At 44.0% G+C, this 138,668-nt stretch overlaps 4 protein-coding genes across 5 annotated transcripts; 2 read left to right on the top strand and 2 right to left on the bottom strand.

Moving 5' to 3' along the window:
• The first annotated feature begins 38,718 nt into the window (after positions 1–38,718).
• On the top strand, positions 38,719–49,436 carry LOC125441799 (histone H2A.V). Its single transcript, XM_048512713.1, has 5 exons — positions 38,719–38,866; positions 45,436–45,513; positions 47,060–47,173; positions 48,015–48,144; positions 49,106–49,436. The coding sequence occupies exons 1-5, from the start codon at positions 38,864–38,866 to the stop codon at positions 49,165–49,167; spliced, it is 387 nt and encodes a 128-aa protein (XP_048368670.1). The 5' UTR covers positions 38,719–38,863; the 3' UTR covers positions 49,168–49,436.
• Positions 49,437–51,024: 1,588 nt separating this feature from the next.
• On the bottom strand, positions 51,025–60,745 carry LOC125441798 (heparan sulfate glucosamine 3-O-sulfotransferase 1-like). The gene is made up of 2 exons (XM_048512712.1): positions 60,599–60,745; positions 51,025–54,297 (listed from the first exon to the last, which is right to left on the bottom strand). The coding sequence occupies exon 2, from the start codon at positions 54,040–54,042 to the stop codon at positions 53,134–53,136; it is 909 nt and encodes a 302-aa protein (XP_048368669.1). The 5' UTR covers positions 54,043–54,297; positions 60,599–60,745; the 3' UTR covers positions 51,025–53,133.
• Positions 60,746–69,816: 9,071 nt separating this feature from the next.
• Positions 69,817–82,935, bottom strand: POLM (DNA polymerase mu). Of its 2 annotated transcripts, none has more exons than XM_048513317.1 (12): positions 82,852–82,935; positions 81,013–81,248; positions 79,252–79,438; positions 78,383–78,481; positions 77,332–77,502; positions 76,160–76,231; positions 75,281–75,401; positions 74,862–74,994; positions 73,947–74,049; positions 72,786–73,070; positions 71,335–71,418; positions 69,817–70,211 (listed from the first exon to the last, which is right to left on the bottom strand). In XM_048513317.1, the coding sequence occupies exons 2-12, from the start codon at positions 81,204–81,206 to the stop codon at positions 70,125–70,127; spliced, it is 1,536 nt and encodes a 511-aa protein (XP_048369274.1). In that variant the 5' UTR covers positions 81,207–81,248; positions 82,852–82,935; the 3' UTR covers positions 69,817–70,124. The 2 variants fall into 2 exon arrangements, with proteins under 2 accessions (XP_048369274.1, XP_048369272.1); XM_048513315.1 differs by lacking the exon at positions 82,852–82,935 and adding an exon at positions 82,658–82,791.
• Positions 82,865–100,479, top strand: LOC125442150 (N-acetylglucosamine-6-sulfatase-like). Its single transcript, XM_048513318.1, has 13 exons — positions 82,865–83,276; positions 86,475–86,535; positions 87,737–87,940; positions 88,073–88,138; positions 89,036–89,134; positions 89,254–89,418; positions 91,054–91,136; positions 92,542–92,660; positions 93,593–93,696; positions 94,571–94,672; positions 95,645–95,755; positions 98,002–98,109; positions 99,646–100,479. Coding segments are annotated over exons 1-13 (1,368 nt in total). The 5' UTR covers positions 82,865–83,274; the 3' UTR covers positions 99,790–100,479.
• The last annotated feature ends 38,189 nt before the right edge of the window (positions 100,480–138,668 follow it).

Genomic DNA, 138,668 nt, shown 5'->3' with positions numbered 1-138,668 from the left:
CAAAGTATCACTGGCTTCTTTCCTACTAGCATTGTCTATGGCAGGGGTAGGGAACCTGCGGCTCTCCAGATGTTCAGGAACTACAATTCCCATCAGCCTCTGTCAGCATGGCCAATTGGCCATGCTGGTAGGGGCTGATGGGAGTAACAAGTTCCCTAGTATCTGGAAAACCTGGATCTACTGTCTATGGGCTTTTACTATGGACACATTATTGGGTGTGGAATTCCTATCTGTCTTTCTATGGGTTTTTTTTTTAGTTTCTAGCCCTTGCCACTGAATATATGCTTTAAAATGTGCAGTTTATGCTAGGTTAACCCACATGTATCCAAGGCATGTTGGTGAGTAAGACTTCCAATTATTTTGAGTGTCTCATTACGCACTGGGCCTCCCCATCATTGAAAAATTAGAATATTGCAAACAAACCCATTCAAGACAATATATGCAAAGCTACTCAGCTGAGAATATTTTGTACAAGTTATGGATTTATGTTTTTCTTAATAGACAATTTGGATAGCTGGGACATACTTTATTTTTAATCTGGAGTGCTCAATACCTATTAATCTGATGTGCTGTAGTGCTATTTGCCAATGACACGCCAGGTTTTGCAGGAAATCAGCTTCAGAAGAAAGTATGTTTATTTGAACAAGTGTATTTATAAACTTGCAGACAAATAACTGAATAAGAATTTGCCCTTGGATTGGCATTGCTTTCTGTTTTGACCACTGAGTAGGTACCACCTTGGCATTAGCTGCAGTTTCTTCTCACAGGAGTAACATTAAGGCACTTGCAAGTGATCTGCTTAGATAGGAGACATCCGTTTTCTCAAGGTGCTGCAGGGTGCATTGCAGAGGCAAAGGTTTTTTAGGCAGTTTTGGGTGTATGCTGCAAGAGGATCCTATTGATTAAAAAAGAAGCCAACCAACCCCAAACCAGGAAGCAAATTGCTTCAGTGCTTGTAAAAGAGACTATTAGGGATGGCTTGAACAGGGCGTGCTGCACGTAGCTGCTGAGAGGGCTCCCTGCATGGAGCTTTGCCAATGCTGCTTCCTCAGGAGCCTGCAGCAGCCTCTGCTTTTACAACCCTGTTTCCCCCTCTCCCCTCCCCCCACCCAATGCTCCTCTTCTTATTGTCCTCAAGCCTGGTAGACTTTATTATTCCAACCCTGCTTCGCCTCTTGTGGAGTTTTATCTGCGTTCTGCATGCTTAACGTGCCATTAGAAAATTTTTCACCATGAAATCTGTCTGATAGGGCAGCCTGTTAATCCAACGATATTTTAAAACGTTCTGGTCTACTTCAAATAAATGAGTGCATTTTAGTCTTCCCTCACCCCTACAGCATGGGAAGGGGGGCAAGTCTCCTGGGTCCTTTTCCCTGTCCTGCTGTGCCCCTTAGCCACTTGTCAGCTGACAAATATCTTCTGCCCATCTGCCTCATCTTTGCTTTTTTCCCCGCCCTTTTCTTCCTCTGCTCTGGAGAGGTAGAGTTGGAAAGGCCAACCCAATTGCCCGAGCAGGGCAAGATTATGCAGCAGTTCTTGGGCGTCAACCAATACAACTCAAAACGGACCATGGTACAAGCTAAGAACAGGCAACTAAAGCAAGGGCACCAGCCAAAGTGTAAGTAGACCCACCTGAAGCTTACTAAATCCCATGGGCTCAGTCCAATTGTATGCCACGACCGCTCAAAAGTCCTCCGTTTGATGGGATTTATTTCTAGATAAAGTCAGGGGAGTACCTCCAACAATTGAGCGGGGTAGCATTCCATATGGCGCAGATTCCTTCCTTGTTTTCTGATGAATCACATCAGTGCTGATATCCACACACTTGAGGACCCATAACCCCCAAACCACTTTATCTTGACTCATGCAGAGATGACCTGAACACCCTCCCTTTGTACATGAACCAGTTCTAAAACCTTGTGACAGGAGTGACTAGTAATTCAATCCCACTGTCTCAGGAGGGATGGTTGAATTACCCGCTCCTTACGCAGACACCAATTGTAAAGAAGTAAGGGTAGAACAGATGGGCTCTTGGGCTTCTGGCATTCCATAAACTCTATAAAACAATTCTGGAGAATGTTTTCATGAAGTTCTTAGGACTTTATAAGAGCCAGTGTGGTGTAGTGGTTAACAGCAGGTGCACTCTAATCAGGAGAACCGGGTTTGATTCCCCGTTCTGTCACTTGAGCTGTGGAGGCTTAGCTTGTGCGCTCCAACAAATGCCAGCTGGATGACTTATGGGCTAGTCACAGTTCTTCAGAGCTCTCTCACCCCACCCACCCACAGGGTGTTTTGTTTGTTGGGGGGGGGGGAGGGAAAGAAGATTGTAAACCCCTTTGAGTCTTCTTACAAGAGAGAAAGGGGGGGGATATAAATCCAAACTCTTCTTCTGTTATAATAGAAGAAGGGAGATGTTTTAATAAAGGACACTGGACTCTGGATCACACTGCTGCTTATAATATTTATTACCTTCTTTCACTGCACTGTTTTCTACTAATGTAATACCAACTTTTTTTTTGCATTGTCTCATACACTGTGTTTAATACTTGTGTTTTGTTTCAGGGTGTACTGAAACACCCTGGCAGCTCCAGGTTGGGAAATACCTGGAGATTTGGGTGGGGTGGGGGTGGAACCGGAGGGGAGGGGAGGGATTTCAATGGGGTAGAATGCCAGAGTCTGCCTTCCAAGATAGCCATTTTCTCCAGCCAAACTGACCTGTCACCTAGAGAACAAGTGTCATAGCAGGACATCATTAGCCATCACCTGGAGGTTGGCAACCCTAAACCTAGTCATATTACATTGTCCACTAGAATGATATTCTATGGTATACACACTGTGCAATCTGCCTTGAGTCTGAGTGAAAAAGGCGGACTGTTTTTCCCCGTCCAGATTAGTGGCGAACCCGTAGGAATTCAAGGCCAGAGAAGTTCGGACGGGTTTGCCGTTGCCTGCCTCCGCGCTACTATAATAAATGATAATCCTACCATATAGAGAAGCATATTCTGGGCTCCTAAAAGCCCTTCGTGATTGATTTTTTTTAATATAGTCGTTTGGGAATTGTGGATCAAAAGGCACAGGATCAGTCTCAACTGGGAAAAATGGTCCCCGTGTCAAACCAAGAGGACCTGTGGACGGAATTAAATCATGCGTGACTGAAAGGACGCGACGGAGGGCCCTAGAAACACAGAGTCGCAGTTGCTTCTGTGTAACCTAATTTCCATAGCTTGGGCGGGCGCAAAAGGGCCCGGCGCCGCCGCCTGTTCATGTCGGGGCGAGAGCGAGAGAGCGGCGCGCTTGGGGGGACTGGAACCCGCCCGGCTGCTGTCCTCGTATGAGCCCGTTTCCCACAAGGAGGCGCGCACAGGGCTATATATAGAAGCGAACAGGCTGCCTGCTTATTGCGTCACCTGGTCTCTATTGAGCTGCCTCTTGCATTCATAATGCATTGGCTGGCTGGTTGGCAGCTTCCTTCGTACACCCGGCTGGGAAAAGGAAAAAGATATGCTGCCGTCCGGGGGAAGGGAGAGGTTTACTGAGACCCATGCTTCCATACAAAATTTTTGCCCCTGGCTTTGTGGGATGTCGGTGGAAAAAGCACGCAACCGAGTGTCTCTGGTGCCAGAGACTTGCCACCGGAGGTGTACATTTCTGCAGTCCGTCCTGGGGGCTGGCGTTTGAATGCACACATTTATGACGGGGCTGGGAATCTCAGGGAGGGGGTGCGCAGAGAAGCAAACGCATTCTGAATTTGGTGCGCGTGCACGTGCTCGCACATCAACGGGAGCAAAAATGCCAGGCGCTCCTCTGAAACCAGTACAGACCGATCCTCCCCGGGAGCTCTTGGAAAGGGAGGACAGGCGTTGATGAGTAACGTGGGAACGCGCGTCACTCCAGCAGGAGGGGTGGGGGGGGAAACGACTGCAGAGTAAGTGAACAAAATGTGCAGCAGGCGGGGCAGCGGAGCGAAGCGTGACAAGGAGGCGGGCGCCGTCCCCGCAGCGATCCTCGGCTGCGAACGTGCGGTTTGCAAGGACGCCCGAAGACAGCCTGTTTCCTCGGAGCCCTGCTGCGTGGGGAGCGGCGGCGGCGCCCGTGCCAAGGAGGGCCCTGCGCGCTCCGCCGCGAGCAGACAGGAAGGGGAAGCTCGCGCCATTCAGCCTGGCAGCCCGGCGTGCATCCGCCACCCGAGGGTTACGCACTGCGGCCGTCCCTCCGCCTCCACCCCTTCATGCAAAGTACACTCGAGCGCGAGCGCGCACACACACACTCGCGCGCGCGCGCAGGCCGGGTCACATTCATCAGCCAGCGAGAGAGATTTGCCCGCATCACCGGCTCTTCTTGTGCACAAGGCCCGCCTCTTACCTTAGATGAACCCGGCTCCTTGCTGCTGCTGCTGCTGCTGCTGCAGCCGCCGCTTCCCCTGTGCTCGGCAACGGATCGATAGCGAAACTATCGAAGTTCAGTTTGCAGCCTGAGAGGAAAAGGAAGGACCCGTTCGGAGGGAACTGCTGCTCAAGATCTTTTGGTGCCTGCTGCGGTGCAGAACCCAAAGGACAGTCCGATATAGAATTAACCGGGGAGGGGGAGAGACTTTTCCATTACTTTTCCCGTTTACATTAATAAGAGCTGCGTACAAGCACAAACACACCCTTGCATATGCACACCAGCCCATATGTCTTTTCGTGTGTCTCTTGCCGGTGCAATGTATCCATTGTGAGGCTACTAGACACACAAGATATTGTCAACAGCTCTGAACCTGTTGTAATAGGCAAGAGTCGTCTAAAAAATTAATGATAAATACAAATAAATAAAACTGTGCGCACACGCATAGCCCTCAGTCCTGTTCTTATTGCATCCCCTCCCTTTTGCAGTTAGCAACAGTAGAAAGCTGGGGTTCAAATCTGCCACTTCAGGCCTCCAGTTGCCAATCCTGGCAATCAGATTAATTGACAGTCTATTTAGGGAAGGGGAGGGGATTGCGTAGGAGTGGGAAATGCTGGATTGAAGTGGCCTTCCCACAAAACTTGTAGCTGGGCAGAGGTTTAAAGGCCTGAACGCGATCACGGGCTGCCGGCACACACCTGTGGAATTGCAGTTCATTACAAGCGTTTCCATGTACTGAGGTGACATCACTTCATTCAGAGTGGCAATTCCTACGACTGCATCTTTCTAAGACTTTGCTGCTCCAATATGGAATCAAGGCCGTACAAAGTACCTGGAGCTGCTGGATCAGGTCACAAGGCTTTCTGTCAACGTGTTCTATTTCCAGTAGCAATTAGCCAGCCGATTGACGCTGAAAAATTCACAGGCAGGTCATGGCAGTAGGGCCTTCCATTGTGGTTTGTCCATGGCTCCTCTCATTCCAAGGTATATTGCTCTTGGACATCCAGGTTCCATTTAGCTAGCCAGAGTCCTACACGGGAATTTCTGCTGATACAACTCTGATTCTCTCCAAAGAAACCTTACTTTAGAAAAGCTTATGGTTTCACTGCTATGCTTGCAAAGGTTTCGGCTTCTGTAGTTGACCAATCCCTTTGAAATCCCTCTGAAGTGTATCTACAGCCACACAGTTTAGTGATATTAGAGCATTACCAAGAGGTGGTTAGATGCCCTTAGATGTGTGTCAAAACTACAAGCTAAAGGCAGGCTAAAGAGTATGTGGGACTTTTCAGTTTTGAGAAAATACAGGGGTGGGGCATGACAGAAATGTATAAATGTACTTATTTATAAATAGCACTTGGGGTGGAAAAAGTAGATTCCTTTGTTGTTTCCCATAATGCTAGAACTGGAAGTGGGGGCATCCAATGCAGTTGATGGACAGTCTATTCAGAATGGACAAAAGGATGTCATTTCTCACACAATGTGTAATTCCCTGCCAGTGGATAAGTGCCAGCTGCTAGCACAGTTGGCTTTAAGGGAAATTTAGACAGATTCATGCTGGACACATTCCTCACAGGCACACATTCCATAGAGCTGGTGACTAAAGCAAAACCAAGCTTAGAGGCAAGTGCTGGGAGGCAAGATCAGGAAGAAACATTTGTGACTCTGCTGGGAACTGGTTGGCTACTGTGTGAGACAGAATGCTGGACTGATTGATTGCTAGCTTGCTTATAAGGTGGTGCCGCTGGACTGGGAAAGTCCAGGTTCAGAATCCCCACACAGTTGTCAAGTCAAGGCTGACCTTTAGTCCAATCCTTTTGTCTCAGCCTAACATACCTCACAGGGCTGTTGTAAGGAAAAGTAGGGGAGGTCTGGGTATGCTGCTTTGAGCTCATGGGAGGAAAGGTGGGCCCACTAAGTGAATAATGTGTGTGAACAAGCTGTAAGAGGCCCAAAATCTTGTGATTTCAAACCACATGGCAACATAACCCCAGTGCCATGTGTGAACAGCATCCAGCTCATGGTCCAGTTAGCCATTTCTAACACCCACCGAATGTTTTGCAGGAGTTCAGTCTTGAAAAACTGCTGTTTACCTCCAGCATATAATAAACCAGTAGTGGTTGCAGTATCAGACTAGGGGAATGGATTCATATCCCCATTCAGAGATGAACCTTGACCCAGTCAATCACTCACTGTAACCTGCAGAGTTGCTGTGGGAACAAAACAGAAGTGAGAGAACCGCCTCTAATAACTGCAAGCACCTTAAAAGAAGAGTTTAAAAATCGTATAGGCCCCAGTTTCTGAGAAAGATGTTCTGCCCTTGCCTTAAAAGCCAGTATGGTTATACTGGTCAGAATATGGGCAAGGATCTGGAAACCGTGGAAGTTGACCTATAGTTAATTAGCAATGGTCAATTCCCCTGCAAACTTGCCCTAGTCGTTCGCTGCGCTCTTTACAAGGCAGGTCAGCCTTAACTTTACAAAGGAATCAAGTAGCCCTTTTTACAGGGGAGACAAAATTAAATTATAAAAGATGGTGTAATTACCAGCCAATCAAGAAACTGAACTGTAAGCCTATCATTAGTCACCCTCTCAGCCTAACCTACTTTATAGGGGCGTTGTTGTGAGGTTAAAACCCAGAAGGGACCAACGACACTGTAAGCTGCTTTGGATCCCCACATGGGGGGAAAGTGGGGTGTCAAGAAGGAAAGGGCATTGTCAAAACCAGGCTCCTGCCAAGTTCTCCGTGAAGACCGAGCTGGAGGTCTGTGAAGACCGAGCTGGAGGTCCGTGAAGTCCGAGCTGGTTGGCAGAGAGCACACCCTTTGCGTGCCGACAGTGGAAGGCTTGACCCCCAGCATGGATCATCAGGAAGGCGCTGATGGGAAAGACCGCTTTTCCTCACAACAGCCCTGTGAGGTAGGTTAGGCCAGTTGTGGTGAACCTATGGCACGGGTGCCAGAGGTGGCACTCAGAGCCCTTTCTGTGGGCACACGTGCACAGAGTCTGTCATGGGGGGGGCGGAAAATCACCCCACCCCCCCACACACACACATCTAGGCTGGCCTGGGCACAATCCTTTACCTGGGAGTAAGCTCGGTTGCTGGCATTGGGGCTGGCTTCTGAGTAAACCCTCCTAGGGTTGTGATTCACCCATTCGAAGCATTGCACGGTTGCTTTACCAAGCTTACACCCTAGTAACGCGCGCCTCGGAGCCAACCATTTTTTCTAAACTAAAACCTCAGTATCCAGGTTACATTGCCGTGTTGGCACTTTGCGATAAATAAGTGGGTTTTGGGTTGCAATCTGGGCACTCTGTCTTGAAAAGGTTCGCCATCGCTGCGTTAGGCTGAGACACAAGGACTGGACTAAAGGTCCAGCCGCCTTCCCCGGCTCAACAGCCTTGCGGGCAGCTCTTAAGGGCGCCTGGGGAGCCGCGGGAGGCGGGGGCCGGGCGAGCAGCTGCCGTCCTCGCCTGCACTCCGAGCCCCGTCCCCGGCACGTCCCGCCACGAGCTCGCCTTGCCTGCCCCAGCGCCACCGCTGCTGCTGAGCCAGGCGGGCTCGTCTTGCTTGCTCCGGGCTGCAGCAGCAGCAGCAGCAGCGCCGTCTCCGCTCCAGCGCTCGCGGCCGGGCCGCCTGCGGACGTGGGTTCCTTCCTTCCCGGCGCTCTGCTCGGGCGGCGCCAGCTCCGCTGTCGCTCCGCCGGGATGCGCGCCTCCCCCTCCCTCCCTCCCCCCCCCCGCAAGGAGCAAAATGAACAATGAGCCCGACAGTACAGCTCGCCACGCACGTAACACCCGGGCGGAGGTTCGCGCAAGCGGCGCGCGGGCAAAGATGATGGGGCGGGGCGCAGGGGGAGGTGCCAGGCTCCGGCTGGCTTCTGTGTGCCGCCGGAACCCCCCGCTTTTCCAGCAGCCCTGCTGCTTCCCGGCAAAGGCAGGCCTAGGAACGCCGCCTCCCCCCGCCAAAGCGAACCTCCATTCCCAGAAGCAGTATATCCGCTGCAGCCTTCAGACCCTCTCCAGGGAAGCATCCGGTTTAAGCGTTTCTTGAGCCCTAGGCTGGCTAGATAGATCCTGGGCCTAATCCAACAAATGCATTCTTATATTCATATTTTGCATTGCTCACTCAGAAGGAACTTCCATATTCTGAGGCCAGGTACCTCTGAATACCAGCGGATGGAGACGATCTTCTCAGGCCAAGGAGGAGCCATACTTCAGGCTCAGCTTGTGACCATCTGGCAGGCCACTGTGGGAAACAGGATGCCAAACTACATGGACCTTTGCTCTGATCCATCAGAGCTGGCTTTTAAAACATTTTAATGCGTACACACACACACACACACAGAGAGAGTGAGAGAGAGAGAGAGAGACTTATTCCAATCAAGTAGTCCTAAATAGAGCTTATTGTTCTAAGCTTTCCATGGATTTAGAAGGGTGGGTTTAGGGCAGGGGTAGGGAACCTGCGGCTCGAGAGCCTCATGCGGCTCTTCTGGCCTTGCACTGCGGCTCCACGAGCCGAGCCACCAGCCCCATCCTTGCCCACCCTGCAAGCAGCAGGTCAAGCGCACCAATTGCCTGCTGCCGGCTGGGCCGCACCGCGGGCTTCCCCTTTCGTCCGCCCTGTTCGAGCGGGGCGGGTGCTTTCCCAGTGGCCGGTGAGGCCAAGCCACTGGCTACATCCTTGCCCACCCTGCAGGCAGCAGGGCGAGCACACCAATTGCCCGCGGCCGGCTGGGCCGTGCTGCGGGCTTCCCCTCGCCTGCCCCATTTGAGCAGGGCGGGTGCTTTCCCAGCGGTTGGCGAGGCTGCGCCGTGTGCTTCCCCTCTCGCTCGCCCCGTTCGAGTGGGGTAGGTGCTTTCCTGGCGGTTGGCAAGGGTGCGCTGTGTGCTTCCCCTCTCGCCCGCCCCGTTCGAGTGGGGTGGGTGCTTTCCCTTTCATCCTTGCCGCACCAATTGCCCGGCTTCCCCTCTCGCCCGCCCCATTGGAGCGGCGAGGCCGAGCTGCTGGCCCCATCCTTGCCCGCCCTGCGGGCAGCAGGGCGGACGCATCCATGCGCTTCTCAGAATGAGCGGAGCAAAAGGTAAAAAAACCCCAATATATACAGTGTTATCTTTATTTTAAATGTCAAAAATTATTTGCGGCTCCAAGTGTTTTCTTTTCCCCGTGGAAAACTGGTCCAAATGGCTCTTTGAGTGTTAAAGGTTCCCTACCCCTGGTTTAGGGTTACAGTGACAGAGGCACAGCAAAGAAAGGTCACATCAACATGAGTAAAATGCAAATTTTGTCACATTCAAAGTACTTATTATATACCGGTATTCATTTTTCTCCCCACATGTCATGCAAACTCTGGGTATTTTTCACTTCATAGCTGAATTTCTTATCAACAGTAAGAAGAAACTGCTGGTGATTTCTGTATCCATTGCCTGAAAACAAAAGAAGAGTCTTATGGCACATTCAAGTGGAATGCAGTCATTCTAGCGCAATCTTTCCTGGGATCCCATGGAAGTTTTGCCAGTCCTTAAGGTTTCACAGGATGCTTCTTCTGGTTTTGCTGCGATGGACTGACACCACTACCTGTTACTGGAATATATTATTGGACCATACCATACATACATATTCTGTTACATTTTTATCCCACATTTTTCTCATACAGCTCGAGAAGTGTTCATAGTTCTCCATTTTATCCCTGCAAAAATCCTGAGGGTAGATTAGGTTGATAAGGTGATTGGTTTAAGGTAATTCCCAGGGGATTTCAACCCAGTCATAGTCCAATTCTTTTACTCAGGGGTCTCCAACAGGTAGTTTAGGGGCTACCATACCAGTAGTTCTCCAGATAGTGCAGAGTAGCTTGTGCACCTTCTGAAAGACCCAGGAGAAGGTAGCAAAAATATCTGCTCTGAAAATTTTTTGAAAAGTTTTTATTTTCTATTTATTTCTTTGTCTTGCTTAGCTGACAGATGAATTTCTGATGTTCCATATTCTGGAACAAAACTTGGGGGGGGGGGGATAGTTCAGGATATCTTTAATTGCTCAGAACTCTTTCAAGTAAGGATGGACCCCCGTTCAACCCTGTACACCACAGTGGCTCCCAATCTGCTGCTGTCTGTCCGTGTGCCATCCAATATACTAAGTTATAGTGTGTGCACACAAATACAATGAAGATTAGTAACATGATGAATGGGAGATGAATTGGAGAGTGTAGCCAGCAGCTGATTCAGCAACCCGGTACAAACACATTTAAACTTTGTGCTTTCCCCACATTTTGAGCCATTTGTTTCTTTATGTTGTTTGTACTCCACCTTTCTTCCCAGTGAGCAGCTTACATCATGCTCTTGCTCTCCATTTTATTCTCACAAGAACCCTGTGAAAGAGGTTAGGCTGAGAGTGTGTGACTAGCCCACTATCACTGAGCAAGCTTCCATGGCAAAGTGGGGATTTGAACCTGGATCTTTCATACCCTAGTCCAACACTCTAACCACTTCACCACACTGGCACATCACACCAATGGTCAGAGAAAAGTTATTTACTTGGCACATGTGAATTTATGCCAAATGTGTAGGCAATATCTTGCTGAAGTCTCAGAAACGAGGGCACTGGCTGAATACGATTTTCAGTACTTAGGGCAAGGTTTCTGTCTGTGTCTTGCCTAGCTCCAGGCTCACCCACCCAGCCAGCACAAACAGATTAAACATTGCAAAAGAAGAAACATTTTGATGCAGATTTGCTTAAGGTGCCTGACCTAGGTTCCTGCTTGAAACATTTATCTTAATTTGAATAACCCTGGTAAAGGATTCTGATTCTTGGTACCACTACCACTACAGGGTCTATATGACAGAACGATTGCTATGCTGTGTGTGTGTGTGTGTGTGTGTGAGAGAGAGAGAGAGAGAGAGAAGGTCTGTGTGTAATGTCTAGTTCGGCCCGGAGGCACAATTTGTTCAAGATGTGCTGCTGACCCAAGTGCTTGCAACATGCAGTTCAGTGTTGGGTCGTAACAGCATTTTCACATTATGACAGCTTTACAGCACATTGCAGCATTGTGAAACAACTGAGAGAGACTTGCAAAGCAACCTAATCCCAAAGCTGGAGATACAGATGTTTGTTATTTCTTTGCACATTCTAAGCTTTGCCTTGGGCATTCCGGATCAGTGTGCCGGGGACATCAATGAATGGTTCATAGATAAGAACAGAAGTGTCTGTTTGGGATGCATTTCTCATGTCGCAGTAGTGTTCAGCCTTCTAGCCTAGACAGAAATTTTGTCAGCTGTACCTGTAAAGCCTGTCCTGTCATTACAGTTTTGGCACTCCAGTCTCATATAATGGGAGAGTGTGTTATCGGCAGTCTTTCCAACACACATTTGCCACATTGTGTGAATGCAACTGGAAAAAGTACTTTCCAGCACCAACATTGTAACAACTGGGCATGGTGGCTCATTGTCCACCATACAAGATGCAGCTATCAGTTTTCCTTTGAGCCATTGTATACTATAGAGTGTGTGTGTGTGTGTTAAGTGCCATCAGGTCACTTCAGACCTATGGCAACCCTATGAATTAATACAAGCATCCTATCGTTAACAACCTTGTTCAGGTCTTGCAAACTGAGGTTCCGTGGCTTCCTTTACTGGGCCACTCTATCTCATTTTAGGTCTTCTTCTTTGCATGTTGCTTTCAACGTTTCCTAGTATTATTGTCTTTTCCAGCAACACTTAGCTTCTTCATAATTTGAGTATAATAGCCTTTTAGCTTCTCAGGAGATTTAAGGCTTGATTTGATCGAGGACCCACTGATTTGTCTTTTTGGTGATTGTAGAATACTATCTAATTTCCCTCTTAATATTTGTGCTACAAACCTTTTTTTTTTAAAGACAAATTCAAAATTCCAGGAGAGGACCCTTGGGCTTGCTCCATAGCTATGGTCTGGGTTGTGTTTCAGCCTCTTTTGCAGCAATCCTTCTAGAGTGCACCTCTGAAAGCTTATATTGTCCCAAAACACAAGGCAGCCGCAAAGAATTGCTTGCATTGCTTGCTCATTTGGACGGGCCCTGTTTTGCAAGAGTGCAATAAAAGAGCAAATCCTAAACCAATCTACTAAGAACCATCCTCAGCTCAATCCAGTGGGGCTTAATCTCAGGAAGGAGATTTAAGGATTGCAGTGTCAACCTTGCTTGGACTATATGTTGTAATCAACCAAAGCACTTTGCTATAAACTAAGTTTGACCAAGCGTGTTCTGCTTCCCTTCCACCTATGTTTTCATCATACTGATTGGGTTGTGCAAATGGCCAGCATGGTGTAGTGGTTAAGAGCAGGTGGATTCTCTCCCAGGAGAGATCTTGAACCTCTGATGACCACCTTTTTTGTCAGGGTATGTTCTCTTACTGTAGGAGAAATCAGCATGACGTAGTGGTTAAGAGCAGGTGGATTCTAATCTGGAGAACCGGATTTGATTCCCCGCTCCTCCACCTGAGTAGCAGAGGCTTATATGGTGAACCAGATGTGTTTCTGCTCTCCTACATTCCTGCTGGGTGATTTTGGGCAAGTCACAGTTCTTTGGAACTCTTGTAAGCCACCTTGAGTCTCCTTACAGGAGAGAAAGGTGGAGTATAAATCCAAACTCCTCCTCCTCCTCCTCCTCCTCCTCCTCTCTTCTTCTTCTTCTTCTTCTTCTTCAACATCAGAACAACTGGGGGTGACTAACAGTGCATGAGGGCAAGGTGTGGATGGCACTGGCAGTGACCACGCCATTGAAAAATGATCCAAGGTAGCTTCTTTGGGTTCTTCACCCAAGCAACCAAAACAGCTGCTTGGGATACCAAAGTGGCAGATGGCAGCAATGTGGAAGGTGATGGGTATGGGCTGGCTGTTGCCTTCCGAATCTGTGCAACTGCTGACTGGGTCCAGGCTGCATCAGAGGAGGTATATGTCCCCCACAGGCACACAACCAGGTGCTGGGAGGACTGCAGAAGTGGACCTCACTAAGAACCCCAGAAGGGCATCACAGGAGAAGGACAAAATGTCCTGGGCCAGCCCTGTCTCTGAACCACACAAGTCTCTCTTGAACCCCAACATCATCCTGCTAACCCTGGCAAACCTGCTCAGCTCTATTCCCCCTTGACTGTGGAAATATGTATTACTCGTCTCAGGAGGAGAAATCTTGGGAGTGCCAGGCAGTGCTTCAATTGCTGGAAATGTCAAACCCGCGCTGTTGTCAAACTGTGGAGCTTACATACATTATCGGTGTTGTATTATTAATCAGCCTGACATATATACTTCTGGTGAGTCCTGTGGTGGTTGTAAAAACACCAGGGACGGGAGGGAGGCTGCAGACCTCAGTGCGGTGAGGGAGAGTTCAGTTGAGGGGAAAGATGCAGGGAAGCCTGCCGGAAGAAATGAGTCTGAAGCAAAGGTTGATGAATGAGATGGCAGATGACCGTTCCAAGCACCGTTGAACTACCTGATCATCAGAACTGGCCCTGGACATTTTTGGCATCTGAAGCGGAAAATCCAGATGGCCCTTTTCCATCCCTCTGGTAGAAGAAATATGTAACACTCAATTAGAGAAGTGAAGATTGACTTAAAAGAGGAGAGGGAGCGAAAGCTTGGTGGACTGGGTGAAATAATTTATTTCAAGGGAATGGGAGCAGGTGGGCAAAAAGCCATCCCGAATCCTGAGCACTGGAGTATCACTGGTGTTGGTGTACCTAGTCATTATTTGACAACCTCTCAGCAGATGTGATGATCTCATCCAACAAAGTGGAAAGTGTTGTCAAATCCCAGTTGACTTTTGGTAGTGTTACTATACCACCCTGGCATAGTGTGTGGGGTGTGTGTGTGTGCTTATTCACAGGAATCCCTGCCCGCGTGCCAGCCTAAAGGGTGATGCTAGCATTGCAGAGATGGGGAGCCCACTCTCTGGCAATAGACACGTCCACCTACAAGGAACTTCCAGGAATTGCTTTCCTGTTCTCATGCTCTCAGCTTACTTGCCATATCAGCACATTTTTAGCTGAACAGCCAAGGAAGAATATGTCCTCAATGTGATACAGTAGCTAGCCCTGCTGAATGGATACTCATTTCCAGCCACAAGAAGACTCCTGATGTCATTGCCTCCCCTGATTATCTTAACCCAGATACTCCCTTCTGTAACCAACTTCTTCTGATCACCTTACAATGTACTCTATTGTTTCTCAAACAATCCATCCGGACACCTCCCAGAGGTTGTCCTAACATCACCCAAAGGTTGTCCTGACACCCCCTGGGGTAGTACTTCACTCTAAAAATATACTACTCCCCAAAGGACCAACTGCTCAGTGCCATTGACACATTTCCATCTTTGTAGCCGTGTCCAACGCATTGCCCCCTGGAACCAAATGCTGGCTGTTCAGCTTCTTCACGCCACAATCAGGTCATATTACCCATATTTCCCATACCCCTTTCTATTCCAAATCTATTTTCCAACCTTTCTATATCTTAGGAACTGTGTGTGTGTGTGTGTTTATTGCATTGAATCAAATTCTTGTGAACCTCTTATCCCTACAATAAAGACTGTCAAATTTGCATTATATTCCTCTCTGTGGATTTTCTTCTAAGAGCTGATCCTCGTATACACTGGTATTAAAGATTCCTTACGCAGCCTCTCGCAACATTAATAAGCACTCTGTCTAAGCTAATGCTCCCCACTATATTGAGAGACTGTGTCTCTACTTAGGTAACAGTAGGGTTCTCAATGCAAGACGTATTCAGAGATGGTTTGCTGTTTCCTGCCTCTGTATAGCAATCCTGACATCCTTCGTAGTCTCCCAGTCAAGGACTAACCAGGACCAACCCAGACTAGCAGCCAAGATCTTATGAGAACTGGTTAGTCTCAGCCATATTGTGCATTCATGGACAAGATTCAATTTCTTCCTTGTAAAACATTAACCTGTAATTATTTTCACACTAGAGACTTTTTCATGCTAGCTTCCACCTCACTAAAACAAGTGCATTTTTCATCATTAATTTTGCGTCAGCTGTATATAAATTATATATTACATTCATAAGCAGTAAGCTCCCTGACCTGGATAGTTTCAAGCTAGCCTGATCTCTTCAGTTCTCAGAAGCTAAGCAGGAACAATCCTGGCTATACTCCTTTCCATTGAAAGATCCAAGTAGAATTGCAACTTCATCCACCACATGCTGAACCATCCTTGTTTTAGAATGTTCCGTTTGGGTCCTCATGCCTACCTAGTTCTGTTAGGTAGACACTAGGACCCAAGTGAAGAATTCTAAAACAAAGCATGTGATTGATGAAGTTTCAAGTCTGCTTGGATCTTTCGGTGGAAAGGCATACAGTAACTGGATGGGAGAACTCCATGGAATACCAGGGTCTTGATATGGAAGCAGGCATGTTTTAATATTGTTTGCCTTAAGGGTCACCATAAATCAGCTCAGCTGTGACTTGAGGGCAAAAAGAGCAGTATAAAATAAATGAAAGAAGAGAAGAGTTTGGATTTATATCCCCCCTTTCTCTCCTGTAAGGAGACTCAAAGGAGTTTACAATCTCCTTTCCCTTCCCCCCCACAACAAACATCCTGTGAGGTGGGTGGGGCTGAGAGAGCTCCATAGAGCTGTGACTACCTCAGGGTCACCCCACTGGCATGTGGTGGACTGCACAAACTAAACTGGTTTACCAGATAAGCCTGCACAGCTCAAGCAACAGAGTGGGGAACCAAACCCAGTTCTCCAGATTAGAGTGCACCTGCTTTTAACCACTACACCACGCTGACTCTCTTAACAACAGGACATGGACATGAGATGGACCAGAACCAAGGCAATGACAGCACACACGATTACAAATAAAAGTAGCTACCTTGGGTAATCCTTAACAGGTACCCTTCTTCATTACAGGGAACATGGATTTCTGTTTACACTGCAGGTCAGTCATGCTTCCTTTGAACACAGAGTGCACAAGGTGCCACTTGGAACCGAACTGGTTGATGTAACAAAACTTTAGCACCAATTGCTGTTCAAGGTCACCTGGTCTAGTTGTGGTTCTGCTCTGGTCCTGATGAGAAGGATCTCTACTGCTAAGGGATGGTGCTGGGACTCAGAGCACTTTCGCACACGCAGAATCATGCAGTTTCAATCCATTTTCAATGCACATTCACAATTTTTTTGCAAGTGGATTTTGTTATTTTGCATAGTAAAATCCAGCTGCAAAGTGCATTGGAAGTGTATTATTCTGCATGTGCAAAAGTGCCCTCAGTGGCAGGAAATCTGCTTTGCATGCTGAAGGTCTCAAAGTGCAAGCCTGACCATTTACAGTTAAAAAGATTGAATAATAGATGATGTGGAAGACCTGTCATTGAGAGCCTCTGCCAGGCAAAGTTGACAATACTGACCTCAAGAGACAACAGACTGACTCGGTATTAAGCAGTTTCATGTGTTCATGTGATCAGGATCATTAGGTGAAACTGGGCGTTCATCCAGGAAGATGAATGCTCTTCCTGGCATAAGAGTACCCAAAACAGCAAGTATGACATCCTTCTAATTAAGACAGGCCACAATTTACCAAGAAGTTCTGCCCAGACTTCATTGAAATAAATTAACAGAAGCTTTGCAAAAGGGCTTATGCAGGAGAACTTCCTGATGCCCCCTAAAGATCAGATCAGTCCCTCGCACTGGCACCCCAAACTGCTGCTTCTTTTTTAATCCAAGAATTTCTTCTTCTTCTTTTTTTGGAGACTGACAAATTTTATTGTAGTGTATGCTTCACAGCTATAACCTGTTACATCAGATACATAAAATGAATCCTCAGGCAGCAGATATGAATGTAGAGGGGAGGCATGCAAAAACCGAAGCTAAAGGTCTTGCACTGTAAGAAACGTAGTTATTGATATTTTCATAGAAAAATAAAAAACATGATAAACGCAATGACCATCTGTAATAGCTATAATATAATGCTGCTCTGAGTTTGCAGAGATACAGGAAGTATATAAACATTTTAAAGATGAAAAGGGGTGTTTAAATCCTAGCTAATAAAATTAAATGGATGGTTAAATTCTAATCCAGCAATTATTTATCCAGCACAAATGTATGGTACAGGACAATCCCAAATAGATTGAAGTAATTAGAGGGCAGTAGTTCTGCTTAGAACAGTGCTGTTAGTGGGTTTTTTTTTTTTTTTGCCATTGCTCTATGCTTCATAAGGTGGTTTCTGTTTGCTTGCTGGAGAAATGGAGCCTTCCGTATTTCAGTGCTCTGTGTCCTTCAGTGGGGAGCATGCTCAGTGTACGCTTGCAGCTCGTATTCCGTGCAGTTCTGCTTCATGAAGACAGCAGCGGCAGCCTGCTCCTTCGCAGCCTGTGTCCTCAGTTGCCCTCAGATGCTCTTCCATCTGTTCCAAACCTTTCCCATGAATGAGCGCGCCAACAAAAGGATTAATGGACGTGATCAATACAGGCTTCAACACTGGGTAGCCACAGGGGTTTCAGTTACCTACATGTTATCCATAGTGAGTAGCCAGACTGGAAATAAAAGCAGCTTTCAGCTTCGACACTAGATTGCCTCCCTGCACCCACCCCCGTCAATAAAACCAGTCTTGTTTCTATCAAGCATTTCCCAGTTATAAATAAGAGAATTGCAAACTCTGTTAGCACAGCATGGCCTGCTCCCACCCTCCTCCAGTTCTGCATTCTTAATTGATTTATGTATATCCAGGCAAATTCTGACTGCAAAAATTGCCTGGGGAAGCACACGCACACTAAATCCCAGGAAGAGTGTACACATATGGCATAATCCTGGATATATTTTTCTGCACACGTATGATCTTTGTAATACCTTCCTGCCTTTTCTAGAGTGGATGATTTGGGGAACTGGATGTACGCGCAGATCCTCAACACGCTGTGCATATAAAAAAACATCTAAAGGACTATCTCTTCCCATGCATCCCCAAGTGCCAACTTCAGACCTCAAGCTGCCCCCTGCTGGCTGATCTCTCACTCAAGACCGGCTACCTAACATCAAACAAAATGTGTGCCTTCTTCACTGTAGCTCCAGCCTTGTGTTCCACAGTACCCAGACATATAGCCACCAAGTGTAACTAGACATCTTCCTTTCCTTTCTTCATCCTTAAGTTGTGTCAGGGTCCAAAAATCTATAGTGGTACTGATATTTTCTGACCATAACTCCAGATTTATTATTTGGCCTTAAAAAACACCGTGGGGTGGGGTGGGGTGGTAGCTAAAAGCGATGGATTATAATCTGGAGAACCGGATATGATTCCCCACTCCTCTACACAAGCGGGGGACTCTTATCTGGTGAAGTGGATTTGTTTCCCCACTCCTCTACATGAAGCCTGCTGGGTAACCTTGGGCTAGTCACAGTTCTCTTCGAACTCTCTCAGTCCCACCTACCTCACAAAGGGTTGTGGAGAGAGGAAGGGAAGGAGTTTGTAAACCACTTTGAGACTCCTTATGGTTGAGAAAAACAGGGTATAAATCCAAACTGTTCTTCTTATCAATTAGTGTGGCGAGATGGGGGGGGGGGGAAAACAATTCCTCCTCCCACAGTTTTCCTCATTCACATGTCCCCTGCTTTGTGCCCTGCAGGGAGAAAGGCAGATTACCCAGATTGTGCCTCACTTGCTCCTTCCTGGGGCTGAAAGCAACCAGAGGTGGGGCACTTATTTTTATTGCTGTTAAAAGCAAATCAACATGTCTGCTCTTCCAGTCACCAAAGCCCTCCTTTGTGCGTAGTTTAGCTGTAAGTGAACTGCAGGATTGCTTCCTCCTCTGGCAATGGGGTCTGAGGAATGAACAGGCCAGGTTTCTTTGCAGGAGAGAAGATGGATCAGAGCAGAAGGAGCATTCAAGCCAGTTTTGCTAGTTTTGAGGGACAGCTGATGTTATTGATGATTGAATTAAAAAGCAGAAACTGATGGGGGAGGGGTCAAACTGGATGTGCCACTGTGCCCCAGTCGAGGTCCCTATCTTCCCAGATTCCATTCTGAAATCTTTAGGAGTTGTCCATTCTGGATCTGGCATCCCTATCCCCCCTCCAGTGTCAGGGAGGGGGAGAGAACTTGCCTATCCCAAATGTATTTTTTACAATGTAAACTTTTACAATGTGAATTACCCAAAAACCCAGAAAGGGAGATATCAGGAATGAAATCTGAGATCTGCAGCATGCAAAGAGTGTGCTAATAATGGTCCTACCTTGTTCTGCTGCTGATCAGCTACCTGCAAGCTAGGACTTCTGGGCCCTTGGATCCTGCCCTCCTGCCTTTTGGTTTTCCTTTTCCTCTCCTGCGTGCCCAACTCAGCAGCCCTGGACATTTTCTTCTTTCAGTTACTTTCAGGCTAGCCAAGCTAACACATCTCAGGTGTCACAGCTGAGCTCATACGTGGGGGATTTTTGCTGTTAGCATTACTGTTCATGCCCGACTCATGTACAGAGACCATTTTCGTTGGTTCCTATAAGGAACCTGTATGGAAACCAATTAAAATAGTCTCCTTACATGAAGTTGAGTGGAAAAAGCAATGTTCAGTTTCTCCCGGAGATGGTTCACTTGACTGATACCTGAGGATGGGCTGCCACCTCCTGGCAAATATAATAAGGATAAATGTAAACTGAAGTCCTCTGCACACATACTTCGGATTATACTTCACTAAATTCAGTGGGACTTTCCAAGACAACATGCATAGGATTGGGCTGTTGGTTGAGGCAGTGCAGGTGACTGGAGACCGTCATGGATTGAATGGGGAGGGAATCGATTGAAGCAGAATCCTGACAACATGAAGGTGCTGTTTGGGACATGTTCTAAGGTCCAGTCCATAGAGGGTCACCCTTGCCTTTTGCCCCAAAAAGATCAGGTGAGAGATTTGGGGGTTCTCCTAGATACCCAGCTGTCTATGGAGGCGCAGGTGGCTGCTGTGGCTGGGCCAGGAAACTACTAATGTCTCCAGCTGGTTCACCAGCTCCATCCATTTCTGGACCAAAATGACCTGGCCACAATTGTCCAAGCCCTAGTAACCTCCAAGTTGGACTACAGCAATGTGCTTCACATGGGGCTACCCTTGAAGAGATTTTGGAAGCTGGATCTGGTGCAGCATGCTACAGGTCAGCTGCTCACCCAGGCAATGTGCATATTACACTAGTCCTGAAGGGTCTGCATTGGTTCCCAGTTTGCTATCGGGCTCAAATTAAGGTGTTGGTTATGACCTGTAAATGACCTGAGACCACTTTACTTGTAGGAGCGAGCGGCTTCTGCCGTACAGACCAGCCTGGGTCCTGAGGTACTGGGGGAGGGGGGGGGGAGCTGTTGGTACTTTCTTCTCCCTCTGAGGTGAGGACGGTGGGGACTGCACAGAAGGCTTTCTTTGTAACAGCCTACACTTTATGAAATGCCTCCCAATAGAAATCTGACTATATGCCTATATTGCCTTTCCGCTCCTGGTTAAGACCGTCATTTTCACCCAGGCATTTGAACGACTGATGCCACCTACCCCCAGTCCACTGGTCTTTTTCGGAATTCATCCTCCATCTGCACCTGGACAGGTTAGGGATGGGGTGGGTATGTTTTTAGGTATGTTTTAGTCTTAGCTATGTTTCATTGTAGGTACTTTTAAAAAGGAATTTTTATCTGCATACTATGCTGTTTTTATTGTAATGTGGGAAGCATTTTTAGATTGTTTTCATCTGCCCTGGGATGCATTTGAACGGCAGAATAGAAATCAACTAAATACATTAAACAAGCAAACATTTCAGCAAATCAAACATCTCAGCAAATCACCTACCAATCTAGCCCCTCTTTTCAAGCACTAGATGGACTTCTGGCTCTTTTTTAAATGACAGACATGCTTAGTCATTTAAATCTCTATACTTTATCTTGCCAAAAAAATCACCATTAAAAAGAACAACGGTTGCACAATTGCTCTGGAGAAAGAGCTAGCCAACAGGTGCCCTACAGAGAGAGAGAGAGAGAGAGAGAGAGAGAGAGAGAGAGAGAGAGACGCATGCACGCACGCACGCACACACACACACACACACACACCCCAAACTGATTCTGCTGGAAAAGGGCACAACTGGCTTTTCAGGGCTTGCTTCAGAACAGAAAAGCTTAGGTTTTATTGCACACAGAGAGGGGGTGTTGAAACAGGATCCACTACTCTACAAATATTAAACCTCTAATGAGAGGCTGTATACTTTTTAGACAAAAGGTGTCTATTCTGTATTACCCACTTAATCCAATAAAGCTGTTCTGAAAAGGCAGTGGAATCAAACACTTCCTTAACTCCATTATCTACAGATTCCTTTCTCCCTTTCTGTTTCTTAATCCTAATCAATCCCATTTTCTTTCCACCTGGGATTTGTTTGCATTGCTTACCCAGTCCCATTTTCACCAAGCCGGAGTTAGGGTCAATCTCTTGTCTCTCTGTTAAAAAGCACAGTCAGAGCAATTAGTTGCACCCTCCCCAATTAAGGAGAACAAAGAAGCTAACTGGCTACTTTGGTCTTCCAATGAACTTCAGCGCAGAGACACGGTCAGCTCCACTGTATGGATATCCAAAGTGGCCCTTTAGGGAACGCTAGTTTTAAGACAACAAAATGTACCCTAAGATCCCTTGAGGTACTGCAGATGAGACGGGGAGAAATTTTTCCTTTAGAGGCAATTCACTAAATTAACATTGCTTCCTAATGAGGTAACGTTAAATTTATTTTTAAAAATATTAACATTGTTAGAATAACAATATAAACAAACAACTTTCACATAAAAAGAAAAAAATAACATTATTTCTGCATTTAACAAAATACTGCCAAATCCACCTACTACCTAAGCGGGTTTGATACATAATTTATTTTTATTTTGAATTTTGAAACATTCAGCAGGAAAATATTTTAGAATAAATCTTTTTTGTTTGGTTGTTTCTTTTGTTTTGTCTTGTGGCCAATTTGTTCACCATGCTGACAGACAGCCTTTAACCTGATTCCTCCCGAAGTATCCGCAGGTATTTCCAGGCTCATTTGCACTACCCCCAGAGATTTCCCATCATGAGGACCACTGCTAAATGCCCAGATGAGCAACTTTGTCTTTCTGTGAGGTGACGTAAAGCTGCAATCTGACAGGAAGTTCATCTCGAGTATCACTTCACAGACTAACAGCACTTTGAACAGAGCTTGAAAAATTGGGCCACTGTTATGCGAGAAGCTGGCGAGGTCAACTTGTACTGGGGCAAGCTAGCTGGGGTCATACAGCGGGGCAGCAGAGCTTTTTCCAACGATGGCTATACTTGTCAGTTTGAACCAACCCCTTCTCAGTGGTGTTTGGTCATAATCTCCTGTCCTATGGAACAGCACAGACAAGAAGGCCTTGGGTGAACTTCTCTTGTCTTCATTTTATGCATTATAAAAAAAAAGGAATCAGACACACTCCATCCTGCCTTTTTTTCCTTTTCAGCAAATTGGTAATTTTGAGTAATATGTCTGCTTACTTACCTTACCTTTAGCAAGGTGAGCTGGGTCAACAGTCACTTAACTGAGATGTAACCCACTGCTAATTAACATTCCAATTCCATTCTGTCTCATATCTGCAGGCCTTCCACCACTCTTATAGCCCTTCCATTTCCCTGCAATGGGTTTCCCTCTTCCCAATAACTTTGCTGTTCTTATTTTATGTGTGGTTGTCTGAATAAACGTACGCTAGAAATAGAACCAAAGAGTGGAACAATAATTATTCCCACGGAGGGAAGCAAAGGAGAATAAGGAAAGTGCAGCTAGTCACCACATCATGCTGATCAGTAGGCACTGCAAACTTCTAAATCTTCTAAATCCATCTTTATTTCGCCAGCAGCTGAGGCTGAGATTAATAAACCCACAGATCATCCAACAAATGTTCTGTTTTTTGTGCGTCTTGCACATAGGGTATAACCTCTGGGTGCATTTGACGAAAGAAGGCATGGTGCCAAGTTCATAAGTACTGTGATGGCCTCACTGCAAAACTTTGTCAAGCGGCAGGGGAAAGCATGGCAATATATAGTGGAATTATCATACTGGATATTTAATTTATCTGAAGCAAGCATGAGATTAATCTTAACAGTATTCTTGACACTCCTGACATTGCATGTTCAGTCACTGGAAAGCAATGTTATTAGTATTTATTGAAATTCTTCCAGGCTTCTTCACATCTTTCGTTTTTTAATAAAGGAAATGTGGCATAGAGATACACATCCTCCCAGGGGAGATCTTGAATCCCTGATGACTACCTTTTTTGTCAGGGTGTGTTCTCTTTCTGTAGGAGAAGCCAGCATTTGTAGTGGGTAAGAGCAGGTGGATTCTAATCTGGAAAATCTGTTTTATATGAATGTACACCGCCCTGAGCCTCCGGGGGTAGGGCGGTTTAGAAGTGGAATTAAACAAACAAACAAATAAAACCGGGTTTGATTCTCTGCTCCTCCATATGAGTGGCAGAGGCTTATCTGGTGAACCAGATGTGTTTCCGCACTCCTACATTCCTGCTAGGTGACCTTGGGCTAGTCACAGTTCTTTGGAACTCTCTCAGCCCCACCTACCTCACAAGGTGTCTGTTGTGGGGAGAGGAAGGGAAAGGAGTTTGTAAGCTACCTTGAGTCTTATTACAGGAGAGAAAGGTGGGGTATAAATCCAAACTCCTCCTCCTCTTCTTCTTCTTCTTGAACTGAGGGTGCCTAGAGTTCAGAGAGGGAGCATCAATCAAACTGACATCACAAATGTGGTCCCAGTGAGGCAGTCTTCATCAGTCACACAAAAATCCAGTGCAAGAGAGCACCTCCAGCCAATGCAGGAGAAGACGCATGAAGGACAAATAGGGAAAGTGGCCCAAGAAGCCACCCCTGGTCTCCAGTTGAGGTCTCTGGAGGTCTCTTGTCCCTCAGTGATGTCTTGGCCCCCCAAAAAAGGGCGGCCGACAAGGGTGAGGGTACCATTTCACTACCCCCACCCCCACCTGGAAAGACAAGAGGAGTAACCGCAACAGGATCATGCTAACATGATAGGAAGTGTCACCCATGAACCAGGTAATTATGATGTCAGAATATTCACCTACCACCAGGTGCCCCAGGCAGGGGCCAATGGGCACGAAAGGCAGAAAACACCCTCCCGACATAAAAACACAGGTCTCATGCGCATGCCCCAGCAGCCAACCCAAGCGTGGCATTTCTCAGCCATGCTGATGTGCTGGCCCAAACCTTGACAACCTGCACCAGCACCTGCAGAAAAGCACAATTAGCCAGTTATTCTCGTGCCCCCACCTGGAAAGGAGGGGGACAATACTTGGCTCTCCTTACGCACATGCACCAGCAACCAACACGAGAATGTAGCCTCAGAGCCACACAGATGCTTTCAGTCAACTGCAGCAAAAAATGTTTTAAATTCCTCTATGATTGACGTCACAGGGACTAGGCGGAACAGGCCATGAAAAGCCAAATCCTTTGAAGAAGAGAAATTGCTGCTTTGCAGCAGATGTGTGTGTGGGGGGGGGGGGGGGGGGGGGGAAAAGGGGAGTGGGTCATTGATCTGCTGAGCCCTGGGGAGGGGAAAACGTTTTGGAACAAAATTCTACAAACCCACAGGGAGTTGTTAGTGCATAAACAGCCTGTGGAAGAAGAATGACTCAAGGATGACACTGTGTGGATGCTACAATCCCTCCAACTTGAGGCCAAACTAGACATGACGTTGCAACCATTTTACAGTGATTTGTAAATTATGTGATCGACGTCAGGCTCAAAGCACTTTTGTTTCCCCTGCATGCCCCTTTCTAAGTGCAAAAACAGCTGTCATGGGCAAACCAGCTTGAAAAGGTGGGGCGGGGAACAAAAGCACCATGCTGTGGGCCCAATGAGGCCCTTGTGGCATTTTGAACTCTCTTAAAAATGGCAGCAGTGTCCTTGCGGTGACCATGAGAATGCCACCGCAACCAGTTTGGCTGTAAGAGCCAGGATGCAGCAAATGGTCCATGTAGAGACAGCTGAAGTCCTAATAGCCTCTTTCTTTCTCCCATTAATGAGTATATGAGCAGATTTCTCTGCACAAGTCTCATTGAAATGAATGGGAACTGGGCATATGTGTTCTGTCAGGTCTATCTGGTCTATCTGTCACATTCAGAATGCTTTAATGCCCTGAATGGCATTCCATATCCATTGCTTGAGAGTGTTCATCTCTTGTTGTATCACATTTGGGGCCCCTCTGGCACCTGATCACCTACTTGTCCGTCTTCTTGAAAAGATGCAACTAGTTGTCCTCCTCTGTGCATCTTCAGAGGAACTCGATCGCATTTGTTCAGATATTTTAGGCCTCCTTAATGGCATGGAGAAAAAGCTTCTGCTGTTTCCTGTGAAGTCTTGCCTCTCTGCAAAGATTTGGTCAGTCAAACGAAAAATATATCAGCAAAACTGCCTTTCCAGACCCTAAAAAAGCAGCTGTTCTCGCCCCCCACCCCTGCATTCTTTAACTGAAATCTGGGCAATTAACATCTATTCTCTTCTACCTTCATGTCCCACTAACCATTTTATGGCCTTCAGATACCAAAGTAGAAAACAACACCAGCGCTGAGTTTTTTCAACAGGTGCTGGGGGCGGGGGCTGTTGAGCAAGTGGTTCTCCCCCTCCCCACAACTTCCACAAAGCACACTTTCCTCCCATCCCTACTGGGGGTGTTGGGGCTTCTGCTGCTATCATTTCCCCTCACCCCCTGACCTTTGATGCCATGGGACTGCCACAGATGCTGGCCACTGTCCCAGAAGGGCAGGTGCAATGCAATCCTATGAATGCAGCCTATTGTGTGTAGATCTTTGGCACGAGTGCAAAACCTGACAGGATGCACAAATGGAATGACCCTCAAGTTATGTGGGCGGATTGTGCAAAGCAGGCCAATGTCAGCTGCAGCAAAATCTTGGAGACAGATGGATGGCTCTCGTGACAGTTCTCCATCATTCTCTCCTAGCTCTTGTTCTTATCCAACTCAAGCACAGAACTGGGTATTTAGCCAACGTCTGGAAAATGTTCACATTTTCAGACAGTAACTAAAAATTACATGATGTCATTGTTTGCCCAGGAGAAGCCTGAAGAGAATATTTGGGAATAAACTCTTTCTGTCAGTGTGGAAAACTTCGTTACACTGAGACCACTTTGTTGTACTCTGTGGCCTGCTTATTTGGTCTGCGGTTCCTCTGCATATTGCTCGGTTTCCTTACCATTTGGCCAGTCAGGTAGGAAGATAGTGAAAAGGTACCAGTAAAGAATGGCTGCCACGAATGGTTGTCAATAAGCAATGACATCACGGCCAGTTGTGGCAGAGTACTTGGACGAATCTGGGGAGCGAAGCAGGCACTGAAAGCTACTGTTTTCTTTCTTTTTTAAACAAAATTGGTAAATAGACACTGCTGTCTGAATTAGCATTAAATACAACTCTTGTCCTCCAAAACTGCACAGGAACAGATGGCAATTGGCCAGGGGTTCCCAGCATGGTGCCCTGGGCACCATTCCTCCTGCGGATACCTTTCTTGGTGGATTTTGCCTAACAGGGCTTCTGATTGGATGTGGGAGATCTGATTGGGCAGATTTTTAAAAATGACTCTTGCTGAAGCTGCCACTACTGTGTAGTTTTCCTCCCTGATGTCTTGTAGTCAGCTCCACCTTCTGTGGCAGACATTTTTGGTTATGCCCACCACTATGAATCAAAATTCCAATGGTGCTCACAAGCTGTGAAAAGTTGGGGACTCCTGCAAGGGACAGTAATGAAGACATGATATTTGCAGTCTGCTCTGGGGGCTTTATCTCCACCCAGCTTGCTAGGAGTAAAGTGTAGATGGCTGGAGAAGACAATGACAAACCACCCCATAAATATGGTCTGCCTAGTATATGCCGTGATGTGCCAACCCCTCATGGGTTAGTAGTGACCTGGTGTTTGCACAGGGGACTTTTTACCTTTACCTTTTTACCTTTACCTCTACCTCTACCTTTGCACATGCTGATTTATTTAACTATATGCAAGCTAAAAAGGAAGAGAGGTAGGAAGGCAGGAAAAGACATTACCACTCATCCATGCTTAGTTCAGCTCAGATTGGTCCCTTCCAGGGACGTAGGTATAGATTTTTTATGGGGGGGGGGTTCGGGGGGGGGCACATGGTGGGGCACATGGTCACGCCTCCCCAAGCCCCGCCCCTGGCCTAGCGCTTATAAAAGCAGCTCTCCGAGGTCGGGGATGGCAGACTCCCCTCCCCTGCCCTGCCCTTCCCCTCCCCTCTGGGCAGAGGCATAGAGGGAAAATGGAGCCTGGTGCAAAAGTTTTGCACGCCCCCCCCACCCCGGGCAGCTGCTGTGATGCTGGAATCCACCCCCAAACAGCATCACTTTCAATGGCATTTAAACTAGAGAGCCCAAATTCTCCTTTTAAATCCACCTTAAAGGGAGAATCTGGGGCCCCTAGTTAAACAACATTGAAAGTGATGCTGTTTTGGCGTGGATTATCCCCCACCCTGAAACAGCATCACTTTCAATGTGGCGTAGTGGTTAAGAGCAGGTGCATTCTAATCTGGAGGAACCGGGTTTCCCTGCTCTGCCACTTGAACTGTGAAGACTTATCTGGGGAATTCAGATTAGCCTGTGCACTCCCACACATGCCAGCTGGGTGACCTTGGGCTAGTCACAGCTTTTCGGAGCTCTCTCAGCCCCACCCACCTCACAGGGTGTTTGTTGTGAGGGAGCAAGGGCAAGGAGATTGTAAGCCCCTTTGAGTCTCCTACAGGAGAGAAAGGGAGGATATAAATCCAAACTCTTCTTCTTCTTCTAAACTGAGGACCTCAGATTCTCCCTTTAAATCCATGCCGAAGAGGGTGGATTTAAAACGAGAATCTGGAAAAATTTGGGGAATGCCTGCTGTCAGGGGTGCAATTGTTAAGCTAGAAGCACCAAACTTTCAGGGTATCTTTAGGAGTCTCTCCTAATGATACCACCCAGGTTTGGTGAAGTTTGGTTCAGGGGGTCCAAAGTTATGGACCCTCAAAGGTGTAGCCCCCATCTTCTAATCGCTCCCATTGAAAACAATGGAGAATGGGGGCACCCCCTTTGGGAGTCCATAGCTTTGGGCCCTCTGGACCAAACTTCACAAAACCTGGATGGTATCAGTAAGAGACTCACCTGATAATACATCCCAGGTTTGGTGAAGTTTGGTTCAGGGGGTCCAAAGTTATGGACCCTCAAAGGTGTAGCCCCCATCTTCTATTAGCTCCCATTGGAAACAATGGAGGATGAGGGCACCCCCTTTGGGAGTCCATAACTTTGGACCCCCTAAACCAAACCTCACAAAACCTTGATGGTATCAGTAAGAGACTCACCTGATAATACATCCCAGGTTTGGTGAAGTTTGGTTCAGGGGGTCCAAAGTTATGGACCCTCAAAGGTGTAGCCCCCATCTTCTATTAGCTCCCATTGGAAACAATGGAGGATGAGGGCACCCCCTTTGGGAGTCCATAACTTTGGACCTCCTGAACCAAACCTCACCAAACCCGGGTAGTATCATCAGGAGAGTCCCCCAAACAATCCCTGAAAGTTTGGTGCTGCTAGCCCAGGGGTAGGGAACCTGCGGCTCGAGAGCTGCATGCGGCTCTTCTGCCCTTGCACTGCGGCTCCACGAGCTGAGCCGCTGGTCCCATCCTTTCTCGCCCTGCAGACAGCAGGGTGGGCGCACCAACTGCCCGCGGCCGGCTGGGCCGCGCCGTGGGCTTCCCCTCTCGCCTGCCCCATTGGAGCAGGGCGGGTGCTTTCCCGGCAGCCGGCGAGGCTGAGCCACTGGCCCCATCCTTGCCCGCCCTGCAGGCAGCAGGGCGGACGCATCCATGCACTTCTCAGAATGAGCGGAGTAAAAGGTTAAAAAACCCAATATATACAGTGTTATCTTTATTTTAAATGTCAACAATTATTTGCGGCTCCAAGTGTTTTCTTTTCCCATGGAAAACGGGTCCAAATGGCTCTTTGAGTATTAAAGGTTCCCTACCCCTGTGCTAGCCCAAACAATGCGCCCCCTGCAGGCCAAAAACCAAAAAAGTACCAAAATGTTTTTAAAACCCACAAACGGGTGGGCGGAGCTTCGGACATGAATTGGGGGGGGGTTCAAACCCGAGAAATCCCCCCCCCCCTTCCTAAGTGCATGGTCCCTTCTTTTTGTCTTCAGTTTTCTATGTCTGTTAATAAAGTTGGCTTGGGGTCACCATTTAATTTATATTTCATTTTCTGAGTCTCTTTTGTTTAGAGATCGGTATTTCCAAACTCTGTTTTTCAATGTCCTCTCTCTCCCCACACACATTTCTTCTTGCAGGTCCATCTAACGGATTATTTTAGTTTTTAAACTGAAATATGTCCTTATTCTTTTAGGATGGAATGTTGTGTTTTATGAATACTGGGAGCCGCCTCAAGACAAGTCACAAACCTGAAGACCCAAGCAGACTCTTAGGGGCGCCAATCCAGCAGGGAGCATCAATCCAAGAGAGGCTGCAGAGAAAGGGCTCCCACTACTGATAGCCTTGGATCCTTCCCAAGAGAAGCAATACAAAGGGAAGTGTGCACTTCGTTGAGTATTGCTGCTGCTATTGGACCTCTTGGTAGCAGCTTCAGCGAGGTTGCACATGCATGGCATTGCCTCCCTGGGAGATTCCAGGGTGGGTTTACAGTCAGACCAAAAAACCCCTTCCTGTGCACCAGGCCTTGGATCCAGCAGGGGCACAATGTGGAGCAGAGGGTAGGCCACTTAGTGCTAGTTATTAGGATAAACTGGTGCTAAGCAGTGTTGGGGGCTCTACTACAAAATCAGATGAATGACATATTGATTATTAACACTGTTCTTACTACATTTTTCAAGTTTTTAATCTGCATTGATTCTCAGTGAGAAAGGCAGACTATTAAAAAAAAGTCAGAAAGCACATTGGGAGGCAAAAATAAATACATAAATCCAACCACTTAGTGTAGGGTTGCCAGCTCCAGGCTGGGGAATCCTGGAGATTCTGGAGGTGGAGCCTTGGGAGGGCTGGGTTTTGGGGGAGGGGGACATCAGCAGAGTATAAAGCCATATAGTCCACCCACCAGTTTTTGTAGTTGGCTCCACCTCCACAGGAACTCTTCTCTGCAGCCTGGAGATCAGTCGTAATTCCAGGCACCAGCCACCACCTAGAGGTTGGCAACCCTAACTTAATAGCCTGCTGACCCCTGCTTATCCATTCTTGGCTAATCCCTTAAGAAAATCTACCCAGTCTCCTTTACATATAGGAACTGCTTGGAATGCATTGCTGAAATCAAAGCATCCTATCTCCAAAGCAAAAGCTGTCCTTTTTCTGGTTTTATTTGTGGGGTTGTGTGTGTTTGCTGGCTTAGTTTTATAGGCATGTTGTTGCCCATGGCAACTAAAACCCAGAACAGATATTAAAACTGTTTTATTAGCTTATATAGCTACATAATCTCTTCTTTTAAGATACAAGTCTTCTTCACAAGTTTCAATGAAAGCATGTACTGGGTACACTCGATTGCTCTTTGTATTTGTGCTGAGTAATTCTCAAGTTACAGTCTACACCTATGTAGCTGAACATGTGATGCGAACCCCACATTTATTCAGGTGATGGTTCCCAGTGTCATTTATAAAGTGAATGTGTGTTGTCTCTATCTTACAAACAGATGTACATATGTGTGTCCTGGATATACATATACATATACATAGGTTCACTGTAGTGTGTGAACTGAGCTACTGAGTGAACTGAGCTACAGTGAATCTGGCTGGTGTGATCTTAAAAAATTTTCTGCTTCTATTTTTAGATATTTATACACCATTTTTCCCAGTGAGGACCCCAGTGTATCTTACCTTGTTCTCATCTTTTCCATTTTATCTTCCCAACAACCCTGTGAGGTACATTAGCAGATCAGGTGCTCAGGAGCAGCAGGTGCAGATCAGGTGCTCAGGAGCAGCAGCAGCAGCAGAAGGCCATTGCTTTAACATCCTGCATGTGATCTCCCAAAGGCACCTGGTGGGCTACTGCGAGTAGCAGAGTGCTGGACTAGATGGACTCTGGTCTGATCCAGCAGGCTTGTTCTTATGTTCTTATTAGGCTGAGAGAGAATAACTGGCCAAGGTTACCCAACAAACTTCTGTGGCTGAGTGGGGAATTAAAACACAGGTTTCCCAAATCCTCTAATTATAGAAGGACATTGACATAAAATCTGATGTATATGCAGTTACGGGGGGGGGGGGGGGGTTCCTACCAGTCCATGAGCCTTGATGTTAAATGTAAATTTGGTGCTTTTGATCTTAACTAGTTCCATGTCTCAGTTGACTGAGAATCTGCATGAAGCTGCAAAGAGTGGGAGATGGAGATGGAGTCTAAGAAATACAGGTTCTCCTTCACTTCACACGTTTTAATTTATTGACAAATATAAATATATGCTTTCTTCCTTCTCCTTTGAAAATATATTTTGCTCCTAGCAGAAAATATATTTTGCTCCTAGCAGCGGGGAAGCAATAGAGGCAGGGAATTCAAGGTTCAGTTCTCATGCTTTGAAACCTCTACTTGATCTTGTGTTCAAACTGTTCCTAAATGTTGGGAAGGCAGGAGAGTGTTGTTGTTTAGGTAGGAGTCAAAAGTACCCTGCGCATTCTTCAACACACTTTTCCCCCCATTTCTTTTCTCAGTATTGCTATTTAAAACACCAAATCAATCAACAGGGAGCAGAACAGGCAAGGAGAGTTTGCCTGTAACAAGAGGGGAGGAATATAATGCATAGCACACAGTCATGTCTGTGGAAGAGGCTAGATTTGAAACGTGGACTTCCTGGATCACAATTCAGACAGTTAGACTGAGTACAAATGGACCACAAAAGCACTGTTCAGGAATATTAGTTCAATATTACCCACAACAACCCTGCCAATGTAGATCAGTTGTACCGCTGGGCTGAGAATGAGAGAATACTGGCTTGCCTAAGGTCACTACATTAGTTATAGAGACAGGCATGACTGCACAACTGCTCTGAGGCCATTAATCATTTACCACAGTTCAGTTTCTTATAAAGTTCAACATGTTTACTCAAGGAACCGTCAACTCTTCTCACTTGGGACACCAACCCTATTTTATGTGATCATACACTCTCCAATGAAAAGGATAGTGAGTCAAAGTCAGTGACTTTCAGCTCTTTCAAGTGTGTTTCTTGAATATGTAAGCATATCAGGGGTTATTAAGAAATGCTCACCTAAGGGTTCTGAGTCTTTCCTACTTGCTAGGCCTTCATTCAAGAGCAGTGAGGTGGTGCTGTGGCTCAGTAGTGGTATTTCTGTTGTACAACACGTAGAGGTCCCAAGTTCAATTCCAGCAGTTCCAGTTTAAAGAAGGAAGGGACAACTTAGGTAAAAGACCTTAATCTGAGACCCTGGATAGCCTCTGCCAGTCTGTACAGACAATATTGAAAGACCAAAGCCTTGGCTCAATGTAAGGCAGCTTCATAGCTTCAATCTGAATCAAGTTTGCACCCAGCTAGCTATTGTCTAAAACTGCAGGACACCGCTGATCTAGAAAGCTGCTGTATTGTAGGGGCTTTGTATAATTTGGGAAGCGTAGGAAACGAACAGCAGGAAGGGGATATAGATTCAAATCTTGCATCCCCCGTAAACTCACAAGGTGTTCGTTGGGCAACCTACTCTCTCTAATCTTCACATCTGCAATTTGGGACAACACTGATTTGCTTTGTATTCAAGGAAATTGTTTGCTTTTTTATGTTCAGGAACTGATATGGGGGAATGGTGCAGGGTGGATGGGGAGCTGTTCTTCCTTTAGAGTGGAAAATACTTTGATTTTGGCATGCTTGCCAAATAAAGTATCTGAATTTAAAATATGTGGTTGTGCTCCCTCTCGTGGCTGAGCCAGACAATGACATAGTTATTGTCCACTAGATGCTGAAATTCAAGGCAGGTCATTTTTATCACGAAACATGAGCTAAGAGCAAGTTGTGACACTGACACCCAGATGCTATATAATAAGCATTTTTTAAAAGAATGTTTTCCTCTGGTATCTACATAGAATAGCAGGTCATGGGTGGATTTTGACATGTAACGGACTTCACAGATACTAGCAGAATCTAGAATACGTTAGTTTTTTGGATGTCAATACCATTTACCTGAGAGAAAATAGCTTTACTGGTTAACACCAGTTAACTACTGTTTGGTAACTCTAAGCTGTTTGAGATACTGGTAAATATCACACTGAAAATATTTCCTTTCTGTTTTGCAGGATAACTGAGATGTTAGGTCCTGCTTCTCAAACTTCCATTAAATAACACTGGGTGCCATCTGCTGAGAAGTTTTCTTGTTTGAGAGTATGGATGTCTTTTCAGTGGTCCTTGTGCTAGGCAACCTCACACCAAGCCATGTTCGGTGCATCAGATCTGTACCTCTCTCATTCTGTGAGTCTTAAAGGTGTCCCAAAAATGCCCCCATATATATGAGATATATGTATATTCAACGTTATGATGTGTCCTGTCCCATTGTGTTCAGCTAAACAAAACATTTCTCATCTAAAGAACACAAAATAGTCATCATGGTTTATCTCATTTTACATGCATCTCTTGGAAAAGACTGGATATAGGATGGGAGCAGAGGGACTCAATATTTTTTTTAAAAAGTTCATGCAACATCTGGAAGCATCCTAAAGGTAGAATTCAACACATTTGAATGCACTGGAAGAGTGGGCAAATGTGAACAAGATGCCATTCAACAAGGCACGTGCAGAGTTCTACAGCTAGGTGACAAAAATGAGATGCATGCATACTGAATGTTTGGGTACACCTTTGGGTAACACTGGGTGTGAACAAGATCTAGGAATACAGGTGGCCTATAAGCTGAATATGAGCAGTAAATATGATGTAGTGGCAAAAAAGGCTAATACGATCTTGGGTGTATCAACAGAGGCATAACATCCAAATCACAAGACATCATATACCCGCTCTACACAGCATTGGTCAGGCTGCACCTGAAATATTGTGTGCAGTTCTGAGGCTTCACTTCAAAAAGGACATGGACGGAATGGAGCAGGTACAGAGGAGAGCCAGGAGGAGGATCAGGGGCCTAAAAATAAGGTGACCAGATGGTCACCTTTGTGAACCAGGACGGGGGGGTAAGCGGCCGTGTGCATGCGCGCGCAGCCGCAGGAGCGCACTGCCTTCTGGGGCTTGCCGTTTCCCACCCTTGCCGTTTCCCACGGCTGTGCTCCTGCGGCTGCGCGCACATGCGTGAATGGCAAAGCCCTTCCCCAATGGACAGAGGCGCCTTCAGTTCCCGGGCCGCTCCCCCCGCGGACAATTTGTTATTTCAATTGTCCTTATTTTTGGGAGGCTGCTGCACTGCCTTGCGCCCCAGAAGCCTCCCAAAAATTGGGACAATTGAAATAACCCGTGGGACGCTGTTTGAAGGCGGGACTGTCCCGCCAAAAGCGGGACGTCTGGTCAGCCTGCCTAAAAACCAAGCTGTACAAGCAAAATCTGAGGAACTGGGAATGTTCAGTCCAGAGAAAGGGAGGTTGAGGAGGGACATGATTGTTCTCTTTAAATATTTGAGAGGAGGGCAGGGAGCTATTTCTGTTGGCACCAAAAAAAAGGAGTTCTATTAAGGGGCATAATGGATATGCCTGGGGTGGTGGTATGTTCTCCTCTCTGGCACTCCAAACAGCAGCTGAAGAACATGTCAGGAATGGGCTTATCCTGCATATTGAGCAGGGGGTTGGAATAGATGACCTGTATGGCTCCTTCCAGCTCTATGATTCTATTATTTTTGATGTTGTAAGCAGGGGCATACCACCCAGGGGGACATATGGGGTCAAATGTCCCCAGGTTGTGGCCATTTAGTCACCCTCCTCACACCCCATCTCCTCCCCTCCTCCCAGGTCCATACACTGATTTCAAGACTTGGTTGATTCTTATCAATTAGCTCTTTATCAATAGCCCACCCTCCTTAACTCTGTCTAGTGCTGAAATCCGGTGTTGGTTCCAGCTGGGAAAGAGCGCCAGCTTCAACAGTTCTGCCACAAGTAGCAGGTGCAGCAGTAGTGAAAGAGAGGAACTGCCACTAATGGACTGGGGCCCAGAGACTTCAGGGCTGATACCCAGACCTTAGCAATAGAAGCTGGAACATTAGACCAGAGACCATGAAACGACAGTCTGGGCAAGAGGGGAAGCATAGATGCCTCACTAAGTTGTGGGGCCTGCTGGAGAGTATTTCAGTCTCACAACTCATAAGGAGGAATCCCTGACTGACTCTAGGGCAGCTATAGGAGTATATGATAAAATAAACAATACTCTCCTCTGATGTTGTACCAAGTTGCTTAGAGTGTGTGTGCACATTAAGTGTCATCAAATCACTTCTGACTTATGGCAACTTATGAATTAATGACTTCCAAAACATCCTATCATTAACCTCCTTGCTCAGGAATAAATTCATCTCATGTAGGCTCGTCTTCTTTTTCTGCTGCCTTCAACTTGTGCTAGCATGATTGGGGTTTTTTTTCCCCAGTGAGTCTTGTCTTCTCACAGTGTGGCCAACATATGATAGCATCAGTTTGGGTCATTTTACCTTCTAAGGAGAGTTCAGCCATGATTTTTTTTCTCCATATTGTTTCTTCATATTCTGTCCTAACAGTGGCCTTTTGTCTGGAGCACCCGTTGCGCAATCAAATATGGTTGTGGCATAATCATTTCTTTTAAAATCAACCATGGCTTTTCATGATCCACAGTCAAAAAAATTTCTGTACTTTATGAAATACAAGCTACATTTCTTCTGATGTTCTCTTCTAAGCTGAAGTAACTAATGTAAATTTGCAATATGCTCTCTAGTGCCTCTTCCTTTTTTGAATCCAGTATAAACATCTGGCATTTCTCTTTCCATATGTGGTAACAGTCTTTGTCACAAGATTTTGAACATCACATGAGAAATTAATGTGATGGTTGGATAGTTGCTGCAGTCTTTGTGACATTTCTTTATTTTTGGAATTTCAATGTTTATGGGCAGTTGTGTTCTCAGTTGTGTTCTCCATATTTGTTGGTATATGGTCTCTGGTTCTGTGTTTTGGAATAGCTGTATTGATATCCCATTGTGAGGTCTCACAATCTTAAGCCAATAACTGGACTCTGAAGTATTGATCAGAAGTGTTTACTGAATAGGCATCAAAGCACCACACTTGACAAAGCCAGTTCTGACGAAGCTGGCATTCACAGTCCCTTTATCACTTGTAGAGAACCCCCCTCCCGTTTTCCCAAGAGTTTGTGTATTCTTTGGAGTTAAGGTGCCCCAAGGTCAGCAGCAGATAGCAAGAGAAAGCCCTACGAGCTTGTTGCCCTACGAGATAACGGATGTACCGCAGTTCCCATGCGACAGAAGTACCAGGGAAAGCCTAGTTGTCTACAAAGTGTGTGAAGCCATAAAGTAAAGATCAAGGAAAGAATGCACATATCGCAGTGAATACATATAGCAGGTTGGTTACATATATCTTTCTAGCAGTAGTTTGGTTTCCATTGTTATTATGATGTATGTTTTTAATTCATTAGTTGCCTTGGTGGCCCTGATGAGTACAGGAAGGCAGGGTATACATTTTGTCAATGATTATGATCACCAGGCCACCTTTCCAGTTTGGCACTGACTTTTAATAGCTGCCAAATGTTCTGTGCTTCCTGGAGCTTGCTTTGTCTTCATCAGAAATTTTCATTTAGTTAATTTATGAAGTCATATTTTCATGCATACCTGTGTAGTCCAAATATGTAATAACTCCTAGCCTGTTTGTGGTTCATGCCATGTTGCTGCTTATCTACACAGATATTTAGCTGGCAACAGAATAAAAAGAAGAGTTTGCAGTTATACTCTGCCTTTCTCTCCGATAAAGAGTCTCAAAGCAGATTAAAAACTCCTTTCCCTTCCTCTCCCTACCACAGACATCTTGTGAGGTAGGTGGGACTGAGAGAGTTCTGAAGAACTGTGACTAGCCCAAGGTCACCCAGCAAGCTTCGTGTGTAGGAGTGGGGAAGCAAATCCAGTTCATCAGATAAGAGTCTGCTGCTCAGGTGGAGGATCAAACCTGATTCTTCAGCTTAGAGTCCACTGTTCTTAACTACCACACTATAACTAAGTTCCTGGCCTCAGCTACAGACAATATGCAAACAAGGGGACTGGCAAGGACTTGTGGGGGGGGGGGAATCTCATCCCCCCCATTTCCTTTTCCTGAAAGCCCTCATTCGCTTTCTCTTTTTCCTGCTTCCTTCTCTACATTCTATCCTACAGTCTACCTATTATGCTACCCATCTTCAACTATAATTATTATTTAATGTGTACGCCATCTTTCTGCACAATGTGAGTTCAAAGCAGCTTAGGTTATTTGCATCTCTTTTATTTTATCCTCAAAACTGCACTGGGAGGCAAGCTGTGATGAGTGTGACTGGTCCAAGATCACCCAGTGAATGGCGAAATAAGGATTTGAACCATATCTCCCAGATCCTAGTCTTAAACTCTAACCACTACCCCAAACTTGCTTTCTTGTGGAGGCTGCGCTCTTGAACAGTAGTGCACAAGTACCTGGATAAGACAAGGAAGTTGTGTGGTGGCAAGTCACATGGCTGCTACCAATCCTGACCTAGGATGAATCCTCCTTCAAAGGCTACAAAAGCCCTTGAATCAGTGAACTCTGGGACTCGCTTCCAAGATTAACTGTGAGGCAAAGGATCAAATGAACGGATCTGGTAACAGTCCATAGGATCCCCCTCCTCTATTCCAAGTCAATATTAAATTTTACTTATACCTGTGAGGTCAGTTTTTTTGGCGGGGGACAAAAAGTTAAAGACTGACAATTGGCGGCAGGGAGGAAGGTGTCAAAAAGAAACAATTATTTCCATTTAGGGCATCGACATGATGACTACTGACGAAACACACTGAAACCTCTGAATGAAGATACAAAACCAACCCCCACCCCGGAGTCGCCGACTCCATTTTTTTCTCCTCGCAAACAAACAACTGGGGGGAGGGTGAAGACAACATGGGCGGGAAAACTTCCTTGCTTTCGATTGGTTCATATTGCTGTTACCTCAATGATATAGCCTCCTACATGGCGGCTTCTTTCTTTTATTGGGCAAAAGGCCCGCCACTCAGAACTCTTCCCACCCGCACGGAGCGACAGTTTGTCGCGCCTCCCACCTCTCTCGCTCTGATGTGCCGTGTGCAAAGAAAGAAGGGGGGCAAAAAACAGCCGTTAAACGGGCCGCTGGGCGGGACTTATCCGAGGAAGTAAGAAGCCGTAATTGGATTGGTCAAGGCGGGAGGTTCAAACTAGCATGGTTTGTCTTGATTGGCTCGCCGTGGCCGCGGCAGGCCAGGCTCCCTCCTCGCGTTCAGGCGGGTTATTGTCTTTCGACTTTCTGAGGCAGCTCTAGCTCGGAATCGGGACCGAACCTTACAGGGCAGCGACGAAACCATGGTGAGGGCAGAAAGATAATGGCGCGCAGGGCGAAACAGCGGAGAAAATAAACCCGGACGGTCAATCAAGAAGTGCTTGCGGGGCTCCCACTTATTTCTAGCGCCGGCAGTGAGGGAACGACGTCCGGCACCCCTGGGGGCGGCGAGAAGGCGATGCGTTTCTCTCCGTATCGTGTCGTGTCTCTCGTCCGGCTGGATCGAGGTTGACTCTTTTCCTGTCACGAGTGACCTTAAACCCCAGTTTATTAAGGGAGTTGGGTGGAGGTCCGGGAAGTCGCCAGGGGGCACATCCTGCCTTTTCACGGGGTGTTCTGGAAGCCCTGCTTGTTTCGGGGACTTCTCACGTATTCCGCTTTCCGGTGTTCCCCATTAAAAAGTAAAGTGTGAATGCGCTAACACGTGTAGCATATGGGTATCGCCGCCAGGAAGCTGGAACTGAGCGGCGGCTTTTCTCGCTGAGGAAGGCGCACTGGGTGACAAACCCTGGTTTCGCCCTGCGTTCAGTGGACCCTGATCTTAGGGGTGGGGGGTGTCTTGTTAGGCTGGTGTGCATTGCGCGCGGGCAGGCTTCCCCCCCTTTGAACTGTGCCCCCGTGTCACTGACACGGCCAAGGCCTCCGGGCTCCCCAAAGGGCGGCTTCGAGCGCTGCCAGCAGGCTTGCGTAACGCTTCTTCCGCTGCGAAAAGATTTCCTAGCAACAGAATGTGGCATAAATGTCATCTGTTTGCTCACGCGGGCGTCAGTTGAAGTGTGGAGGGTCCCACCAGAGGCAGCTCCCGCTATGACAGCCTTGGACCCGCTCGCCGCAACTTCGCGCGAGAGCCCAGCCCCCTTCCCGCTGTCACTGTGTTCCAGGCAGGTTCTCGCTCGTGGCCTGTGAAGATCTGCTCTGCATATTTTCCGCGAAGAATCTTTCGTTGGCTTTCACTCAGAAAGGCTTCCAATTATTTGGTGTAGAACTGAGGCTTTATCGCAGGATTGTGTGTACTTTTACTCAGGCGTAAGCCCAGTACTTAGGAATTTAAAGGTAAAAGTGCATAGGCTGGTTTTCAGAAGTGACAGCTAGCATGGTTGGGAAAGAACTGCCTTTCATTGTCTATCGCAAGTTGTCAACATTCCCAGTAAACACGTTCCCAATGAAATAAGTACAGTTATTCCTTCCACATAATGACTTTCCCTATCATGGTTTTGATATATCACAAGTCCGCATAACAAACTAAATGGGGATTTGGGGGGAGTTTTGCAGAAGCAGCAGATGGCAACAGAAAAAGTTTAGAAACTCAAATGCTTGTGTGTGTGTATGTGTGTGTGTATATATATTGTACAATGTAAACATATTTTATCTTTTAATCCCATAAATATGTACAATTCTTTTTGAAAGTTAAAGAAAAAATATAGACTTATTCTCTGGTAAGAAGAAAATTTTTTACAAGGATTTTCAGATTGTGGGGGGCAGCTTGTCCCTAAGTGGTGGTGAACCTATGGCACTCCAGATGTTCATGGACTACAATTCCCATCAACCCCTGCCAGCATGGCCAATTGGCCATGGAGTACCATAGGTTCGCCACCACGGCCCTAACCCCAGCGATGTTGAAGGGTTAACTGTATTCTGTACTTCAGTCAGGAAAACATTCTTGGTATTAAAAGTTATTGCAGAAACTGCTGAGTTTTACCATTTCTAATTGTTCTGTATTCTTTTAAACCAGTGATTCCCAAGGGACCCACTTCATAGTTTATTGTACCTTTGGGTACCCATTGTTGAATGTTCCTTAATTTTTGGAACCCACTTACAAAGTAACAGATGTTATCTTCACTCTCCAGTGTGAACACAAGAATTAAAAAATTGTTAACTTTGAACATGTTTATAATTTATTTTTCATGTTTGGTAGTTATTGCATATTTTTATTACATTATTTTATGGCCATTTTATACATTATGTATATGCAAACATGTGTCATCTCTCCTAGCTTGCCATGTTTCACTGTTCTCTTGCAACTCACCTGTAAAAATGACATGATCAGTTCAATCTACTAAATGAAATGCTTGAGGCTATAGCAAAAGTCATATGTTTTTATAGAATGTCCATTGGAAGGTTTTGTCTGTAATTATTTCCCTTACAAATTCTCTCCAGTCATTTCAGGGGTATGTGCCTTTTCGTGTTGCAAATTATGGTATACATGTATGGCAGTTTAAAAGTCTTGCTAATTAAAACAGAAGTCCAGTGGCACCTTAAAAAACTAACAGCATTTTTTCAACATGACCACTGAGTTATAGCTCATTTCTTCAGATGCTAGAAAGTGCCACTGGACTTCTGTTTCATTTGCTAGACTAGCACTTATACCCTAGCCTTGCTAATGGTCTGTTCAGTACTCCCAAATCATTTGAAAATAGTATGTACTCAAAACTTACCAATACCTTGTTTGTTCGCTTCAGGCCATGTTTGGTAAACAAATGTGAAGAGATTTGCTTTCTGATTTTGTGTAATCCAGAAGTGTGTTTCCCCTAGTCCCATTCTATACAAAGTTAGATAAGCTTAAACCCGTGAAATAATTGGACTTAGATGTGCCTAACTGTGTATAGGATTGTCACCTCAATGAAAACTCGTGTAAGATTCAAAAGTGATGTGTTGCCCAAATTTTTGCCACACAGAAGTATAATAATAAACACAATTTTTCAGGATACAAGTTTCTTTGAACTTCAGAACATTCAGAATAAATGTTCATAAAAATTGTATCCTGCCATTCTATTAAACATTTAAAGCTATTCACATAAACAAGTTAAACTTGTAGAAATATAAAGTGTCTGGCTAAAATTGCTTGAGATAGGAATAAGGCACTTTAAACAATATCCAGTTTAATCTTATTGTAAGTTTTAATGCAGAAACTACTTTCCTTTGCCTAAAATAATTTAAATGAACATCAGATATATTTCTTTGGGTTTCACATACAAAGGTGTCCCAGCAAAGAAAACCAATCCCACAGTAGCATGGCTTCTGTTGGAGATTTCAGTAAATGGACAGGTTTACACAGAAGAATTTGATTATACTGATTATAGTATTTGTTAGTATCATATCTTGTTTTATCCAAATAAATGCTTAGGATAAGGTTTGCGAACAGTTTTTTCCTCCCATGCCACAAAGTGCATTGTGACAGCAGTCGGGCAGATCTGCAGCTAGTTCATATGCAGGATTGGTAATTTCATGCAGCTCAAAACGTTGCATTTGGAGCTATAATCTGTGTAGTTTAAGAGCATACTTAACTATGTATTCTGTGTAATGCATTTAATTCTAGTAATGGCCCGACTGAGATGATTGGCATAGAAAATATATTGAGGCAAGAAGAACTGAACTCAACAGCTTGAGCAAGTTGTTTCTGTGGCCCCTTCCGCACATGCAGAATAATGCACTTTCAGTCCACTTTCACAATTGTTTACAAGTGGATTTTGCTATTCCATACAGCTGCAAAGTACATTGAAAATGGATTGAAAGTGCATTATTCTGCATGTTCGGAAGGGGCCTGAGAACTGTAAGACTGCAGCTAGCCTTTAAAAGCTTATTGAAATAAAGTATAACTCTGAGTTAACTTGAAAGTTGTTCATTGATCATTTGAAATTTAGTGTCTGGTACTTTTTTCCATTAACTTGATTAGGATGGAGCTGCAATCCTGTTCTTGCATGAGAGAACTGGGACATCTTGAGTTGGTTGTTCAAGTGACAATAATTTAAATCTTCTTTTACTGGTATTTTAGCATTCTTTAGCAGACATTGTTATTGCTGTGGTGAAATTTATAATTGAAAACCTCACAGTTCTGTCAAGCTTCAGGCTAGTCAGTGTTGTTGCTTTGGTGGGTGCATTTCTTGCCTTTAAGGTCCAGGGAGAGGCAGCATTTACAGTTGATATCTAACACAAGGCTTCTCTTCCTATATTAAACTGATAGGAGTGAGCAGTGGGCTAATTGCACCCCCCTGCATTAATCTGGGCAATATTGATTATCCTCTGAAACAGTCAAAACCTTAACTTCATCTGTTGAATTTAACTCTGTTACTATAAATACAAAAACATATTTTCAAGCATTTTTGTTGGGGAGAGGGAGACAATCAGCCTCTGAGTTGTTAAAGCACTAACTGGGTTCTTAGAAATATGAAGTCGTGTGGGTATGAGAGAGAGAGAAATTAGAGCAGGCAATACAAAGATGCTTTCTGACTTGACAGATGATTCAAAACTAGACTTAAAGAATATGACAGTGAAATTTACAGTCTGGTTTTGTCTGAGAGGAGGGAGGGACAAGATACAATTGCAGTGTAATTAATGGCATAATAAGTTCAGATGGCAAAACAGTGGGTAGGAAAACACCCTCCTTCCAGTTTATGCAGTTGTTTATACGTCATGCCTGCCAATACAGTATTTATATTGCAAGCAAGTGCTTGTGCAGTGTGCAAATGCTTCTTTAGTTATAGCTTAGGGTGTTAAGTCAAAGCACTATATTAAGTTCTACTGAAGGGAAGTAGTTCCTTTACTGATGTAATTGAGTGGAGGCCTGTTCCTCCTGATTTGTAAGTAGTCTGAAATAGGATGAAATGATTACTGATGGGTGTAGCCCTAAGATGCATGGTGAATGTAATAGGTTTGGAATCCTATAAAGATAAGATCCTGGTCACATAACCACATATAATGTAGACTGTATAGTTCTTCTAATAAAATACATGGTAGCATAAGGTCTTTTTACCACTCCTGTCTGTTTTGAATCTGTGCTGAACTGACAATGTGAACAGGTCTGAAGGTTCCCTATAACTTGTTCTGAGCCTCTGGCTTGGATTGGCATAATAGTGCAAAGTAAAAGTTCAGCATTCCAGACACAGATGCAAGGCCACAGCTATCATTGTTATTTTCAAGCATAGAAATTTGTGAAAACAGGGAAAGATCTGATTTCTACCCAGCCATTGTAGTCTATGATGGCATTTTGAGCATATTAGATAATAATCCTTAGTTTATACTGCTGTATCTAAAGTACAGTACTGCCTGTTACATTTTATAGCAATGAAATAAGTCAAGGCAAAAAAGTCAAGGCAGGAAATAGACACCACATGAATGACTGTATGTAGCTTCATGGTGTCTTGTTATAACTTTAAGACTAATATGCAGAAAATCGTCCCTGGCATGAATATTGCTCTTGTTATGGTGTCTTAGTATTAGGGTTGTGTTCAGACTTATAGACAGTTTTCAAGCTGTCCTACAAAACCAAGAAGAATGAAAATCTCTCAGTCATATATTTGATTGTATTGTCACATAATCAGCTCATAATGAGCAATGCTTTAATGCTGAATTCAATGGTGAATTGAAATTCTGGTTATTGGGATTTCCAATTATGAAATATTATTCTAGTGCCAATATATTTGTCGCCGAAGCAAGCATATTATGAAGTATTTGGTTTTAATTTCATTCTAGAAGTTGTATGCCTTCATTAATTATTATTCTTGTCTTCCAGAAGAGTTAGGGGTGGTTTGTGTGGATTATCCCATTTTATTATTAAATCAAGATGTCTGCTTTACACAGCATATATTAATTGTGGTCTTCCAGCTCAAATTTCAGATAAGACTTTAATGCCTAGATAATTACCAGTTAAAAAGGAGAAATTAAGCTGACTGTATATGTTTTATTTTTTGTATAGGAAAATCAGTTATTTAAAATGGGCTGGAGCTGTTCATGTATAATGTAACATCTTTATTAATCCTAATACAGTTTAAGTGGAAAAAGAATTGTGGGTTGATATGCTTAACATAAAAGTTCCATTTGATCAGTTTTAGAACACTTATTTTAGCTGAAATCCTAGTAAATCAATGGTCCTATCCCCACAAATCCTCAAAAACATTTCTAAAACATTTTCAATCCCCCTCCTTTTTTTACGATTTTATGTCCACACTTGTTTAAATATTTACAGCAATATATAAATTGTGAACAAATCCTTATTATTTAATCTTTTATATTTTACACGCTTATTGCAAATTAAAGCTTCTTATTCCATTTATCTTCGACATTTAAAATAAATCTTTCCCTCTTAAAAAAACTAGGTAACTGAACAAGATGTACAGATTTACACTGTACATTTACTTTGCAAAAGTACTTCAACTGAATACTTGCAGCTAGAGGGTTTCGGTTGTAATGTCAAACAATCATGACAACTTCATGCCATCTAAATTTTGGAGTCACTTTCTTTAATAATGTGTTTGTTTTTTAATTTACATAATTTATTAAACACCCCCCTTTCCTGCCTTTATCAGGACCGCCAAGGTGGATAACGGATTAAAAACATAATAAAATCACATCTTTACATATTAGGCTTTGGTTCAAGAATAACGGTGGGATTCTTTATCAAGAAAAGAAATACCAAAGCATAACATTAAAACTTATGACAATTTCATGCTTTTGAGTTTATAGAAAATGTGGCTGTTAACATTAAGCAGACATTTCATCCCTACATGTTGGATTCTTAGTTTTGAAATGTCCTGTGTCTCTGACTAGTGTCTTAAAAACAAGTAAACTTTATTTGTGTGTGTGTTTTTAAAAAATTTAGGCTGGAGGCAAGGCTGGCAAGGACAGTGGAAAAGCCAAGGCGAAAGCAGTGTCTCGCTCACAAAGAGCTGGACTTCAGGTAAAATTTGTATATTGGTTACCTCTACATCAATGTCAGATTTTATTCAGATTTCTTGAGCAATGTTGCTCTATCGTTGTAACAATTATAACATTGTATGCTGTGCATTAGAGGTGTGCATTGAGATATGCCCTGGGGGAAAAACCAAAAAAAGGACCCTGAGAATTTTTTGGCTTTTTATGGATTTTTCAGGTCCATAGTTTTTGTGAGGCTCTGGGGGTGTGGTTTTTTGAGAAGCAGCTACTAAATTTGCATGGCAGCTGCTGGTGCCTCTCCTTACAAGAACCCCAGAATTTGGTAAAGATTGGGACAGGATGTCTCCAAACAGGGTATACCCATCTGTCCTCCATTAGAAACAATGAAGGAAAAGTTGGGGGCCCATAACATTGTATCCCGCACTAGCAGTTGCCATGCAAATGTGGTGCCTCTGTCTTAAATATAGCTTTCCCAGAGCCCCAGGGAATATTCCCATTAACTAACATAGGAGCTGTTCCCCTTAATTTTTAAAGGGAATGGCTCCATGTTAGCCTATGGCAACTTTTTCTGCTGCTGCTGTGTGTGTGTGTGTGGGGGGGGGGGGGAGGTTTGAAGCAGAAGCACCAGATTTTCAGCATAGCTGTAGGTGCCTCTCTTTACAAGAGCCCTGGGTTTGGTTGACTTCGGGTCAGGGGGTCCAATTTTATAGGCACCCAGTTTTCTTCCATTTGGGAGTCCATAGCATGGGACCTCCTGACCTAGTCTTCACCAAACTTGGAGTTTCTCATAAGGAACTGCACCTGCATCACTGCCAAAAATCTATCTTAAAAACAGCCCTCCCTTGAGAGCCCTTAAAAGATTTGCCATAGGGTAACATGGAGCTGTTCCCTTTAAAAGTTAATGGGAAGAGCTCCTATGTTAGTTAATGGGAAAACTTTGTGGGATTCTGGGCAGCTATTTTTTAAGATAAAGGCACCAAATTTGCAGCACAGCTACTGGTGCCTCTTTTTACAAGAGACCCCAAGTTTAGTGAAGATTGGACCAAGAATTCAATTTCATGGGCCCTTACATATTCCTCCATTGTTTTCCCCTCTTTGGGGCCCCATAAAACTGGACTGTGTGACCCAGTATTTACCAAACTCATGGGTAAGGAGAGTCACCTGCAGTTACTCTGAGAATTTGGCTCTACCTCAAAAAACTGACCTTGCCTAGCCCTGCAAAGATTTCCCATAGGGTTTAATGGACCCAAAAAATTTCAGATATTCAATTAAAGCTAAACACAAAAAACTCATCACAAACTGAGAAGGAAGCCGAGTTTCCCTGGAACAAAGTTGTTGGTTATTCTTGCCTCTTGGCCAGAGAAGAGTTCAGGTAGTAACAAGAGCAGTGCTTAACTTGGCAACTTGGTTGACTAGTCTGGAAAAACTTGAGTTCAGGTCCTGATTATAGATTACTTATAGTGGAGATAACCACATTCAGTGTACGTGTTTTTATTAAAAAAGGTTCACAGTCACTGTCAGGGCCTTGAAGCAGGCTTTGACTGTGAATACTGAACAAGTCTTTCTTTTAGTTCCCAGTGGGCCGTATACATAGACACTTGAAGACTCGCACTACGAGCCATGGACGGGTTGGTGCTACAGCTGCTGTATACAGTGCTGCAATTCTTGAGTACCTCACTGCTGAGGTAAGTTCTATTGCCAAATCCCATGAATGTAGTCCATGGCCCTGTAGGTATCTCTGAAATTCCATTACATACCCTGTTTCCCCAAAATAAGCCCTAGCATGATTTTTTGGGATTTTTGAAGGATGCTTGAAATATAAGCCCTACTTCAAAAATAAGATTTCCTGACGCAGCTGATCTGGTCATGTGAAGGGGCGCAAAATCATGGAAAAAATAAGACATTCCCTGAAAATAAGCCCTAACACATCTTTTAGAGCAAAAATTAATATAAGACCCTATCTTATGTTCGGGGAAACACGGTATCTGATCTTGCTTTCTTTAAACATGGATCAGACAATATTGTATGATCCTTAACAGGTATTAAACTCTAATATGGGTTGTTTTCATACCTTCTCTCCAAGTCTTCAGACAGCGTTGGTACAAAAGGTAAATGACTCACCAAACATTCCAAACATTATGCTCTTGCCTCTGTGAATGGGAAGAAATGACAACTGCTTGACCCTTCACCCTAGAGCAGTGTGGGGAAAAGCTTTTTCTATTGGTCATAACTGCAGACTCCAAAATAGTTAAAGACTTCTGTTGTCTTCTCTGGGAAATCAGAACCTTTATTATGAAACCAGCTCTCTATATGGTTAAGAGGTTTTCATGAGCTGTATTAAACCATCTTGAATTGGTTACCTTGAAGACCATTTATTTTAGGGGCCCAGAATTATTTTTCTAATAACAATATAACAAAGTTGGCTCATGTTTTGGCTAGTAAAATATAGGCCTTGTTTCCCAAAAAACAGATGAATTTGAATCCTTTTAAAAGTGTCCTATTTCAGTCTTTCCTTTCTCCTGACAGGTTTTGGAATTAGCAGGTAATGCTTCCAAGGATCTCAAGGTAAAACGTATCACTCCTCGTCACTTGCAGCTTGCTATTCGTGGTGATGAGGAATTGGATTCCCTTATTAAAGCTACAATTGCTGGTGGAGGTATGTATCAGCATTGTTTCTGAAATGATTAGATTATAGTAAAAACTGATGTTGATTACAATCAATTAAGTGTAGCTTTTCTCAGTGTACTTGTATCTAAATGGTAAGATGTTAAATGGTAACATCTGCCAAGTAGTGAGAAATTTGCTTCTTCGTTGGATTTCTACTCAAGTGAGGACATGCATGAAATTCCCCTCATTGCTTGACAGAACATTGATTGGTTTAGCCATACAAACTGCTCAACTGTGATAAATTACAGTTTGGTAAATGGCTGTCTGTATTTTATTGTATGAAGTAGTTGTAAATGGTCATGCTTATTAATATGTTTCCAAGTCACTGCTTCAAATGCAGCTTTGTGACAGAGGTGGGTTCTGATCTTTTCTTTGCTGCTTGTTGAATTTGGGTTTTAAAAGCATGCTGATATGTTAATCTCAACAGAAAAATAGAACAGATTTCACAGCAATGTTTGGGGGGTTTTTGCTCCACCAGTGTCCTGGATGTCAATCCCTGAACACCTTTCTTGCAAAATAATTTTCTTATTTTAAATTTATGGCTACAAAAGTAGATCAGGGGGTGAAACCAGAAACATATTTTCACAGTATGTCCCACACAGCCCACTGTCTATGTACTTGAGGAAAACCTAATCTAAGTAGAAAATCTGCGGGAAGGGTGTGTGTTAGTTGGTTTTTAAAGTGTGTGTAATAATTTTTCTTGGCATTGTGTTTTTTGAGCTGAGCCAGTTCAGTCCCAAATACTAGTATTAAATGAAAGGCAAATTGCTTGGTTCCTTCCTCTTTTGAGTTTACACGGGGTTTTCATAAAGGCGGTTGGTTGCTTTGACATCTCAAAGTCTGCAAAATATGATCTTTTCAGCTTGTGAAGGAACTGGAAGTGAATGTAACATGATATGAATGGCTACCAAATCTCAACTTCTAATTCTAATCCATTATTCTCTTTGCAGGTGTAATTCCTCACATCCACAAGTCTCTGATCGGAAAGAAGGGACAGCAGAAAACTGCATAGAGAAGAGTTTTAAACAGCCCTCTTCCTCCCTGTCATTGTACTGTAACTGGGACAGAAGAAATATGGGGATATGTGGAATTTAAAAAAAATAGTTAAATGGAAGAGCACAGACAATTGACTGTAAACTTAAAACATTTGTTTGTTCTTTAGATTCAAAGTTTGACAAAAAAAGTACCTTGTTATGTGGCAGCAGTTTGTGTGTTGATTGGCTAAGTTTCTCCCATGTGTTTTATACAAAAATGGAACTGATAAAACCATTTTTTACAAAACTTGTTCTTGTGTGTCATTTTGGTTGTTTGTAAAGTCAATGTGGTTGAGACTCCATATCTTAGGCCGTTTCCGCACGGCCCATAAACGACGGCCTGGGGGCGGTAAAAACGCCGCCCCCAGGGCGGCGTCAGGCCGCCCTAAACAACAACCCTTTAAAGGGTTGTTGTTGGGGAGGAAGCGTCTTCCCGGCGGCGCGGTGTGAACCGCGCCGCCGGGAAGACGCCGTCGCCCTCCTCCGTTCTACTCACGATGTCCTCGTCGAGTTGCCGCCTGCTGGCTGGCCGGCCCGCCCACACTGTCCTCCGACCTCCAGGGGTCGGAGGGCAGCGTGGGCGGGGCTCCGACGGCCAGCAGGCGACGACGAGGACATCGTGAGTAGAACGGAGGAGGGCGAAGAGGCGGCTCCGTGTGGAGCCGCCTCTCCTGCGGCGGCCTCCGCTTGGCGTGCAAGCAGGCTTGCGCCCCCACGCCGCCAGCACTCTTGGCGGCGTGGGGGCGCAAGGAGGCCGTGCGTAAACGGCCTTAGCTATAAAACTGGTGCCTTCAAATCCTATTGAGCTTCATTTAAAAAAAATACCTTCCCAAATTGTAATTTTTAACATGGCCACATTTTTGATTGACTTGCCTTTTTCTTTGACAGGTAATTGAAGTAATCCTATGGAATCAAAGGCCAGAATTTAATGTATAAAAGAATGTGTAGTTTAATAATGCAATACTTTTACAAGGGTATCAGATACAAGGGTAGGTTCTTGAACATAGCATGTTGGCTTCTGCTTTAGTTAATGCTTAGTTGTGCTATAAAGTATTTATTCTCAATTACTCACCAGTTATAAAGGCAAATTAAAATCATCAACAGCAATAAATCAAGTACTTGTGCAACAAAATGCTACACTAGCAATGCTGCCATGATTATAATGGCAATTTTGTCATATGATTACTAGTATATGATTTGACCACTATATAGTATAGTATAATAACCTTGTGGCTGGCTATACATATTAGTATGTTCTGTGAATTAATTTTCCTGATGATGTTATTAATCTGGTTAGCTCATACAGTACAATTTCAGGCACACTGGTAACAAATTATGATGGCAAAATGAGATTTGTTTCATAAATACTTGAGTTCCTGGCATGGCTGTATCTGTCATTAAGTAAATCTGTGTAAACTCTTGAGTTGTGATTTCAGTCTGAAACAAATGTCCAGAAGCTCTGCGACTTGAAACTCATACAAGAGATGGAGCTTTCAAGTGAGACCCTTGTCAGGAGCTTTCAGAAGGAACCTCCTGAGTGAATTAAGCCACATAAAGTGGGGCTTTGGTTGCATCTCTATCTCTGGCATTAGTAGTGTTAGCCACTTTGGATTTCTGTCCAGCATATTCTGCTAGAAGAATGACACTTTGAAGTTAATGCCAGGATCTGATCAAGGAGGAAGCCCTTGAGAACACAGATAAAAGCCCTTGTAAACATAGATAATGATTTCAAAATCAGTAAGACGCCTGTGGTGGCAGGTAAGCTGGGGTTGGACTCTTCCCAAGGCCCATTTTTGTATTGTTTGTGAGACAGCAAAATTGACCACTTTAATAAATGTTTTCAGATGCCCCTTTTACTAAAAAATGCAGTGGTGTTTCACATTGCTGTGGGACAGAAAACTGGCATAATCAATAGGGGAATATACATCGTAATAGGGTATTTATTGACTGAGTTCCAGGAATGGCACTCCTATGGAACACTAAACTAAGATAAGCAAACCTGATCGTCAGTCTCCAGCAATAAGCACGCTACTTTCTATCTCAGTCTCTGGCAGACTTATGAAGAGCAATGAATTCATTGTTTGTAAGGAACTGGTTCTCTAAGAAGTAGACAAGAAAGGAAAGCTTGTGTTGGTATGCATTATTGTGAAGAGAAGACTGGCATGAGGTGTCTTCCTTAGTTCTTGTGAGTTGAAGACCAAGAACCTGTTGCAAGACTTTCCACTGAGCAGAGTACTTCAGTCTGTATGGTATCTGCATGGCTGGATTGGTCATGAGCAGATGATGCTGAATGCCTGTCAGTTTTTCAGGAACAGGTGAGATCTTTCTCTGATGCCTTCCTTACACCTTTACTGTTTGAAAAAGGCACTGGGGAAAACTGGGTGTAAAAGTGTAAGAATCCTTCAGTGATCACTGGGGCAACCTCAGCCTCCCAATTCCCTCTTGTTCTGACTCACTTTTCTGCAGAAATCACACTTAGTTTCCCACAGACAAAGGTATTGTTTGATAGGGTATAGAACTGAGTTGGAAATATATAGTTCCACAGAAGCAGCTACGTCTGCAGTTGAATCCACAGGGGTTCCAGGATATTCTCTTTCAGTAGCACCTGTGTGATTTAGTTCAAGGGAATACTAGATGTATCTGCTAAAAGTTTTTACTTGCTTTTGCCACTTGTGCGTGTGCAATACAAACTAGGCCTATGGCCTATGATTGCCTATCCAATCAAATTCAATAAGGCTTACTCCAAGTATTTGAACATACATTACAAGCTTGTTTCAACCAGAATGCTTCTGCACCCTTTGTGCACTGTTCTTGGCTTCAGCAAGAACCATGTGTCCAAAAACCATTTGCTGTTTGCCCTGGTTGAAGCAATCTTGAGAGCTGCTGCAGCTGGAATAAATGGCATTTTTGCAAAAAAAAAAAAAAAACCTACTGAGGACTAGATAGTTTGATCTAGAAAGGGCACTGCTGCAGCTTCTCCTTTCATGCCCAGAGAGCATGCAAGGCCCTGGAAATGTCATAATCCCATCCTCAGTCAAGACGGGAATAAGCCCCAGTTAATGGGATGTTTGATCAAACATGCTATATTCAGGTCTCCCATGCAGTCATTCTGCCTCTCATTTGCTGATGCCTGTGCTCTTTATGATTGGCTCTGCAGCCACAAATGCAACACAATGTCAGATTTTATGAAAATTATGAGGAGGAATTTGGGCTACCTTGTAAAGGCTGCCTGAAGGGATCTTTCTGCATTTGTCAGGCCTGTGTCCCATCAAGGGGCTGCAGTTCAGCAGTAGTCCTCATTAAGTGCATATATGTCCCAGGTTTTAACCCACAGTATCTCCAGTTAAAAGGGTCTTGGGTAACAGAACTGGGAAAGACCTTTATCTGTCTGAGGTGGCTTAGAAAATTGCTGCCAATGTAGTCAATACTGGGTTGGATGGTCCAAGGGTCTGAATAGATCTGAATGGTTGAGATGCAGTTCCTACAGTTGTTTATAGTATGAGGTACAGAATGAGGAAACTTATTGTGTAAACAAATGGTTTACATTTTCTGCGTTTGGCTCCTCACACAATTGCTGGACATATACTCCAAGGGAGATTGAATCACCAATAGCCTACAATGCATCATCTGAATATATAAGATACAGGGTTCATTAGTCTTACTTGGTGTGAGATCTGGAAAAAAACAGCCAACTGTTATATTGAAAGGCTCAGAATACGTGAGTGAATGGGTGGGATATGATTGCTACTATATAAGCTACTTCCTGTTGTGCTCTTTCCCTCAGGGTTCAGAGGCCACTGAATTGCTTCTCCATGGTAGTGGTCCATTTCCAGTTCACTAGAAAACAAGGGGAACAAAGATCCACCACAGAAGCCCCTGTCCCTATAGGCCTTACCCCAGAGCCAGTCCACTATCTGAATATCTCACCAAGCCTCAAAGAGGACTCAGCACCAGTTGAAGGTCCGTCCCACCATGGCAAAGAAGTTCTCATTGTGCTCACTGAAGTATGTGCAGAGTTGTTCCAGCAGTAGTTCATCTACAGCTGGATGAGGTCGCCCTTTGGATTGGTCCAGGCAGTGCTGATGTCCTCTGGCCTGCAAGCAGAAGAAGCCCTTGGTTTGGTTGAAGTAAAAATTGTCTGGGCCTAGGTAAGGCTCCAGTCCTAAGAAGCGCTCAACCTGGCTCATCTCTGAGAGCGGCTCCCGAATCAGGCCACCTCCGTCCACTACATGAATCTGGGTCCTCGGAAAGAATTCTAACCATCGAGCCAGGTGCACAGCGTAGAGGCTCCGGTGCATGGCCTTGTATTTGGTGTTGAGTCCTTGACCATTCTTCAAGAGGATCTGTTCCAAAGACTGGTAGGGCTTCTGTTGTGCCTTGCGGTTGTGCAGGATCTGAGTGTAGTCAGACACCAGCCTTTCAACCGGATCCCGGACAATAAGAAGCAGCTTCACAGAGCTGTCCATTGCGTGGATCCTTTCTGGGGCCTTGAAGGAAGAAAAATAGCCTGGGGTCTTTTCGACAGTAACTTGCCCAGAGTGTGAGATTGGCATCTGCTGCCTGTACCAACCCAACCCCTTGTCGTAATTCTCATCCAGGTTAAAGAAATGCATTTCTGAGTCAGCAGCTGCCACCTGGGGGTGCAGACTTAGCATCTCCAGTAGAGCTCTTGTGCCCCCTTTCCGTACCCCTATAATGATACTTTGAGGTAGGTGTTGCTTCCAAGCTTCACTTGGGAACTGGGAGTTGTTTCCTTTCCACGTGGTCTCCCAGCCATGATGGCTCCTTGTTGCTTCCTCCATGTGAATTCCACATGTTTTCAGAAGCAACAGAAGCAGGCAGGTTTTCCCCATCTCTGACTCTGTCTTGAGATGGGAGGTGACTGAATATGTGTCGGGGTAGATCAGTGTGTCTCCTCTAGTGCAGATATTCCATCTCTGTACTTGCTCACAAGAGGCCCTGGTCACTCTTCTGGATGTGGAGGACTTTTATAAAGCAGACTCTCCCTCTGTTGCCCAAAGCCTCATGGGATTTCCATTTTAGTGTTGCAGGGAATTTGTGCTAGAAGAGCATCTGCGCACCAACAGTCTAGCCCACAGCAGCTGCTCCTGGGGAAAGAAGAGAAGACTATTGTGAATGGCTGTCAGTTTGTTGGTCCTTCAACGTTCTGCAGAGGCAGGAAAATAATAATGGCTGATTTGGAATTACAAGGGGATCTGGAGTGTTACGGAGCTGAAGCCAGGGCTTGATGGCTATCTGGTGGTCTTGAACATTCCCCTAACCCCATTGCTTTGTTAATGAGACCATTGAATAAAATCCCTATCTATATATATATAAATCTAACAGTGTGTTTGTCCCTGATGGTGTCCCTCAGAAACTGCTGGACGGATCGCCCCCAAATTTTCACATGACGTCCCTCCCTGTTGCAGGCAGGTAATCAGACCTTCAAATCACTGAAAGTCCATATCTGAGCCAGGTAAAACGTCTTTTTCCTGTCGCACCAGGCCATGAAGCTGTTTGCGTTTAACTGTCACCCTTAGAATGTTCGTGCAGCCTGCCTGTCTGTGGCCTGAGGGCTTGGTATGAGGGCTTATGTTCAAGCAGATGGCCAGAGATGAGCAGTTTAAACAGTAAACAGGTAATACTGTTAGGTAATACGAGTGGAAGTGAAACACATACACACTTTGCCGTGTGAGACGTCAGGTGGGATTCCCCCCCTCACACGCTGGTAACTTTCACTCTCTGTGCCTCACTCACTGCTACCACTCAATACACATACTCTCATACACATCCAGCTCATCCTCACACACCTCACTCTGCCCTCCCTCACATCCAACCACCACTTACCCACTTCCTCACCCATATTCGCCACAGCTCTCTTTTACTAAAAGCGAGCTGGAGTTTGCCTTTTTCTTCTAAGAAAATCTGCGGGGTGGGGGCGAACCAACACTACTGGCTCCGCTTCTTTTGCACGTGGCCTTTAAGAACCTAGGGAGCTGGCCTCGATCTGAGCGCCTCTCCACCCTGCCTCTGCTGCCTGACTGGGATAGCCTCCTTGCCCCAGTTCTGCCTTACCCAAGCCAGGACTGTGCATGTCAACCAGCCTCATGGACAGTGGGATTCACACTCTGGACAGTTCCGTTGTGGAATGGAAAGGATTACCTTATACTAAAAAAACAAGACAGCACCATATAACGATGTGCATTGAAAAGGGAAAGAGGGATTCCATTTGACCACCCCAAAAGGCTATGCTGGGGATCATTGGACCTGCATGGACATCTGTGTGGGTTGCGGACTGTGATGAGAAGGACAATTGCCACAGCAATGCGTGGCCGGCCCCACTAGTTAGCAATAATTATCAAGTAGAAGAGGGAAGCAATTAGAACAATGCACTCTGCTATGTTAAAAAAATGGGAGGGAAGGCACCATGGTATAACCTGATCTTGTAAGATCCTGGAGGCTAAGTAGGGTCAGTACTTGGAAGGGAGACCTCCAGACAAGACAGTGGCAAACCACATCTGCTTCTCACTTGCCTTGAAGGCCCCTTGCTGAGGTCCCTTGCTATGAATTTAGCTCCCTCTAGAAAAGGTTATGCACCAATTGCTATGCTGGCTTTCCCCAAATCTCATCAGTCTTCTCTGGATTATTAGTCTACATCCAGACCCAGACTGACTCCCAAGCCCCAGTTCAGGTTTCAACTGCTTTCTTGTAATAGAAAGGGGAAAGATGGGTTAAATGAATGGGATGAAATAAAGAAAAGATGGGAACAATGCACCAAAGAACTACACAAAAGAGATGAAAAGATAATAGATTTGTTCCATACATATTTGCCAAGTCTTTTCTTGCATTTGGGTGGGGCCTGTATTTTGAATCTTTCAGCTGGATGTCAACTCTTCCTATTGTTAGTGGTGCTCGAAGCAGGAATAGCCAGAATCTCATAGAGAAGACTGTTTCAGATAGCAGGCTCAAGGTTGACTCAACTTTCCATCCTTCCGAGCTCAGTAAATGGATTTAAATATGATGCATGATCCAGCCAGAATTAAGTACATTGAAGTCCCCTTGATTCCAAGCCAGGAAATGAAGCATACAATTTATAGGGGTGTTAAGAATTCAACATCTGGCCCTTGACTTTTTTAAATACAAAAGGTAAAACTCTTCATGTGCTGAATTGGATGGATTTTTTCTTCCTTTTCTGATTTTTTTCTGCACCCTACAGACAGTTCTACAGCTGTGAGCGGTGCCACAAGGCAAATTGGTAAATGGAGATCTTCACCAGTGTTACATGTTTCTCTCCTTTTTGTTTTGAGCATAGAAATCGGGTAATAGAAGAGCAGAATCTGGCTTAGGTCTGGTAAAAGAATAAAGTAGGAAATCCTGTGCATCAAGTTTCTTGCACAGACAGTCCTCACTGCACAAAGGGCAATTCAACAAGCCTGGCTATTTCTCAGCCCTCTTAATTTCAGATGATTGGCTGTTGCCCAGTGCCAGCTTGGTGGGTAACTGGCATCTCCTTGGTCACTGAGCCATCCCTTGATGCAGCTGGGTGATGCCCCCTGCTGCTCTTCCAAAGAGGGGGACAGTTGCAGCAGGGGTGACAGTGTTGCTATCCAGACAAATTTGGGCGCAGGCCATGCAGGTTGTCTGGGGCAGCTCCTGCAGGACGGTCCCATTTGAAATGGACATCTGCATGAAATTCACACACAGGCATCATCTGGGAGATGCCCCCTTCTCGGCCACACACAACAGTTGTGGCAATAAGAGGCTGTATCTGACTGGAAATGAAGGGGCAGAAGAAATAAAATTCACCCTCCCCCAATTTACTAGTTCTAAGTCGCGTGACAAATTTGCTGCCAGATTTACCCACCTCATCCTCAGACCTGCATTGCAAATTATATATAAATAAAAAAGCTAGTTTAGGTGGCTGTGAGTTGATCCAGGCATAACATCTTCCTCTTCCCCCCTTCTTAATGTCCTTTTCTTTTTCTTCCTGTTAAATGAGACTCCAGAGGCCGAAGCCCAGAATTCTTGCTCTGTGTGCCTGACTAAATTCCTCTCCCGGGGCCAGCATGGCGTCACTAAGTGCCACACCGATGCTCTAAACAGTTTGACAAACTCCACTGCAATCCTCCAGGGCCCTCACAGTTCCCTGGTCATGCTTTCTCTGAGTTCCGGCAAATTTCACACTGCAGCTGCTAAGATAAAGAGAAGGGGGAGCAGAGAGTTCCTGGGTTTTTCTCAAAGAAATGCAGAATTGCAACCTAGGCTCTAATTACTGAGGAGCACAACCCAGAAAATGTGCTGGGAAAATGTAGATCCTGTTCATTTCAGTGGATAGGAGAGGTTCCCCAATAAACTGTTCCCTATCTCCCCTGTCTGCTGTTCCAACAACACTTGGAATCCACAGGTCAAAGTATCCTTCTTTGTTGCCTCGGGGCTAGGCCACCTGTGGCTGTCAGAATGTACATGGTCTGTGTTGGCTCAGTTGGGCTTGCTATTATGACCTGTCTCAGTTGGCACCTGGCCTGGGGCATGGGTACCAAGGCTAGTCACTGGTGGGGTTGGCTTTTGCTAGAAGTTGTTTTCATTAAGACCTGCTTTGATGCAATGAGGTGGATCCCTCTGGAATTGAGGATGCGTGCCACTTCCGAACACCTGATAATGATGGGGTATGACATGATTGTAGGACCCAGGGGTGGGGCACGGGAACAGAAGCCATCACTGAGGTAACAGCAGCTGCAAGGGACACAGGAGAGATCCCTGGGAGTACAAAACGTAGTTTAGGGAAAGCATAGCAGAAGATAAAAGCATAGCCCTCCAATCACTACGCTTGTGGGCTCTTGAGAAAATAAACAAGATTTCTGGGTCAGGATTTTCAGGAGGAATATGGCCAAAAGTCGGCAAAGGGAATATGGGGCTGGCTGGATGTAAAAGGGGACAAGAGCCCACTTGCTTTGAAGAGCTGTACAGAAGTTCAGCAGGTTTGCCATGTTAAACGGAACCTGCCAAGACACTGTCCCCTGTGACACCCTTAAAAGCCACAAAGCCCCATCCTCTGATACATCTGATTATCCTACAGAGCCAGAAGAAATACACGGAGCTCTTTTGATAAAACTGGGATAAGCTGCTGGCAGCTTGGGAGCCCCGTCTGGCCTTCGAGTGCTTTCCACTTGGCCTTCGGCATTGCTGCCCATCTCAAGAAATGGATATTTTCTCTCTCTCTCTATGCATTTTCACTGCTGGCAGCAGCCACGAGCAACTGGACTCAGCTCCTTCTCAGCTGCTGATTCCTGAACAGGAGGAGTGAAGACCAGCGAACTGATGTGGGTAACTGTGCAGGTGCCACACCTGGGGAACTCTGATCAAAGCCTCTGCTCCTTTTCTTATGGGGACATGGCTTAAAGAGCCCATTACCCAAACCTTGGCTCAAGTGCATGGATGGAACCATTGCAGGCTTTTCGGTCCTTTCCTCATGGAGCAGTAGGAATGGGGAGATGCAGGTTCAAATCCTACCATGCCATGAAATTCACTGGGTGACTCTGAACCAGTCAATCTCTCAGCTGAACCTACTTCACAGGGATGTTGTCGGGAGAAAATGGAGTAGGAGGTGATCCATGTGTGCTTCCCCAAGCTCTCTGGAGGAGGGACGGGATCAAAAGATCATCAAACAATAAATAAATGTGCTCAATTCAAACTATATCCTGGGAGGGACATGAACCTTGGCTAGGATCTCCAAGTACAGAGGCCTTTTGAGGCACAAGATAACACATAAAATCCAAAAAAAAGTATGGAGAGAGTAAAGAGCTACCAGAAAGAGTAAATAGCTATTGTTTACTGTAGCTTTAAGAAAGAAGGAGGAAGAGGAGGAACTTGAATGTATACACCACTTTTCTCAAACAGTCTTAAAACAGCATAAAACCCCTTCCCTTCCTCTCCCCACAACAGGCACCTTGTGAGGTAGGTGAGGTTGAGAAAGTTCTGAAGAACCCAAGGACATCCAGCAGGCTTTGTGCATAGGAGTGGGAAATCAAACCCAGTTCCCCAGATTAGAGTCCACCTGCTCTCAATCACAACATGACATTGGCCCATTACTGACTACTGTGGATATACTGTTGCCATATTGCCAGCCTTCAAGACTTGGTTGATGTCAGTAAACGGCAAGGGGAGTGCAGAGCCCGGCTTAACCTTTAAGGAAGGACTCGTTAGGGCCAGGAGACTCAGGCCTGCCAGTCACCACCATTGTGCAGCATCTGTTCAGTTCAAGTAAATATCCAAGAAAACTTCCCTTTATGCCCTGAAGCTCCTAGCTTTTCTGCCCCAGTCACCTAAGGCTGCCATCTTTTTTCACCAGCCTTTGCTCCAGTGCCCTTTTCACCTACTTTGTCTACAGATCTTGGGAGGTTACTATTTTTTTTCCTTTATACCAGGAAAACCTTTCTGCAGATTGAGCAGATGTTAAAGCAGATCAGCAGGTGTGGGCTCCCCCCCGCCCAGATTTGTTGTTCCTCTAAAGGCAAGCAAATAACACTGGCCCATTCATGAGTCCCCTTTCTGAAGAGGAATGGTCCCTCTTAATGGTCTGTCCTCATTAAGTTTAAAAAATAAACCATAATAGTTTCAGCTGGGATTCTGAACTAGGTGGTAAATGTTACTCTGAAGGGCGGGGGAAGGGAGGAACTGGAGCGGGTTTGCAATAATTGTAAGGATGGTTTTTTTAAAAAAAAAGTAAGTACTGGATAATAATTTGCCACCCTCTGCCCAGTTGTTTGAATTCTCAGGCAGTTCCTCTAAGGACATGATTTCACCCCCAGGAATTATTATTATTTTCCAGAGTTCCTAAGGTAACCAGGTACAATATACGCATGTATTCAACATGTAACTATTGCTTACAGATTTTATTATCTAGCAATGAGACACACAAAGGAAAGGAGGGTAGAGGAAAAAAATAGAAAGGGCATGAGATCAGTTAAAGAAAGGGGGAAAATATATTGTCAGAAAGATGCCAGGCAGATTTCAGGGCATTACAAAATATATCCAACGGTAAGGAGCAACAAAGGAAAACAAATGCAGTCAGGTGAAAGAGAATGGAAGTTGGGAAATATGGGCAGATAAAGGAGTGAGTGATTGAAGATCCATTGAAGTCAATAGAAGTTTAAATACAAAACATTAAAAGGAAACAACACAGATACAAGACAACATTCCTCAGGACTAGCACCTCTGTCCTCTGCTTCACACCCAGGTGTCAAAAATTGTGCCTACCAATAGATTAGGAACTTCCATAGCAGGCACAGTTAGGTTCCCATCAATGCAAACACTGAACTGTACACATGGCCAATAGCACTCAGACACCACGCTATGTGGTTGCCTCCAAGCCTGATACTTATGGCAGTAAATTCAGCTCCCAGTCCTTACCTGTCAAAATGCAGGACTCCAGAGTCAGCGACAGCCTGGACCAGACGCTGTGCTTTCGCTTTCTCCAGCTGTTTTGCCTGGTGCCAGCCTCTTTGTACCGCTTCTCCTGCCCGCCCACAAGCACATGGGGCTCTCTAAGCAGTAAGTAATCCTGTCCTGCCCTCCCTCCAGAGGGAGGCGGGGGAGAGAGAGAGAGATTATTGTGGTCCTTAGGGAAAGGTGCTGGAGAGAACAACAAGGTACAAGATGGTCTGAGTCACCAAAGCACAAGGGGTGGAAAGGGATTATTCCAGACAAGTCAGAGCCTGAGGAGAAGGGCTGGACAGCTCACCCACAGACAGGACCAATAATGGATGGAGCCTTCGGGCACAGCAATGGTGCTTTAGATACTCTACATATCAGGAAGTCTTGACCACAACCATTTAGATAGTTTTACATAAGGATGAAGTTGATCCCCATTTCCCATCTGCAGTTCCTGATTCCTGATTCTCCAGTCCCTCCACAAATATTAGTGATTAGGTAATACAGTCCAACGAGATTCCAGGGGGCATCTGATTTTAAAGCACTATGAAAAAAAGGGGATGGGGGGTTTGTATCAAGTGTCTGCAACATTAAGAAATGCAGTGCTGCAGTCAAACATGCAAAAGTAAACTGTTTAGAATTCCTGGAAGGGATATTCTGCATTAAGCCCCTCACTCTGCTGTGCCTCCACGTCTGATCAACTTGAAGGCTGACAAAGGAGAGTCCAGCTATGCACGAAGGGCACCTCAACAAAACTTGTGCGGGAGAATTTTCCTGTGGATTTTGACCCATATTCACGGGGAGGGGGGTTTTCTGCCTAAGGGAGAAACATAATGAAGTTGTTAGCAGCAGGTTCAACCACAGTTCACAAGCTACTGACCTCAGATTCTCCGTCCCAGAGGTGCAGACATTTCAGCAGATGAGCACTAAATAATTCAAGAAAAAAAATGATGTAAAATTAGTGTCACAAGGACATAATCTGGGTTTTCCCATGGAGCCTTTGCCCCCTCCTGTATATTCAGCTAGTTCCATTGGGTAGACACATCTTCATTTGGATGCCACATATGCTTTCATTGTGCACTTAGGGAGCATGGGCTCTCTCTAAAAGCATCACTCTACAAGATCTAGATTACATCCAGATTCCCATTCCCAACAATTAAAAACCACATGCATCCAGAAAACCAAAAGTGAGTCAGGAAGGCATTGTTTAGCAGGTATTTAGGGCTATACTGCCTCTGAACATGGACGTTCCACTTAGCTATTGTGGCTGAAAAGCTGCTGTTGAAAACAGTCGTCCAAGCATGCTCTTTGAACTATCTAAATTAGAGGACATCACTGCGTCTTGTGGCCATGAGTTCTATAAAATAATTATGCACTGTAGGTTGCCGTGCCTTCTTTTATCCAGACTGAATAAATACCTAATCAGTTTCATTGGGTGATTCTGGGTTCTAGTATTATGGAAGAGGTCAAAATAAATCTCTTTTTGTTACTCTCTCTGTCTTACCTATGATTTTATAGACCTCTGATGTTTCACCCCTGTAAGATCAGGTATGGTTTGCAGGGCTGCCAGCTCCATCTTGGGAAACTTCTACCTATTTGGGGAGGGGGCTCTTAAGATATGTGATCCTATGGCACACCCTCCAAAGCTGCCATTTCTTCCAGGTGAATTGATCTTTGAATTCTGGAGGTGAATTGTAATTCCAGGAAAAATTCCAGGTCCTATCTGGAAGTGAGTAACCCAATTTGTGGGATAGGAAACTTTGACCACAAGCGGTGCAGATACAACTAATCTTACTGTTACAAAGATGCAAAAGCATTCAAAGAATAGCTGAAATTAATCTCCCATCTGGGTACAGATATACCCCCTGGGACCTGGATGGTATGTCATCTCCTTTAGATGGAACCTATATCAGATTCAGATTTATTCATTTACAGTCATAGATCAACAGTAAAATAATACAACAATACAAATTCCAAATGCAAAACCAGATCAAGACCCTTTTTGCCTCATATAGGGCAAAGCACCACAGATATTTTAGAGACTATACTGGGATCAATCAATCAAAGGCAATCTTTGCTAATTGCTGGTGAAACGTTGACTTCTCAATATATATGGCACCACACACTGGATGTTTCTGCTTAGTTCCTTTGATCTATGAAAGACCGCTTCCAAACCATCTGTCCTAGCATTGAATTGAAAAGTCCCACACTCTAATACTTTCCTTATAAGAAAGGTGCTCCAACCCCTTGATTGTGTAGGTTGTCCTGTTCCATACCTCTTCCAGAGATCCTTTTGGTGAAGGGGAATGCATAGCACACAGGAGCTGCACCATCGCGGATTTATTAAAAAAGCATTGCAAGGTTGGTTCTTCTGTTTTCAGTTCTTGCCTTTGCACGGAAGTACCCTCTGCTACTTCCCCATTTATTGTAAAGCTCAACTGTTTTGTTTCAAAAAAGACACATGCCCTCTGCTTGTGGGGCAGTCCCCTTTCTGCATGGCTGCCCCACTTGTTCCTCTTCTTCATAGGGAACTGAAAGGAAGACAGCCAGGCAGAGCTGGTTCAAGGGTGGAGTCAGATCAGGTGGCGGTTGGGTAGCAGGGTTTTGATCCCACAAGGCTCGTTCAAATGTGTACATTCTCTCACTTGACAGTAATTCCAGAGGGGTAGCTATGTGGTGTAAAGATTATGAATGGCATATTCTAATCTGGAGAACCAGGTTTGATTCCCTATTCCTTCACCTGAAGCCTGCTGGGTGATCCTGAGCCAGTCACAGTTCTCTCAGAACTCTCTCAGCCCATACAGAGGCAGGCAATGGTAACCCACCTCCCAATGCCTCTTGCCTTGAAAACCCTATGGGGCTGCCATAAATTGGCTGTGACTTGAAGGCATTCTACCATTGCCAGTTGAGTTAATCTGGATCAGCAATGAAACGGGAGACTAACAAAAATGATAGCAGCATGAGCTTCCTTGAGGCTCATTCCGCACATGCAGAATAATGCACTTTCAAACTGCTTTCAGTGCTCTTTGAAGCTGTGCGGAATAGCAAAACCCACTTGCAAACAGTTGTGAAAGTGGTTTGAAAATGCATTATTTTGCGTGTGCAGAAGGGGCCATAGTTACAGTTCACTTTATCCCGATAGCTGCAATAGGCCATGCTGACTTGCATGTAGGAATGCCATAGCTGAGTCCTGGCATGCAAAGGCACATCTTCTACATTCCTCCAAACATGATGCTCATCAATGGAACCAGCTCAGATGGTCAGTTGCCACAGACAATTACCAGTGCAATCACAAGCACAGAATCAAAATGATGCAGTTGCAGTTAAGAGCATTGGAGCAGAACCTGGGAGAACTGGGTTTGAACCTCTGCTTTGCCACAGAAGCTTGTCAGGTGACTTTGGGCTTGTCCTACTCTTTCAGCCTAATGTATCTCACAGAGCTGCTGTTTTGCAAGGATAAGGCAGAGAAAAGGAAAACAATGTTAAAACCACTCTGAGTGCCCCTTGGGGGCAAACGTGGGATGTAAATTTTAAAAGACTCAATTAAACTTACACTCTTCCGCCCCAATTGAAATTGAAAGGGGCAACAGCTTACATTACACTGTATGTATTGTGCATACATGTGTGAATTGATTGTTGATGACTGGAGCATCAGGCATCGATTTGCATGTGCAAATGAGATCCAGAACCACATATTGATTTTCCACATTGCCTCAGAAGCAGTGCTTTCCAATGGCACCAGCACATAGATTTTGCACTGGGTGTAACCAAGTGACTATATGGGTGTGTGAGGGAGGCAAAGCAACAAGGTGTCGCGTGATCTTGTCAGATCTCGGAAACTAAGGAGGGTTAGTACTTGGAAGGGAAACCTCCAAGGAAGACTCTGCAGAGGAAGGCAATGGCAAACCATCTCTGCTTTTCATTTGCCTTGAAGTCCGTTGCTGCGGCCACCATCAATTGACTGAGCATTGATGACTCTTTCCACACACATATGGGTGAGTATGTCACTCACAAGCCTTTATTGGCATAAAATAAACATACAAAATCAGCATACAAAATTTGCCCATTATTGCTCACAATTATAGACACTGGTACTAAAATACTAAATACTAAAATATATACATGGTCCTTCTGTAACTATAGGACATTCCTTCAGCTAAGTTAACTCACTTAAACGTCATCGGATACTGACAGAAGCTAGCAAAATTACTGCTGGCTATATGTGGTCATAATACATAGACATTGGTTGGTATTCATCTAGACTTACGTCTATTATTGTTAGCAGAAATTTTGCTACATTCTCACACACTGTGGGATCCATGTTGTTCAAAAGCATAGGTATCTTAAGAGCATCAGTTAGATTGTTATACAGAAATGGGATAAGTGCAGATTGTGACATTCTGATTTTTGTAAACCTTACACAATGAAAGAGGGTATGATCGAGTGTCTCCACCTGACCCATATTGCATGGACATAGCCTCCTCTGTTTATCAATTTGTTGATATCTGCCATAGAGCAGCATAGAAGGCATTAGATTGAATCTGGCCAGTGTTAAAGCTCTTCTTAATTTAGGGTTGGTGATCCACTGTAAATAATTGGCCATGTGTCCTTGTTCAATTGGAATAAGCAGGGTCAGGGGGGAACATGTTTTCCTCGCAGCTGTTATCATAATATGGGTGAGTAAACTAGACCACCGTGACTCAGCAAGATGCATAGAGACTGACTGTATGAATGCTCTCAGCCACATGACACAGCTAGATCTGCCATACAAGAAACGATGAACTGATGTAGTTATAGAAATACTTATCAGTACATATGCTCGATGTAGATCTGAGTGGGTTGACAGGAGGAATGTTGGGAAAATAACACACACCCCTCAACAGAAGACAGCAGCTGGACCTCCGCAAACAAATAAAATTGGTGCGAGTACCTTGTCCCCACAAAGTGATGCTGATAAAGATGACCATGACAAGATTGACATGGTCACCATTGGAATGATCTGGGAACTACATCAAAAAGTCTGGCTGAAGAGTCCTGGAACTAGCACAGATTGATTGAAGCAGTGGTGGGTTTCGTACAACCAACAAAATATGCCAATGCCAAGAACTGGGCTCCCATCTATAAGACACCCAGAAGCCTGACACTTCTTCGGAGAAGCATCATCTGACTATCCAATGAGACATTGGTATCCCACTGCCAGGACTTTCCCATCTCAAAGATCTCACGAGATGGGCCAGTGTGGAGTGAATATATAAATATGATTGTATATGCACCACTGTGCTCCAGTAGACATTTTGATATATTTTAAAGAAAGGTGAACACAAAGAGTGTAACAAATTCAATCTTTATTGGATCCTGAAATTTAGAGTGGGGAAAAGTTACACATGTCAGTCCCCGTTCTGACCTCAGAGTCAGCAGTAGGGCACTGTTCCTAAAAGTAGCAGCAAATTCAATGGTGCATTGTTAAACTGATGTTTACATAACCGTGTCTCCTGTCTGGCAGGACAAAGGAGCAGGAAGTTAATAAATGCCCAAAGCAGATTTTGATGGTGTGATTCATGCTGCAAAAAGACAAAACAATTGTACAAAAGATGCATTCCTATTGCAGCTGCTGTCAGTAAAGCATACATTTAATTCTAGCATCATTTGGGTTTTGCAGAACCCCAAAGTAGAGGGTGCAAATATATTGAATCTAATGACCCCTGAGAACAGGCACCAGTCACACCAGACACTGTCCTTTAAGGTGTTTGTGCCACAAATGAAATAACATGCTAAGTAATGGCTAGAATATTTGAATATCTGTGACACTGTTTTCCTCCCTGAACCCCATGGGATTGCTGTGCCAGTAGCCTATAAGAATCCAACCCCCACCCCCACCCCCCATGTGATGCCTTGAACTCCAGGGTGCAGATGATCTGACTCCTAAGGTTGGTCATTCACAAAGTCCACTTGACAAACACACTGTTGACAGACATGGCCAGTGTTCTAGACTGAGGACTTAATTTCACAACAACATCTTTTATTGGCATTATGTATTGGCATATAAATACATAAAAAAGCATAAAACTACCCACTAGGGATAGCAGATAGGGGAAGCAGGAAATATGCAAACTAGTTTTAATTGACTGTCCATAAAATTAGAAAGGAGTGACTTGGAGATTTCGGATCTTCATTGCCCTTATTAGGAATGTGGCTACATCTGTAGTAATCTGAGGGTTTTTGTCACAGAGTAAGTATTCGAGTTTTCCTTTGTCAGAGGTCAGTAGAGCTTCATTCAAATGGGGTTTGATAAACGTGTCTCTTGGGGATGTATAGAAATTACAGTGTAAGAATACATGCTCGGTGGTCTCTATGTGCCCCTGTGAACATGGGCAGAACCGCTCACTATACGGGATATTTGCAAATCTTCCCTTATAGGTAGCCAGTGGAAGAATGTTAAGTCTAGCTTGCATAAAAACACGCTGAAAGCATGGAGAGGTGAGATTCGAAAAATATGCTGGAAGAAACCCAGGTTCTGAGGGGAGATTGTATATCAATGGGGAACAAGGTCTCATTGCGTGAGCAAGGGTTACTTGTTTCTCAATGTCAACAAGTCTTTGCTTTATTGTTGTAAATAAATATTGTTCATCTGAGTTGCCTAAAGAGTCCAAAGAGATTCCAAGTGTTTTTATCTTTGTTGTTATTTGCTTATACCAGTGGTGGTGAACCTTTGGCACTCCAGATGTTATGGACTACAATTCCCATCAGCCCCTGCCAGAATGGCCAATTGGCAGGGGCTGATAGGCCAATTGGCAGGGGCTGATGGGAATTGTAGTCCATAACATCTGGAGTGCCAAAGGTTCACCACCACGGGCTTATACCATGATGACCGGAAAGAATCTAACAGCATATAATGTATAAGGCTCTTGGGTTTAGTCCTGTAGCGGAGGACTGTCACCTTCCTTCAGCAGGTGGGGATAAACCCAGCGAAGGGCCTTTGCCTGTCAATCAGGAACACACAAAACATGGTGATCTTTCAAGTACTTTAGCTTTAGTAGTGGAAGATACCTTGTAAGCTTTCAGCCAAATGCACAGGATAGAAATCAATAAAGGTAATGAGTTTTCCTATTGGCTTACGTGGCATTTGTTCCTTTCCTCCAGCAGTTATCCCCAAGGGTAACATGACAGCAACTGGTGACCCTGGTTGCACAGGACTGTCTGAGTTCAAAACACACTCAAAAGGCTGCCAAGGTTGTCACGTCTGCCAGAAATGCTTGTACAGACAAGTCTCTGAGGGCAGCACAAAGGAAGAAGCTCCAAAGTGGACTCCATACAGGACGCTCACCCACCACAATCATTATTTTAAAATAAGACTGAACAGTTTCTCTTACCCACTGGGACTAACACCCCTTAAACCACCATCAAGCAGGCTTCTTGTCCATGCTGCCCAGAAACTACAGGTATTCCTCTGCTTTAAGGAAGAGTATGAACTCTGGCTGACCCAGTCTGCTCCCTGATTTCTCCTTCCTCCTGGATGTGTGAAACCCTTCTGTATCCATTGAGACAATGAAGTAGCAAGAAGCCCTTTGCCTCCCTCCCATTATCTTGGGCGCACACTGACATAAATAATCTATTTGGGAGAAAGGGGTGGGTTATGTCAAAAAGGTTTGGGCGCAGGGTTACAGCAGCTGCCACGATGAAATATTCAAGACCCCCCAAGCAGCCCGTGCAGAAGGAGAGTGGCAAACACTTATTGGATCTGACTAGGCGGATGACCCAGTGGAGGGTGGTGGTGCTGGAGATGGCAGCTCCACTCACGGATATGACTGTGCCACTGAGGCATTCAGTCACGCAATGGTGCATTGTCTTGGGCACGCTTTAGTGGGAATGGTCATAGGCGACTTCAGCTCAGTTCCCAGGAAGAATTCTCCATGACATCTACAGCTTCACTTTCTTTTTCTTGCTGTGTGGACAAAGTTGTGTCTGGAGAGAAGAGAGGGCAAAGGAGTCATGCCTGCTTTGACCCAGCTCCTATACTAAGGCAGGGAGAAGAAGAGGAGTTTGGATTTATACCCCACCTTTCTCCCCGGTAAGAAGTCTCAAGGTGGCTTACAAGCTCCTTTCCCTTCCTCTCCCCACAACAGACACCTTGTGAGGTAGGTAGGGCTGAGAGAGTTCTGAAGAACTGTGACTAGCCCAAGGTCACCCAGCAGGCTTCATGTGTAGGAATGGGGAAACAAATCCAGATCACCAGATAAGAGTCCACTGTTCATGTACGGGGAATGGGGAATCAAACCTGGTTCTCTAGATTAAAGTCCACCACTCTTAACTACAATACCAAGTTGGCTCTCATGCAAAACTTATGATCTCTTCCTACACCTGGAGCTGCCTGCCTTCAAGAGGCGAAAGCAGGGACTTTCCTGCATAGGGCCCTCATTGGAGGTAGCCTTGTAGCAGAAGTATTAACCGAACCTCAAATGCACTTTGTGGTTTCCCCCCATAAAGGTGTATTCACATATACAGGAAAAAGCGCAGCATACACTCAAGGCTACCATTCAAGAGAGCATATGCACATTTCATCAAGGCCTTACTTGTCTGCCTGCAACTTTCTACAGCATTCTTTGCTAATCCATTGTGGACTGCATAGGCTGATTTGCCAAAATGATGGATGACCCTTTGGGCATCATGCTGGACAAAGCAAGGCTGAGCCATAACTAGAATAAAATGGTTAAATTGGTAAGAGGAGGATGGTGATGATAACCTGGTGGAGCAGGGAGGAGAGGACGAAGGGTCAGGTCCCAGCTGTGATAATCAAATGGAACAGAATTTCTGTTTTCTCCTTTGTAAATCCTATACTTTAGACAGCTGAAGGATACAGCTTAACCTGTAGGATTTCTGCCTATCACTTCATGCCCTGACGAGCTTTTCCTATTGAACTTCTGCCTATCATACAGCACAGGATTGCTGGATGAAAGTCAGTAAACACCAGCACTGACTGGCAGCAACATTCAGGCACAGCCTTGTGACTTGAGAGCTTTTAACTGGAGACGCCAAAGACCACCTCTCACCTCCAACCCCGGTCCACTTTCAGAAACTGGCTGTTCAGAAAGATCGCTGCCAGTGTCCTTGGGTTTTGCAGAGATTTAGGAAGGTGAGGGTAGCCAGCACAGGATTTCCTCAGAGCAAAGAACAAACTCAGACGAAAAACAAGGAAGAAATGCAGCTTGAAAAATGTGTATTTCTTTAAATTCTTTTCAGCATCACAAGGACTATGTCCGAAGGAGCCCTTAGGCGCTCGCCCCCTTCACACACATGGAAACAAAGAGCCATGTTCAAACATGCCCTTTTCTGACTCAGCAGAGTTAAGATAACCGGCCCTTTATGTAGTGGCAGGAACAGGTGGCTCCAGATCATTCACAGGAAGGTGGGTGGGTGTGGGAAAGAACATGACTGAGGCACACCTGCTTCTTTGGAGATCATGGGAGCCGAGTACGACCAAGTAGTTTCCTTCCCTGCAGGACCAGCATCAAGCATTTCTCTCTTCTGGAGGTATAAAGTCCAAGCCTAGATGCTGAAAGATTTCTTCCTCCGAGGCAGCTGACAAAAACATTTTCTGAAGAGCATTTAAAAGAATCAAAAGCTGTGACATCTGTAGCCTAGCCTGCTCACCACACCCTACTTATCCCCAACGCAGTTTTTTTTTAAAAAAGGAATTCTGTATACAGATTCTGCGATGTGTCTAAATCAGGTAATCTAAGCATCAGGTAATCTAAATCAGGTAATCTAACCTTCATTTCACTTATTTGCATCCGCTTCCATTGGAGGCAGTGCCCAGAGTGCACATTTGGCACGGCAGCTTATATTATGCTTCCTCCGGCTGTGCTCTGTATGCTGGCAGCCTGCCAATTAGGGAAGCCTCTCAGCCCCTTCTCTAGCTTCTGAGGCCTACAGAAGACCACGGTTGGGGCTCCCAGCTTAAAAAGTCCATTATCAGGCATGAGGACCAAATCGAACTGAGACCATGACATGAAGAAAGGGAGAGTTAAGCTTCCATGTGCCATTTGCTGTATCTGAAAGAGCCCCAGGGAGCTGCTATTTGCCTGCCCCCTCCCTTCAAGTGACAATCCTAATCTAAATATGGGCCCCATCTGGATTTTTAATAATACCAGAGGCTCAGATCTTTGCCACGGTTAGACTTTGATGTTTCAAAGGAGCTGGATACATGCATTCCAAGTGCTGTGAGCAGCTTTCATGGTTAAACACTTAAACCAACCATCTGCTGAAATGGTGCGCATGTGTGACACAGTAGCAAAAACAGGCACCTGAACATGAGATGGGCTAGTGGAGGAAGTTTCCCAATCAACAGACAGTTCCCAGCATTCCAGATGTGGGGGAACTAATATGCTCACAGAGACACCCTTTCAAAATGGCTCTTACAACGTCAGAATTAGGATACACCTGCTACAGTTTTGTCCTGCTGTACCTCCAAGGAGAGGAGGGCAACATATATTTTCTCCTGAGAACCTAGAGAAGCCACTTAGGTACAGGGTACTAGACAAAGGTTAACCCAATGACGTTCAAGAATTTGAACACATGCTTATTTGTAGAAAACCAAAAATTGCACATTGACAGTTGGCAAGTTTTTCTGGGAAAGTGAGCCCCCAACAAGAAAAGATTTTGAAGCTAAAGGCAGAGAGCTCTTTCCTCATGATTTCCTCTCCCCGGAAGTCACATACCTTCTCTGTGTGATAAAGGGTATGACTGTTGAGCATCATTTTCTTCTCATACTTGGAGAATCTCCTGAGTTCCCGCTCAAAATTCTGAAAGGCATTAAATCCCAAACTGAGAACCACAAGAATTAATCTTGTCTCCATATACCAGACTCAAGTCTTGTTTCACTGCCCTAAACATAATAATCTTAGATCTGACCTGGTTGCATTATTTCCTACAGGATTTGCCTCTCTTCGGCTCATTCCGCACATGCAGAATAATGCACTTTCAAACTGCTTTCAGTGCTCTTTGAAGCTGTGCGGAATAGCAAAATCCACTTGCAAACAGTTGTGAAAGTGGTTTGAAAACGCATTATTTTGCGTGTGCGGAAGGGGCCTTCCAGACAAAATAAAAATGATTAAGTTACTGAATAATCCTGAGGTAGAAATATCCGAAGCTGTAGCCACATTCTTAATAAGTGTTTTGAATGCCTTGTAATAATGTTCTTTTAACTGTAACTTCATTTAGTTTTAACTGTTTTGGGTTTTTTTCTAATGCTTATTAAAGGTTTCTGAAATCTGAATTAATCCAAGGCTTGATGCATTGAGGATACCTAATTACAAAGTGGTTTGCTTATAGCATCCCTGCATGAGGCACTGTTTTGGACTAGCCTCCTTCTAAAAAGGAAACTGAAACCATATCTGCTCTGGTGCACTTGGATCTTTCAATCTTTGCCCAATGTAGAAATGCTGACGAATCAGGAAAAACATGTGCGAATAGGTTTTCCACAGAGATAAACCACAGATCCAGCAAGCTCTAAAGTATCACAACCCTGCTATTGGCTTGCTATGAGCTCAGCTCTTCAAGATGGAATGCTGAAGCTAGATTGAACTGAATATCAGGAACAGAACTTCAAACTCATGCGTGCAATCTCAAGCACACAACTACAGTTAAAGCGGAAAAAAGCTATACGCCACTAGCAGGATGCCCACCAAATAGTAGGATATGTGGCTATATCATAGCCCAGTTGACTTTGCCCCTTGCTCCCTTCCTCCTCCTCTATATGTCTTGAGACCTTCAGCCTTTTCCACACTTTACTGTCTCACTTTAATCTATTCAACCTTATGCAGTTACAGGGAAAGGCCTGCCCCAGCAGATGTGTTAGTACGATGCCTAGACAGTATAAATATGTATGGGAAGAGGAATCAGGACAGGATAGTTCTTCCATAGATATGTAGGTTTGCTGCAAAGTAAATAGAGCTGAGATGAGTGAAATGGTCACTGAGGTCATAAAAGAAACTGATGGCTCCATAAAGAGAAAAAAAGACAGTCCCTAGGAAGGAATAAAAGAGATACAGAACATCACCGTCGAAGGTAATATCCTACAGAATGACAAACTGGCTCAGGTTCTTCTCAGGCTTAACAAGAAAAATTTGGAACTAAAAAAACCGCCAAAACAAGATAAAACAAGACTCACCTTTGAGCCAGTCCAGCCCAGCAAAGCAAATGAAAACTGACTGTTGGGGGTCACAACCAAGTCAACCCTGACAGCTTTCCAGTCACAGGCATCTCCAGAGCCCTTCCCTTCACAGGCAAACTCCCGATCACTGGAATCTCTTTTGATGCTCTTGTGCGAGTAGTTCAGGCAGAAAATAGAGAAACAACGGTCAAAATGGTCCATGGTTGCTGTGGTGACTGACAGCTCTGGATCGTCAAAGGTCTGGAAGGTGTTTCTGTGGGTGCTGTGGTACAGCAGGAAGCCCTGGGGAAAAAGTGAAGAGGGAAGGCCTGGGTCTTTTGAGAACCACAGCATCTGCACAAATCCCAGGCCCAATGCATTATGTTGTTTCACTTGGTATCTCTCCTGTTAGATGCAAATATTTTATAACCTGCTTGCTGATGGATTTTGTTGTGTTAGGATTCTCTGCAGTTACAAAATACAGTTGTTATATTTTGATTGACTTGAATAGATCCATCATACTTGTCATCTAGCTCAAGTCCCAGTGAGAAAAGCAAACAAACATAAATAAAACATTACAAATAAAATAAGCACCAGGATTCCTAGACTTTGGATAGTCAAGGTATCATTTTCCACCCTGAATTATGATTGGCATAATCACTCTTACATTCCAAAATGTATGAGAATTAGTGTATGAAAGGAAAGATTATCTAATCTCAAGAGTTGCCCACCCTGCATTCATGTAAAACTCACTGATCTGTCAGTGAAGATGACTCCAAAATCAGGCCAATGGCTCAGAGATGCATCCAAGAACAGGCAGTTCTACTCTGCTTCTGCAATGGAATGGAGTGAATCATCCATTCACATCTGAAGAACATGCAGACATACCTGCTTTTAAGCAGAAGCTATTTGGAAAAACTGAACAGAGACTGAATGCCATGTGGTGTGTCTTTAATTATATCCTTTTCAAGACATTTATGTGTGTGGACACACACTTAAATGTCATGAAAAGGATATAATTAAACATTTTTTGTGGCAGTTACCAAATTACCCCTATGGGGCTCTGGAGTGCTTAAAGCTCTTCATGGGCCTTATCTGAGTAATCTCTTTTCCCTTTCTGTCACATCCCGATGTTCTTTCTTCCCACAGATCCTCAATTGAATGCAAACCTGCTCCTACCTGACTATCCAGCCAGCAGATGACTTTGCTCAACAGCCCCACCTCTTGGCCTTCTGTGGGGTGTGTGATGAGCAAGTCCACATCATGACCACTTGGTTTTCCCCTGTTGGACAAGCCAAAAAGCAATCACAGAGGACCAAAAAGGAACCACTGGCTCTCAATCAAGCCTTTCTCCACAGTTTGATCCTTCAGACGATCCTCTGAAGGTGCCAGCCACAGATGCAGATGAAACGTCAGGAGAAAATACCACTGGAACATGACCATACAACCTGGAAAACCCGCAACATCCTAGCAATTCTGGCTATGAAAGCCTTCGACAATATCATCCAGCTGTTCACACCAGCTGCCAGCGCAGGCTCCTCTCATGGCTCAATCTAAGACAGAGTTCATTTGGATAGTTTGCCAATACACTGCAAATCTTTCTCCATTTAACGTGAAAAATAAGGACACCTCTCTTGCTCTCCTGGTGTAAAATCTGATGGATGGAATCAAACACTATTGCAACAGTATGATTTTTTGTACATACCACCTACACAATGGGGTGCAAAGACAGCAACAGATAGCAACATGTCTGCTTTATGCCCCCTGTTACAGGAACCTGGTGCTTCCACAGTACTGGCCATTCTCCGTGGGCCCATAGCAAACCTAAGGATTATTTCTTATGTAAAGAAAATTGGATGAGAGAACACATCTGCACTACAAGAACTCTAGCACATCACAGGACAATCCCTAGAGTTGTTAACTGGCAGACATGGCAGTCAAAATGGGTCTGAAAACTAATTTCCATTTGTTTCCAGAAAATCAAATAATTCCTTTACCGCACTGAAGGAAAAAGGGTTACTGGGCATTAGAAAAGCAGACACTAGTGCATTCTGGGAGCTGGCTATCAAAAGTCCATTAAGCAAAACAATTCACCTTCTAAACCCTCCCGTCAGAGTCACAGAGGCTCCAGGCAGCAACTGGTCCACTGCTTTTTGTACCACCTGAACAATGACTTCAGCCTCAGAGCGCTTCACTGGGGTATTGAGGTCCCTGTAATGCAGGAGTCCTGGTGGGAAATAAAGCCACAACCAGGAGGAAGACATCAGCACATCAGGAGTAAAAGAATAAGAGGAAATAAAATTTATGTCTGTTCTGTACTGATATTGCTTGCTTCCTGTTCTGTCCCCGGAGGCAAGATCTACTACTCCAGTTTTGCTCAAAATGCCTTGGGAGGGCTTTTGTGGCTCCCAGAACAGACACCACCAATGTCCACAAAGCAATACAGAACAATGGATGGACCTTCCCACCATACCTCCTTAAATTTGAACCATCAGTACGCATAGATTACTCACCAGCTTGCTGCGCACTGTTCAGTTTTGCATGATGCACCTGCAGGTCACTAATGGTCCTTAATCCTTCCTGATACCATCGACCAGCAGTTTTCACCCCAACACCAAAGATCTTGATGAAATGCTGCAGAGCAAAAGCAGTTCATTATAGCCTCCCGCTGTGCAGGTCTTACAAACCCGCCCTGTGGTTTTTCCACCTGGAGAGAAGGCTTTCTATGATGACTAATTTGCGGAGGGACTGCAGCTTAGTGGTAGAGCACCTGCTTGACAGGCCCCAGGTTCAGTCTCTGGCATCTTCACTGAAAAGAATCAAGTAATAGATGTGAAGGACCTCTACTTGAGATCCTGGAAAGCCACTGACTCTCTGAGCAGACAGTACTGAACTTGGTGGACCAATGGTCTGATTGAGGAGTCTAGAAAATTGGGGGGGGGATTCTTCTAAAGCAGGGGTAGGGAACCTGCGGCTCTCCAGATGTTCAGGAACTTCAATTCCCATCAGCCTCTGTCAGCATGGCCAATTGGCCATGCTGGTAGGGGCTGATGGGAATTGTAGTTCCTGAACATCTGGAGAGCCGCAGGTTCCCTACCCCTGTATCTAAAGTGAAGGAAAAATATTCCCTGGAAGTTGAGTTCCACACCCAGCCTTGCCTCTCCTGGAACCAAGATTTTGAATGGGTACAGAGGATAGGAGACTTGTGTAAACATTCAGTGGCAACCACTAGGCCAGTGGTGGCGAACCTATGGCACTCCACATGTTCAGGGACTACAATTGGCCATGCTGGCAGGGGCTGATGGGAATTGTAGTTCATGAACATCTGGAGTGCCATAGGTTCGCCACCACAGCACTAGGCCATATACCACACCACCCAAGCATCACCGTACCTTCATAGTCTGGTATCTCTCAGACTGTCTTATATTCTCCACCTCTGCAGATGCGCCATCTTCCAGCACCTCCTGTTCAGAAGACACAAACCTGCTGAGGACTTAAATCAGGGCTGTTTTAGCTCAACATCATGGCATCTGTACAGAAACATTGCTCCTGTCCAAAACCCTCTCCCATGCACATCTGTTACACTGCTTTGCAATTGCAGACAGGAGGAGAAAAGGACCAACACTGCATCTGGCACAGGACTATGGGATGCTGAGGACTGTGCTGTGACCTTAATGGGAAAAGTATTGCCTTGGGCAACCAGTGACTGACAGACAGGGACACTGTCCCTACAGGAAGTGCTCTGTAGTACTCTGCAGGGATAGACTGGGAATCTCCTAGACTCTATAACAGAGATTTCTATGATGGCAGTTGGAGTCTCTTGGCCACAAGCACAATAGAAAAAGAATGGAAAAACATACGAAGGAAAGAAGTGCTTGTTACCCCTACTACATTAATTTCCACAGCACAATCAACATGCATGGTCCTTCACTGAACTCCTTCTTTTACCTGTTCCCTGCACATCTCTGTCCTTGCATTTTTCTTCTTGTAAGCCTGAAGCTCATTCTCAGTGTTACCATCTTGGACTATTTCTGTGGTACCTTGGGGTGCTTGAATATTTAGTTGGTTGCTGTAGGCTTCCTCATATTGGGTATTGCTGAATGTTTGACATTATTTTGACCATATGAGGTTGATAGTTCTCCAGTCAACATGGTCGTGTTCTTCTCCTAAAATAAACCTGGCTCCACTCTATCCAGATTTTCAGGTTTTCGTCTAAACTTGCCACTTACTATGGTTAGTGTGGCTCCCTGCCCAGATTCAGACATTCCTTTAAGGTTGGCATACAAGCCAAACCAGAAATTCTCTGAATGAAGAGAAGAATGTTCTTCCTTTTAGTCAGGTTATTTCAGTGTAGATTTAAGCTGTTGGAAGGTGCTCTGCATTCCAACCGACACATGTCTAAGAGACGCATCTTTGAGACGGCACATGGGAGCAGGCCCCACTGATTTCAATACGTTTGTGACAAACAAAAATTCTGAACCTGTTCCTACTATGCAGAAAAGGAGCAGGAAGTTGAAGGCAGTGTGTGCTGAGAAAGAATAAGCAGCCTCGGGCAGAAAATTACCTGGATGATTTTCCTGGAGTGCTCCCCAATGCAAGGAAGGGAATGTATCTCGATAACACCTGTGACAGTCCAAGGTAAAGACTTGACCACCGAAGCAGCCCTGGAAAAGGCCAAGTTGCGAGCTTCGCTGCCACAGAAGAGTGCCTCCTCAGCCACTGTTTCTAAAGCTTCCTGGGAAAAGGAAGGAAAATAAGGATAACCCCTGGGAGATGACCTCTACTGGCTATAGCCAAAAGCAGGTCCCAATGGTCAGAAGAGAGTTACGCCACCTCAGATCTGAATACAGGAAATACCAGATATGAATGTACCCACAACACATATATTCCCCACTACAGAATCATCCTGCATGCGTAAATACAGGGGGAAAACTAAGATAAAAGCCTCCTCCATGATACACTAGTTTTGCAACCAGGAAGAAAGATCCAAATTATTTACTCCTCCAGTGTCTCTAACATAAACCTTGCACACAAGAGTGAAAGGAGCAACACTCAGGGCCAAGAAGGGCAAAAAGTGCTCCCCTGGGGTCATTTCAGTTCAGGAAAAGGGGCCTGCCAGCATGACAGTCACAGTTCACCTCAGGGAACTCTTGACACAACTAATTAAAAATGCATTATGTAGGCTGGGTCTTAATGACTTGATCTGCTATTTTTTTAAAAAAAACTGGGCACGCTTGGAAGATGTTTAGGGCATAGGGGACAGGCCAGCAAACAGGACAACACTATTTCCAAAATGGGGGCAAATTCAAATGCAAAATCTTCCCTCTGCACACACACAGAGTCCTGTTAGGACTGTACCACACACCTGTCCCAATGTTTGTATCAGCTCTGACTCTGCCATCAACACAGTGGGGTCTTCCATGATTCCCCCTCATTTTAATGAAGCTTGTACAGGTAAACTTCCAGATGACTTACTCCTGTTAGTCGCTAGAATCAAAGAGGGGGACCACCTGATTTTTCACCTTGGCTACCAAAATTTCTTACTCTTTGATCACTGCTCCAGTTCCCCAGGGGCAATGGATTCCAGCTGCAAGAAGCACATAAAGTCAAATTACCACAAGCAGTTGGTTTTTGTGGGCAAGCGGAGTTCGGCGCTGGCAGGCATAAGCAGCCACCTGGCATCTGTCCTCAAGTGTTTCTGTATGGACAGTCACCTGAAGAAGAAGCAGAAGGATGTATTTCCAGGATCTGTCCCCTTCCAAGTTATTCAACTGAATATTCAAAGTTTACTTATATTTCAGGAGTGAGTGGGGAAGGAAAAGTAGTCCTGGAAAAGGGTCCCACACTCTGTCCTCTAAAGGAGGGAGAGGCAATCTGCCTGCCTCCTGCGCAAGTCACAGGTGGGCCATTCACCACCTTTCTGCCAGAGGGTTGGCCTGGTCCAACTAAGAAATCCCAATGACCAAAACGGACAACCCACCCCTGCTAATTTTTACACAGCAGCCAGTTCCCAGCACTCTTTCTGTTATACCACCAGAGTTACATTCAGACATTCCTACTCTGCTATCATGTCCAGAGTTTCCCAAGGAAGAAAAAAGAAAGAATTTGGGAAACTATCTGCAGGACACATGGTTAAGCAAACTGTCAGAAGGGCATGCAGTGAGGCCCTGTCTCTATGCAAGCAAGCATCAATAGCAGATCCCACAAGACACAGCCACTCTGGATGCAAACACCAAGTACAAGCACAGGAAGTAGCTGCTATGTTTCTGCCCTTTCACAGCAGCTTCTATCTCCGCTGGAAAAAGCTTCACATGCTACCGGTAAACACCCTCATGTCATGTTGATAAATGTGAGAACAATGGGCAGGACAAAAGCTCAAGGAAAACCCAAGGCCTGTGCTCCATAGTCTACATGCACCCTAGTAGAACACAGAGTTCTCTAAGTATCCGCAAGGTGTTCCTTTTCTACAGATCAGTTAACTTACCCCCAGACAGTGTCTGGGTTCAATCTCCACAGGCTGTCCAGCGCTCATGCTCTCTGTGAACCAGCTGAGATCTAGCAGTGCTGGGCCACTTCCTGCAGCACCCACAGAGCGGCTCCCATTCCTCTTCATCCACTCCACCACCTCATCTCCAGAGTTGCCTTCTGACACCACATGAGTCACTCTCTCACTGCGGAGGGAAAGAAGGGAGGACTCAAATTCTAAGTCCAAGTGACACAACCCACTCCAGTACTGTACAGAAAAAGTGGTTCAGAGATATGGAACTTGGGCTCAGGCCACACCCAAGGTGGCCAAAGACATTCAGTGCCAGAGGTGAAATTAAACAATCCATCCCTTTGAACCCCAATTAACATGGGGCACAGCTTATCAAGATGTCTTCATGCAAAAGCCTTGAAACTCCTGCCAATTTCAAAAGGATCTGTGGTAGAAAACTACAATAGACTGGTCCACATTGCTCTTAACTATACCTTGTCTCACAGAAAGACAGAACCTCAGCGTTCAATTAATCTGCAGCTACTTCCTGGATCTTCTTTGCATTGAAAGGCGGTGGTAGCCATCTTAGGGGACCAGGAAAAAATGACAAAAATGGAAGGTTTGAGTTTTGAGAAAACTCAAGGTGATCCCAAGCACAATGCAATTAAAACCACTGTGATAGCTCTAGGGATTCCAGAGTTCCAGGCATTTTTACCTGAGACGGCCATTTTGGAAACATGTGGGGAGGTCCAAATTTTTTTTAAAAATGATTGGAGAGACTCCTCATGGGGCAGTGGGCAGAATGCAGTTTAAACTGCTGTGATAGCTCAAGGGATTCCAGAGATAAAGGTGGTTTTATCCACAGTGGCCATTTTAATATTGGGACTTTTTTTCTACAGCAGAAGCCAACTGCTTTCACTTCCTCCAAACAACACAATTTTTTATCTTTTTGTAGGACAGACTTTAGGGTTGCTGGCTTTGGGTTGGCAAATTCTTGAAGAATTTGGGGATAGAGCCTAGAAAGGGAAGCATTTGGGGAGGGGAGGGAAATCAGTGGGGTATAATGCCAGGAGGTCTCCAGGCCCTACATGGTGGTTGGGAACCCTACCCTCAACAGTTACTTTCCTTCTCTACTGCTCTTTAACAAAACACTGGAAGTTCTCTGTCTGAGGCAGGCACTTGTAGCAGGATTCTCTGGGCCCTGCCAGCTACAGTTCATGGCTGGTTTATACAACCCTAAGAGGGGCTTAGAACATGGACAGAAGCTATTTGGGCCAAATCTCAGCACAGCTGGTTTGGTTGTAATACAACTGAAAATTCCATAATTAACATATGGAACTCACTGCTACAAATATAGTTAAGAGTCACTGACTACAACGATTTTAAAAAAGGGAAATAGACAAATTCATGGAGGTCTGCTGGCAACTATAAGCCACAACTGCATTTCCATGTTCAAATGTAGTTGGTGATGACACAGAATGAGGTGTGGCTTCCTAGGTATATCTGTCTGTCCATCATGAGAAAGAGGATGCTTTACTAAACAGATCTGAGGCCTGATGCAGCAAAGCTTTGCTTGTGTTTTTAATCAATCCCCATTCTTCTCAGCATCAGTAGAAATTTCATGGTTCAGCCATTAAAGCCTTCATTTGTGGGCTGGTAAAATGTCCTCTTGATCTGAACAAACAGATAGCAACATTAATACAGATGCTTTAATTTGTTCATTTACACCAGACCCAACATCCACCCTGACTTGGCCCAGCTGTTTTTTACCTGTTGGCACCCTCCACACAGAAACCCTTGCGGCGGGCCAGAGAAGTGAGGAAGGCCTTGCGGCTGGCGCCCATCCTCTTCTCCACCAGGCAGAGCACCACATCTGAGAAGGAAGCATGGTCTTCTGGGTTGGCTGGCAGGGTGGTTTCAGGCTGGTGCTGGTGCTTTTTTTTCACAGGAATCTGCAACATCATCAGCTCAGTGGAAGAAGGCCTCTCATCGTTGCAAGAGCCAGCCTTGGTACAGTGACAAGAGTGAAAAAATATGACATAATTTGGGTTGCCAACGTTTTATTTGGTCCTGTGCTCTCAACAGCAAACTCCTCTGCAGGTATTACACTCTGTACCACAGAAAGACAATAGTTTGATCAGCTGAGGTACAGCAGTTGAGAAAACTGTATGTTTCTCCATTAGAATATAGTCTGAAACGAATACGAGAATTATCATTCATTTCTGAGCACTGCCTTTGTCAAAACCATTATTTTGTACATTATACTTTGATACAAGAGCATTTATGCCAGAATGTATTTTTTCTTTCAAACAAATGCGAGGCACTAGTACCCAGGTGGAACATCGTACAACAGAGAAAGTCCAACATGCTTTGCTCTGTGGTGGAGGAATATACAACCCTACTATCTTCTTTCCAAGGAACCAACTGTTAATGCTATGAACAGCTTCACCTCCAGATCAAGAGGTTTATGAAAGCACAGAAGCAGGCCAAGCAATGGTAGTGCTAAGAACTACAGTACCTGGTTCAAATCCTAACTCTTCCATAATCACTGGGAAGTCCTAAAACCACTCAAACTCAGCCACCCAACAATTTGCTGGATGTTGCATAGATTACTGCACTAATGCCCATGCATTATTTTGGACACTTGACATGTACTGTGGAAATGCTATATTTATGCTATTGCTGAAGTTTTGTCTACACATGAATTGAAGGTGCTGACAAATCTACACACAACAGAAAAATACTCTACAAGTACCCATATGCAAAGCAGATATTCCACTACCACGGCACCACCCCTTTCCTTGGAGCAAGGGCAGAGACAGTAAGTTGTCAAAGAGCTCTGAGAAGTGCTGAGAGCATTGTTAACAAACCCAGACTATTGGGAGAATCTGGTTCAAAACCCACACCCAGCCACAAAACTCACAGGGCAATCTTATACCAACCACTGTGTTCCCAAGTAACCAACCTGATAGAGCTCTTGTGAGAATGAAACTTATTCATTTCATTTATATGCCGCACTTTTCTCCCTAATGGAGACCCAAGTTAGCTACAACATTCCCCACCCCCTTTCTCCGTTTTAGTCTTATATCAACCCTTTGAAGTGGACTAGGCTAACAGTGCTGACTTGACCCAAGTTCCAAGGCAGAGTGGGGATTCAAACTTGGGTTCTCCAGATCCTAGTCTGGAAACCTACTCTAACCATTTCATCACGTGCATCGCCCCGAGTTCAGAGGCAGGCAAAATACAGCCAGACAGATTTGGCGGGGGCAGGAAACACCCCATTACCAGTAATGCAACTCATGTTGCAATTCCACGCACGCTAATCCTGGAATTAAGCCCCCGCAATAGAATTGCATTACAAGCAAACACGCACGGGACCATACCCCACTGCTAGAAGAAGCGCCTGCTCACTTACTTAAATCATGGACTAAAAAGGTATTCACTCCACGTGAAACACGATCCCCCAACACACAAGCCCCGGCTTTCAGAAATTGATCAGCCTCAGTCCCGCCCGCTCAAAACGTAACAGCCGCTTCCTGACCACGCCGCTCATACAAACAAGCCCCACCCAGGGGCGGGTCTTACGCGCTACAAGTCCCGCCCACTTACTAGTGAAAGTGACCCCTCTCTCTTGGCGCTTGGAAAGACTGCGGGGTCGGCTGGTGGTGCCACTCCAGGCTCCCTCGGCCAGCACAGCCTTGTGGGTGGGGGGAGCACGAGAGAGGCAGGTGGAGTTTGCACGCATCATATGACCAGTGGAAAGTTGCACTTCCTGAAACTCTGCTCTGCAAGTGTGAGGCTGGCTGCTAGGAGTAGCCTTTGCTCTGCCTAGCGTGGCTGTGCCAGCCTTTTCCATGGGGGGCTCCTTAAACGATGGGACTCGGTTATGTTTCTTAACTACCTGGCTACTGGCCGTGGGGGCTGTGGTCCAGGCAGCAGGTATTAAGGAAGGGGAGAAGGGAGGAAGGAAGCACAAGCATACTACTAAGTCTTGACCGATGAAGCCGAGAGATCCCTGAGTGCCTCCGGGGCATGAAGTAGAAAGTAACTCAGGTCCGTCTACTGTGGGACCCCCCTTGCCTTGTGGTTAATTAAAGTTCTGAAGGCTTAACCCGAAGGGGCAAGAATAAGTTGTGTTTTGGGGGCTTACCAGGGTTTGGATGTGAAATTCAAAACAATACCTGCGCATACCTGGAGGCCGTTTTTCTTACCACTGAAAGATTCAGGACATGCTGCTCCTAAGCAAGTCTCAACCATGTTTTGTTTTTTTAAAGTCTGCACTGATATGATTGTATATAAGTACTTGCCCTATGTTGCAAGCAGAGAGATTTCTTTGGAGTTATGTTACAAAAGAATGAATAAGTGGGAAATCTGAGAACTAGTAAGTCCTTGGAAGAGTACCCAGAAGTTAAGGAGCTCTTTGACTGCACTTATACAAGTTTCCCTTGCAGTAGATCCTTCTTACTTTGATGGCATGATGTAGTCCCACCCAATGTCTGTTTGTGTCAAATCACATTTTGCTCCTTTGCATATTGGTATGGAATCTGATTGATTTGCTCTTGAGTGACAGCATAGTACATTCTGTCCTTAAAGTAGTTTGTTAGTTTGTTTGTTTCTCAGGTGGTTCAAGACCATCACATAGTACAGTCGTAAAGGTTGTCTTGCCACTAAATGTGGTTAGTTTGCTGGAAGAGAAAGAAGAAAATTGCTAACCCAGAGACAATAATGTACATAACTTCCCCATTCCCATATCCTGAGGCATAACTGGAGGTTTAAAAAACAGAGAATCATATGACTGGAAGCAATGGTACAACTAGGTCTAAAGTCAAGCAACCCAAAAGTCAAGCAACCCCTGTCAATCCAAGGCTTGCAGGGGAGTGTTTTAGCATGTGCCCCCCCTCACCCCCAGCAGATCAGCCAAAGCAGGTATTGGGCAAGGCCTTCTAAAGTGTCCAAATCTCTTTAGGCAAGGTGGTTTAGTTTGCCTTTCCCTTCCTGACTGACATATGAAAGTAACATGGTATTAACACCCAGTAAAATGTTGTTATTGCCCTATTATAATATGTCCTGCTGAATACTTTATAAAATGGTGCTATAAGAGAGTAAAATGAGTAAAAACCAAGAAAACTCCCCCTAATATCAGGCAACCATGTCCAACAATGGAACTCAAAATTTTCTAGGTTTTGGTTACCTACTGGGAACTCCCAGAGCAGCTTCTGTCCATGTGTAGAAATTTTCAATTCCTATTGGTGTTACAGGCCCATTACATATTCAGTAGCGTGGTGTATTGGTTAAGAGCAGGTGGATTCTAATCTGGACAACCAGGTTTGATTCCCCACTCCTCCACCTGAGTAGCAGAGACTTGTCTGGTGAACCAGATGTGTTTCCGCACTCCTACATTCCTGCTGGGTGACCTTGGGCTAGTCACAGTTCTCTCAGAACTCACAAGGTGTCTGAAGGAAAAGGAGCTTGTAAGCCACCTTGAGTCTCCTTACGGGAGAGACAGGCGGGATATAAATCCAAACTGTTCTTCTTCCATTTATAAAAAGCTGTCCAGGGCTTCGTCTGTCTAACTTTGGCAGGAAGTGATGAAGTGGGAGGAGGGGCTTAGTTCTATAAAAACTGGGCAGCTGCATAAAAATATTAAGCTAGATGTTGGTTTTTGGACTTCCAAAGCTGCAAAATAAGTAAGATGTATATTATTTGAGACTTTGAAGGGTTTATGGTTCTTTTAATTCATGCAGCATGATTTAAGACTACATAAACAAAACTGTACGGAAATAATTGATTGGGCTGATGACTCGTGTATAATAGTGTTCCAAAAGGAGATGCAGTAAGCTATATAAATAGTATGGAAGATTTAAGTTGTTAAAATATATATTTTAGTTGTTGCACAGGACTACATAAAATAGTTCTACCATTTTGGTGCAAGGGGAAGAAAGCTCTCTGTTGTATTACAACTAACTTCCTAAACAGGTTCCTCCTCTGTAAACAAACTAATAATTCTGGATAGCTGTAGGAGGCAAAGGCCAGATAGCACCAGATTGTTACCTTAGCAACACCTAACTATAAGATCAAATGCATTCACCACAGAACTCTTGTAGTGGGCTGCTTGTACTAGCTGAAAATTAATTGTTTGGGACACAAGCAACCCTCCCTTTCGCTGCTTTGAAGCCTTTCTGATGGACAAGATATTAAAGAGGTACACCCCACTCTGCCTCAGCAACAGATAACCAAGGACATCAAGGGCAGAAGACTAATCTCTTGGTGCATCAATTCTTGGCTACCCTCTAAGAACAATCCATTTCGTTTTGCATTATTTTATCTGAAATGAGGAAGTGTTCTGGATCTTGGTGCTGCATGACTCTGAATAATGGGAGTGTGGTGGGTGATCGAGGTGGTGGAAGCTATTGCAGAGGTCCAGGTTTGCAAACCACTTGAGGAAGATTGCCCACCAGAGAGTCCTGTGGCCTTTTAAAAACTACCTGGGTAGTTGTCCAGAAATTCTCTTCTAGTTTGCAAAAGCTTCTGGCACTCCATCCTGACTGTAACAAAGACCACCAGCTACTTTAACTATAATTTACAATATCAGAGGAACAAAATCAAAATGGGAGGGGGGGGGGTTAGGTTAAAAGAGCAGTTATGAGAAACTTAATCGTCCCTGATTTCAGAGGGTGATGTCTCACAACAAGATTCAAAGTTAGATGGGTGGATGTGTGTGTTTGTGTGGAACCCTCAGAATAGTTTAAGAATCTCTTCTGGGTTACATATGTATAAACACGGTGGCTAAGAGGGGGAAGGGGTTACATTTGAAAGTACTGCTTGGTGGCCAGAGAGAGATTCCTGTTCCTGAGAAATAATCCTGTGGCTTGGTGCGAATAAATGAAGAAGAAGAAGAGTTTGGATTTATACCCCACCTTTCTCTCCTATAAGGAGGCACAAGATGGCTTACAAGTTCCTTTCCCTTCCTCCCCCATAACAGACACCTTGTGTGGTAGGTGGGACTGAGAGATTTCTGAAGAACTTTGACTAGCCCTAGGTCACCCAGCAGGAATTTAGGAGTGTGGAAACACATCTCTGTCCCCACCCCACCCCTCGCCATGCCATCATTCATCTGTCGTGACCAGAAGTGAAGTACATGTTGATGGGATGCATATTAGATGTACAGGTTAAATGTATCATCTTGTCCATTGCATTGATTTACGTGACTAGAGTGTTTGTTTTGATTTCCAGACTCCCATGAAAAAGACACAAGTGTTGATTGGCCAGTCAGGAGCCTCCTTCACCAATGCTGTGAGTATCCTACTAATGTCATTCAGGATTGCTCTGTGCAGTTGAAATGTAAGAATCAACACTTTTTGAGCAAAGCCCGTTCTCTGTGACCATGATGCTAAGCAAGACCTAAGCAGTGATGTGGGTTAGAAAACATGAATAAGAATTTCTTCTAAACAGAATGTGATCTAATTTAGCATATTGATTTTGAATTATATTTAGCAGTGAACAGTTTTTAATACCCCATGTTAATTTTATCTCCCAGTAGCAACAATACTTGATCTGTAATATTTTTAAAGAAAACAATAAATTCGGCATGGCTTAAATGTTACATACAAATTCAAATCTTTAATTGGAAGTTACTTTTAAGGAACAGCTGGTAAAAAATTAAAGGCAGTTTAGCTTATACTTCCCTCATATGGTTTAAATTAAGAACCTCCCCCAAGGCATTGGAAACTGTTAACAAACTAATTTTAGCACACCCAGAGAACTGTGCATAATATGCTGTGAATATTTCTGTACAACTCACCAATTCAACAGAATTAATTCAACAAAATTTGACACGTCAGGATCACTGTCACTCTCCATAGCATCACTTAACTCTACACGGTGGCCCCCTTGACACACTAAAGTAATAGCTTACATGTTGCAGCAAGAAAAGATTTTATTTTCTTAGTCCTGAACCTGCTATCAGTCAATGCATGATGTCTGCTCAAGTTTGCTTCTGTTCTTAACGTATTTTACACTGCTTTTTCAGTATACATATGTACAGATAGTCACATCATAGAGAAACTTCCAGTTAGGAGGTACAGTAATGTAAATGAAAACCAAACACTAAAGAACCCTGCATCGGGTCACACTGAAATTATAGTCTAGCATTTAGGGTTAAAAACTACTTAAGTGGTGCTTTTGATCCACAGGTGGCACTAGACAAGTTGGAAAGAATATTAACTGACCTTTCTAAGGATTGACAGCATTTAGCTGAGAATGAAAGATTTGGCCAGCCTCAAAAAACAAACAAACCCAGAAAGTTTGATGCCAGAAGGTAGCAGGCATTCCACTCTCTTGTTACCACCAACAGAAAGATCTTCTCAAATGTGGCTACCTGTCAGCCCCCTGTTGACAGTATACACAGATAAGGGCACTTCTATATGATTTGAATGTCTGGGTAGCTAATGTTGGAGAAGGAACAGATAGCATGGATTAAAATGTCTCCCTTCAGTTTGCAGTAACTCCATTGTGCTGTCCCAGCCGCAGCAGCATCCTGACTGGTTGTTATCCTCACAATCACCTGGTGAGAAACAACTCCTTGGATGGCAACTGTAGCAGTCAGTCCTGGCAGAGGTTGCAGGAGCCATTTACCTTTCCAGTGTATCTGCAAAAGCAAGGCTACCAAACTTTCTATGCTGGCAAATATCTCAATCAGGTAAAGAGGCTGTCCTCTGCTGGTAAATGCCCCCAGAGGGCTTTTATTGTTTTGTAGCACATTACTCAGCACACCTTGCTTTTAATATCATACTCCTTCCCTCCAACTGGAAATTCTTCTTTGCTTTTGTAGTATGGTGACCCCAACGTTGGAGGTGTTCAGCATATCCCAGTGGGCTGGACCTACTGGCTAGGTCTGGTGAGTTTTGTTTTTTTTTACATTATTCTTCTTCCCTAAGTTTACAACTATCCTGTTTTCCCGAATATAAGACATCCCTGGAAAAGAAGATGTAGTAGAGGTTTTGCTGAAGTGCGAAATATAAGGCATCCCCCAAAAGTAAGACGTAGCAAAGTTTTTGTTTGGAAGCATGCCTGACGAACAGAACACAGAAAAATAAGATATCCCCTGAAAATAAGACATAGCGCATCTTTGGGAGCAAAAATTAATGTAAGACACTGTCTTATTTTCGGGGAAACACGGTCAGAGAGTAGTGTTCAGATTTTGCGACAAATCTCTGTTTGCTCCATGATGGGTGCAAACATACATGCTCCCATAGTTTCTTCCCTCCTTGCACATGGAGTGGAATTGAAGGCATCCAATGTGGGAAGTTTTAAATCCAACTCCAGCATGCCATGAAGTCCAAATGTAGGTTCCCAAGCAAATAATGTTTTGTTTCCTGGGCTTCCTTTCTAGTTCAGAATCTTGGTTTGTGGGAAGGAAAAACCTCCAGTTTGTCCAAGTGCCTGTATTCAGATATTGCAGTGAACTGAAGTTTGATTTAAGTCTCCTTTAACCAGGAAGTATTCAGTTGCATGTGCAGGAAGGGAGGGCATAAGCACCAGTGTTGTCATGCCCATCATGGATAAGCAGAAGGTTGCTGTGACATCTGGACAAAGGCAACGAGTTGCTTAGTCATTCCCACAAGAGTCTTGGGAATAGATGAAATGGAACAAGACTGCACTGAGTATTAGGAACTTGAAATGTGGTGGGGGAAATGAAATAAAACATGGTGTTTATAGGCTTGTGGCTGGGGCTTGGTTAGCTAAACTCAAAAGAAGCCCATTCACTAATAACTTTGACTCATGTGCCCAACAGCTGGGGAATTCCAAGTATTACAACTACACTCTTTCAGTGAATGGCCATGAAGAGAAGCATGGAGATCATTATGAAGAAGACTACCTCACTGACCTCCTTGTGAGTCTCTCCACATCTTTTCCCTTCCTGTTTTCCCTGCTGCCGGCGGCCCTTTGAGGCCTCAATCATTCACAAACCTCTCTTTCCCTCTGTCTGTCCCCATCACTTCCCTTCCTCAGGCAAACCGGAGTCTGGAATTCCTGCAAAAACTCTCTCGGTCTCCCTTTCTCATGGTGCTAGCCCCGCCTGCCTCACATTCCCCCTGGACTGCAGCCCCCCACTACAAGTCAGCCTTCAGCACCACCCAAGCACCACGTACTGGAAGTTTTAATGTTCATGGGAAGGTGAGTGGCAAAACAAAAGAAGTGGCTCTGGGTTTATATGGCTTGTGAGCAAGGTACTGTTAAAGCGAGGCAGGCTACCAAGGGAATATGGCATCCGTACTGTGGCTGTGGATGATGTCGTGCAGGTTGCATCTAACCTGTGGCATCTATGGTGGCTCTCTGCCTTTTCTGGGCACTGTTCAAAGTACTAACTATAAGCTGTAATTCAGTAAATGTTTTTGGCCTCTCAATTCCTTGGAGGCTGCAACAGGACACAAAAGGAGAGCCAATCTGTTAAAACACATCAGGGATACTGTCAGTGCATCAGGTTCAGACAGCAAGATAGACTCTACTTATGACATCTTCCACCACAATGGTGACATTTCCTCTCAGTTCAAGCTCTTCCAAGTTCTAGCCTGAGCAACTTCTGGAACCAATTATAAGACATGCTTGTTTGGATAGCGTTTTAGAGATTGGAGTTATGAATATGGAATAGGATTCTGTTTGGGTCTAAATTTGATTGTGTTCTGTGTGGAAGGGAAAGGATGCGAGTCTGCTGCAGACTGCAGATTTTTTAAAGTTAGAGTCATGTTATCTTTCTGCTGCCTTAGCCATTCACAACATTGCACTAGATCTCTTGAAGCCTAGGTAAGAGCTGACCACTTTGGATTGGAAAACAGCAGCCTCCATGCATGTACAATATCTTTATTGGGTTACACTTGAAATAAACCTGGAGCCTAGAATGCTGATATGTTCAGGTTGCTTTAGTTGGTGCTAGAACAGATAGAAGTGTTCCAGGACTCGAGGAATAAAAACATGCTAGTCCTGAAGGTGCCACAAAATTCCCTCATATTTTTGCTGCAACAGACAAACATGGCTACCCCTCTGCAAAAAGCTGTTTTCCTCAGTTGATGGTTCACCGGGAAGGCCTCTTCACATAAGTCAGTTACTTCATAGAAGGAACAAACATGATTCCAATGTGTACAGTTGGTATAGTATACTGCCAAACATTCCAACAGTGAAGACAGAAGTTCCTAGTTCAAATCTTGCCTCTATCATGATAGTTAAACTTCAAAAAGCCACTGTTCTCCCAGTGTTCTCCATAGGTATAAGTGGCCTGTCTTACTGGGCTATGTGTTTGACTTAGTGATTGTAAGGAATGTTCTCCTGTGTTTTCTGTTTTAATGTGAGTTTTAGTTGTAATTATCATATACTTGTCTGTTGCAATTTGGTGGATGCTGTCTCGAATATGAGGAGGTAAATATGTTGAATAATCTAAGCAAAGCACTGTGAACACTCTGGCATATAGTACGTGAATGAAAAATACATCCGTGTCTGTGGAAATGTGAAGAGAGAATAAGGGGTCATGTATTTTCTGGGTGAGGGAGGTGAATCATGTCTCAGTGGTGGAGTACATATTCTTCTTGCAGCACACCTCTGTCATTTCTTAAGTAAAGGATATCTGACAGATGGGAAAGATCTTGGAACACTGCTGCCGCCAGTCAGAGCAGGCAATACTGCATTAGAAAAAGAATAATTCAAGTCAGCATAAGGCAATTTTGTGTCTCTTGTGCCCCCTCCTGACACTTACCAACCAACTGAACATTTACCAGTTCTGAACAAATCATCCCTAATCATCATCATCTTGTTTGGCAGGACAAGCATTGGCTGGTGAGGCAAGCGAAGACTCCTATGTCAAACACATCTATCAAGTTCCTGGATAATGTCTACAGACAGCGGTAAGAATAGATTCGGAACATTTAGGGAGGGGTGGTCTCTCTCTCTCTCTCACTCTCATAAAGCAATAATGTAAAACCACAGTGTCAGGCATCTAACTTAACTTGGCAACCTGAACAATTCTCGACATTGTTTCAACCTGTGTGCAACCTGTGTGCAACAGCCCATATGTATCCAGAGGATGCTGTGTAAAGACTAAGTAGTACTGGACTTGGGCAAGGCAGACCTACGCTGAAACCTCTACCTGGCCTTTAAAGTTCACCGAGAGACCTGGGGCCAGATGCTTTTAGAATTAACTGGAGACCAAAACGGGATACTCCTGCCACGTATACAGTCTCAAGCTTCTTGCAAGCTTGTCTGTAAGAAGGACAGGATACAATTGTATTTTATAGTTTATAGCGCTTTGACCCTGAGGCAGTTTCCTCTTGGTCCTATTTTGCAGGTGGAGACACTGAAGTTGAATATTGCTTAAAAAAAGCTATGCAGAGAGTTCAGTGGGCAGATACAGAACTGGGGCTCAGGTCAAGTCCAGTGGTTTCATTGTCTTCAAAAACTAAAGCAAAAGAGTAGCTTTGGTTTGGCTAGTTGATTTCCAAGAGCAAATGCTGAACTAGATGGACAATAGTCTGACCCAGTAAGGCAATGCTTGTCACTATAGCTAATTCTGCAGTGTTGGCCCATGTGCAGATAGTAAATCTGTACAGTGAAGCCAAAATGAAGGGGGGGGGGTGGCTGTGCACATCTGGAAGAATGCCCAGGTATACTGAAAAATGTAACTCCCAAACTGGGATAAAACAAACCTTTTAAGAACCCTGCTATTTGCACATACATCCAGGATACATTGCAAGCTGTTACAGTTGATCATAATAGTGCCTGAAGTTTTACAAGACTTAGGACAGGCTTTTGGGTTGCCTTAGCAACCTGGCTAAATCCTGAAGTTTTCAAAACTTGCCCTCAGAGTATAGCATCCTCTGCTAAAACCCATTGCTTAGCTGAGGTCCGTGTGCTCTGCAGGCAATTCCCATGGCCTTGTGTGTACCGTTTGGGATTGCAATAGCAAATAATTATTAAAGTTTAGCAGCAGCATCTTAAAAGCCTTTGGGCGCCATCTGTAGGCTGCATCAACAATCAAGCAAATGCCAAGAATAAGATTGAAGAGGGGGAGCAATAAAGGGGCCACACCCATGCAGGTCCTCATGAATCATCCATGTATCTTGCATTTGTTACAGTGGGAATGCTGAATAAACTGTGTGGCCACACAGATACTGAATACGTGTGAATGCCATATGAATGGTGCTATGACTGTCTTGAGTTGGGAAACAAAGAGTGGATTAAGTATCTTGTTAATGTAATGCATGGATAGACCTATACTGGGGCCGATAGTTATGTGTCTCTCTCTGCTTGCAGGTGGCAGACCCTGTTATCTGTAGATGATATGGTGGTAAAGGTGCTGGCCCAGTTGGAGTCTCTTGGTTTGATGAGTAACACATATGTGTTCTATACCTCCGATCATGGTTACCATGTTGGTGAGCTGCAAATTGGTGCTGTCTAGATACCTTGTGGTTGCGGGTGGGGATAAGGAGGAATGGTGACAATTGGGGAGGAACAGCTTCCTTTCTTTTTTCATTAAAGAACCAGTGGTACACTTGGGGAGTGATCATGCCTATAGCCAGATGTCTTGCACTTGTGGAGGGGGGTTCTTGAGTTGCAGTGTGAAGGTTAAGTGCTTTTAAAACCCACTGCTCTCAGTGGAAAGTATTTCAGCATGTTCTTTATTCTCTTGATAAAACTGGTGGAATTTACTTTTGACTGGATCATGCTTAAGTGTTTTAAATAACTTTTTTAGCCAAATGTATTGGTTACCTTTAAATAAACAAAATGCAATATGATTCAGTAGCAAACACTTGCCAATCATTCTGCTGATTGGGCAGAACTCTGTGAAGTGGGAGCAGGTTGCATTCTTACTAAATGTTTAAAGGGAAGACACTGTATGGTTTCCCTCTCATCTTTGTAAGTAAAGGGGCTTACTTGAGTGTGTGTTTAAATCAAAGCTGAAAGTTAAGGGAAGTGTCCCGAAATATCACGGGATCAGGGAAAGCTCCTAAATTCCTGGCTGGCTTGGCAGAAAAGGCCCGGAGGAACAACTCTGTTTTACAAGCCCTGCAAAACTGAGACAGACTCCGCAGAGCCCTGATGTCACCAGGGGGTACATTCCACCAGGGCCAGGGTCACAAAAGCCCAGGTCTGTGTCGTTGCCAGCCGAACATCCTTGAGGCCCGGGACCACCAACAAATTCTCTTCCATTGACTGGAGGGGCCTTTGAGGGCAATAAAGGAAGAGGTGGTCTCTCAGATATGCAGGTCCAAGACCGCTAATGGCCTTAAAGGTTAACACCAAAAAAATAGTGATGTTGCCTTGGAGGTGAAAATCCACAACAAGGAATTCTTTGTCTTCACAGGTCAGTTTTCACTGCCCATCGACAAACGGCAGCTTTATGAGTTCGACATCCGAGTCCCGTTGCTTGTGCGAGGCCCAGGCATCAAACCGAATCAGACCCGTCCGGTAGGCGCATTTCTTCTTTCTCACTGTCACCCATCTTTTTATGCAGAAGCCCCCCCCCCCCCCCACCTCCTCCTCAGTGGTGGGATTCAAATAACTTAATAACTGGTTGTTTACAAGCACCATTTTAACAACCGGTTCTGCCAAAGTGGTGCGAACCTGCTGAATCCCACCGCTGCCCCCACTAGATTTTCAGGATTCCCTGTTAAAATGATTTCTAGCAGCAGGACTGGAGGACTTTTCTGTGACTGAGACCAGTTGGAATAGGCAACAGCGGGTGAGAAGGAACCAATGATCTGCCTCTGTGTAAGGCAGTTTCATATCTATGAATGCGACGGATGTCTTCCAAATGGCTGGCCTTGTTTAGTGATATGCATATGCTGAATAGGTGCCAGCCAGAGTGGAGATTTTGGGGGGTGGGGCCTGAGGAAGGCAGGGTTTGGGAAGGGGAGGGGCAACAGTGGGGTATAAGGCCAATAGAGCCCACCATTGAAAAAAGTCATTTTATCCAGGTGAACTGATCTGTCACCTGGTGATCAGTTGTAATTGTGGGAGACCTCGAGCTGCTCCCTGGAGATTGGCAACCCCTACTGCAAACATGATCTTAAATCTTTGCTACTATAAATATTTATAAGCAAAACTAAAGCCGGTGTCGTAGTGGTAAACTGGAAGCTCGTAGATGTTAAGCTTGATGCCAAAACTGAGAAGGATATGGGAAGCTAGGGAAAACTTGGGTGGGAATTCTTAGCCCTGACATGCTAGATCTCTGTGGGTATTGTCACAATTAGGGAGAGCCTTCAGTCTTGTCTCTTCATAATGGAATTTTGTATATTGAGTTGCATGTTCTAGAGATCATTCTGTAATTCTTCCTCACCAGGAGCCCATCCTCAATATTGACCTGGGTCCTACATTCCTGGACATTGCAGGAATCAATGTATCTCAGACTCGCATGGATGGACAGTCCTTCCTGCCCCTGCTGGTAACAACTTCCTCATCACTCCATTCAAGAATGTTCCGGGCAACAAGCCAGAGAGTTTTTGTCAGGCATTTTGCATACCTGTAGTTTTCAGTTTTTATGCATTGCAAGGGACTCTTGCCACAATAATTCTCTATTTCTGTTTGGGCAAATGCTCTCTGGGAATAACGCCTAGGGGTTCAGAGGATAATGATGTGAGATTTCTTTAATTGGTTACAACATGGTGTGTGAGTGGAAGAATAGACTGTAAGGTGATAAAGGATTTTTATAGCCGAATCATGTCCATTAGTAAGAGAGAAGGTACTGGTAATGGGAGAAAGAAGAATCTAGAATTCTATTTTAAAATATGTTGCATACCACTTTGAGGCTATTATGGGTCAAAAGTAGAATATAACAGGTTTTTTCCTATTGTTGCACCACCTGCCATGGAACCCCTGTGTGTTGCAGAGGATATTGGGCAGTATTATAGATGGATGGATGCTAGGTTTGCATGCAGCCAAAACTTCTTGAGCATGCCATGGGAACCAAGGTTGCAGTATACAATACACTGCCTTGTAGCATGGGACAGCAGTGTTCAATTTTTTCAGGGAAGCTTGTCTCCCATTGCTGAATTTCCTAGAACCAAGTTTGAAAGATTCAGCTCTCGAACAGGCAGTTACTTGCTAAAGAATTTTTCCCTCTTATCACTACCAGTTGGGGGTACTTAGATTGGGCTAGAACAGGGGTCTGCAACCTGCGGTTCTCCAGATGTTCATGGACTACAATTCCCATCAGCCCACCAATTGGCCCTGGTGGCAGGGGCTGATGGGAATTGTAGTCTATGAACATCTGGAGAGCCGCAGGTTGCAGACCCCTGGGCTAGAAGTTCTACCATAGATTATAGGACGGTAAGTTTGAGAAGTCATGGTAGAAGGCAAGGAGAGGAGAATGTTCCAGCTGGGATGCTTCTTCAAGCATATGTCTCTTTTGCTGTAGGTGAACAAGACCCACAATTATAGCTGGCGTTCTGATTTCCTGGTGGAGTACACTGGAGAGGGCAGTGGTGGCAGAGACCCCAAGTGTCCTAGCTTAGGACCAGGGGTATCGGTAAGTGTTTCTACTATTGCTTACAGCACTGCCCTTACTCTTCCTTTGTGGGAAAATCAAACTCCTGCAATGAGCAAACTGGATTATTTATGTTCCACCTTTTCTCCCAAAGGCACATGAAAGCAGCTGACATTGTTCCTCCATTTTATCCTGACCATGACTCTGTGAGATAGATGAAGAGGAGGGTGTGATTGGCCCAGTAGGCATGCCAGCCTTTAGGCGAGACTTGAGAATCCCCTGGAATTGCAGCTCATCTCCCGACTACAGAGATCAGTTCTCTTGGAGAAAATGGATGCTTTGGAGGGGGCTTTGTAGTCCACTGCGGTCCTTTTCTTCTCCAGGCTCCGCCCCCAAATCTGCAGGAGTTTCCCAACCTCGACCTGGCAACCCTGCTCCCTCCAATCCCCCACCCGGGAGGGGGGGGTGCGTAGAATCAGGCAACCCTAGAACCAAAATTCCACAGCAGATGTTCGTGGCAGAACAGAGATTTGAACATGGGGCTCCCAGATCCTAGTGCAGCTCTCTTACCCCTACATCAAACTGACCATCACTGAATATATTGTGCCATTTGTTTTTGTTTAACTTGCTTGTTTATTTGAGAAAGTTATCATTTCTATTATTTGAATATTAAGTAGATCCATACAGTACATACAATGCCCTTAACAAGAAGTTCAGTAATAAAAACTGTGCTTAAGTTCCAGATTACAATACAGATTTGTTCACACTATTGCACTTTTCACAATAGTCGGATTAAAACGAATTGGCCTACTAAATGCTCCTTGGACCAATAATTGTTTCCAGACTGTCTCTGGTTGGCATCTGGAGCTTTTTGTAGGGGCATAAGTCTCATTGCAACATATTTCCCTGGCCTTCTCCATCTATTCAGTCTCTTGAGGAAAAGTATTCTTCCTCTAATAACTTGCGAAGAACTTCCAAGCTGCAATAATTACCTTTAATATTATCTCTGGTACTGGTTCGGTAGTTCAAGCACGTAGCTCAAGAAAGCAAGTTTGGGAGACCATAGCATGTAGTAAGTACTGGAGATCTTTCTCTCTAATATTCTGCAGAATAGTTGAGCCCTAAGACGGGGTGCCACAGATACAAAGATGTAGTGGTACTACAGAAGCAGTAATTATTAGTATTTGTGTTGTGTGTCTTCGTGATTTTAAGTGGTGACTGATGTCAGTGGACAGCCACCTTCAGGTTTTTTCTTTCAATACTAGGTTAACTGAAAATGCCGATCCAATATGTGCACACATCATTGTCCATGTTCTGTTCTGAATGTTTAGACAGCTTTCAAAGTTTTTTACATTCTTGTTCCAGTAACTGGTTATATAGCATGGGAAGATTCCTCTTAACGCTACCCTGAGACAGATTCTTGAAAATTGCCAGCCCATTTCTCAGTTTTGTTTCTGTTGGCTTTGGTAGCCTCAGTTCAGAAGTAAAACTAGGCTTTGTTTATGAAATGGATAGTTTCAGGCAAGAACCACCCATGCATCTTCAGCCATCCCTTTCAAGAATCAGGGCTAGCTTTTACTTCCAAACAAAAGCTTTGTGTCCACAGAACATGCAAACCCTAGTATATTTTTCCCCCGGCATTCTGTCATTAGGGATTTTACCCCAGGACTCACTGTGTTTAATATTTGCCTATGCAAAGAGGAGTTCGTTTCCAACCCTTCCCATAATTTTCATACATGCCAAAGCCAGCCTTCCAAACAGTTAACAGAAGCTCTTGGCTTCTTTTGTGTCAGTGTTTTCTACCTTCAATTTATATAACAGGCAAATTAAAATGGATGCAGTTACCCCACACTCTCTTATGCCTGTGCAATCAGAGTTTTGGGTTCTGAACTGAGAGAATAGGGAAGAAAGTCTCTCCTCCTTCCTGTTACTGAATCCAGATTTCATCCAAATATTTTGAAACAGTTTAGAGCAGGGGTGTCCAACTCTGGTGCCCCAGATGTTCATGGACTACGATTTGTAGTCCATGAACATCTGGGGCACCAGAGTTGGACACCCCTGGTTTAGAGGAATGATATTCCAGTACTCTGGGTGAGGCCAGGCAGGTCATGTGATTTTTTTCAACCAATGAACTAAATCATGTGATGACAGAACGGGTCCAGAGGGAGTCTTGACCTAGGTTCTTGTGATGACTTTGGACAACCCTGGTTGATGAAGATGTTTTAGGGTGTTTCATGGTCTTGGCTACTTTTGTTTAACCTCTTTTGCTTTTTTTTCTCTCCTCTTAGCATTGCTTTCCTGACTGTGTCTGTGAGGATGCCTTCAATAACACTTATGCCTGTGTACGTACACTGAGCCACATCAACTTGCAGTACTGTGAGTTTGCAGATACCCAGGTGAGCTTGGCCACATTCTGCGCCCTTCTTCCTTTCCTAAAGAGGTTTTAATGAGCTGTGGATTTTTTATTTATTTTGCTTCTCTGCCCTAGCAGCCTTTGGTGCAACTCAAGAAACTGTGATGTCTCCTGCACCATTTCATATTAAGGTTGAAGAAAATAAGTTCTTCAGCAGTGCTAACATTCAGCAGCAAGTAGAATTAAAATGGAATTTTAGCAACGCTTAATATATTACTACATTTCCCTAGCAATGCCCAATTCCAAGGACCATGATGATTTCTTGGAAGTAAACAAGTGTTCTTCCTGCAATTGTCCTTTTTAAATGTGATTCATCTCAACTGCTTATTCTGTCCTTAATTGTTTGGTTCCTCTGGTGCAAGTTTCTGAACCAATTACTTTCTCTTGGAACAGAAAGACTTTAATTACTGTTTTTTACGGCAGCTGCAATATGTGTTCATGATCCCCCCCCTTATTTTTCATTATTATAGTTTTGTAATTGTGAAATTATTCTAAGGAAATAAGTTAATGAACATTCACATGTACTGGAAAGAAAGAAAAGGAGCAATTAAATTCCTTCCCCAGAAGAAAGGACATGATTAAGGAACCCTTCACAAATGACCAAACTAAGCAGCAAGTTAATTAAGCATAAATAGAATCTGCTTTTGTTTGGTTTTTAAAAAAACACCTGTAATTTCAAGGGATAGTCCTGGAAAGCCTCGATAATGCTTCATTGGCCCATGCTGTGATTTCATATCAAGTGGGGGGAAATTTTTACATGAAGTCTGAAAAAAGTCAAAATCTCAAAAACTGGAAAAACTGGAAAGTTGATGATGCTGTCATATGGATACTTCATTAAAAAAAACAACTAAGTGAACAGCCAGTATCTAATCCAGACCAAATTGCTTGTGTGGAAACACCCATGTTTTGAGAACTAATGAATAAATACCATTGTTTGTATGAAAAAACACCTATTATTCCTTTTTTTTGTTGCCTTGAAGATACACGGCATTTTGACTTACCTGAATCAAAGATGCAAAAAAATGTTTACTGTTGCTTGCTTAACTTTATTTATACTACAAAAAGTTTTATCTCCTGCATTTTTTAATTGCAAAGTCTTTGATCATATCCTCAAAATTAATCTGATGTAAGAAATCTGCTTCAATGCTTAGCAGAGATAAGGAGGGGAAAAACCCTCTGCACAGGTGTCAAACTCACAGCCCTCCAAATGTTATGGACTACAGTTCCCACCATCCCCTGCCAGCATGATGCTGGCAGGGGATGATGGGAACTGTAGTCCATAACATCTGGAGGCCCACAAGTTTGACATCTATGGTTCTTTACTTGAGGCTCTAAGCATGTTCTTATTTTGCTTAATGGTTAATCAAGGGCTGCTAGTGCTTCCTTAGATGGACATCTCTGGAGCTTAGCTTGGTATTCTGTATGGTTCCTTGCCTAGCTGCATCCCTGAAGATGAATCTTGTGGTGAGGGTATATCTTCTGTTTTTGAGGAAATCCTCACTCATATTCTCTTTTGCAGAATTTTGTCGAAGTTTATAATCTGACTTCAGACCCACATCAACTCCTCAATATAGCCAAGACTGTGGACCCATCCCTGTTGGAGCAGATGAACCAGAGGCTAATTAAGTTCCAGGCTTGCTCGAGGGATAGCTGCCGCTCCTAGTGCACCTTGATGATGATCTCACTCAATGACTGTGCCAAGAAACCCAGAAAGTTTTCATGTTCTCTAGATTCTCTTAAATGACCTTTATGCTGGTTTTATGTACTGGATTTCTTGAGTAGTAAGCCCAGGTCAGCAAACAGTTTTGTTGATGGGGCCTGGTGTGAAGAGGATAGGGTGGTGAGCTGGATGAAGTTCTGTGCCTCTTTTCCCCGCAGTGGACCTGATGTCACTTCCTGTTGCCACATGTTCTGCCAATCATCCACAAACTTCTTTATTGTGTCGGGGATCAGGAGGTCAAATGTTGTCCAGTCAGCAGGCTAGATATGGTTCAATGGGCACCCCATGCTGCTTTGTACACAAAAGAGAAATTCATAGCCAGATAACTGAAGGATTTTCTACCCTTCTTGCCACAGGGTCGGGATAGTTTTATTTTCTCATTTAACCAATACATTCAATTCCTGATAGCTACTGGATTATCACTGTCATCACCATATTCTCTTCTCCTTTCCTAAGCAACCAATGTCCTTTCTTGGTTTTTTTGTTCCTGTCCCTCCCCTGCCCTTAGAAGTTTTGATTCAAATGCTGTGTAGCCTATGCTGATTCTGGAAGATGTTGTTTGATCCCATCCATGACTGTCTGTGTTAGTGCTGTGAAAGGAAATTGAATAAAGGACTTTTTATTAGGAATGAATCACTTGCCTTAACATTTGCTAAACCAGCTTCTGCTGTGAACACAAGTAAACAAAAGCCAGACATGCATGACTTTTATTAAAAACTGAAAAGGAGCCAAACTCTCTGTTCCAAGTTCACCCTGAGATTTAAAAATATAAGATATTCTGCTTTTGAAAAAGCTGTACTCTTTTCACAGGACAGCACCACCATTGGTTAGCACCTTCATTAATTCAATTAAATAAGGGGCCACTTATTTAAGTGTCGATAAAGGTCTTTTGTTGGCCATGATACATTCACATTAAGAAGTTGCCAAATCATTTTTTTCCCTGGATTTCTGATCGTATTTAACATTGAGGATTGCAACGTCAAAAGGAATAAAATGAATATGCAACAAAATACATAAGGGTCTACACAGTACAATTAAGCAAAAAGAAGAAGAAGAACATCTCTGCCAGCAAGGAGTTTGTAATATAAATGTCAACAGTGGAAGGAGGCAGCGGATTAATGGGAAGAGTGAAATGAAATTCTGTAAATGTAATTGATGTAAAAAAATTAAAAATCCACCAATTTCTGGGAACTTTGTTGTAACTACCTGACCATAAAAGGCCAGGTCCAATAACATGGATATAAGCAGCACCTTTGGAAGATGCTGGCGTTGGGACTTGAGTGAGTGGGTAAGTTCCAGCTGGGTATTATCTACCCTGAGATAATTCAAACATGACATAATCAGGATTCTCTAAGCGGATTTGTGTGGCTAGGCACTGAGAATGCATCTGATCTTGTGGGAATCAGATGTTTCCATGGATCTGGTCCCCGTGGATCCACATTCCAGTTCCTAGGCTTGTGAATTTAGTAATGCTTAGCCTGTGGTAAGGGCAGGGGCGGGGTTCAGCAGGTTCGTACCACTTTGGCAGAACCGGTTGTTAAATTATTTGAATCCCAGCAGTGGTGGCGAACCTTTGGCACTCCAGATATTATGGACTACAATTCCTATCAGCCCCTGCCAGCATGGCCAATTGGCCATGATGGAAGGGGCTGATGGGAATTGGAGTCCATAACATCTGGAGTGCCAAAGGTTCGCCACCACGGGGGTAAGGGGTTAATAGACCAAACTATCTGGGCTTAATTGATCAGAGTGACGGATCAGTGTGTAATGGAGTAACTTCCCCTGCTCAAAATCTCTGTTTTATTTAATAACTTACACAATACTGAATCCAACTCCAAAGTGCTTTGTGAGCTGGTAAAATACTTGGCAGTTAGCACCCCCACTCCATGAGCTTTGCAATCTGCAGGCCTGGCTTTCTGCTATTTTCTTTGGAAGGTTTTAGGGTGAGGAAAGATGGTTTTGATGAAATAGCACTCAGTACATTATGCTCATTAAGCGGAATTTATCAGTTGAATTTGTGCATTGCTTTTCAAAACCAGTGCTGTCTTCGCTGTGTGCAGAAAACTTTAAAACAGACAGTAAAATAACTGAGGTTGAAAAGAAGGGGCTCTCCAGGCTTGACAAGGAAATGCCTGGCCATTTTTTTCACATCCTGCACGTGAGCTCCCAAAGGCACCTGGTGGGCCACTGAGAGTAGCAGAGTGCTGGACTAGATGGACTCTGGTCTGATCCAGCAGGCTAGTTCTTATGTTCTTATGTTCTCTTGTCCTCCTTCCACTCTCTTTAATAGAAATCCCAGGTCTGAAGTGAGTGGGGGTGGGTACATTTGCTTTTTTTAAAAAAGCCTGTGGACTTTTTGATGTTTTGACATTTACTCTTTTGTGCAGAGTACATTTCTCTAAAATCTTCCTGGAATACCAGTGTAATATAGATAAGCTACAGCAGATTAATATACCTGTATTTATTTGAAAGGAAGATGACCCTGAATGTAAGCTAACCCCCTTAAAAGACAGTGTTATCTCTTGAAAGTTCATACCCTGAAAATCTTCTTGGTTCCCAAGGTGCTTCTGGACTCACATTCAGCCATGCCCCTTAAAAATATTACATTCAAATATACAATTATTGGACATAACTGTGACTTCTATGTGAGTGTAAAATGTCCCCCCTATTTGATGGCATATGAGTGAAAAAATCTAGTTTTGCTTTTGTATAAATACTGTATCTGTTTTTTGCGCACTCTTTTATAGTGTATGGCTGGTGTATGCTGGCGAGAGGGGTCACTCCTTGGGTGGGTTTATTACATTCATCAATTATGTCCATATGACAGTTACCAGCAGTGAGCCTGAGGTAACATTACCTTCATGAGGTAACATTTCAACTCGGGATCTCCCAGCTCATGTTTATAGTGGCTTTCTGTTTTTCCTCTTTTTGCCTTTCTGTTGTATCATAATCATAACATCTGAGATGGATCTTACCACTGGACCAAGGAGAAGGGACAACCTCAACATTTGGCCACAACCTCACAATGGCTGCCATCCTTCTGGGGAGTCAAAGGGATTCACTCTTGGGCCAACAATGTTCAGTTGTGTTTACTTATTAAAGTATTCAATTGCATGTTCTTGTTGATAATTTACTTTGTCAGTAATCAGCCTGTTAAGCTAGATAAGTATATTGTATTGAATATTGGAGGTTGAGAGAGAATTGCTTACTTAAGGTCCACCAATAGAGTTCATAGCACAGAAGTGATTGCTCTTGGCCACTTCCTGGTTCACAACTGAGTCAGTCACCAGGTGGCTTGTAAGGGAGTGGGGTGGGTAAGGTGCCAATGGCAATGTTGGACTCTTTGTGTTGCTCTAAACTGTTTCCCACATTCTCAGTTTTTGCTCCTGCCGTATGACTCATCAGTAAGGAGATATATGCAAATCCATTGTACAGTAGAGTTTTGTCCCTGTTCTGCAATCCCAGGCCACCATTTGCATGGGAGCTGGAACCAAGGCGGTAGAGTGGAGCTGTGTTTTTTCTCCCAGGATGGTAAGGCTGCAGTTTTTCTGCTTTCGGCTCTTATTTTGTGTGTGGGTCAAACACTCTTGGAGAAAAAAAGACATGGCATTGCAGGAACAGAGAGCTAACTTTCTGTTGGGAAACAGTTATAGCTGGCAAGAGGTTTTGCAATGTACAGGAATGGGATCCATGTTGGCCTGTGTTATGTTGATTTGTTGGTAGCTCATTCTAAAATGTACTCAAAGCTTCATAGTTCTTTCAAATAGTTCATAAATAATTGCAAGCAAAGGTCTGGAAAACCAAGGTTCGAATCTTCACTCAGCCGTGGAAGCATATTGAGGGATCTTGGTCTGGTGATACATTTTCAGCCTAACCTAACTTACAGGGTTGATTGAAGGATAAAATAGAAGAGAATGATATAAGCTTTTTTAGGTATCCACTGAGGAAAGAAAGAGGGTATGTGTGGACAACTGGGGGCCCTAGTTGTTAAGACTCAAGCCTGCTTTTGTGTATGTAGTTCAATCCTGGGTCAATCTACCATGTAAAATTGCAGACTGGCTCAGTAGAAGCAACACTTGTTATGGAGGATGATTTTGACTTCCCAGTGCAATCCCGAACAGAGTTACTCCAGTCTGCAGACTGAGTAGCTCTGTTCGGGATTGTACTGTTAATGTCATCAGTTTACTAATTCCCTCTGCTTGTTATTTGTTGCAGAATATATTTGGGAAGAGCAAAAACCCGTGAGTAACTGCTTCCTATTACATTATGTGCTTTATACTAACGACTGCAGGAAAATGAATTTGAGCAGGATGTGAGTGGAACTCCTTAGACCAAAGATGTCAGATCTTCATTAATCAAACCTGAAACAAATAGTTCCACTTGTCAATAGATTTTTTTTGTAATTATTCCAAACTGGAAATTAATAAATACCAGTAATATTAAAGAACTTTACCAATCAGCACAGTTTACAGTCAGATATCCCACCCACCCACCCACCCATCCCAAGAGGATTGTATTAAATCTGCATTTCCATAGCCCTATTCGCACAAATCACATTGCTGGACCATAGTCTTGGTGGTAGGGAAAACTTCTGCTTGCTTGCTAACTCATTCTTCAGGGCTTCATTCTGCTAGATGCACACAAGAAAGATTTTTGATGTCCACATAGCCCTCTAATTCTGCAGACTGGTCGGGGGAGGGGGTGGGGATAAATGCAGCACTTGCCCTTTCCCCAGCAGCAGACAGTATCTGTTGTGTGTCTTCTCTGAATCTGTGCTACAGTTCATAACACAGGCTGGTTTAGGGCAAAACCTGAAGGAGCATAAGTGATCAGGAACGTCTCTGAAGGACTAACCTGCTTCACAGGTACATGGAAGTTTAATTCAGATTGGTAGAGTAGCATGTGGAGAAAACACTGTATGTGAGGGGGACATGTAGAGTTTATAACAGTGATGGCGAACCTTTTCGAGACCCAGTGCCCAAATTGCAACCCAAACCCCACTTATTTATCGCAAAGTGCCAACATGGCAATTTAACCTGAATACTGAGGTTTTCATTTAGAAAAAAACGGTTGGCTCCGAGGCATGCGTTACTCGGGAGTAAGCTTGGTGGTAGTTGGTGGCTTTGCTTTGAAGCAACCATGCAACTCTTCGAATCACAAACCTAGGAGGGTTTACTCAGAAGCAAGCCCCAATTGCCCTCAACCAAGCTTACTCCCAGGTAAAGGATCATGCTTTAGTTTTTCACATGAAAATCAGTGGGGTTTAACAGTGCTTAACAGGGTTACCCACACTGCTTCCCCAAAACTAGGTTTTAGGTTTGATGCTAATAATCAAGCCCAGTGGCCCAGGCCAGCCTAGATGTGGGGGGGGGCCGATTTCCCCCCCCACATGATGAACTCTGCGCGTGCCCACAGACAGGCCTCTGAGTGCCACCTCTGGCACCCGTGCCATAGGTTCGCCATCACTGGTTTATAACATGCAGTGAGGCTTTTGGTTGGCTGTAGCAAAAATATGCAGGAAATATGCACGTTCTTCAAGGGGTTACAAGACTTATGTTTATTTGTTCTGAATCAATTGGTGCATTTCATATGCTAACAACTGATAAACACTTAAATTAACACTAGACTTTTACGAATGTCCAGAGTCTCTGACGAGATTCTATTTCTTTGAAGGTCCACAAGGAGATAGGGCAATCTCACCTCACAAAGAACTCTAGCTACAGTCCTGCTGATGAACTGTTCTTCTTAGATACTCCCCAATCCCCAAAACCCTCATGAGACAAGTTGATGTTGGGGGGTGGGGGCGTGGGGGTGGGCAGATATTTTGAAAAGATGCCTAGTTTTTAAAAGAAAAAACTCCACACAAAGGAGCATATACCACTTTTCATTGTCAATTGTAAAGCAAAATGGATTAACACAACAGCAACTCAGGTTAATTATTATTTTTTATTTTGTGGCAAAGGTCCCAGGTCCCACCATCTCCTCCAGACCGGCCAGGTAAGTGGCATGCCCATGATGGGTCTTGCTTTCCATTAACTTATGTAATAGATTGGTGAGAAGGACGGGCCTGGCCATCCTATTACGGTACTTGAAGGGATCTACCCAGTCTAGAAAAGATACATCCATTCTAGCTTGAACAAATTTTGGAAATTAGAGTTTGCAGGCAATTTTGGAAGCTCTTAGAAATTAGGCCTTGTTTTCTCTTTTTTAATTAATACTTCCTACCTTCTGGGGTGGATACTGGCATTCAGTATTGTTTCAGGGATGTGGTGTCCAAATCGAATTACCTTTCTGCTTCTCTTTATGCCATCCTGAATCACTGGTGCAATGACCCTTGGAACTCTTGAATTATGGCTCACACGAGGCCCTCTGTTTTCAGTGAATTTGGAGCAAGTGGTAAGTAATATTAACCCCCGACCAGGTCTCCAGAGTTATTCCTGTGCTATGTTGCTGCTACCTTAATCCCCAACCTACCATCCTGACACCCTCTCCCTGGTTCTTATATCACACAGCCTCCTAATCTTGATGCATCTGTTACTCCCAAATTTCAGCCCCAGGAAATCCAGCCTCTTAATGTCACCTACTGATTCAAGGTGCATTTCAAGCCCACTTAGCGTAGCCTTGTTAGTTCAAATAATCTTTTGCCTTGTATACCTAATGGTGGGAAGCAGGTGGATTGCTTTAGCATATTCCTATGAGTAAATAAAGGAGTAGTAATTATTTCAGATCAGACAATCATTCTATTGAAATTTGCATTAGTTATTCTTTTCTTTATATTGTTAAAGAAGTAAAATTATGGATTCTATTCCCATTTACTACCAATATGTGAAATGTCTCAGCCATACTGATGATTTCAGAAACAGAATCCACGTCGGTAGTTATTCCAGAATAAGAGAATGTATTGAGTAAGGTGACCAGATGGTCACCTTTGTGAACCGGGACAGGCGGGTAGGCGGCCGCAGGAGCACACTGCCTTCTGGGGCGCTCCTGTTTCCCGCCCTGTGACAGGGCGGGAAACGGGAGTGCCCCAGAAGGCAGGGCACTCCTGCGGCTGCGCGTGCAGGAGGCTGCTGCACTGCCTTGCGCCCCAGAAGGCAGTGCGGCAGCCTCCAAAAATCGGGACACTTGAAATAACCCGCGGGACGCGGGACAAATTGTTTTAAGGAGGGACTGTCCCGCCAAAAGCGGGACATCTGGTCAGCCTAGTATTGAGGCACCTCCCCATCATTCATTCCCTTCCCCAAGATACCTGTTTGCCATATTTTCCACACTCAACTAATGGTAGTGATTTTACCCATATGGTATATATACACATCAGCTTGGGTACTCTTTTAGAGGGCATGTGACTCCTACATGCAGCGAATAAGCAAATTAGGCAGGAGTCACAGTGAGGAAGGATTTCAGTGCTGCAGAGCCCCATAATAAAGCATGAACCACCCCACAACATCTGCACATACAATTGGCGGACTGTGTAACGGTTGTGGCAGCAAGCTTTGTAAAACTATGATATGGACGTATATCTTAAACAAACTCTTAACATGGTGCCACATCTAGACACAAAGTGGCTGCTGTCTTAGTTTTCAGTTCTGATGGTTTTTCCTGGAATGGCCTCCTCCAAGCACCAACTCACAAAATTATTTGGTTCTTCCTGTTGGCACAAATTGCCCTTCTTTGAAATGCCGTTGCAGTATGTCAGTCCCAAAGCTTCATTTTGCTTCAAAATGCTCTCAGATTCTTCTCCCCCTCCCCCCGCCAACGAATGAAATTGCTTTATACTATGGGCAAGTAACGTGCATCCTGGAATACATCAAACTTCTCCCTCCTGTTGTGCATTGGTGGGAAAGTTCAGTAACTGCAGGCTCAGCAATCTTACAGGGAAGATTTGTAGCCATAAATAATCTTCTATTTTGAGGAATCCTGATAAGATTCCCTGCAACACAGGCCATTTATATATGTCTCCTTCGTTTTGAGTATGCCTTTCCTTTGGGTTTGATTCTTGGTTATGCACACATTTCCCTCTCCTCAGTACTCACCCAGCTCTCAAATCTGAGAATCCCTGCAGTTTCTGAAAGCCCTGTAAATGCAACTTTTCTTCTCCCTTCGCAGGGAAAGCAATCCCAAAACGTTACCAATTCCTTGGGTTTTCTCGTTCCCCCCCACCTTCTTCCACCCACACCACATCAGTTCCTCTTACTGCACTGGCCAACATTTCAGGATGATCTGGAGCAGTAGACTGGAGCAGTGAACTCTGTGTAATTGATATGAGTAGGTTCATTAACAAAGCTCTGGCCAGCCTTCCCCACCAGCTGCCACCACCTTCATTCCTCCCTCCCCTCCTGCAAAACTTTATGCCTGTATTGTTCAGCATGGCAGACTTTGCCATCAAACTGTTTCAGCAATCTATCGATAGGCAAACAAACAAACAAACCAGCAGGCAACCTTCCTAAATGGAGGTTGCATGGCAACAACGAAGAGATGGATGGGCAAAATGGTGGATCAGCTGGGACAAGGAAGCAAAAAAACATGGGGGGTGGGGCGGGAAAGAGTGGTGTAAGCAGAAAAACCACACTGCGAAGCAAAGTGAGAGAATCGACTGCTTCTTAGCCACGGGGTAAGTAGTGCATGCATAAATGACCACAGTTTGAGTGCTGGCCTGCCAGGATATCAGTCAGTTTGCTCCTGACATTTCTCAGGCTCACATGGACACAGACGAAGAGCAGGACGAGGAAGAGGAGGAGGATGACCAGTATACGTATGAGGTTCCACCAAGTGAAGGCCATAACAAGAGGCTGGCTCCAGCCAAGCAGCAGGAGGCTGCAGAAAATGTGTATCTTGGTAAGAGTGAAAGCATGGGTAGGCATCCGGGAAGCTGATGACCATTTGGTTGGTGGAGGAATCTTTTTAGTCAGTGGGTCCCATGTGTGTCCCATACCATGAAGCAAGGTGACCACTGCCCCCCAAATCCTCAGTGCAAAGAAAAATGAACACAGAAGAGAGAAATAGTCTACCCCTTCCCCCAGTATTGGTTTTCCAGTTGCAAGGAGCTTGTAAAGCATTGCAAAATGTGGTTATCTACCAGTAGGTTGAAGCAGTACAGTCTATTCTGCTACCTGCTACCTGCATATTGCCATATGTATGAATATGTATAGGCCTAAAGGTAACAGAGAGATCAACAAGTCTGACCCATGGGGCACAATTCACCAGGAATAGGCTCCTCTGCTCTGCTACCAATATTTTGGGCTGACCTTGAATGTTCACTGTAGCTTCAAATAATTTGGGGCAGGGTAGGCAAGAAGAACACTATGATAATGACCCATCAGGTAGTCTAACAAAATTAGGATTACCTCTTCAATGTTTTGGGAAAGGTCAGCAGAGATTTCAGACTACTGGGGAAGGTAAGGCAGGATGGATTGACTGGGAAGAAGAAAAGCATGGTTGAAAGGTGCTTGGGAGGACACTGCAGGTGCTCTTATGAACTGTGCCACATCTTTTGGCTGTCTCTTTGCCTTCAGATCGCCCAACCCTGAGGCGCTTCTCTGAGCCGAATAATTTCCTGCAGACAAAGCCCAGTTTGGTGAGTGGTGTGTTTGGATAAGGAGAAGAGTGACACTGAGGCTAAAGTTGCCCCCTGGTCTTTCTGATTTGGGGTTAGGCTGTGGTTTAGCGTTAGTGCCTCTTGGTCCCAGGTTCAATCACCAGCATCTCCAGTTAACAGGTAGGAGGTGATGTGGAAAGAGTAGACAGAACTGACCTTGAAGGAACCAAAGGTCTGACTCAGTAACATGGTGGGTTCATCGAATGTCAGAAAAAGAGAAACTATAAACCAGGGTTGGTGATGTAAGAAATGTAGTTTACATGTTTTTCATTATTTCCCTACTTTCTGTAAAATAACCCCCTCCACACACACACACACAGAAAAAGAATATCCTTTGAGGTGGGGAGGCACTGTTCAGCTGTACATGTGTTGACTATAACCAGAAAAATACTGATCTCACATATAAAGAAACATCAAGTGTACGCTGTAACACTGTTCACATGTGACAATGATTATCCATATGCGTATCAGTTTGTAAGAGAGCCAACGTATGTTCGCTATAAAATGAAATGAAGGACCAGTAACTGAATAAATGCGGGGTTTCGATCACATGTTCATCAATACCAGTGGTGGCGAACCTTTTGCACTCCAGATGTTATGGACTACAATTCCCATCAGCCCCTGCTAGCATAGCCAATTGACCATGCTGGCAAGGGTTGATGGGAATTGTAGTCCATAACATCTGGAGTGCCAAAGGTTCGCCACCACGGATCTATACAGTGCATGGAATGTTACATGGGCATTACTTAACACTTATATAAAGAAAATTTAAGTGTATGTTGTATTCATACTGTACAAGCATTTACTGTAAACGAGGCAAATGCAGTGAGGGTTAGGTAACATTGCTGTCGCAACGGAAAGACCACTTACAAAATCTTTTACCGTTAACTGACGAGTCTTTTCTTTTGCAGCATTTCCTTATCGAATATCCTACTTATCACACTTTTGCCTCTGTGGGAATTGCTTTAGATATTCCAGAACAGAGAAGGCGACAGTGTACCAGAAGATCACCAATTTATATCCTGCAGAATAATCTGTGCTAGCCTAATATATATGTGCGTTTTTTTTAAAAAAAAAAATCTGTCAGATCTATCCTTGAAAAGAAAATGTTATGATATAGAATCTAAAAAGGTAGGCCCAAAGTACACAAACCATTAAAAAAAATCCACAGCTTTGTTAATAACTCCTTGCCTTTTGTGCTCTGCAGCTCCCGTCAAAGCATGGGGCTCAGAGTAGCAGTGAGGAAGAGTTGACCAAGCTCCAGTCAATAGAGAAAGGTGAGAGGAAGACGCTAGGGGCTGCGCAAGAGGAGGGGTTGTTGTGGATGGGATGGTATTAAGATACGATTTGCTTTTTTTAAAAGGCTGGCTTTGAAAAGAGTATGCCATTTCTCCTTCAGGCTCTGGATGTTCAGGCTGAGGAGAAACTGTGTTGATGATGGGCAAGCATCAAGTCTTTAAGCATGCTTGTGCCAGAGCCCAGGTCCACTCACAGATGGGGAGTGATTTTTTTTTTTTTGGAGGTGTCGTGGTCAAGTATCAGTCTGTGATCAGATTTCGACAGCATTTTCTGGATGCTGTGGAGGACCCCTACTCCCATCAAGACCATACAATAAATACCCCATATGGTGGTTTACCACCATTATTATCTCAGTAATTGAAATAGGCTACAGCTCTAGAGAAGGGGCCTGTTTCCTGCCCATTCCATTTTCCTGTCAGATAATACCTATGGCACTGAGCCCCTTTAGGGAAAAAGACTGCCCCCCACATCCCTCATAGGTTAAAACAACCAGGGAAATAGTGTGGGAAGAGTTAGCACACCACACACACACCATACCACACCATGCTTTTTTAAAGGACTAAATTACACATGGAAAAACTTCAACATCACACTCAGTTTGTGCCCATCAGGCTAGTCGATGTGTTTTGGTTCATGGTGTCAGAGCCATCTGCAGTGGCTGTCATTGAATCCTAGATATAGTGAGGATTTAGGGCTTCTCGCTTCTTATCAGGCAATTTTTGACAGAACGAAAGAACAGGGCACTCTCCACATGCTCAGATGATTTCATTTTTGAGCAACTTCCTGTTAAATGAAAAAGGCACTCTGCTGATGGCTTTTCTCAGAGGTACTGTGCCCTTAGTTACACACTATTAAAAATAGTGTCATTCCCCTCCTAAAGGAAAAACACCTTGCACATGGTCTGTGGCACTTAGCCTTTAGGGACCAATGCTTTTTACAATCAGCAATTGCCAACTCTTTTCGAATCTGTACAGCACCTAACATAGCTTTGACAGTAGAATGACAGAAATGGGTTTTCCGTCCACATTTTTGATATGTCACAGCATCCCTAATGCAGGTCTCTTGCAACCTAATGCATGTCTTTTCTTTCCATTTCTGAAAGCAGGAAAGATGAAACCTCCCCCACCTCCTCCTCTCTCTACCCGTCGAATATCTCTGCCAGTCCTTAGTGCCTTTGGGCAACAGGCAAAAACGTCCACAAACAGAGGTATGTACTAGGATTGCATTTGGGCTGTGATTTAAGTAACTGCTGGGCAAATCTGAATTGGCAGCTAAAACTTTCTGTGGTTAAGTTCCTGTTAAAAATGGACTACAAGCCTTCAGCCAAGGAATGACATGGAAGTATATCTCATAAGGCACTTTCACTACGGCACTTTCACACATGCAGAATAATGCACTTTCAATCCACTTTCACAATTGTTTGTAAGTGGATTTTGCTATTTCGCACAGTAAAATCCAGCTGCAAAGTGGATTGAAAATGCATTATTCTGCACATGCAAAAGTGCCCGTCTTGTGCCTCTCATTTCACACCCCTCCCCATCCTTTTGGTAATTCTCTTACCTGAAGACTGGCTCCCGCACTTCTTGAGTCTTTCCCCACAGTCTGTTCTGTACAGCTACTCCTTCATCTGTTGTCTGCTTCAGTTTATACTCCCAAAGTGATAATTTTCCTTCCATTCCCAGAGACTGACAGTTTTGTTCACTGAGCAGCTGTAATGATTGTGAATGTTCTGTGGCCATTACACTAGCTCAGACAATGAGTGTCAGGGGCTTCACTGCCGTAAGCACAGTTCAATGTAGATCAAATCAAAGCTTGCAGCCAGACTAATTTGCCTATCTGTGATCCATCTCTCTGCTGTGTATTGATTATCTATGATCTGCAGGCTGTCTAAGGGAAAACTGCATTGGCCCTTGGGGAAAACTGCCCTGCCCTGCTTCCCAGCCAAAACTCCTGAACAGCTTGCATTGCAGTTATGTATATAGTCAATGAGCTCACTGTAAAACTTGTTTCTATCCTATCCTATCCTATCCAGAAAGCTGAGAGCAGTTGATTAAAATGTCTAGAGTGTTGCATACAATTTAGTACAGCCAAAACATCAGCAAGCCCCAACAGAAACCTTTCTTTTCAAATCTTTGCATCATTTCTGTCTTCCATTGTGTTCTTTCCTCCCTGTTAGACCTGCTATCCTTATCTCTTCTAAAACCTGTACTCTTATTTATTAATGAAGCATGTTAGTCCTCCTGGAATTAGAATAAAATAATTCTGCACTATAAAAAAATACAATACTAATTATGCAAATTAAGCAAATGTGCTGATTTACTTAACTTGCATTATTGGTTCTGGTTTTGCTAGTCATGGGAAGGCAGACTTTTGAAATATATACATACATACATAAGCCTTTATTGGCATAGTACTTTTGAAATATTGATAAGAGTTGCCCATATACGTTTACGCATATTTCTGAAACCAATTAGGAATACAAACTTGATTTTAAAAACCAAATCTTAATTTTCATGAAACTGCATTTGTAGCACAACTTTTGCACTTCCTTGGAGCTACTGCGTATGTGAAATACCAAGTTACAGTAGGTGCCATGGAGTGCCACATACGACAGAGGGTAGGCAGGACAGGAGTAGGGAAAAAGAATTAGCTCTCCACTGCTGATTCTTGCCAATCTCTTTGCAGATCCTTTCCCAAGCCTGAAAGATGAGGTAAGTAAGATATCTTTTTAATCAATAGTACATTCAATTCATGGGGAACATCTGCAGTTCTAAAGTATGTGCTCCTTGTTACAGCTTGCAGCAAAGTAAACTTTCATGGTAGTGGCATGACACAAGAAGTCAAGGGTGTGGGGAACAAGTTGTAGACTTCTCAGGTGTCTAAGCTTTCTCTCCTTTCCAGGAGGAGTCCACCTACTTGGAATTCGAGCCCAGCCCTGGTAAGGCCTCTTTCTGTAGAATCTCACATCCTCTACTGATATGTTATGGTAGCAGTGATGATGCTAGATATTTGCTTCATTCATTTATATCTCACCTTTCTTCCAAGGAACTCAGAGCAACATATACCAAATTCCTGGACAGTCTCTCTTCCAGATATCAACCTTCTTAGTAGGGTAGCTGCACCATACCTTCAGACTATGTCCTGGGAAGAGTTTGTGTTCATCTGAAACTAATCAATTTTAAACCCAAACAAAGAGAGTCCAGCCCACTACATTTCTCCTCAGTCTGATTTTCTTTTTCTTTACAGCTCCACTGCCCTGCAAGCTCCACTACCCTCCACTACCTTTTCCAGTCTTTACCCGCCCTTTGAAGCAACTCAGGTGAGTGTGTTTCCACACATATACACACACATTCAAAGCTGGGTCGGAGGGAGGGAAAGATCTCCTCACAATCTCTGTGAACTATTTAAAATGGGGTTTCGTTGGCCTGGCATTTATAGTTTAGATGACCAGACATACTGTTGACACCCTTTTCACTGCACAGATATAAAAGGAAAGGTGCATCTCTGCAACCAAAAGGCTAAACATGTATTTTAATGAATTCAGGGGAAATAAGAGCTTATAGCAGTAAACTTGTAATATTATAATACTATAGTGCTCAAATAATTACCAATTTTTAAAAGCCATAAAAAGTTCTATGTGGTATGCAGGGAGTGGTGGCTGTGAGGGGGCAGAGGCAAAATGGTGTTGATGGAGGAAAAAAATATTTAAAACTGCAAACCTTCTTATATGCACACATGTGCTTTGATGGTAATTTTTCCAAAAAGATAGTATCAATTCAGGTTTGGGAAATATTGGAACAAAGATGAGAAAACCTGGATAGTGGCTCAATAGTGGATCCAGCTGCTGTGTGGATACTCCAAGAAAAATCTCTCTAGCTTGGATGTCAAATCAGAGCAAAACATTTTGTAGAAGTCATTCCAGGCCTGCATTTTCAGATGGGACCTAGACCTGAAAATCACAGGGTGTTCTTGTTACCGCTGCTGCTCGGGTAACAATAAGTGATTTCAGCTCAGCAACGTAATGAGGCGTAGGAAGCTGGTACTCTTCAAGGCAAATGATTTTATTCAGAGGTGATGGTCACAGTTCGGGCAGGAGAATCGCGCCTTGCAAACAAGCGCAGGAACTTTTATTCACAAAACATCAAAGGGGGCAAGGGGCAGGTAGAAAGGGGAGGTAAGGGGGCAAGTCCCTTACCAAACACCAATAAGAAAACAACAATACAAAAGGAAGATACAATTACAACTTTGAATGGGATTCCGAAATCCCGCTGTCAAACGTCTTCTCGCAAGATCTCGCAGCGGTGCTGAAGGGATAGCAGATAAAGTCTATTCAGAAAATCCAGGTAGGCTCATTGCCGCACCCAGCTATCTCCCTTATCAGATGGCTGTTTCCTTCAGTTATGTCCTGAGGCTCCCGCGTCTCATCTCTGTAACAATGGAGAGTTCAAATTGTCCAATTTGCACGTCTTCCAACGGCTGAGACCTCTGGGTGCTACCGACAGAGTTTAATTTGTAAATCCAAAGGGGGTCTTTGTCCTCGTTAAGGAGTTAGCTGGGTGTTGGTCTAAACTGCATTCCAGGGCTGACTTCCTTGACCCTTAATATCAGCCTCTACCGGCCGGTGCTTTCACTAATAGTACAAATATCAAAATAACTTTTCTAAACGTAAACATTAGGGAAAACAATACAATACAAACATATCAGAATCTCCTAACTTAACAATAACAAAACCTTATGCTAACTGGGGGACCTAGTTAAACTAAAATCCTAAACAACGGGCAAATCATAAAATTTAACTCCAAGGGGCTTCTGAAACACACAGGCCTCTGCGTCCTGACACGAAGCCAGTGCAGTCATGTAGTTTGACTTCAAGAAAATATTTTCACTATTTTCTTGGGGGGTAACATTCTCACTTACTCCCATCCTAGTTCTGTTCCTTTCTCTCCAACATTAGGGCAAAGATCTCCCAGGCTGGAGCCCTACCGGTGAGTGCAAAGCAGAAGGAGCACGGTGGGATGCAGCGGTGAAGGGATCAGTAGGAAGGTCTCTGGCACTTGGCATTTGAGGATGTAATTGCAGGGTAGCGTTGCCAACTCTGGTTGTATCCTGAGGTGGGCAGGGTTTGGGAATGGGCGGGATCTCAGCAGGGTATTATGCCATAGAGTTCACACTCTGAAGCAGCCATTTTCCCCAAGGGAACTTATCTCTGTTGTCTGGAGATCCATGGTAATTTCAGGAGATCTCCACGCCCCACTCAGAGATTGACAACTTTGTCACAAGGTCTTTTGCTTTGGGGTATGTGTGTTTTGTTTGTGTTTTTTGGGTAAAAATGGCTTGTACGACTAGCGATCCAGCAACCATGTATCAGGGCGTGTCACACATTTGACATTTCCCAAATCCTGTGTTTGTCATCCCAAGTAGGCAACCAAAACAAAAGGTTTACCAAGCTCTCGGTAGGACATGTACAGGTAGGGTTGCCAGTTCTGGGCTGGGGCTGATGCCAGATTCTACCTTTTAAAGAGGCCATTTTCTCCAGGTGAACTGATCTTTATTGGCAGAAGATTAGAAATAACCCCAGGAGATCTCCAGCTACCACCTTGAAGTTGGCCACCCTACCTACAGGGCTGCCTTTGGCTTTCTGGGCTGCAAGCTGTGCTGCCTTGTGCTGGGCAGAAAGGCGCTGGGGAGGGGCAGGGACTTGTGCAGGGGGATTGGTGGAGGTGTGTTTAAGACCAGGAACTGAATGTTATGTGCCCTCTCCCTCTCTCCAGGACCTTGCAGAGAACTCATCTCAGGGTAAGTGGTACATTGTAAAGTATTTACATTCAGTCCATTATCTTTTAATACTGTTTTGGGGGAGAAGAGTCACTTTTGCTTTCTTTGCATCTCTCTCCAACCTCTATCAGCGCACCTCAAGATGCTGAGACCAGCCCCACATCACTATTCCAGTCTCTCCTCCCTGTGCAGGACAACCTGAAGTGAAAAGGATGTTTCTGCATGCATGTTTGAAGAAGAAGAAGAAGAGTTTGGATTTATATCCCCCCTTTCTCTCCTGTAAGGAGACTCAAAGGGGCTTACAATTGCCTTTCCCTTCCCCTTCCCCCCAACACAAACACCCTGTGATGTGGGTGGGGCTGAGAGAGCTCTGAAGAATTGTGACTAGCCCAAGGTAACCCAGCTGGCATGTGTTGGAGTGCACAAGCTATCTGGTTCACCAGATAAGCCTCCATAGCTCAAGTGGCAGAGCGGGGAATCAAACCTAGTTCTCCAGATTAGAGTGCATCTTCTCTTAACCATGCTGAAGGGAAGAGTTGATGAGATGGAGTGGATGCATAGTCCCTGCTGCATTCTATCCCATTCAAACCCCATTCAATCCCCGCCATTCATTTTCTCTCCAGATGGGCTTACTTCTGGTTTTGCAAGATGGCTAGGAGAAAATAAGTAAATAATGGCCAATTATGTGTGATTTAAGGAAGGTGATTGGCTTACCATTTTTCCACACTTGCAAGTGGCCCCCTTCAGGGTTATTGTCTCTACAGCCTTGGAGTCTGACTCGACAGAAAACAGGAGAGAAATGGGGAGTAGAAAAGGACACTCCCTCCTCCTTGCTGTTTCTTCTCTGTAAATGCTCTGTGCAATCCTGTGTTTCCTGCAAGGGGACAGAAACCTGTGTGTTGGTGAGATGCTAATGCATAAAAGGGGTGAGAGGGTAATTATTGCACCACTAAAACGTTGCTGTGGCCTGTCTCTCTTTCAGGAGAATGTCTGAAGAGTGGATCCCTGCCAGAGGTGAACACTAAACCCTTGCCTGAGGGTTCACTGTTTTTACAGCCAGTTCTTTTTAAAGAGCATCTCTTAACAGTTTAATTTCCCAAGCTGGGGGGGGGGGGGGGGGGGGGAGCGTATATTGTTGTTATTTCGATTTATTTTCTGCCCTTTACAGTAGTCTCAAGGTGCAGGAAAAAGCCTGATAAAATCCAAGTTCTAAAACTCCCACCCCAACCTCCCCTAGACGGGATTGAAAGCATTAGAGAAGGGTTCTTTCCTTACTTCTTGACAGCAGCAATCTGTCTTTAAAAATGTATTGTCGAAGGCTTTCAGGGCTGGATTCAACTGGTTCTGGTGGGTTTTCCGGGCTGTGTGGCCGTGGTCTGATGGATCTTGTTCCTAATGTTTCACCTGAATCTGTGGCTGATGCCAGCCACAGATGCAGGCAAAACGTTAGGAACAAAATCCACCAGACCACGGCCACACAGCCCGGAAAACCCACCAGAACCTGTCTTTAAAAATCTCACAACTGATTAAATTGTACTAGTATGGCTCATCCTATTAGGAAAAAACAGGACAGAGACCAAAATCTATCTCCCTACAGAATCCTTTATACTCACCGGTATCCCTAATGAGGAGAGGGATTCAGGAGTGTGACCACCAAAATGAAACTACAAGGAAGACCTGTTGGGAACTTCAGGCCCCTCCCTCCAAGGTATCTCCAGGCCCAACAGTGGAAGCAAGACATGCCCAATACATTGGACAGGGAGGAATGTTGTTATTAATTGGCAACTTAATTATTTAAACCAGTGGTTCTCAACCTTCCTAATGCCGCGACCCTTTAATACAGTTCCTCATGTTGTGGTGACCCCCAACCCCAACATTTATCCATTTTACAGATGGAGAACACGGATGCAGAGAGTCTTAGGCGACCCCTGTGAAAGGGTCGTTTGACCCCCAAAGGGGTCCCGACCCACAGGTTGAGAACCACTGGTTTAAACCATCCCAGAATGAGCCTTGCTTGCAGTTTAATTTGCTCTGCAGTATTGCTGTTCCTCCAAGGAGCTCATGGGGCCAATTTATGGTCCCTGTCACAGGCAGGCACAGGGTGGAATCTGATTTTGGTACTGAGTAGTAGGGTAATGTAGTCAACTATGCCAAACCATTTGGTCCACGTGGTCCATTTATTTAGAGGTTCCTCTAACCAGTTCCTGTGTTCTGTATTCCACCCTCCCCTGCTATCTTCCCTCAGGATCCCAGCGTACAGAACAAGTCCTGGTATGCAGGCAGTTGTGACCGGCACACAGCAGAGGCTGCCCTTCTTCGATTCAATAAGGTATGGGTATGTGCCCCCAAATTGCCTTTCATGATGGTCCCAAAGGAGTTGGTTTCTGTTTTCCCTTACATTTTGCAGCTGGGAAGCACAATAGTTGTATCAAGTTTGCCTTCCAGCTCAACTGGCAAAAGCTCACTGCTTTTGGGATCTAGCAGCAGTACCTTAAATGTTGTTAGTATGAATTTCTGCATGTCACAATGGTCTCTTCACACAGAGGTTGACTTCTGCGCTTATTTTTTTTCCTGGCTAGAGCTTCCTGCCAGAACTTCCTCTGATGTTTTTCTGTGCTTTCTTAAAATCATGTGAGAAAGTTTGGAGTAACAATAAAGAAAACACAGAGAGGCAACAAATGGAAAAATTACGAGGTGAGGAAACTTGGAGGAAAAAAAACCACTACAGTCCATCAAACAAACTCTGTAAACATCTCTGTAAGAACATCCTAAGCAAGATGGGATCACCCGTGGGGCAGATTTTGGGGGATAGAACAGGAGGGACAGATCAGTGGTGGACAGGTTCCGATGGTGGTGGGATTCAAACAGTGGCGCCGCTGCACACACGCACCTCCAGTCCCTATTGGGCAGGGAGGTTGCTTTAGTAACCCCTTCTCGGCACTCAGAAAAATTAGTAACCACTTCTAGAGAAGTGGTGAGAACTGGTTGGATCCCACCTCTGGGACAGATCTGATATCCTGGGCGTACTCTACAAATACATTCTCCTGCAAAGCACCTCTGATATTACCAGAAGTTGTGAGGAGAGAAGGGGAGTAGTAAGGAAGTTGTTCTGTATGGCAGGTAGTGTAAGGGGCTGCCATTTGGATTTTCTGCCTCAGACATCAAAATGTCTTGGACCAAACCTCAATGGTCCCCCCACGCCCCCGTCAGATATTCTCTTGTAATTTGGCTAGCCCATCACTCTATTGCACACTTTATCCAAATATTAATCCAGACTGAGCTATGTTTAGGTTGCTGGGTTGAATGATTTTTGTTAAGGATTTGAAATATTTTGCGCCTCCTCTCCAGAATCTTGCTCAAGACAAGAATATACATAGGCAGGAGACAACTTTATTCTGATTCTAAGATCTAGAATGATTTTCAACTACTTGAGATGGTCTGGCCAAAGATTAGAAGGAAGAACGTTTTGGGAACTTGGTAATGGTAGTCATGGTATCTGTGAGTGTTGAAGGGAAGAAAAAGCAATAGTGGGGGTGGGATTGACAACATGTTCAGCCCCTGAAACTTCATCAGGTCCATGCTAAATATAGTAATGTCATCCTTAGAGCTACAGAAAGAACAGAGTGACACACACCCTTGAATTCTGGTTCTCATTTGAAAGCTGCCATTTGCCAGTGCTTAAAATTACTTAATTGGCTACCAATTTGTTTCTTGGCACAATTCAAATCACTAGTTTTGATCTCCGAATCTCTAAACGACCTGGGAATGGAATATCCAAAGGATGACCTACCTTGATTATTATGAGCTGGCCTGAAGCCCTTTCTTTCAGTTGTTCCCATTTTCAGGGGCAAAGTGAGTAGCTACTGGGGACAGGGCCTTGTCTATCATGGCACCCTCACTCTAGAACTCTTTCCCTGGATCTATTTAACTAGCACTACGTTGATGGCTCTGTTGGAGCAGGTGATATATTGGGTTTGTAATGCTTGTTTTTTCTTGCTCGTGTTCCAAGAAGAAGAGTTTGGATTTATATCCCCCCTTTCTCTCCTGTAGGAGACTTAAAGGGGCTTACAAACTCCTTTCCTTTCTCCCCTCACAACAAACACCCTGTGAGGTGGGGCTGAGAGAGCTCAGAAGTACTGTGACTAGCCCAAGGTCACCCAGCTGGCATGTGTGGGAGTGCACAGGCTAATCTGTATTCCCCAGATAAACCTCCACATCTCAAGCAGCAGAGCGGGGAATCAAACCCGGTTCCTCCAGATTAGAATGCACCTGCCCTTAACCACTACGCAACTGCTGCTCCTTTAATTTAATATTGCTTTATTTTAACCTTTGTTGTAAGGTGCCTTGGAAACCATGTTAATTTGCGGTGCTAAACCCCAATGTGGAAAGGAAGAGCTGGAGTTGCCCCCTTCTTCTGTCTTGCACTAGTTATATTTTACGTGGTGGCACTCAATCTGTGCTTAGTTTGTAGTGCTGGAGTCCCACTGAGATGTGCCCTCTTGAAGACTTCGATCTCCCTGCTTTCTTCCCTCAACATTGTTTCTCTCCTTTACTTCCATGGCAGGACAGTGCTTACATGGTGAGACAAAGCTCAGGACATGGCTGGAATCAGCCTTACACTTTGGTGGTGCTGTATAAGAGCCGTGTCTACAATATCCCCATCCGCTACTTGGAGGGCAGCCACCAGTACACTCTCGGCAAGGATGGCAAGAGCCACGAGGAGGTGGGTACTACAGCCCCAGCAGGGTGTGAGGGACTTCTCTGCAGAGATCTGTGTGCTCTGCATGAAAAATTAAAATTAAAAACTGCATGTAAAAGTAATCAAATCCTGCATTTACCCAAACCATATTTAATCAAATATGCAAGTAATTCATGCAACCATTACAGTAGGGACAACTTCAATGGAGGAGCATTTCTCAGCAGTGGCTGTTGTGCGTTTTCTGAGCTGTGTGGCCATGGCCTGGTAGTTTTTGCTTGTAACATTTTGCCCACATCTATGGCTGGCACATGCCTCCAAAGCCAGCCATAGTTGCAGATGAAATGTAAGGAGAAAAAACTACCAGACCATGGCCACACCACCTAGAAAGCCTAAAACAGCTGGTTGATTCCAGCCATGAAAGCTTTCAACAACACATTCTCTGCAGAGGTTTATTTCTCGAAAGACAGATGAGGGACTCCAGCCTGTCTGGAAACACCTACTCGTGTTTTCTCATTTGTAGTTCTTCATAGGTGAAGCACATGCACTTGGCTCTTCTGTTCTCACATCGTATGTTCCATGGTTAAGTCCTGGCACTAATAGCCAATGCTGTGTCTGAGCCTTGACATGGATTATCAGACCTCTGTATCTCTCTCTCTGTCACTCTTAATGGAGCCCCGAAGTCATTAGCCGCCTTGCTTGGCCTTATGGCTAGTGCCATGATCTGGTGGAAACCAAACTGGCAAAGAGACTTCCGGGCAAAAGAAAGAGGTTAGCCAACTAGTCTCCTTTGACCCTCAGCTGCCAACTCTCCCGTTTTGTCTCTTGCCAGCTCTTTGACAACATATCTTGCATCATCCAGAGCTACACAGAACGTCCGCTAGTGTTGATTGATGGCACCACTTCCACCAAGGAACAGACTTGCTTGTTGTTTCCTGTGAAGCCATGAACAGTCCGGCCTAAACAGAAAAGAAAAGAACTTTCTAGAACAAGAAATTACAAAAGAAGAAAATCCAGGACATTATTAAAAAACTTAAAGTGAGTAAGTCCCTGGATTGGACGGGATACCAAATGAATTTTACAAAATATTTGAAGAGCAACTCACTCCAATATTGTGCCGTATAATGAATAAAATTAAGGAGGATAAGAACATACCAAAATCATGGGAGGAAACGGTGACAACAGTAATACCCAAGGAGGGGAATGATTTGAATAATGTTAAAAATTATCGACCGATCGCATTGTTAAATAACGATTATAAAATTTATGCGATGGTCTTGGCAAATCGACTTAAACAAGTACTAAATAGAATTATGGCACCTGACCAAAACGGATTCCTACCAGGAAGATACATACGGAATAATATACGAACTGTGATTAATTTAGTATAGATACTCCAGAAGAAGATAAACCAACCAGCTTTAATGATTTTTCTAGACAAAGAGAAAGCTTTTGATAGCTTAAGCTGGGATTATATGAAAGAAACACTAACTAAAATTGACTGTGGGGAAAATTTCCGAACATGGATACAGGCAATTTATACACATCAAACAGCTAGAATAAAAATAAATGGGGAGGTCTCCCACAAGTTTAACATTGAAAGGGGTACGCGGCAAGGTTGCCCGCTTTCCCCTCTGTTGTTTATATTGTCTTTAGAGCCCCTTTTAGAACATATTAGAACAACAAAAGAAATAAAAGGAATAAAAATTAACAAATACGAATACAAAGTAAAGGCATATGCCGAAGATTTGGCGCTATTTATAGACCCACAGGAAGAATCTCAGCAAATACTGAAAAAAACATTAGAGAACTACAAACAAATATCAGGATTACAAGTAAATGAAAGGAAAACTAAAATATTAATGTTTAATTTAAATAAAAGTAAAGAAGAACAAATTAAGGAAATAATGAAATTTGAAATAGTAAACAAAGTAAAATATTTGGGAATTGTAATTACGAAATCTAACATTCTACTTTTTCAAAATAATTATGAAAAGGAATGGAATATAATTAGAGGCAACCTTTAAAAATGGAGTAACTTAAATCTTACTCTTCTAGGGAAAATTGCACTAATCAAGATGACGGTGTTAGCCAAAATGAATTATTTATTTCAAACCATACCGATAATTACGAACAGATCTTTCTTTGAAAAGTGTAAAAAAGATATATCTAAATTTCTTTGGGGCAAAAATAAAGTCAGAATAAAATACCAAATAATGTGCAATGAAACAAAAAGAGGTGGTTTAGGACTTCCCAACTTGGAACTTTATTATAATGCCGCGAGTATGATATGGTTTAGAGAATGGATAACTTTACAAAACACAGAATTACTCAACATAGAAGGATATGATTTACTTTATGGGTGGCATTACTACGTTTGGTACACAGAAGGAAAAGAATTTAAACACTTTATGGACCATATTATAAGAAAGTCAATATATAGAACATGGGGAAAATGTAAAAGAGAAAATATGCTCAAAACACCTAAATGGATATCACCGTTAGAAGCTGTGACTTTAAAAGTGAACCAAAGTAGTATGGAATTAAGATATAGTGACATATTAACTAGGATAGGATCTGAGTTTAAACTGAAAGAGAGAAATGAAATTATAATAAATAATGTACAATGTCAATGGTTTACTTACAAACAGATAATAGAAAAATATAAAATAGACCAAAAGAGAGGATTTGAATTGGAGGAAAGGGAACTCTGGAAATTGCTAATAGAAGGAAAGAAAGGAACCATTAGCAAAATATATAAAATACTGCTCCAACAAGCTGAAGAAGCAGAACAAAGGTGTGCATGGTACGCTGGGCCCAGGACTTTAATAAAACGATCTATTTAGAGCAATGGGAAAGAACCTGGGAGGACTTAAAATTTACCTGCTGTACAAGATTAAAAGAAAATTACTACAAAATGATGTTCAGGTGGTACCTCTGTCCAAGTAAATTGCCCCTAATGTATAAAGGGGTTTCACCCCTATGCTGGAGATGTAACGAAGATAAAGGCTCCATGTATCATATATGGTGGAATTGTAAAATAATTAAAAAATGTAGGTTGAAAATCCACCAAACTATTAGGATTATATTAGGATTGGATAAATACTTTAGGCCAGAATTATTTTTGTTAAATATGATAGATTTAAAACTTCAGAAAAATTGTAAAAGCCTACTTTTATATATGATCACGGCAGCTAGGATGTTGATTGCGCGTAGTTGGAAGAAGACAACGCCTCCCCAGATGCAAGACTGGATTTTACTCTTAACTGAATTTGCATCAATGGATAAACTTTCGGGCATAATAAGAAAGAAGAACATTGAAATCATATTGAAGACTTGGAAACCATTTAACGATTATTTACAATCAATATCTGAAACAAAAGACTTGTTGGTTTACCTCCAATGTTAAATATTAATTAACTAATTCAAGGATTTACGAATTGAATAGAAATTTTTTTACTTGATATTGAGAATATTAAGTATCAGACCCTTAATCAGAAGTCAATTTGTCTTTGTTTTTATTTTATCTTTATTTATTTATCTTTTTTTCTTTCTTCTCTCTTCTTTTCTTTTATTCTATTTTTTGTTTATACATTTATGGCTGTGGTGGGATTTAATATATATGTCATATATTCTTTTTTCTACTAGTGATATGGTACTCTTGGAGTAAGTAATTTGATTAACATAATTATATAAAGTAAATTAAGATAGAGATAAACTGTTGTACGAAATGTAACTTTTTTGTTTTTTATTTGGTGATTTATGTAATAAAAACTGTTAATTTAAAAAAAATTAAAACAGTCCGGCCTAAGGAGGGCTTGGCACCAGGCACTGAACTCTTCTCTTCGCTGGCAGGGTTAATGTCATGCCAAAGTATTGAAGCTTGGTGTTGGAGTATCCTGATATCTTGCAGGATTAGTGCTATTTCCAGCTATCCTTCCAGGGTCAATTACGAGAATGCTTGACATGTGATGTTCCTCTCATGTTGAAAGGAGTGGACTTCTTCAGTTAAAGGGATGCTGGTGCAGAGGGCAGAGTTTAAAAGAGATTCCCTTTTTAAGGCATCAGTTTTCGCAGCCGCCAGAAAGTTAAGCTATCCTCTTGTGTGTGTTTTTTAAATCTTTGTAAGAGAGTTGAGTGTTGCATTTGATTAATCAGACATTTTAGTTAAACTCGGTTTCATTATATTGATACTACATCTTGTTATGCTATGTTATATTATGCAGTTATTACTTCCCTTTTGAAAGTAGATTTCCATTCCTCTCACACCAACCTTTTAGCTCTGCAGAAGGATTGTCAGTTGCTGTTTTGCATCTCCCCCACCTCCCGGTGTTGAACGCATACATCAGTGATGGCGAACCTTTTCGAGACCGAGTGCCCAAATTGCAACCCCAAACCCACTTATTTATCACAAAGTGCCAACACGGCAATTTAACCTGAATACTGAGGTTTTAGTTTAGAAAAAACAGTTGGCTCCGAGGCGTCCGTTACTCAGGAGTAAGCTTGATGGTAGTTGGTGGCTTTGCTTTGAAGCAATTGTGCAACTCTTCCAACGGGTGAATCACAACCCTAGGAGGGTTTACTCAGAAGCAAGCCCCATTGCCAGCAACCGAGCTTACTCCCCAGGTAAAGGATCACGCTTTAGTTCTTCACATGAAAATCAGTGGGGTTGAACAGCGCTTAACAGGGTTACCTACACTGCTTCCCCAAAACTTGGTCTTGGGTTTAATGCTAATAATCCAGCCCAGCGGCCCAAGCCAGCCTAGATGTGTGTGTGGGGGGGCACTCTGTGCGTGCTCACAGAGAGGGCTCTGAGTGCCACCTCTGGCACCCGTGCCATAGGTTCGCCACCACTGGCATACATAAAACGTTTCCCCATGGAGTTCTGCATTGTTTTCCCCCCTTTAGTTCTGAAAATGTTTTATTTCCAGCATCAAAACACTTTCAGTGAACCTGCTTAACAGACCAGGTGATCGGGAGCAACAGCCGCAGAAGGCCATTGCTTTCACATCCTACATGTGAGCTCCCCAAGGCACCTGGTGGGCCACTGCGAGTAGCAGAGAGCTGGACTAGATGGACTTTGGTCTGATCCAGCTGGCTTGTTCTTATGTTCTTATGCTTTAAAGGCAGTTCTTTAGGCTGAAATGTTTTCAAAACAACTTCGCTGCTGCGTTGTCTTTTTCAAATGTTTTACACACCTCTCTGCCATCCTCAAAATTCCTCATCGGCACCATTTTCTGAGTTCCCTTTCCATTCCCCCTTGCCTGCGTATTTCATCATTTCTGTGAGTTTTCAAAGCTATGAATACATATGGAAATGGCCAGGATTTTGTGGCTGTTAGCTGGATTCTGCACTGAGCGTGGTGGCCTTCCTCCTTTATTTATTCTCTGCTGTTTTACAACCTGTGGCACCTCTGGCCTTTGATTTTTGAAGTGTGACATGTATGAATATTATTAAATTAAAGGGCTGCAATAAACCTCTTAAAGCTTTTGCCTTTTTGTTTCCTAGTATCTATCATCAGCTGCACAACAGCTATAATTACTATAGTGCAGGTTGTGGATACTGAACCCCCGTGGTCTGTTCTTTCTTCTCCACTAGGCACAGATAGCTGAAATGAGTTCTGCAGGCACCAAGGTACCGTGGGAGGTTACTACAAGCTGAACAGTGAGCAGGCAGAGAGGTCAGCTCCATTCTATGTCACCGCTCCGCTCTCAAGAACCAGCCTGCGCTTCCCTTCCTCCTTTAGACAAGGAATAAAACAAGTGGGTCTGAGGCCTGTCGTTGGAGCCTAGTTACAGTGACTAGAGACTCCGTGGCAAATGGGGATTTTGTGCTTTCTCTGGGGCATTGGAACATGTCGTGGGAAGCTTTTACGGCACAGAGCATTCATCCCTAAGGAGCGTGTCGTGGCAAGCTTTTAAGGCACAGAGCATTCATTCTTAAGGGAGAATGCATTTGCTTTTTTCCCCTTGTCCAGCAACCTAGCAGGGTTTCCAGGACAAGAGATGTTCAGAGGTGGTTTGCTATTGCCTGCTTCCACATTATGACCTTGGTATATTCCTTGCCTACCCCCCCCCCCCCGCGCAGTGTGGTAAACTGCAGTACTAATGTCAAAGCACCATTCACAACCTGAGTTCGATCTTGACAGCAGTCAGTTTCAGGTAGCCAACTCAAGTTGATTCAGCCTTCCATCCTTCTGAGGTCAGTAAAATGAGTATTCAGCTTGCGGGGGCAAAGTGTATAGGATTGGGGAAGGCAATGGCATACGTGATTATTTGAACCTGGGCTTCACAGATCCTAGTACAGCACCTTAATCACTACACTATGCTGGCTCTTTTGCTCATCTTAGCCCCTTGAATATACTGTAGGAACTATCATATCAAACATAAGAGGAATGTCCTATTTCCATGTGTAGCAAATATCAGTGTAAGATCCACTCAGAATAGGTGTTGCTTGATGATACAGTAGCATCGTAGGAATGTACTGAATAACTCCTGTGAGAGAAAATTATTTTGGCAGCCAGATAGCCCTTCTTAGGAATGCTGACATAAGAGGTAGTACCTCCAAAGGCCCACCAGGTGTCACCAACAGATGCCCACTATCCAGAGAGATGTCAGAGCCAGCCACACAATGTCATATTTTAAGAACTCTTTAGAATAGCTACTTGAAAAGACAAACCACCAGATTGTTAGTTATAAAGAAAAGGTGGTTAATTTAATGCTGCAGTTCTTAGATTTATATAATTACAGAACAAATTGCAGGCAGGAATACCTGCATCTGCACTCTTAAAGGCGTTAGCTAAGCTCGCCAGGAGAGGCACTGACTGACTGAGCAGCTGCTTCCGGAAGGGAGGAGGGAAAAGTCCCCTTACCTGCCAGCAGTGGCGTATCTACCTAGGGACAAGGGGTACCCCTTGTATCTACCTAGGGACAAGGGGTACCCCTTGTCCTGGGCGCCACTCTTCTGGTCACGTGGGGGGCGCAAAATCATCCCACCACATGACCAGGAAGTCCTGCTGCTCGTCGTTTTCGTGTGCCTCGACCCGTCCGTGTCAGTCGAGGCATGCAAAAATGACGAGGCAGCAGGACTTCCTGCTGCCTCCAAGCGCCCTCAACCCCACCCTGGACTCCCTCCTCCCTCCCTTCCCCTCCCCAGCCAGCAGGGGGAGTCTGGGGGGGAGGTGGGCACCCTAGACCTTGCCCATGTCCATGGTGACATGGGCGGGGTTGAGGACAGTGGGGGATGGAGCCTGGGGGCATCCTGGAGACAATTTGTCTCCAGGCGCCATTTACACCGGGTACGCCTCTGCCTGCCAGTTGTAGACCTACTTTGATTATTTTTTGAGCGTTACATTTCTAGTATCGTTGTTGTGCAAGAGGAAGAACCATAAGGGGAAAATCGGTTTTTTTAAGCGTTGTGTAGTTAATGCTTTTTTTTCTTTTGGAATTGTGATTTTTGTTAGTGATGAGTGCATCGATAGGATGCCAACTGAATTAAAAACAGCTTCTTCAAGTTTTGCCATTCGGAATGGAACTTTTGCCTCTCCTTAAGGTCAAACAGATTGTGATCCCTGCTTATACACACATAATATTGTGTAAAGGGCTATTTATAAAAGAGTAAAGGATCCTCCTTATCATCTCTGAAGGATATCTGTCTAACATTGTGGAAAGGGAGGGTTGGAATGGGGCAGGTGTAAGGAAACAATCCTGATGTTCGCTTTCTTGCTCCCTACCAACCCAAATAAACTCTAGGCAAAGATCTGGCTTTTAAATCACCTGACATTCAACTGTAATGTTGCCTTGCCCTTGGCAACTACTAGAACTTGGGAAAGGAGGACAGGTCTCACAGCACAGCAAACAGAGTGATGGGTGGAGTGGGAAGATTGGGTGGCATAGAGGCAAGCCCTTTCCTGTGTGGAGGAAATAAGTTTATTCAGATATTGTTAATGGAGATTTAAAGATATATATGAATTGACTGGAGAAGGGAAGGGGCATAGAAAAGCTTTCCTCGGTTGTTCCTTTAAACAAATGTAGTCAGGACAGGCAAAAAAAGAAAAGAAAAAAGAATTGTCTCTTTCTACTTCATACTACTTCTTATTAGTTTTAAGCAGATTATTAAAATATTTTAAAAGCTAGACCACATCTGAACAGCTGTGAAAATCAACCACAAGGGCATACCATGTTGCTACTGAAAGAGTATAAGTCTACTATTATCTTCTAATAAAAGAGATGTATACCCTGCCTTGGCTTTCTCTCCTGTAAGGAGACTTACAAACTCCTTTCTCTTCCTCTCCCCACAACAGACACTTTGTGAGGTAGGTGGAGCTGAGGGAGTTTTGAGAAAACTGTGACTAGCCCAGGCCATAGATGATTATTCTGGGGTATGGAATAGAATAGAATAGAATCTTTATTGGCCAAGTGTGATTGGACACACAAGGAATTTGTCTCCGGTGCATATGCTCTCAGTGTACATAAAAGAAAATACATTTGTCAAGAATCATAAGGTACAGCACTTAATGATTGTCATATAGGTCTAGTAAGCAATCAGGAAACAATCAATAGTAATAAAAACATAAAATGTAAAATCATAAAATAAAATGAAATGTCAGCACAGGCTATAGTCATACAGTCATAATTGGGAGGAGATGGGTAATAGGAATGATGAAAAAAGTAGTGCAGTAATTATATAATAAATATATAATAAATAGTTTGACATTATCGAGGGAATTATTTGTTTAGCAGAGTGATGGCATTCGGGAAAAAACTGTTCTTTTGTCTAGTTGTCTTGGTGTGCAGTGCTCTGTAGCGACGTTTAGAGGGTAAGAGTTGAAACAGTTTATGTCCAGGATGCGAGGGGTCAGTAAATATTTTCACAGCCCTCTTTTTGACCCGTGCAGTATACAGGTCCTCAATGGAAGGCAGGTTAGCAGCAATTGTTTTTTGAATGAAAAATGGATACACAAAAAGCCACCTCAGTTGGTCTCACTGCCCTTTTCCTTACGCTTTTGGGAGCTCTTCAAATCACTAGAGCACAGGCTGGGGGACATTACGTTAGCAGATCTTTGGTCCTGTTCCTATGCAGTGCGCTCCCCAGCTTCTTTTAGTATAAATTATATGACACCCTATCGTTGTGCTAATTGTTTGAAGACCTTGTCTGTTCCGCATTATTGTAGGCTTTTTACAGAAGCAAGGTTAAATGTATTCTCTTCCGAATACCTGAGAAGTAGGTTCAAAGATGTTCCTTTCTTGCTTAGGTTGTGTCCTTATAACTCTGCCAATTAAGGATTTCCCCCTTATTGTTGAAGCTGAGAGGAAGCTCAAGTCAATCCTATGTCCATTTTCTGTTAGAAGATAAAAGTGGCAGGATGGCTTTGTGTTATAGAGGGATTAAACAGTGCTTCTTTTAGAGAATGATAACAACTTTGATTCATAGTCTTATAGAAACACAGCATTAAAACAGCACACACAGAGACAGGTTACATCTTTTCTCTGAGGAGAATATAACACACACTGACAGGTGAAGTGGCACATTCTGGAGTGGACATTCTGATCAAACAACCCTATTAATCCATAAGCAGTAAACACTGTATGGGTGTTATTGCTTTTTACAGCACTTTGGAGATAGCACAAGTTTTGGCAGAGATATTCAGATGGAAAAACCAGAGAACCTCAGATGCTGATTTCTAGCACAAATTGTTTGTTTTAATACTGTGTTGTGTAAGTTTATAATATTTATTTGCTGTTTTGCTATTCAACTGGTATTGTATTTTCTGAGTTGTACATGATTATATTTATTGGCTTGGGTCAGTAGACCATGATGAATAAATAATAATAATCTAGATAACTCATTGGTTCATAGCTAACAATGAGATAATCAACACAGGTGTAAATAGAGCAATCAGTATGTGCACATGAGTTACATCTGATACTGCAAGATAAGGAGGCCAGTCTCAACTCTTATAAATTGATCAAATGTTCCTGAAATTGATTCAACTAACTGTCCAAGTAGTAGTGGATTTAGGGGGGCAAAAGGGTCTGATGACCCAAGCACTACCCTAACACATCACATGGGGGGCGCACTGGGCCATTCCCTCACCTTCCCCCCAGGAGCAAGCAGCAGCAGCTCACCCACATGCCTGCTTGCCGGCTGTTTTTTCAGCTGCTTTGCTCCCCTGCCGCTGCCACCACCTGCTGCCACCTGCTCCTCTGCTGCCGACCAGAGCACAGCCTGGCCATGACATTGGGGGTGGCCAAGGGGGCCAGACTTTCTGCAGCAGTGTGGCGGTGGGTTAAGTGACGTTCTTGGGTACAGCTGTGGGGGTGTGTGTGTGTCCAAGAAAAGTAACTTTCCTGTGTCCAAGAAAAGTAACTTTAAGCAAACAAAGCTTTGAGCAAACAAAGAAAAGGTTGGTTGTATAATAGATATAACTAGTGACATAACTAGAGAAGGTGGGGCTCAGTTCCTGAAAGGCCCTTCTAAGGTTGTCACATTTTTGGGGTGGTCTCCTTAAGCAAGCACTTCCCCAGTAGAACATATGGAGATGCAGCGAATCAGCAATAACTCAAACTTCCTAGTGAAACTTTGCTCCCTGACTGCTGAGGTCATTCTGCACATGCTCAAAGGCACTAACGTCTTCAGCCAAATGGCTGGAAAATTAATCCCAGTTTCTGGTTTATAGGAGAGCTAAGTGCTTAGCTCCAAGCAACCTTTGAAACGTCATTCTAAACACAGTCCGCCAGATGTGTGGCAGACATTCAGAAGGGGTTTCATAAACCACCTATTTTTCACTGAGATTACAAAAAACATGTGCGTGTCTGTAGGATCTAGCAGGCTGCAGTCTATGGCAGCAGTGGAGGGCTGTATTGAATTATACATCTGCCAGGTTATGCAGGTCTAAGATAAGGGCAAGTGCTGGTTTGTGACATATCTAGAGGCAGGACATCGGAGAGCCCTGAATTAAATGCAGCACTGACGTAAGTTTCTCTGCCTCGCCATTCACACCTCCTAGATCTGTTAACCGAACTGTTGGCAGCCAGGGAAACGAAAGGTACAGTAGCAGATTTAACTCAGACCTGACAGATTCCTGGAGAGCTGCCTACGTTTCTCTTCAGGAATTTGTCCTGAACTTTTAGTTGTGTGCCATGCGGCTGCCTCAGGCTGATGTTATGTGTAAGTGAATCCTAATCATGAAGTATCCAAGTACAGGAAAGGAAGCAGGTTTATTTATAAAAGCAGATGCTGCAGCTGCTACAAATGTGCTTGGCAGATCTCCATGCCACATTGATTTTAGCTGCATGCACAGCACCCACAGAACATTATCTACATCTAGTGCAGGATTTAGTTATCAGCCAAACTCAGGATTTTTCATGGAACATTTTTAGTTCTTGTGGCTGCAGAGAAAACATGTAGGCATTATCCAGCACTTAATTTTGCAGGTGAATAATGTCAGGGCCTGGGAATCATGCCCTTGGTTTTTCCTCTTAACCCCAGTTGCAATTAGTGCAATACCCAGGTCTTCTGAAATCTGTCAGGGTGTCAGGCTTACATGGGCTGGAAAGCCAATTCAAGCCCCCAGAAGAAACCGAGGGGTAAGCCCCATAATTTTTCACAGGGAAGGAAATTCCACAGAGATTTATGGTCCTTATAAGTAAGAGCAGTCATAGATTGACAAAGCAAAAGCCAGGGGTCCCGTGCGGCCAGTGAAAGATTCTTGAATAATAGGTCCTTTTCTTGCACACCAGACTGGTGAAGATTCCTTAAAACAGCTGCTTGAACCCAAATCAAACTGTTCAGTGCTTTCATGAGCCGTACAAGATAGGTGGAGGTGTGTGGTTATGTTGACATCAGATTGTTATGTTAATGGGGCCTTCATTGTGAAAGGTAGGCGAGAGTTTTCAGCTGCTTTGCATTCCTGAACAGAGCAGGCAATATTTACAGTCCTATTTACAGATATTTACAGATTCTTTTTCTTTCCAGTTCTTGGTAAAAACCTAGAATAGTTTGCTACTACTGTGCAACTTTCCAGCTATGACTCAGCAGAAAAGAGGTTAAAAGGGAGGGAGAAAAGAGAGAGAAAATAGGAATGATTATTCATATGCTGTGTGTCCAAGGTCCATCTCCAGTGTAGATTACTGCATCTTTTTTTCAGAGTCCTTGTAGGCCTATTTGCCCTTCAGATGCTTTGTCCAAGATGGCTTTCTGCCAGCTGGACAGGGAAAAAACGTTTTGCCCCTTGAATAACAGTATAACAAGTGACAACGAGCAGTTAAAACGTTCCATTGCATGATGTTAAATAACATTATCTGATAACGACTTGCAAATCAAACTGATTTTAAAGGGCCAGCTAGGGGGCCCAATGGTCAAAGTTGGCAAGCCTACTCTTTGCAGGTAGACGGCATGTACCCAGTCAGTCAGCAACTAGATTATACAGAGGCTTTTTTTAAAAGAGAAAGTGAATGAGGGATTGAAGGCCATAGAGATTACTCCAGAAATTGTGCATAAGCAAGGTCTGTTGGCACAAGCAGTATATTCCCTTTGCTACTGGGTAAGCAACGGATCTTCAGGGAGCCAGATTCAGCCCATAGTTGCCAGTTACCTAACCCGTATGGTACACTGTGAAATTGAGACAAATCATTCTACCCATTATTGTCCCAGTAATCGAAAACTGAAGTGAAGAATTTTGAGAAGGGAGATTGAACTGGGGAATGAATGCCTCTCAAATGCACCATGCAGTGAGCAGCCTGCTATTTTGCACACTGCAGCTGCTGAGATATTTTGAACTCTTGCAGAGCCATCAAGAGCATGACTGGGTTCGCCACAGCCAGCAGCCATGCCCTATTTATATCTAGCTCAGACTGAAGAAGAAAAAGAGTTGGTTTTTATACCCCACTTTTCTCATAAGGAGTCTCAAAACAGCTTACAATTGCCTTCTCCTTCCAACAGGCATCTGGGTGGTAGGTGGGGCTTAGAATGAACCGTGACTTGCTCAAAATCATCCTGTAAACTTCATGTGAAGGTGTGCAGAATCAAACCTGATTCTCTAGATTAGAGTCCATGGCTTTTAACCATTACACCATGCTGGCTCTGCAATATGCTGTTTGAAAACTGTCCAGAAGCTACAACTAGTGCAAAATTCAGCGCCAAAAATGTTGGCAGGCATGAGTTAATAGCAACAGGAGTAACTGCAGCAAAAATCTTCCTGCATCGCCTTTGCAATATGGGAAGGTAAACAAGTTCATGCAAACCCTCCCCCCTACCCACTCATTCTGCAGTTCATTAAAAGTCAGGTTTAATCAGCATTCAGATTTCTCATCTAGGATGATTCTGGCTGCAGTAGGTCCACTCAAACTCACCTTGGCTTGTCACATATAGACCCAATAAGATACCTGAGAAAGGATCCAAAAACCAGCAGTAGTTTTTGGATACCAGTGTCACAAAGGGGGAGATATGATGTTTGGATTTCTTTCTAAATGGCCAACATAGTAGTGTACTTTGTCTAGCGAAGTGGAAGTGGTTTTTGAAGGCATGTTAAAAAAATCCAAATTTTCCTCATTAAATAATATGGGTCCCCATCTGCCAGAAAGCTCTACCGAGCAAGCCTAATTCAAATAGATGGAATCTACAGAAGAGCAGTGCAAGGTAGCTTGATAAACTTTCTCACTCACCCACAGGCCAAATGAACGCTACACCAGACCACAATCCATATCTACTAATGACTACCAAGATTTATTTATTTATTTATTTTATTTATAATTAGTCTTGTATACCGCCCTTCCCCCGAAGGGCTCTGGGCGGTGAACAACATGATAAAAACAATAATTACAATACCCCCATTAAAACAGATTAATGACCCTTTTCAAAGCAGACCAGAAATCCGTTTAAACCAACCACATTACCTAATCCAGCCTTGTTGAGCCTGTGGGCACATGTGGAACTCTGACGTGGCATGGTGGGTGCCCTGTAGCGCAGATTGGTCAGCTGTAGTACTGCAGTGAAAGTTCTGCTCACAACCTGGGTTCAGTCATGATGGAAGCTGGTTTTGAATAGCCAGCTCAAGGTTGCCTTACCTTTCCACCCTTCTGTTGGTAAAATGTGAACCCAGCTTGTTGGGGGAACAGTGTATGTGACTGGGGAAGGCAATGGCGAAGAACATACCGGTAGCCTGCCTAATAAATGTCATGATGTGACATCACCCAAGGGTCAATATTGGCAGGGAGCTTGCATGGGGGATTACCTTTACCTTTATGGTTGGTTCGGCAACAAAATGGCTGCCACAAAATGGCTACCACAGCAGGTGGAGCCAGCCACAAAATGATAGCCACAATTAAACTTCAGTAACATAGAAGCAGTAACATAGAACAGATTCTTGTGCTGTCATGGTAGTGGCCAAAGCAACATTTAAAAAAAAATCTGCCCAGCCAATCAAATTTCCAAAAGTCAATCACAAGCCTTGCTGGGCAAAGGAAAGGTGTTGGCAGGTGCCTTGGTATCCACAGGAACTACACTGGGGATCCCTGTCCTAACTTCTGTTTTGGTTTGATGTTGTTACTTGTTTCCCTTTCCTGAGAGTTGAGAAATCATGATTCAGCATAGGAAGGGTTTCGTAACCCTTAGCATACAGTTTCCTTAGCAAAAGAAACATTAGGCGTCTTTACTAATTTATGAGCAGAACCTTCTGGATGCAAATGTGCAAAAAAATTATTCTAAAAACAGGTAGAGGCACTGATCATCAGAAAGCAATGATGGGGTCCCTCACCGCCCGCCCCCCCACAACTGCTTACATCTAAACTCAACCTTCTGACAGTGCTGCAATACAAATAGTAGAACAGATTCTGAACTGTTTTCTATTCCCATATTACTAGCAGAATAGTATCAGTTTTGTTGCCAGAATCTGATAGGTGTCTGATAGTCCCATCAAATAACATTATGCTGCCGTCACACCTCCATTTTGTTAGTCTCAACCACCCACCATTTGTCTGTCATCTTCTCTGCCGGTCACATAAAACATGTACATGAATTATAAGGCATCATGCAGGGCATACTACAGCTGTCAACGAGCATAGTTTGAGCAGTTCATAACCTGTTGTGGGATAATTAGTTTTTCCTAGTATATCTTTAACCAAAAGAATCCTTCTTACTTTTTAATGAGTGTAGAATAAGCAATTGCTAAGCAAATACAGCATATAAAAGAAGGGTAGTGGCTTGGGACTTGAGCAATGACTCTTACTTAGTATGAGAACCTGAGTATTCTGAGCATGTCCTCTTTTCATTTATGAAATGTCAAAGATATAGCATATAGATTAAAATTTTGCTTCCCAGCCAATATCCTTTGTTCACAGAAATAATAAGAGGTGGACCAACTTAACCTATAAAGCTGCACGGAAAGGCTAAACAAGAGCAACTTCAGACACATCTACTGTTCACCCAGTCCAGTCTGGCTTCGTGCCTAGTTATGGGACAGAGATAGGATTGCCAACCGTTTGAGAAAAAGGTCCTGACTCTTTAATAGAGGCTTAATGGGATGCTATTGCCAGGTAATGTTGGGTGGGACAGGACATGGTCCAGTGGCAGAGCATTTGGTTGGCATATAAAAAGTCCCAGGTTCAGTCCGTCACACCTCAGCCTGAAGCTCTGGAGAGCCACTTCCAGCCAGAGTAAGCATTACTGACTGACCTTAACATACAAATAGTCGGACTCAGTATAAAGCAACTTGTGTCCCTCAGTGCCATGAAAAGTTTCAGGGGCTGATTTCAGCAAGACTTTTTTCTCCCACACTAGTTGGGGACCTTAGACAGAGTCAGGTTTGGTAGTGTTGGTGAATGACCCATATTTATAGGGAGATAGGGGATGTTCTGCCCCCTTAACTCTACTTGCTCTGTAAGCTATGTTTGATGCAGTGAATTATTGTTAGTTTTTCTGTGTTAACAGCAAAGTTTAGCAGATACCAATAAAGACCCAGGTACTAGGGAGTTGCTTAATAAAAAGTTTATTAACTAAAAGGTAGGAGAACGTTGAGAAAAACCATAAATACTATATTGCACTGTTATATTCTGCATGGTGCCACGTGGCCTAGCTGGCACATGGTCCAACTGGGCACAGAACAAAGAGCTAGTGCGTCACCAAGAAACCTGCAGGGAAATTAGTATTTTTCTTCTCCTCTCCAATGTAATATTTAGTTCACAGTTTCTAATAAGATTAACCCAAGGCTGTCTTCAGGAGATTAAAAAATGACCCACATCATAATGCCCTGGCTGGCAGGAGAAGTGATAAATGACCACAGGCCAGCCTTTGCACTCTCTCCCTCCCTCGCCTTTTTCAATGCAGCTTCAGTAGGCACACTCCAAGATGGTATTTCAAAGCACCGGTTGCCATGGCAACTTGCTCAGGCCTAGCTTACCCTGTGCTGTTCTGAAGCCTGAGGTGGACGGCAAGCAGGCATGTTAGAACCTGCTAGCCGAGGAGAAGAAACAGCCCTCAAGTCAGTGAGCACCAACTGCTCGGGCTAAACCTGGATATACGCAAATAAATTGGAGAAGAGGACAGTTTGCCTGCTGCACCAAATGTGGCGGGAACTGTAATTCAGACTCTTTAAATGGTGAAAGGGGTATAATTAATCACAGAGAAAATCCAATTTTAAGACTTCTTTCTCTGTAAAGGTATATTACAAAACATTTCTGGATGCCCTTCTGGATGTGAGAATAATGCAAACCTAAAGACAATTCCTAACCTCCATTCAAATGTAACACCTGATAACTGATTGAGTAAAAAAAACAACCCTTTTTGTTATCTCCTACAATATGCTTTCTTTTCAATAGTGCTATGTTAAATTGGCCTGTTCAGAATAACAAATCATGTATATTTCAGTATTTCATGTATATTTCATTTTGCAGCCGATCTGCTTCAGCTTGCCCAAGAAAACATAACCATTGTTAGTTTCAGATGTTTTTGAATGCAACTGGTTTTAATTTTTTTTCCACTTTAAAGTGTCTCAACAGAAATATTTAGGGTTGCCAGATCCAGGTTAGGAACCTCCTGGGGATTTGCAGGTGGAGCCTGCGGAGGATAAGGAGCTCAGTGGGCTACAAAGTCCGCACACCATTTTCTCCAGGGAAAGTGATCTCCATAGACTAGAGAGGAGCTGTAATTCCGGAGGATCTCCAAGCCCCACCTGGGGGCTGACGTCCCTAAAAATATTAGATGGCTAAAAATGGATAGGATTCTAAGAACTCTACAGCCCGATCCTATGCCTGTTACTTGTAAGTAAATCCCATGGGGACTGAGGCCCCTTCTGCACCCGCAAAATAATGCATTTTCAAACCACTTTCACAACTGTTTGCAAGTGGATTTTGCCATTCTGCACAGCTTCAAAGAGCACTGAAAGCAGTTTGAAAGCGCATTATTCTGCATGTGCGGAATGAGCCTCACAGAATTTGCTCCCAAGTAATTAGTTCTGGCTGT

Source organism: Sphaerodactylus townsendi, linkage group LG12 (assembly GCF_021028975.2).
Source record: "Sphaerodactylus townsendi isolate TG3544 linkage group LG12, MPM_Stown_v2.3, whole genome shotgun sequence".
NCBI classification, from domain to species: domain Eukaryota; kingdom Metazoa; phylum Chordata; class Lepidosauria; order Squamata; family Sphaerodactylidae; genus Sphaerodactylus; species Sphaerodactylus townsendi.
The sequence above is the reverse complement of the archived record's forward strand: the minus strand, read 5'-3'. Positions and strand labels throughout refer to the sequence as shown.

Coding starts and splice junctions, on each gene's coding strand:
- LOC125441799 (XM_048512713.1), top strand. Junction 47,174..48,014: donor TTGAGTACCTCACTGCTGAG/GTAAGTTCTATT, acceptor TTCTCCTGACAG/GTTTTGGAATTAGCAGGTAA. Junction 48,145..49,105: donor AGCTACAATTGCTGGTGGAG/GTATGTATCAGC, acceptor TTCTCTTTGCAG/GTGTAATTCCTCACATCCAC.
- LOC125441798 (XM_048512712.1), bottom strand. CDS start 54,042: ATGGGGAAAACCTGCCTGCTTCTGTTGCTTCTGAAAACATGTGGAATT.
- POLM (XM_048513317.1), bottom strand. CDS start 81,206: ATGATGTTGCAGATTCCTGTGAAAAAAAAGCACCAGCACCAGCCTGAA. Junction 78,482..79,251: donor AACCCAGACACTGTCTGGGG/GTAAGTTAACTG, acceptor CTTCTTCTTCAG/GTGACTGTCCATACAGAAAC. Junction 71,419..72,785: donor TGGGCTGGACTGGCTCAAAG/GTGAGTCTTGTT, acceptor AATGCCTTTCAG/AATTTTGAGCGGGAACTCAG.
- LOC125442150 (XM_048513318.1), top strand. Junction 91,137..92,541: donor GATAATGTCTACAGACAGCG/GTAAGAATAGAT, acceptor CTCTGCTTGCAG/GTGGCAGACCCTGTTATCTG. Junction 93,697..94,570: donor AACCGAATCAGACCCGTCCG/GTAGGCGCATTT, acceptor CTTCCTCACCAG/GAGCCCATCCTCAATATTGA.